The sequence below is a fragment of the Amblyomma mixtum genome, chromosome 3, assembly GCF_055824585.1.
Source record: "Amblyomma mixtum isolate Tamu chromosome 3, ASM5582458v1, whole genome shotgun sequence".
NCBI lineage: Eukaryota > Metazoa > Arthropoda > Arachnida > Ixodida > Ixodidae > Amblyomma > Amblyomma mixtum.
The window spans coordinates 75,927,233-76,039,679 of record NC_143014.1 but is presented as its reverse complement, the minus strand read 5'-3'; the positions used below and the strand labels follow the sequence as shown (position 1 = coordinate 76,039,679).

Here is a 112,447-nt window from a genome sequence, read left to right as displayed (position 1 = left end):
CTGGCCGAACGAGGCCCCCGCACGCAAGAAAGGCGCAGGTCGCGGGACAAAGCGAGCCGAGAGGCCACGTTGTCTGCTCGTATTCTTTTTCGCCCGGTTTTTGTTCTTTTGCGCCTCCTCGCGCGGCGGCGCGCGCAGCCCGTTCCACCTGTTGCTGGCGGCGACGTCACGAGCGGGGGGAGAGGCACCTGTAGGCGGCCCTCCAATCCCTCCCCGCGCTGATCACCTGTGGCGAGGGGGCCCCGCTCGACTGCAGCGCCCGCGCAGCCCCCCGTGGCGGGGAGCCGGCACAGTCCTTCTAGCGGGGCTGGTGTTGTCTCCTTGGTGGTGGTGGCGGTTATTGGACTTTTTCGCCGGGTGTTTTGCTTCGGGGCTTGGTCTTTTCTCGGGGGGCTAACTTCTCCTGCGTCGCCGCACAGAGCTGCTGCACAACTGCACTAGGGACACGCTTATCGCACTCGCAACGGACGGCGTCCAAGACCGGCGGCCTTTCCCCAGCGCGCACACCCCCGGCAGCTGCTGCTCCACGACCATGCCGGCCAGCGCGTGGCCCCGCAACCCGGGCGGCCGCTGCTGAGCCGCGGGACATGCCCGGCCGCTGCTGATCGCTGCCACACCGTACGCAACATGGCCGCCACGAGGTTCGTCGTGGTTGTGCACCTGGTCACGGCCGGACAGCAAGGCGACGCGCTCGGCAGCGACGAACAGGACACGGTCGTCTTCTCGTGGCTGGTCGTCGACCTGGCCAACAACAAGGTAGGGCCCCACGTGCTGCTGCTGCGCGCGCACTGTGTGTACGTGGCACCGCGTCTTCTTTCGCACCAGCCGTCCTCTGGGCTCCCGAGAGCAAGACGGGGGAAGTCCGCGCGGTCCTCCCCCGAGCCCGGGGGCCGACCGCTTCGGTCGCAGAGAACAACGTTCCACGGCCGGAGCCCAGGAGCGTTGTTCGCTGCAGGTCTCGTGGTGTCCGGCCCGAGTGACCGGCGCCCCCCTCCGCTGAACAGGGAACGCGGCACGGATGTTGCACATTCTCCGCCCTCATTATTTACGGCGCGACTCATGCACCGCAGGTGGCTCCAACATGTGCGCCGCGCCACGTCGATCTCGCACGAGCACTACACAGTCAGACTGGCTTCTTCTCTTTTTCTCTCTGTGCGCTCATTTGCTCCCTCTGCGCTCACGACACATGCGCCCTTTGGCGAACGCCCGCTCAAATGTCACGCTCGTTCTTCTCCGCTCTCAAACTGTTATTGTGCATAACGCATTCTCCAGAGCGGCGATGAAAGATGACCTTTCACTGCAGCGCTCGTGGCGTCTGCCCTTAGCTCCTCGTGGCTGCGCGCACACGTTTACGACGCTCGGCGAGAAGTGCGTTCGGAGTGAAGCGCGTGCACTGCGGCTCGCTTTGCGCGGGCTCCTCGCACCGTGGCACCGAGCGAACAGCAGCGCCGAGCAGGGAAACTCGCGCCAGAAAGCTCGATGCGAGGCCCGCGAGGCGGCCTGCCGCCTATCGCGTCCCCTCACGCAGATAAGAGAGCTCTCCGATAAGTCCAATAATAGCGGTGCGCCGAAAGGTCTCCCCCACCTTTATCTCTCGCTTCTTGTTTAATTGTCTTCAAGCACTTTCCCCCTCATTCCAGCGCAATCCTGCCCAGGTATAGCACCAAACGCAGAGAGGTCTCGAACAACCAGGCGGCAGACGACCAGTCGGTACCAAGACAAATCTGTTTCTCCCAAGCGCACATGTTATTTCACCCGCTGACCGTCACATTAAAGGATGGTAATGAAGTTAGCTTCCTTTGCGCGACTTGAGTAATGATCTATTGGTCGAACGTCATGTAAATTAAGTTTTATTAATTCGCTCGGTCTTCTTCGGTTCGGAAAGTGAATTTTCGGCTTTACGACTGCGAAATAAAAATAAAAGGGCGCTATCTGCGACACCTATCAAACGTCGCTCAAAAATTATTCCCGGCGATCTGCACTGAAAAGACACTAGGACTGTCACGTGTATGAAATTAAACGAAGGAAAGACATGTATGTTTCGACGTCATGAGAGAGCTACGCTGCAAGGTCGTGTCTTTATGTCGTGGGCTGCTTCCATTGGACAACCAGAGCTCTTAACACAAAAATATGCGAAATATCTATGCCGGCGTTACAGCGCTAGAAAAAAAAAAACTAAACAAATCTCACGTCAGTCTCATTTACAGGCTCTTCTCTCAAGGTGAGGTCACATGCCAGACGTCCCGCTCGTTCTGACGCCATGTTCTCACCACGTTAGGATGGCGCCTACCCGTTAGGCTTAGGGGCGGTCGAGATCCGAGTTTTACGACCGGCGACATGTCGCGCGCACTTTGTGGCAAAGGCAAGCTGGAAAGGAAGCAGAACACTTGCGCCTCACCGGTTTGTCGAGAACGCAGCGTGCACTGCGGAAAGCCACGGTTGCGAAGCCGGCTTCAGCAGAGACCGCCATGTTTCCTGTTAAACTGGAGCTGTTGGAGATTACTTTTAGACAAGCATGGCCAAAAGATATATTTCTGTATTGCAGCATTATATTTCTGAAGGTTCCCTGTACTATACCCCCTCCACTAACTTTATTTTTGACGTGACAGGATGCCCGCGTGTCAACTGAAACGACATCTTAGATGCTGACGAGCTCGAGCAATGCCACGTGATTATGAGCCGCAGCTGAATTGGACGCTTAGCTGACGCCGGGAAAACAATGGCTACAGCGGGTTGTCTGCCGTCCCTAGGAATCCACTCCGTTAACCAATAAGCAATCATCGATTATATGAGCAAAACATGCCCTGCCCATGCCCATTTGTTCTTCTTGAGCTCAGCTTGGTTGTCACTAACTCGCATTTGTTCCCCTCACTCTCTGCCCTCTTCCTGCCTCTTATGCTTGCTTCATGATTTTCTTTGCCTTAGTTATCTGCATTGTCCTCAATTTAATCCCAAGCCTTTTCGTTAACCTACAGGTTTCTTCCCGTCGGTGAGTACGGGCAATATGTAGCTATTATATAATTATATTTGTAATATTTATGCAGAACCATTATACACTTTACTCCGAAGTGACAATGAAGCGACTCTGAAGCGACTCGAGGCAAGAACGTGGCTTGAAGCACAGTGGTGCAAATAGCCGAGCAGTCATTCTGTGTTGCTTCACAACGCGATCGATTGAAACGTGCAACGCCTGGGACTAGCGGAAGATTTTCGCGAACAAGTAAACACTTTTCCAGGACTGAGGATTGCAAATGAAATACAGGGAAGGTATTAGTCATTCGTTATCTCAGTTGCAACCCACTACGCCCAACTCTGACACACAAACCCGACGGTACCTTGCAGATTTGTAAAACTGCAGGGTAAAATGTTGCGAAAGCTTGAGACGTATAAGGCATAGATAGCGCTTGAGATGCATTCATCTGCAGTTCATTCATAAACTGATAAACTGAAACTAATACGGGCGTCCTTCCCTTGGACAGTGTTGACGTTTCGGCAGGTGAATACAGATACATGAGCATGGGCGGCTTGCAAGGAAATACCCGCTAGACATTTTTGGTGGCGTGGTGATGGGAACGTGCAGATAGTTTCCCAATACTAAAACAATCACCAATGTGGACGAGAGAGGCACTAAATTGAAAGTCGACGGAACCTCCTCCCACGACTCGCTAAAGCTGCCCCCTCTCACAATCTGCTGTACCCGAGCTGGCAACCAGTAATGCCGCCAAATTATCAAGTGCGTGATGGTGACCGCGTACTTGGTGAGCGAAAAATCGGCTAAGCAATGAAAAGTGTGCCGTACAAGAGGTCTCCCAGTCGGCACTATTCTTCCCGTGCACAATCTCTAACGCATGAGTAGGTCTTGATAGGTTCCACTCCAGCGCCACCAGATTGTGAGACGGGAGTATAGATTTAGTTCTGCGCTATGCGATACCGTTGGATGCAGCTGGACTCTGTTCTTTAAAGGGCAGTTCCGGGGGTTTTTTCGGGGTTAGCACATTAAAATGAAACTTATTCTGTAGGTTTATCTCCATTCAAGTTTGGCCGTCATGCAATATTTAATTCCTGCGCAAATGATTCTAAAGGTTGCCGTCTCTGTGGCCTCAGTTCAGATGATTTCTACGAGCAACACTGCATTTGTGACGTCACGAACGTTACGCGCGTGTTGATGCTCGCTTAGTTTGAGCCTTGTAGTAGGTCGTCTCGGGCATTTTATGAAAGGAGTACTCGGTATCAGTCTCTACTTCAGCCATTCAACACGCGCACGAGTGTTTTTCTAGTAATTGTTGTGACGTCATCGATACGTCACACGGAGCATCGCGCCCAGCTACGGACTCAGTTTCGGTTTCGGTTTTCAGTTTTTACTTCTGATATATAGTTCCACTCGATTATTGAACAACGGGTTGTTGTGGCGGAAAGAGGGGAGTTTGGTTTTACTAGTTTATTGGGGTTTCACGTCCCAAAGCAACTCAGGATGAGAGACGCCGTAGTGAAGGGCTCCGGAAATTTCGACCACCTGGGGTTCTTTTACGTGCACTGACATCGCGCAGCACACGGGCCTCTAGAATTTTGCCTCCATCGAAATTCGGCCGCCGCGGCCGGGATCGAACCCGCATCTTTCGAGTCAGCAGCAGAGCGCCGTAACCACTGAGCCACCGCGGCGGGCCAAGAGAGAGGGGAGTATGAAGAGTGTGATGCGGCTATCAACTCAAAATGTTCAGGAATCCCCGGAGTTACCCGTTAAAGCACGTCGACGGTATGCGGGACACATCATGCCGATGCAGTGGACGACACCAAAATTAGAGACAGATCACGATGTAAGCTGCTACCTTGCGCGCTATAGTTCTTTAAGGGCTTTTAATTTGCTGAATTAACAGTTATTCACAACACAGCTTGCTAATCTCGGTACATAACCCGATTCTGTTGTACTGCATTTCGCACAATACTACATGAAACATTCTTTTTTTAAATGCAACGAGGTTCGAGCGTTTTCTAGTCAGAGAAATCCGATCCGTGAAATTTTTTATCGGAGCCATGACACTCGATTAATTTTCTCTTCCCGGGAAAGAACAGTACGACTGGAAGAATCCCATGCTCGGTGCACGCGTCTTTCAGTCTGAAGACGCGGACGACAAGTGCAGTGCAAATGGGGCTTCTTGCTTCTTTCGTGTCTGGGGGGCCAATAAATTAAATTGACGATATTTAAAAAGTAAGAGTGGAAAGAGAGAGTTTTTAGCGTTAGAAACCATATGTAGGAGTTTTGAAGGTGTTTGATCTCTCATAAACACCAGTCATGTCTGAAAAATGTCACGAGCAAGCTTTGAATTACATTATACATAAGTCCAGTGCGGTGACCCGGAGCGATGGCTCAGCGACTCTGACATTCTGCTACTGAAACCGAGCCTGCGGGATGGAATGCAGGCTGCAGCGGCCGCATCTCCACAGCCCAGTTCGTCGAATTCTGCAGTTGTGAAAATGGTAACCGTGAAGTCACGATTTCCTTCGGAGAATTTGGAATGAACTTTCATCGTGATGCGTTCGTGCTTTTAATTGCCAGACACATCAGACTTGAATAAGAGAGTAGTGCTTTATCGGCTCTGCTGCTGATCCCTACAGGCTCCGTAACGTGATTCTTTTTTCCTTAGTGCAGTGAAAAGGTTTGAAATGGCTTCTCGTTGCTCGGAAGAAACATGAATCGGCTGAATCAACAGTTACGCCATTATTCAGCTGCTCGTTTAATGCGAAGGCATTACTAGTCTCATTACGAGAAAAGCTGGCGGCGCGCGCGCGTGTTGTGTGTGTGTGTGTGTGACGTCATCAAGCGGTCAAGCAAAAATGATGACGTCATCAAGCGGTCGTATGACGCACACATCAAGCTGAGCACCGCCACTTCAGACAATCCTTACATGTCGTTCGTATATTATACCAGCCACTGGTTGGCATCGATGTGGCGCCATTCATATGGTGACATTCGAACCAAAATTGTGGCGCAACCGTTTGTCGTACGGTGTTCCGGGTGGTGTCATACTGTTTCTTGTTGCATATAGCTTACATGTGCCAGTCAAGTTAAAGGCTAGCTTGCGACAGGGACTCGAACTGACGACATGTTCACCTTAAATTATGTGTGCCTTCCCAGACTTTCACATCGAATTGTGATGCAACGGTGCGGTTGAGGTGTCCACCAAGAAGTTACACAGTTACTGCTCCATCTCCTTTCGTAAAAAAAAAGAACACGATTTCGTTCGGTGTACAGCGTTCCGGGCGGTGTCATACGCGTGTATGCGTGTGGAGGGGGGGGGGGGGGGGGGGTGAAGGGGTGGAGGGCTGATGTCATACTTCGAAAAAAAAAAACACTGATCGCCTGAAATGAACTCAGTTCGCAAACCGCAACCAAACGTCTACGTGTCTTGAGTCCATAACATGCTTTTGCATTCCCTCACGTAAGTGTCTGTGCCGTATTTTTTGTTGTGGTTGAGCTAAACTTTTCATTCAGGTTTCCCACTAATGGCTGAAGCACAATTTCAGCTTTATGTAACCATGAATTACTACTAAAGGCTACGTGACATCACAGGGTACGGCAACAACGCCGTTTCTGTATTCTAGTCATAATTACTGAAGTGAGGAGATTGGCTTGAATGTATGCTATCCCCGCCTATGTTGTGTTAAAAAATTGGGCAATGGCTTAGCTCTGATTAAGCCTGGATATACAAGCGAAAAGCTGCAGTTGTGCTTGATTTGACGTCATGGCTGTCGCAGTTGGCGCAAAATGCACTGGGAGCACCACGATAACAGTGGAGGCGTTCGGCCGTCCATACAGTGCCTGTACGGAGGCGGAGGAGGAGACGCGCGTTTAGTGATAACGGTGCTGTCTGAGAAGGTTGCTTTAGAGACATGTACTGTGGTGTCCATTCCTTTCGGGTGTACACCAAGATATGAGAGACAGGCATTTCCTTTCCTTAAAACCAATTTTTATTTCATTTTTCTTAAAGCCCTTACGGCGCGGTTCGGGTGTCCAGCGAGATATGAGAGAGACAGGCGTTGTTTCCTTTGCTTAAAACCAATTTTCTTTTCATTTTCCTTCTCTTACGGCGCGGTTCGGGTGTCCACCGAGATATGAGAGTTTCCTGGCGCACTGTTTGTCTTTTATTTTTTATTTGTGCCGCGTGTGACGTCACTCGGTTTCGCGCATGCGCAGCTGTAGCAAATCTTGGCTCCGACGGCTCACGCGAACGCGGCTGTGGTGCGGGTAGTGAAGCTTTTCGCTTCAAAAGAAAATGTGCGGCAAACACAAAAGAGCGTACGTTGTTGGGCTAGTCGGTCAATCATGGTGAATAAAAGGGGGGTACTGCGCACAAAAAGACAAGGACAAGAAGATAACACAACAAGCGCAGTTATGCGCTTGTTGTGTTATCTTCTTGTCCTTGTCTTTTTGTGCGCAGTACCCCCCTTTTATTCACCATGATTGACCGACTAGCCCAACAACGTACGCTCTTAAACTATGTTTCTTCTACCGTGGGCCCTTTCTTTTGTGTTTCTCCTTCAAACTGTCATGTTTCAACTGTGATTAGCGCCATTGTAGCTGCGACCTGCCGCACAAGGTTTTTAGGTTTCTGTCTGAAGAGAGGCCTGGTGCCTTCGGAATTCATCGCTCTGTTCGGGTACATGGTGCCGTCTGCGGGACATGTTAGACGCGTGTGCAAAATTCTAAGATCTGAACTTTGGCGTCAGATCAGACTCCTATACGACTGGTTGCGTCTGCTCACGTTCCGAACAAACCCCGAATGGGTAGGAGAAGTAAGGCTACGGGCCTTACGACGTCAGACAGCCCAGGCAGTGGATTTCTGGTGGAAATGTCTCCTACTACGTCTTCCCAAAGATAGGCCAAGATCCAAGGATAACGGTGGTTCCGTGTCAGTACTGGCCGATGCCGAGTTACCGAGTGGAATTGTTGATGTGCTGAAAAAAGGACCGAAGTTCAGCTTTGAGCCTAGTGTTCCTGCGCACGAGCTGCTTTCATTGAACCGGCAGCTGGCGCGGAAGGCATCTGATGAGGACCAGGAGCGGTGCCTCCTAGACGGTGTTGACAGCCTTCTACGGACGGCTGCTAAGCCTCGGAGGTCTGCGAGTGGGAGCACTTCAAGCCTCAAGACATCAGTAAAAGAAGTTGTCTCTTTCTTCAAAGACAACGGCTTGGCCCTTCTGCAAGCTGATAAAGAGGGAGGCTTCGTCGTCCTGCCTTCGGGGATGAAAAAAAAAAAAAAAAAAAAAAAAAACTGCGCTTGTTGTGTTATCTTCTTGTCCTTGTCTTTTTGTGCGCAGTACCCCCCTTTTATAAACACAAAAGAAAATGTGCGGCAGAAAAATGTTGATAGCATGCACAGCTCGAAGTGTCACCCACAGCTCACCAGATCGAGTACAGAAATTGTCAGATGCTAAGCTACAAAAGCCTTTTCATAACCCTTTGTAGGGATATTGTGCACATGAAGCGGGAAAGCCAAGGAGTACAGCCAAGTTCAGCGATGGTCTTTGCTCCAGATAAATACCACATCCTTTCATTCGAGTCTAGCTATCGCCATGGTAGTTTGATATTGCTGCTTGCACGTGTGACTGTATCTCATTAGGGTGGCAATTTCTGATCACATAACCAGCATTAACAGTGATAATATTTTGGGTCACCAAACCTGTGATTGTTACTAAGCCTACTGTCACGTTTCATGACCTCATGGCTACTTGCCATGTCTGGTATGGAAGTTTATTTCACTTCAAGTTTATTTCAACTCAAGAATGAAGCGGCAAGTTTATTTCAACTCAAGAATGAAGCGTCAGAGGACCCCCCTTCCAGCCAATGGCGTAGGCCTAATCTCGTGAGCATGCTATCATGACAATGCAAGGAGTGGCAGATGCAAGGGGATAGTCCCTTCCTTCTATGGTCGGGAATAGCCCTCTCCCTGCATTGTCACGCTAGCAGGTTCATGGAAATCGGCCGGCACCACTGGCTGGAAGGGGGTCCTCCGCCGGGGTAAAGCCGCCTCGTTCTTGAGTTGTATCCGACTACAGCTTACTACCCGCTCTTGGTGTCCGACATTTTGTTCGCTGAGGCTAACACTAAAGCGTCTGTACTGTATCTAATTGACTTAAACTTTTCAGTGTGTCCGGTCTCGCACCCTGGGGCGCTAGAGTACAGATTGAATTTTTCGCCAGTGGCTCTGTGGCAGTGCTTTGCAGTGCGGTGGCAGTGCTAAACTGGCACTGCTTTATTGTGTGTGTACACACAGGGCTTTAGTAGCGGCCTTAGTTTGCTGCTCACAAAATCGTGCTGCGTTGATACGTTCGATACTCCTAACTGTCACTTTATCCGTGCGGATTATTTAAACTGGTGTAAACAGCGGGCGCGACGGCATCTTTAGCCGTTCATTGCACATGACACTCTGTGCTCTTACTATAATGCAAGATTTCGTTTTCAGAGATTATTCTAATAAGCCTCAAACGGCACGATGGGAGCCTATAGACTGTTCTGAGAGAAAACAGTTTTTATTTCCCGAGATCTCATCGAACCTATCACCGTGAACGTCTGATCCGGAGCTATGCAGAATAAGAAGCTTCATTCTGCTGCTTCACAGACTGTCCCTGAACGTGCTGTGGTTATAAACATCGTGGCACAGTTTCAGCTGAGGCCATGTTAAAGTGCTTTTTTTTTTAATTTTTCTGCTGTCGCAATGATTTTAAGCGTCCTGCCGCTGTAATAACTGCTCTACGTTTCGCGTCTAAGGAAAGTCCGTGCCCCTCACCAAAATGCACGTTGAGTTTCAGTTGACTATTACTGAGTTTTTGTGGAGTTAATGAAAAACATTTGAAATTGAAATACGTTTTGGGAAGCGATCCTCTATAACTTTGCCGTTTATTTTGTCACACGTGTCGCTGAGCAACGTCACCAAACAGTTTCCAAGTTTCTCAAAAAAGTCGGCCAAAGATTACCAAGCGAAAGCGAGGCAAACGTTCTGCAACTACTGAAAGCAGCAGGAGATTTGAAAGAAAAAACAACGCTTGAGCGACGCGTTCTTGCTTTTATTTTTTTCCTTCCCTTTCCCGTCGCATTCAATTCAGGAACTTAACTCACATCGCGCCGTGTGAGGATGCGGCCGATAAGTATTGCCGCAGTTCTCAATTACATCTGAATTAATCGGTCACTGAAAACATGCAGTCGATCAGCGGTTTATACAAAGTTTTCAGTTTAGAGACCAAAAAATACAAGCCTCATTGTCCCCGTTCCTTCTTCATGTTTAGTAATATCTGTATGATGTGACTGCGCTCACTCAAAATGCTCTGAAATTCCGCTTCTGCGCTTTTGTGAAAAGTGCGCACATTCGAATACCACGTAATACGTAAAAAAACAAGTGCTCTTCGCTGCAGTGAAAGGGTTCGTCCAAAATTTACGTGTATTCATCGTTATCAAGGAGAAGAAAAAATATATCGAGAGCAATTCCTCGGTGCCGCTGCTTGAGGTGAAGACCTCTTAAGATGTTTTTGACACATGATGCTCTGGGTTGCGGGTGCACCAATATGCCCAACAGTATATTAGCATAATATCAAAGTAATATCTTCCTTTACGCGAAGAGCCTTCACCATGCGCAGCCTAATTTCATGACCCAAATGCTCCAATGCGGTCGTGCACTCTCGGCAGTCTTCCAGTTATGTTTTTTTAAAACGAATAGGTTTGATCGGCTGCTATTACTGCACGTTCAGCAACTCTCCAAGTCCTTCCAGTGTAGAACCACAAAGCTTCTACACATTCATAACTTTGCGGCGGTGAACTCTACAGGATTCAGTCTTTGGTTTTGAATTGCACAGGACACTCGAATTTGTTTCCTTTTCGAACTTCGAGGTAGTCGTAGCAACATATTCAAGAAGTTCATTAGAAGGACTGTCATGCAGCTTGTATTGCGGTGAATTAGAGTGCATTTCTAGGCTTCAGTTATTCGCTCTGTTAGCTTGGAAACCAAGGCGCTTTAATAGCGGAAATTCGGGAGCAAGTCTGGGTCCTTGTGAGTTCGTACGCCGCATCTAGTGAAAGCAACGTGGACCCATGACACTGGCCGAAACTGGTGCGCATGGCTACGAGCCCCTCCCTCTTTGTTCACACCAAACTTCCTTTCTCCCACCGTGGTCACGCTGCCGACGAAAGAGGACCAACTCCTTCGAGAGCTTGTCACTTGGAGGCGTGTTCGCTGTTGCGTCAAGCCCGTCGGAACACAAGAGTCGTTCTAACGGAACGAGCGTTTACAACGTGTGTTGACCGTAACGGCGCTACAGACTGGCAGCCAATTACACGACGGAGACCGCGCGCCTTCGAAGCGCTTACGCCTGGCCTTGAGACCCGCCCGATTGCTCGCTGCGCCACTACGTTTGCCCCCACCGGTGGATTTCTGTTTTCTGGACAAAAAGTGGCGAAGTAGGCTTGTTTTCTCGGACCTGAATGATGCACATTTTTTAAACCTCCACTTAAAGAGGATTAAGGAAGCAGTTTCCAAGCTCTGAAATATAAACATACCGCGAGCACAGAGATTGTACATATCGGCTATGGGCAGGAAAACACAGCGCTCGAGCTCTCTGCAAAGACGCAATATCAAGGGAAGGGTTGCTTGTTCTACACAGCGGGTGCAATGTAAAGCGCCTCAGCTGCGTAGTCCACTGATCTGCATTTATTTGCACGGGAAGGTTGTGACAAAGGGAAGAACTATCGATTCGTAGCGTGCACACATGCGAGTGGTTTCTGTGCATCGTTTCTCAAACAACGATCTCACGGGCTTCGGAAAAACGAAACTTCAATACGCTGAAAGGCAAGCTCGTCTTCTGAGATTTTCGTTGAGAACTTCAGGTATGTTGCACTTGTCGCCTAGCTTCCTGTAGCAGATGTCCTCGGCAGCGAGTAACGCGAGCAAACACAAACATAATTTTACTCACAGGCCACGCATTTGCTTACGGCAAGTTATGTGCTTTGCTGTATTCGCGAAGTTCACATTCATTCTAGCTTCCTTTTTTTCCTCCACGGCGGCAGTCACGTGAACACCAGGGTTACGTAGGGACAAAGGTCCTCCCCTTTGTGCTCACATGGCCATACATGTTTACTCCCTTTTCACCCCTTTCTGTTTAGAGTGCGTGATTAAGGCCGCTGGCGTAACGTATGGAATGTCGCTGCGCTCTGAGGAACGCGTCATCGGAGACAGGGCTGTATATGCGGAAGAGAAGACGTGTGAGGTATTACCGCCTTCATTTCGTTCTTGCAATGTTCAGCAGACAGCCTAAACGTCCACTGCGTCACCGAAGTCGTACATAGACGGCGGTAATTAATCGAGCCACTTCAGAATATCTTTAGCTGGAAAATTTTCTCTTCTCAATATTGTTAAAATTCCCCGAAAGCTCGTGAACATTCCCTTTAGGCCCAATTTTAGACCGAAAATTTCCTTATAAAAGGAAAATTCTCCAAATGAAACATCCCTGCCTATACTTGTACAACTCTCCTCAATAATGCCCGCAGGAGCATGAGGGTATTTGAAAAAAAAAATCGAGGGATGGAATTCCGAAACGAGTGAACGGCAACCTTCTTGGCGAGTGGGCTGTTGACTGTGATGGCGCAGATGAGCCTTCGTGCTCGGACTGCGTATACGCTCAGGTACGAAGGCTGTTTGACGCATGCGGCGACGCGTGATGTACTACGTCGGCCGCGGAGCGCGAACGTTACGCACATACCCGGCCGCGAAAACGGGTGAAAAGTAGGGGGCGAACTGACGCGCAAGACGGAAGTCGAGGATGCAGTGTCGCAGTGCCACCGCGTATACTCTGCACACTCGAGCGGCGCTGCGGTTACGACGCAAAGATTGAGACGTCCCCTCGTATATCTGCCGCCGTTGGTCACGCGTGATTAATATTCACGCATAGACGCGGATGGCCGTGTACACACACAGGCATCACCCCATACACCAGCGTGCCTCTCCCGCGCGGCGGCGTCTGTCGCTCGCGCGTCACTCAGGATGACAGCGGGGCTCGGAGGAGAGCTCAGGCAGGCGCTCCAAATGGCGCGCCGCCGCTGCAGGGGCACTGCGAGATTCTCTTTTTGCTGCGCAGCGGCGGTGGGCGCACACGGGGCCGGACTCGTCGTCGGGACTCGAAATGACGACTCGTGCCGGAAGCACGTCGCCCGATTCCGCGCGCCTGTCGGCCGCCGAAACGCGGCCGAGACGCGGCGGCACGCGCCGCAGATGCCGGGCCACATGGACGGTGAAATGGACAGGCTGTTCTGTCACGATTATCCGGAACCGCGGGCGAGACCCCGGCGGAAGTGGACGACGAGGGAGAGTGCGAAATTGGGTTATGGTGCCCGCGGCACACGCGGTGGTGGTGAAATACAACCTGCTGCTCCCCTTTCGTCCTTATTTGCTGCTGCGCCGGTGGCGTATACAGGACAGGTGACGCGGGCTCCGAGCTCCGTTTAGCGCGCGTCTGGCTGATGGCTCCTGCGCTAACTTCTTCACTGCTACAGTGGCTAGTCTCTTCAGATGCGGCGCTCTCGTTCACCCCGGAGGCGTGAATGCGCATGCATCGATAGGAGTCGCGGGAGGCAGGGAGCTGCCGACGTTCTCTGCGACTAAAAAGTCTAACGGCGAAACTGCGCATTTTCATGTAGAGCTGCACACATTGATAGCGTCTACGACTCTGGAGAATTGTCACTTTACACTGGGAACCCTAAAGTTTCCAATATATAGACGCCCTCACAATATTTTTTTTTGTTTGCTGTACGCTATTAAACTCGCATATATACTCGAAAAGGTCACGGTATTCCCAAAACATTCGATTGAGCTATATGCTTAGATACAGCAATTTCAAATGACTCGGCTACAAAATGTAAAAAAAGTCGAAATAAAGGACGAAAATATGCACATATAGCGCCAGATGTAGTACCTGTTGCACATGCACGTATTTACACTTCACATCGCACCTCGTGGAATCTGCGAACTCGTCTCATGGGCCGGGTGTCTTCACTGTCGTACTTGTAACTACCATTCAAAACGCTGTAATGGCCGCCTTACAACGCAAGCCTATTCGCGGTGAGGTCGAGGGGCGCCCGGTGACGTCTGACCCTCGTCTGGCTCCCGAACAGGGCTGTCTGACGCCTGTTCTGGTTGGGCCGCGCCACTCGACTGTCCTGTGGAAGGCCTTCCTGGCGCCCTCTGCACTTTCCGTTAACTCGCCCAACTTTGCGTCGTTCGAAGTCCCTACACAGCTGCCGGTTCTCTCTGCAGATTCCCCAGTGCTCTCCTTGCGTTTTGATTCACATTGATGCAACCAAAAATAACGCCGCGCAAAACCAGTGGGTGCGACGCAAAGGCGGGAGAGGGCACTTGTCACTACGCTTTCAGATGTTTCAGGACGTTTAGCTCTTCTGAAGATTCGATTCTGTTCCAACTGTAATCCTTGTCAGTGACGCATATATATTCAAGGGAAAAAAAAAATTCTGTAGTTCGTGTTTTTTTTTTCTGGTCATTTTTTGGGGCCCAAGACAGTTCATAACACCAGTTAGTTTTTCTGCTAGACATAAGGTGCCATATTTTTTGCTTTTTCTATCATAAACAACACGGAAAAATCGAGGGCAAATTATTCTCCAATTAAGCTTTTTTTCATATCTGTTACAAATATTTCTTCGCGTACGTTATCAATCTCCTGCCGCGCACTCCCGCGTCTGACATAGACGGGCGTGCCTGTATTTGTGCAGTGTGGAAACATTAAACATCATAAAACCATTTTAAATGCGCAAGGTCCTTGAATTAGGGTGTCATTAGCGTGGGCAGCGCTAAACACCCGGTCAATTGTCATGGTTTGGCTTCTCGCTTTTAAGTCACCCTTTTGGAACATATCCTCAAATTCATCCGCCTCATGAAAGCGAACGCTAAAAGAGGTTTAAGAACCCCAGTTTGCCGAGGGCACCTCTCTGGAATAAGCGCTGTAGATATTCACATTTTATTTTATTTTGCGATGTCTTCAGCTTTGTGAACTGGAAAACCAGCGTCATCAAGAAGGCTCATTTTCTGGGAGAAATCAGGTTTGACCCGATTTTGAAGAAATAAGAATGGAGTAAAATCGGGCTTTACCCGAAATCCCGAAACCCTGTATACATATGGCACCTAGAACAAGACTAGTGAAAGGAACGCAGACACATTGAAGAACACAGGCCGAGTTGAGAAAGTCTAGCGTCGCCCTGCGTTATTTGCTGCACCTGAGTCCCTTTCGCTGGTTCTATTCTGTGTGACCATGCATGTGCCAATTGGCCCAGCTCTATACACGCTGCTGAATATGGCACCTCTCGACATAATTTTGCGTTGCTTCTCGCTCCACGTGCTGGTTTGTTTCCTCTTCATGGGCCACATTTTCAAGGCACTGCGTGTACGTTGCAGCATATAGTATAGCTGCGCAGAGTCGATCACACTTGTCTAGGGCGCTCGAGCGGTGTGCTGGGGAGCAAATGAAGTTAAATCTTATCGCAGCTCCTTGGCTCCCCGGGGTAAGGCGCTGGTGCCTGTGTGGGGCACATGTCTATTAGGATTCTCCCCAGCGCAAGTATCATCAGTGAAAGTCAATGCCTACTTTAGAATTTCGCATTATTTCCATCGGACGGCACCGCTCGAGCGCTCTAGACAAGTGTAATCGACTGTGTACAGCACAAAAAGTGCTTAATGGTCATTCCGCCGTCTGTGCAGATAAGCTCAAGCCTCATTAAGCTACTTAAACGTCTCAAACCTGCCCACACGAGTGTCACTAAGCAGTTGTTATTCTCGTTTTGTGGCAGCCGCTTCAGCCCCGAACGAACCGATCATACCCACGAGCATTCGGCGCTGCTTAATGAGCGTTCCTTTGCTTATCCTCTCCTGGCACGCTTCCATCCCTCGGTTCCGCAGGGCACAGCCATTTCAATGAGCAGGTCCTTGCAGTTTGCCAGGGTCGTCTGTAAATATACTACCGCGCATTAATTTACGGACAATGCCTTGGCCTGCGCGAGAGATATGTGCGATCGCGGCTCCCGCTAATTGATTCGAGTGTTCCGCCGCACGCGCTGATGTGGGATCGCGCGGCGGTTGCCGGCTCTTCCGCTGCTGCGTCGCCGTGCGAAAGGAGTAACGCTTCGTGGGCATCGCTCCCCGCCTCGCTTCCCCGACGCTCTGCGCGATCACGCCCCAACGACGCAGCACGGCCGGGTTCATTGACGCGGCCGCGCCTGCTTCCGTAGTCGAGCAGCGCGGCTCCTCTCGCCGGTCCCCTCTGCGTCGGCCGTGGGCGGGCTCGGCCGACGCCTGCCCCTTGCCGGCCGGCCCCGCCGGTGCGCCCACGAAGGGCCGCCGCCGCCAGAGACACCGTCCACACACGCCACGGTCAGCTATGGGCTGCGCGCGCCGTAGATGGCGCCACGTCAGACCGATGCGAGCGGAACTTGTGTTTGGGGTGGACCTTGCAGCTGGCCTCCGCTGGGCTCATACCGACTTGACGAGAAACGATGAACCAGTGACCTTTCAACTTTGAGCGCAGACCCGAGCCCTAACGCGTCGTGCGTGCTTCCTTGTAGAAAGTGCTGAATGATAAGCACGTGCTACGGCTATTCCCAATTCGACAGTTAATTTTTACTCCCTCGCGATTTGCGATGCGCGTGAGGAATAAGGCATGCTGGTGGGAGCCCCAAGCACCGATGACGTTCCGTGGTTTGCGAATCGCGCACACTTCACATTATTCCGGGGTGCCCGAGTAGGCTTTCAAATATCCCTTTTGCTTGGCGCCACAGCCGGTAGAGAAGCAGGCAGCGTGGGCGTCGGTGGCGGACTAGACTTGGACTTGGCCCGGCGCATCAAGGGCGCCGTTCACCATCGGCGGCGCAGTCCGGCGGCTCTTTGTTCCGCGGAGCTCCATGCGCGTTGAACGACCGGGCCCGCACACGTCCTCCACGGTTCAGAGGAGCGTGTCCAAGCTAACAGCCCGAATCCAAGATGGCGGCCGGAAGCGACGCCACTCTCGAACCCAGGTGGGGTCAGCTGATGTGCGCGGTGGTGCCTTTGGCGCCGCGCGGCGCTTCCCGGTGCCCTTTCGCGTGACTTCCAGGCACCGTGACGCGCCGTGGCGTCACGTCGAGAGGCGGAAGGGATCGACCATAATAGTGCTCCGCGGGCGGCCCCAACCGCCGCCGATGGAGCGCACTGCGCACAAAGAATTGCGCCTCTCGCGATTGTTGCGCCTCCTCCTCGGCAGCATGCGCGCCCGCTACTTGGCCGGCCGCGTCAGCTCGAGGAGGCTCCATTCACTACTCTCCCAAGAGCGCATTGTTTCCCAACAATCCCCGGCCGGCAGGTCGTCGTTAAACTCTGGCCGCTCAGCGAGGGACACAAGAGCTCACAGCTGTTACGCGAAATTCTTATTTGTCCAACGGAAAATATTCCTGCTTGTTTTCTGCTCTACAATAGCTCGTCAAAATGGCCCGATACAGTCGACACTGCTGGTTATACTGTCTATACTATCGAGCGGAGGTTTAGCTTTTGTCGTTCGCGCAGTCATTACGTGCGCTCCGGAGAGCGCTGCATCAAACGTATACTGCAATAAAACTTCGCCATAACAGAACGGTCTACGAGATGAAAATGGGTACAACGAACTCGCTGTTGTTTCCTTTGAAATTTTATGGCATCGGCGCCGTATAAAGACGACAGAACAGTGAAAGAACCGTGTATCTCCGTTTGGCAAAGCCGCCGCAACGCTTCTTTCTTGGTATAATAGGTCAGCACACACGCGTGGTGACAATTTTGAGCAGTGGTCAAAATTGTAGAGGCTTATCTCGCACGTAAAATTTTCCACCTTGTCACGATTCATGATGTGAAGAAAGTTTTTAATACATTAAAGTCATTTCTTTCATCCACCCAGAAACAGGTCATATACACACAATGAACGTGAGGGTGGTAAAAACACCGTATTCATTCTTCATCTCCTATTCCACATCGCTATCTGGGATCGCTGTTTTTGATGGTATGTTGATCAAACATACGGGCGTCATAATTTTTTCTCGCCCTACGGGCGGTACAGAATAAAGTCAGCTCCGCGTCTTCTCCTAGCTGGTCTCTCACCGCAAGCCCTCAAAACAAACCGGGAAAAGATGGCTGTCAAGAAGTGGATTGATCTATTAGGTTCACCCGTGAATGTAAACAAATCAAGAAAACCGGGAGTGCATAAACTCCCAAAAGCACACATGTCACATGTACATAACCTCGGCCGCAAATACCACCGGGTGAGCAGAACATGTCAACAAGGACATGCCGGAGCTCGCACTTGATGTTGCTTTTGTGAAAATGAAATTGAAGTCACGGGCGGACGCATTAAAAACGTCGCTGTACGTTGAAAGCTTTCCACGTTCTTAAGAGGAAATATGCACTTCCAGCCAGTCGCCTCCTTTGCAGTTGAGCAATGGGAAGGATTGCGCTTGCTAAAGTAAAAAAAAAAATATACTTCTGCACACTTGTCTCGAAAATAAACCACTAGTTTTGTGCACTATGGGTTTCACTCACGGAGCGTGACTGAAACCCAACAGAACGAGACGGCATCAGAACGCGCTGTAGGATAATGAGCGAAATATTGGTTACATACGTTGTATACATGACACCTGTGTTTTCTAGTCTGGGAGCTTCCTGTTATAGAATGATGCTCCCACGTGCACGTGGCCTACAGCGCAACAAATCATGGCTGACAGTTTCGTGAGGTCTCCACTATGACTCATGCTAAACGAACGAAAGTTTTAAACCGAACCTGAGCAATAGTCAGTTTAAATATTATCGGATACAGACTGCAGCTGTTCAAATACAGGACGTTCTCTTTATCAATTTTGTCCGATTGCTTATATATATATATATATATATATATATATATATATATATATATATATATATATATATATATATATATATATATATATATATATATAGTCGCCGTAGCTCCGCGGTAGAGCACCGGACGCGTAATTCGGAGGTCGTGGGTTCGGATCCCACCGGCGGCACGTGGTTGTTTTTTCTTCTGCTTTTCTAATCATTAGCTTTAGGCGATAACATATTCAGTAATATTCTAAATCGAACAACAGCACAAACTAAATAAATAAATAAATAAAAAATCCCCTGTGCCCCTTGGTTTCTGTGGCTGTCGGCTTCTTTCTCTCATTATATATATATATATATATATATATATATATATATATATATAGGTTGCGAAAGCGTGAAGTACTAGACTGCTTATAAGAATATATAGCGAAGTATAAGCTTCGTTAAAGGAAACATATTTATTCAACTCGACGTTTCGATCGGAAGACCGATCTTCTAAAGGGATGCCTTCCAGGCCAGTCTGTTTTTGAGCAGCATAGGCGAACACTTACGTCTCCTGTGGAGCCACCAAGGGCCTCAGGGGTGAGGATGACACCCCACATCGCCCTCCTGAGATCCTGAGCTTCGGGGGCGTTTTAAATGCCTATATGCGGGTGAAAAGCAGACCTTGTGGGCTGGGAACTTTCGACCAACCCTGCACATCGCGTTCGTGCCCCTGAACCTTTTGACGACTCCTACACAAGGCCCTATGGCATTTTCGCTAATTTGTGTTTGTAGAATCCGCACCACGTTCTATAACCATTTTTACCCTTCACAGCAGTTCGTGCTGAAATGGACACTGTTTACCGCTGTTTAGCCTAAGCAGGGGGTGTTGCTGGGCAAGTTGGTTTGACATCCTGAACACGCAGCGCTGGCAGACTAGGGACACAGGAGAGACGGCACACACAGCGCCCTGTGTGTGGCGTCTCTCCTGTGTCCCTCGTCTGCCAGCGCTGCATGTTCAGGTCGCATAAGATTTTCTGCAAATTTGAAAAAAAAAAATTGCTTTTTGAGTTAGAAGAGCACTTTCTTCAGCATAGCATTGTCAGCGGTGGTGCGCATCAGGACACATCTAAGAGACGTGTTAACTAGTAGGCTGGTTAAGTAATATTGAATAGTTAAGTTTTTAACTATTACCGTTAGTCTCCTTATTTAATAAGGGGCACGTAGTCCACTGTTTTTCAGTTTTTAGAACTTCGGAAACGCAGTCATCCTTGGCCTATGGCCCAACAAATTGTTGCTATTTCGACGAGTTGCGTGCATGCAGGGGTTGGTTTGTACGCAAGCTTTTTGAAAGCGCATGTATTTTGGTGCGATGTAAGCAAAATTTGTAGCCTATGGGTAGCGTGCCTGTCTCTCAATCCGAAGGTCTTGGGTTCAGTTCCCGCCAAAACCCAAGTTCGCCCAATTTACTTTCCAGCTAAATATTGTTAATTCTTTGCTTCTATTAGGGTTTTTCACTTAAGGCCAACGACGCCTACAACGACGACACCGGCTCTTCTGCGACGCGGGACCCCTAATGCTACCGCGTTAGAAAAGGGGGACGAACGAAGACGAATAGAAATGAAGGACGGAAGGAAGGACAGTGCGGCCTCTGCTGCTTCAGCACGGCGTGTAGCTGGTCGTAGCGCACTCGATAATACTTGCCAGTGCTCGATGGACTCCGCGGCGTCCTGAGCGCCGCATCTCTGAATTTCAAAAGAGCGCGGACCCTTTCTCGTTGCAACTATCGGCCTCACGCGCGCCCCGCGAGACCCTCTCGCTGCGGCGCGTGCGAATCGGCCGCACACCGGGCGTGCACGACGAGACGGCCTCCGTAATGACAGCCCAGCGTTCAATATGGCGGCGCCCGCTCCAACAGAATCGTGCGCGATGGGCGCGTGGGCCGTGGCGCGTGCGGGGCGGACTGTGTCGACGCCGTTGTTGAGGTTATCGTTGTTTACAAGCCGGGGCCGGCGGAGCGCGCAGACAGCGATGGCGCGAGGGACGCCGGCCCGCGTCCCGACTGCGGCGATGACGCGGACCGAGCACGTGGGCGACGGCCGCCGGCGAGGGCGTGCCTCGGCGGCGACCTGCATCTAACAAACTCATCGCGGCCGCCGCCACGCAGCGGCCGGGCCCGGCAGATTTTTCTCAGCCTTTACTGCTGGCCCAACTCGGATTTTGTTCGCTGTTGGTGCTGGAGCGCGTACGAGCCGGTCTTGGGTAATTTTGAAACGCATTTTGTGTTCGCCAGCGATACTCGCTTCGCTTGTTCGCTGCCTGACCGTTAACGAATGAAATGCAGGTCAGGAAGATGCCCGTCTGTCGAGAGAGGGTGACTACGCCGAGGAGATGATGGAAGGCACGAGGTTTACAATGCGCAGGTCATTGTGTGCGGAGTACAAGTTGCGCGGATTAAATCTGTATTTAACCAGAGCATTCTAGTGTGGAGACCTCGGGCTGACTGCGCAAAGCGATTAGGCTATTCTAGTTTGCCAAACATGTACGGTGCCGTTAGAGTAGGTGGACACGGTACGCTGGCGTTGCCCCGTAATTTCGACGTGGAGCAAATAAATAGTGTCGATGAAGCACAGCTGTGTGCAGTTTTGCGATACCATGGCAGAGTAGGGAGAAAGCAGCGTGGCATTGTTTTCCGAACCTTCCATGTGTAGAGTGTGGAGAGCGAAGGTGCCAAATTTCGAACCTCGGTTGGACTGATGTGCGTTCACGTAGCGACAACTTGAATTGCGCGATTTATACATTCGTCAGTTTGGGCCGCACCGGGATCCCGTTACCCTAGTTTCCGGCCTCTAGGCAAAAAATCAGCTGTTTTGGTCTTTTTGAGGCAAATATAGTAAAAAAAAAATATAACTGCGTCACTCATCACGCATAAATTTGGTGCGTGAAGTTCATTTCACAGCGCTAGCTGTTTCAGCGTGTAGTTGCCTGGGCTTCGCGTCGTCGTCGTTGCCGTCCCGTCCTCATGACCGCAAGCGCGGAAAGAGTCGGAGCTGAAAGACTGCCTCCTCCGAGTGTGTCTGGCCGCTCTACTGTGGTCTCGACCCCTCGGGTCAAGGTCAACGTGGGCAACCAAATTCGAATCGGTATCCCTAACCCAGGCCGTGATGCAGAGTACATTACATTACTTTTCAGCCACGAATCCGCCCCGTCATTTATAGGCTACTGGGACTATTTGGGCTTGTGGGGATCGAGTTCAGTACAAGGAAAAAATTCAGCACGCAGGAACACTCGGAGAATAATACGGAGAACGCATGAGTAACCCTCTTATACGGAAGAAGACTACAGCCGCAAACGTCCACAGCCGCACATTTCTCGCATCATAAGATTGTAGCCCTACCATAACACAAACATTTCGCGAACCAGCTGTATTGCTGATCGCTCGTCATACCCTGAGAGTTAGTGGCTGAAGTGTCTTTTTTTTTTGTTTCAGTTCGTAGCATTCTGACTCAATAAGATGTCCGCTGGTGATCGCGAACTAGACGTTAAAATCATGGTGTGCGTTATATGGTTTGCTGAATATTTTAATGAATTCTACAATGCAGTCACTTCAAACGTCGTTCAGCACGGGCCACGATGGATGATTCCAATGGGTTTCTGTGCAGAAGCCGTTACAACGAGCTTTTGAGCATGTCCATGGCACAGGCAAGATCGCTAGTTCTTACTGCTAAGAAAATTCAACAGGCAGTCCTACGCGGAAGTCGAGGGAATATGGTGGTGGCAGTCGTTTATTTAAAAAAATGGTAACAAAATAAAGAATCACCGAAAGGAAGGGAGATAAAAATGTTTGCCGACTGCGGGAGCCGCCGCTTTTTATCTCGGACACCTGTTCCGCTTCCAGCGGGAATAAAAGAACGGATAGCGAGTGTTAGCTGCGCGTTCATCCTACCATGACTCAGAGATACGCAGCGCCCGCCATCCAGGGTACTTGACGCCCCTGCGCGCAAACCACGCGATCAGGAGGCGCGTCCGCATTCGGACTCTCAACCTCTTAAATCTCCGACCCTCGGAATCGCGCGATGAACGAGCGAGAAGAACGCCGGAACATGAGCCGCCGATATAAGCGCCCCGAAAATACCGTGCTTCGAGCCAGGACATTACGAGGGAGACGAACGGGAGACGCGGCCAAACGAAGACGCAGCAGCGACGTCCGCCCACGCTCTGCAGATCCACCGAACCACTGCTTTCAAATCCAGTAAACATCTTTTTGCTAGCACTATGCCAGAAAACGACAGGCAGACTTTTCTGGATGAAATCAACACCAACTGTCGTGGCGGTACACTCCAAGACAGTCGGAAACCTTCAGTCGTTACATTCCTACCGAAACCAGGCAGGCCGGGCCACATTCAGAATCTCCGCCCCTTGTATCTGCCTCTTGTCTCGGTAAAACCATGGAGCGCATGGTCCGCAACAAACTTGAACAGCATCTTAACACAACGGTATTCTTCCCCCACAGCAAACAGGCTTCCGATCAGGCATGTCTACTAAGGATATCTTCCTGCTCTTACAACAAACATTTCGCATCCTTACCTCAGATCAGCTCCACACATCATTCACCATCGATGTGCAAAAGGCATTCGATAATTATCGCTCACGACCCTCTTCTCGACACCTTGAGCCCCATAGACTAATGGCTTTCTCCACAGACTAAGTATTTCTGCACTTTTCTATCCTACCGTACTGTCCTGCTTCGTCTCTCCGAATCCCTTTCGTCTCACATCTCTCTTACACGTGGGACGCCCCATGGTTCTATCGTCTCACCCGCACTCTTTAACCTCGGTATGGGTCCCCTCTCAAAAGAGCTGTCCACTATCCCCCACCTCCGACACACTTTCTGTGCCGACGATCTCACCCTGTGGTGCACGCAGAGCTCACGGGGCGAGGTCGAGGTTCACATTGTAACAAGGCGTCATCATGGTGGAATCTCATCTCGTTGCTATGGTCCTGAATCCCGCTCCAGAGAAATCAGAATTACCTATACACTCTCGAACAAAATAACAAATACAACCCAATCCTCTCATCCACCACGTTACGGAAGGTCACGAGAGCCCCTGCGGATCTTGTCGGATCTTGGGAATGCAATTATGCGAATCTTCCTTTCAATCCACTGTCACAGCAGCCATAAAAACATGTCATCGCCTCACCCGCATGGCCATACTCAGGGTTAGCCAGACTGGCGAACCCTGAGCCAGAAACTCAATCGAATCGGCATTACTGCACTTCATCTGCCAGTGCACACTTTGAACTCCCTCCTGTACGCAAGAGGGCTTTTTCTCACACTTTCAGAACTGGTATAGCAGCGCAGAGACCGAGAGATTGCTCGCCTCTCGGTGTTTCCGCAGGGGGGCTCCTTGAGCAAGCGGGTATTTCTCCGCTCGATCTTCCCTCCGTCGTAGGAACTCCCCTTCCTACCCCGAACCTATATTTCGCACCCATACCGAGAGGTGTCAACAGCCATCTAAATCCAGGCTGGCATCGAGTCGAGGCTATACATCAGGCCCCACTTAAGCACCATGTGATGATATATACAGATGCTACCCGCACCCAAGTTGGCGCGGCAGCTTTCTCCATCTCTCTCCCCGATCAGTCCCAACACCAGAACTTCGGTCCATAGTCTTCCCCACCCTCAACTCTTACCCTGAAGGTCTTACCGACAGTGCTTAGCATTCAAGAGCTTGCATCGATACAACGTATACCTCTACCACATGCACGATCTTCACGGACTTCGAGACAGATATTAGAACCCTTCAGCAGGGCCACGTCCCATCCATACTCCGCGACGAATTAGTAGATGCACTCGCTTTTATTGCACGCACCTCCGTCTGGACCTGGTTGGCTCCTGGCCACGCTGGGATTGCTGCCAATGAGCTAGTGAACCAGCTAGCCCGCGACATATCAAACCGGGCCCCTGCAATTTCCTGGCCATATCCTCCGTCCAGCGTGGAGGCCATGCAATGCAGGAAACATACCTCCTCCCATTATGACAACTTCCTCGAGAACAGGTAAACCATCCCCACTCCACACCCTTCTTTATCCACACCATCCATTGAGCTCCTTCGTCAATTTCAACTCAACGTCCTACTCACACCAGCACGAGCTTTTTTCTTAAAACGTACAACGTCGCGTTCATGCCATTAGGGCCCTAAATCATATGCCAGTTTGTCCCATTATCTTCTATAATGCCTCATGGTAATTCAGTCTCCTCACCTCCCCACTCCTTCTTTCGTGGAGTGCCTGGCTTGCATCGGATCATCTGCAACTTGTGCTACAGGCCCGCTCCCTTTTTGGTGCTTAATATTGAGCGACCGAAAAAAGTGATTCCGCTACTACTACTATTTTGCTGACACGAGTGTGATAGGTAGCACGCTATCCATTAAGAAAACTGCCAGGCTTGTACATAGTTTAGGATCGAACTTTTTTTGGGGGGGGGTGGGGGAGGGGGGGGGGGGGGGTGCGGCATCGCTCTTACGTGAGGTGCGCTTATCACAAGGCATCTCTCTTAATCAGTTGGGGTATTTCGGGGCCAATTTACTGGCACCTTGCGTCAGCAGCGCTGTCACGTGCTTGTAGCACGCGCATGAACAGCAATCGACTCAGAGTTTGTTTTCCCACTGAGCCCTCATCTTTGAATCCTGCCTGCCTTGGACGAAAAGAGACGGAGGTCAGAAGATGGTATAGTGTGCTCCATACAGCACAGGCGCCGCTCTTTCTATCGAAGCACAGCCTTCGGCGCGGTCCTCTTGGTGGGAAATTATTCACGCCTAACGAGAAAGACCGCGGCTTGCGCGTGTCGTTCCAGACGTCGGCGGTTGAAACCCCCTTACATAAACACGGGCCGACTTTGTACACGCGGTCTGTAGGTCGTCGACGAATGTTTCTTCAAGACAGAAAATATATATTTGTTTAATACTGCGTGTGTCAGTTGTTTCGACGGTGCTGCAGAGAGGCAGCGGTGTACGTGAAGCGAGAAGGCGACGCTAAAATGAAAGTGGAGCTCAAACTTGGCCTCGTTTCGAGCGTTCCTAGCCTCAGCGACTAGTGCATAAAGGGAGTGCGTTCCGCGCACTCTTCGTCCCCTCGTATGCCTAATCTGACGGGCCGGCGATCGGGCTGAATTCGTGCAGAAAGGAAAGCGCCGGTCTGCGACGGGAACGCGCGACGCGGCCCCGGCATCGACGGCGGCGGCGCATTGGTCGCTGGCTGCCGGCGAAGGAGGCCCTCCGCGGTCGTGGCGCAATCGTCGTGCGCCGTGGCCTGCGCGGCGCGCGATCGAAGTTTCGATTTTCACGGCGCCCACTCAGAGCAGCGCACCGACAGACCACGGTCGTCCGCGGTTGGCTGACACGCCGCGAACCGCTGGCCACGGCTCAAAGCGGCGACAGCGAAATCGGATCTGCGACGACGCTGCTCGGTGAAGGCAGCGAACATCGGGCCGAGCTCCCTCTCACCCATTCCCTCGGTCTGTCCTATAAAGAAAAGGTGAAGGAAAGGCGCAGGAGCTGGTACTACATTCTCCATGAACACGCCAACCCTCAACCGCGCGTGAGGAAGGAAATGAAGGAAGGAATGAAAGAAGAGAGAGGGAAAGAGGCATCATAGTGGAGGGCTCCGGATTAACCGCAACCGCCTAGGGCTCTACATCTTGCTACACGTGCGACATTCGTCTGTCGTTAATGCGCCCCAAGCAGTAAGCGCTAGCGTTTGCTTGTTCCCGAAGGGCATGTATGCAGGGCAAATGTGAGCCTACAGCTCGCAACTGATATAGTTTCGGTTGGCAGTCTTCAGACCATGCGCTTTGCTTTTGAGCCGTGTACGGCACATGTTGCACCGCTGAAGCGCTAAATCTCCGTACGGTGAGGACAACTATCTCCTTCGCCTTTTAGCACCTTTTGGTATTCAGGGGTTCCACAGGTGCTGCACACGGTGTCGGGGTGAAACTTGTGCAGTGTTTTTCGCAGATGCGCGGAGAAAGTAGGAGAATCTCGCGTTATGGGGACTAAATGAAATGGTCAGGGCGAATCATTCACACTCGTCGCATACGCCAGTCTTTCCTCAGTTCACCCTACCTGCGACATCCTGCATTTGGAGATAACCGCGTTGCATGCACGGTGGGAAGTTCCGCGGCGCGAAATGTTGGTCCGTTATGCTGAAAATATTTCAGTATTCGAGTTCAAGTGCAGTTGCTTTTTATTTTTTTTAGGCGCGGTTGGCTGATGAAGTGCGAAAAGAATGCGGTGCGTGTGCTTGCGAAATGCAGGAGCAATAAATAATAATGAATTGGAAAGAAAGAGAAAAGCTTACAGATTCATACGTGTGCGGAAGTACTTTTCACTCAAGGTAGGCGTGGTCTTGTGGGCAACACGGTAAGCGCAGCTACGAATTCGATCACGAGCCCACCGTTGCGCCTCCCCTCCCTCTCTTCCCATATTCCCCTGCATCATAAATACCGTCTTTCCTAAACCAACTGTCTTCCAGCATGATCAGAGACGGATGTGACAAAAAAACGCAGATAAAGCGGAAGCTTGTGGGTTTCTAAGTGGACACAGGCCACCACCCACCGCGGGTTCGAGCTTCGCGCGAGCCAAGGGCCCCGATCAGCCGTCACCACACTGGGACACCGATGCGGTGCACTCAACCTCCGCTGGGAGGAGAGCTATTCGCCGCAAAGAAATAGGCCTCCAAGTTCACCAAGGAGACGTTTATTCACGTCGTCCTTCAGCAGGTACACACGCACTCAATAGTCACCCCGTCCCGGGGGCGCGCGAGGAGCAAGGCTCCGCTGCGCGCACGAAGCGACTCGAGCAATGTCCGCCGCTAGCACGCCGCTGCAGGAGAATGTCCCCGCGGCAGTGCTGTGATCTCTCTCTCGTGTCGACCGTTTGGCCGGTTGCGAGAGAGAGTGGGCAATCAACGCAAGGTACGCCTGTCGGAGGTCGCTGGACCCCGCTGGACAGGCTCGAGCCGCTGCAGGTCAGAGGACACGTGCGGGCGAGCTCGAGTAAGCACTGGTCCGAACGGCAAAGGCCGGCACGGACAAAAACAGTAGCGTACGCACCTTACGCTGTCTCGAAGGGATCTCTCTCTCTGGGCCCCGCTCGGACGGTCGCGCGGTGCGCGGCCGCCCCAAAGCGGGTCCCGTATTCCCGCCAAAAGGCGCCAATGGCAAAGGCCCTTGGGGAGCCGGGGCGGAGCTGTGGCTAAATGACAGTGATTAGTCACCCAGCCGCCTCTCCACCGCCTGAGGCGGGAGCAAGGGAAAGAGGAGAAACAACGCGGGAGGCCGGCACAGCCGCGCAAAGGCGACGGCGGAAAGCCAGGATTCCCACAAGCTTTAATGTCATGTGTGAATGTGTGGCGTAGTGGCAGGACCAAAATGTTGATCCGGGCTATTTTACTTGGTCACTGGGTATAGCAGGTGTAACGAAGACTCGAATTTGTCACCGCAATCCAACCAAACGGTATTACCTGAAAACCATCCACTAAACCAACTCGGAACAATTGCACTCGTGCCATTTTTCTTTTTATTTTTATTAATACTGATCACTGCTTATCTGGATCAACTACCGTTGGCGGTAAACTATAGCCCAAGAAGCTGAAGCTATCATCGATGGAATCGTATGCTTCAAAACAGTTTGCAAGTGGATTAAGCCTTCCACCTGCGGACGTGCGATACCTGTCAGTGCAGCGATGTCCAGCCAGCCGCTATACATGTCGGATCTACTCTGTATGCCGTGGAAGCTAAATCTGCGTCCGTCCGAATTAATGCGAGTTCGTGTCTTCGAACTCCCCGCTAGACCATCTCCTTGACACCAGAGTAATTTAGAAGCGGTATTATGCTACATTATTCGCCGAGGACTATACTACTGTGTCCCTTCCTCTTGCGAGCTCAGTAGGACACGCCGATTTGTAAACAACTTCTCCCCTCAGCGCAACGAAATAAGTCCATAATATGCAGCAAGAAACAAAAAAAGAAGTGTCAGCCCAATTTTTAAGTATACCATGGAACCGGTCGAACCGCGGCACACTGTGTGTAATAACGAAACGCGCGCTGGCCTCCTTTCAGTCCCTGGCGGAATCTACGCGGCGCGCATTATGAATGGAGCCATCGGTGGACGCGTATATCCGCCAGCCAGCGCCGCGCTGCGCCGGCCCGCCCGCCTTCCTTTTGCACGCGCACTCGATCACGCGCAGTTATCGAGACAGCTGTTTCCTGTGTTTGTTCTTCTCCCGCACGTGATGAGCGCGACGGCGGAAAGGTGCTCAAGCGTTGGCGCCCGCAGCGATCCCTGGGCACGTAATAAGCGAGCTGCCGACGGCTCTACGGGCGGGCGTTTGTGCGTTCGTGCGTGCGTGCGCGGAATGTTCAAGCACCAAATATGTTGTGCTCTCAAGCAGGCGTGGTTCCTAACATTTCGGGCTGCCAGCTGATAAGGAGGTTTAGCAAAACTGGGAACGCATTTAGAAGTAGTTGTATTAAGAAATGCATTCCGCGACTGCACTTGCAGCCCGCAGTTCGCTTGACATTTCAAGCAGAATTCTAAACGCTCGGTCATTGTCGTCGCAGGCGCGTACATCTTTTGAACGAACTTCACTGCACAGGCTTGGTGAACTCGCTGGAGCGAACGGGCAATGATTCAGGCCGTCTTTTTTTGTTGAAATGTCATCTATAGCGGCCACCTTCATGCCCAGACCGTCACACTTGAGCTCGTATACATGTAGTTCGCTGGCGAAAACCTCTCCCTGACACGACACTGCTATTTTTTCACTCTTCTTTTAGTCCTCTCGAAAGTACGTCATAACGTCATAAATATTCCATATGCTCACGGCTGCCACTTCAAACGGGAAAGTGCGATTTATACCGTTTGCCTTTTTTTCTTGTTTTTTTTTTTTACGTTTGCTGATTACGGCAAGGAGTTCGCGCTCGCGGTGCAGTGGCCACAAAAAGGAAGGAAAAGGAAACGAAAGAAGGTCACGCCTGAATTCTTTCTCGCCGCCAAGGTTTGTTGGATGACATCGGTAACACCAGTTACGCAGTGCGTATTTTTTTTTTTTTTTTTCTCATTTCTTGGCTGCGGCTAGGCCCCTTTGTTCGCGAGAGCTTCAGCGTAATCCGGGAGGAGCGGCGTTCCAACCGCACTCCCACTCCCAGCTCGGGCAGTCTCCGCCGTTTTTCCTGCTGCGCGTCCAGAGGCGAGCCGTGCCGCTCGCAACCGCGACGACGTGGCCGTCGCGGGCCTGTCCGAGAAGAGTTCCGCGCGCACCGGCGGCGTCAGCTTATCGCGCGTGCGCCGGCGTCGCCGAGGAAACGGCGCCGAGCCCCGGGCGATCTGGCCGCATGCAAATGACGCCAAGGACGGCTGCCGCAGAGCATCCGGGCCGGACCCGCCGAGCGGCGGCAACGCGGAAGCGGTCGCGGGGCGCGTCCCGCTCGGGCGGCGGCGACACATTCCTCCGTGCATGCGCGCGGCTTCCTCCTGCGCAGGCCCAGAGTCCAAATGCCGGGGTCGGCGCCCACTTGCCGCTCTCAGCAGACGCCTCGTTGCCCTTGGCGACGTAGGCGGGCGCGCGATGATGCGAGAGCAGCGATGTGCGCGCGTTCATGGTTTATCAGCCCGTCGTGCGACCTTAGCACGCAGCACGGTAGACGAGGAGAGCGCTTTCCTCCTGTAGCGCGCGTTTCGCGCACCGACGTGTGCCAGAGCTCAGGACACGGAGCGGATACTCGGTGTCTTCGCGCAGAGAGCTATTCCCTTGCGCCATCTCTGCTGAGTAACACCATTCGGTGCGCGTACTACTGATACTTGCAGCGGCGATCGCCGACCACTCGCGGCACCGGCAACGACTTGTGGAATCACCATCCGCTTTCGCACGAGCGTTTCGAACGAGGAAAGGCCACTTCGCGTGACGAGCGAGGAAGAGGCCTCGCTGTGGGCATTGTTGCGGGAGACATTCGCGCAGCTCGGCAGAGTGTCACGCCGCGAGCTGCCTCGTGTTTTCAAAAATGCCTGCGTGTCCGAAAACGGCGACCGTTACTCTCAAACCCTCTTAATTACGTCGATGAAATTCAGTTTTGCTCCTTCGGCCTGGAGATGGAAACAGGTGCGTGGGATCGCGGACATTGGGGTCAAAGTGGGAAAAGAACAGAAAGGCCGCTTTCAGCTCAGTTGTATGAGCCGTTATTATTGGCTCACGGCGTTTACCAACTGGGTGCATGTCTGCTGTTTCGAAATGTGGATTTTGTCGTGCTTTCGAGGTGGGCAGGAGGAAAGAAGGCGAGAAAAAAGCAAAGACGCGTAAAGAGAGAGAGGGGCTTCGCATGATGGCCCGTTGCGGCGTGTTCCGCGGCTGATTGGCCATTAACACCGGATGCCGGCGGTCTTTGTCCCTTGATCCATGGCGCCGACCCGCGTATCGAGAATATAAATAAGCTCCCCGCGCGGGCCTCGCGGATGGCGGCGCCTCGGCTCCGGCGAGGCAGCGCACCGCAGGGCGCATGGCCAAGAACATCTGCGGACATGTTTCCGCCATGCGGGCCGCGCGGCGCTCGGAACCCGGCGAACAAATAGATTGGCCCACTTGGCCCCTGGCACTGGCCGCCTGCATGCGCGGTTGCAACCGTTGAGCATCGCTGCAGGCAAGAGTTCAATAGGGTTCAGGCATAGAGTTAATGGTTCAGGCGCTCGGGCCTTGGGAGGATGAGAGTGTTAACATGCCCAGTTTTTACAGTACGCACTTGGGCTCTGTAGAGATGCCGATAAAACGGGCGAGTTACATTTCATGCCAGAGTTGAAGCCATGACCACCTTCACACGACAGTAGTTGAATCCGTCTGTGAAGTTAGGATGTCTATGATGACGGCCATCTGGTCCGGGCATGAACAATAGCAACAACGCTGGCCACGGGCCTGTCTTCTGCACAGTTTTGCTCTGGTGTCGCTTCGTGCGCGACAGTTTCAGCCGTACATGTGGCGCCATCTGGAAATCGCTGAAGCAAAAAAGCGGCTGTTGGGATCCGACTCCACCGATACCGCCGACTGTGTACTCCGATCACGTGTTGGCTTTCGTCAGAAAGAAACAGAAAACGCGCAGCAAAACATGCAACTCAATTTACTGTTGAGTTTCTGGTTGTCATAACATCTACAGGAATGCCACCGGAAAGCCGCCGAATGCCAATTTTTTTTTATTCAATCGAAACTCGTACGAGAGCGAAGCTAAACATCGCTGGCCAGAGCTGTGCGGCGTGCCCGGCAAACAGGCCAGAGTTTTGTGTATTAGGTTTGGTTCTTCTTTCTACTGCGTGTGCTTAAAATCTGCGTTCACATCTCGTGACCTGCTTCGATTCAGTTCGTACCGGAGCGTATGGCAACTAGTGAGTGTGAGTGGAACGCGCATATGCATTTATAGAAGTCGTTTATTATTCAAAAACAATACAAAAAATGAAAAGATGCTGCCGGCAGCGGCAGCCGGTATCTAATATCTTAAGCACCCTAGCTGCGGCCAGCGGAAATAAAAGGAACAGGGAGAGGATAGCGAGAAGGAGCACAGCGAGGAACAATAGCGAGAAAGGACAGGTGAGGGTATACACTATCTACAAAACACGAAAAGTAAACAAATCTGCGCCGCTCGCGGGCGAGTCCACGCACTGTCCGAGATATAACTGCGCGAGCGAAGTACCGCTGCCCATATTTACGCAACAAAAAAACACTGAGTATACTAAACCGCGAGCACATAGCAGGCCGGGGTAGGGTAGCCGCATATCGTCCGGCAGCTCGATGTATGCACAGAGGATATGTACGGCTCGTAACAGAAGAAACGATCCGCAAAAGAATGAAACTCACCTCCAGCCGAACGTCGTATATACGACGCTTACCATTTGACCTACACTTTCCGGAAGATATCCGAGGACACGGCTGCACTGGAAACTTCTTCGCACACACCGGCTTGGTCTCGTACAATTTGCAACCGCGCACCAAACTGTTGCTATTAGAAACGCGTCAACATTTTCAATTGCACGAAAGCTACACAACAGCACGCGCTGAATAGCTTTCCCACTCATGCCTGCTGTTCTTTCCGGAGACTGTTCTCAAGCACGACCCGGCTGTCGTTTGGACCGAGCGAGCGAGAAACAAGAACGGCAGTGGTGGTGGTCGGCCGTGTATGGTGGATACCGACGGCGCACTCAGCGCAATGTTGTCGCATGCACCCATGCCTGGCCTGGCGCCTCGGGGCAGATCTTCAGATCCGACCCGCGTTACTGAGAGAGTGTGTGGTCGGCACGCCCCGCAGAAGTTTTCTTTTTCTTTTTCCGAACGCCTTCTGAATGACTGTTTCCGGTATATTGCTCGGAGTCGAACTCCTAATACGAGCGCCGCCAGCACAAGGGCTCGCTCCAGCAGACGCACCCATGGCGCTGGTGAACGGAAAACGTGCCCGGCCGAGATTGCTTTGCTTCTGATTTGGTTTTATGGGGCTTAACGTCCCAAAGTGACTCAGGTTATGAGGGACACCGCAGTGGAGGGCTCCGGATAATTTAGACCACATGGGGTTCTTTAACGTGCACTGACATCGCACAGTACACGGGCAGCATTGCGACCGCCGTGGACGCGGATCGAACCCGCGTCGTTCGGGTCAGCAGCCGAGTACCGTAACCACAGGGCCACCGCGGTGGCGGGCTTTGCTTTTAGTTCATCTTGCAACGCAAACGCAGTGCATGCGTATGTGTGACGCAAAGCACAAAATCGGCCGAAAGAAATTCTGTTCTAACGCGCTGACGCTGTCGGGAAGCGCGCATTTCGGGGCTCCTTCCGCTGCCTCTCACGCAGCGCAGGACTACAAGCGGGGCCGCTTATTGCGCGCGCCGCGCGTGATGTGTTTCTGGAGCAGTAGCGCCATCAAACCAGCACACGAGGCTCATGCACGAGGTTCCGGTGAAGTATTTCCGTTCGCGGGGACATTTCCTACAGCAGTCATATCTTAATAGTTGCCGCCGTGCAGAGTGCGATGCCCCATCACTGTAATACAATGCCTTTAGAAACGCGCTCATATCGTATCGATAGTTCTGGTCCAGTTCCTTTCCCACTTCTTGTTCTTTGTAAACTGTACTAAACCACGCGCTTCAGAGGAGACCGCCGCCATTTTTTAAAAAATAGGCTTTTTGAGGTGAACTATTCGGCAGAGACACATGAGACTGCGTACGTGTGGGAATGCGAAAGGTTTACTGTAACTGGGTGCATTGTTTACGCGTAATGCTTGTACACGCATTAAAGTTCTTTTCTGAGAGTTCGTTTGCGTATTGGTTTGGCACTATATCGCAAGCGTTCAGCCAGCCTCTCGCTGGACGTAGACGTTTGGTTGCAGTTTGCAATTTGGTACGAACCCACCCGGAACGCACCCACGCGGAATTTGATCAAACTCACACTCGCGTGTGACACCACCCCGAACGCTGTACGGCGAATGGTTCCGTCACAATTTTGATACGAATGTTTTCGAGAAAACTGGCGCCACATGGAGGTCGGCCTGTGGCCATTTCATATAGACGAACTACATGTACAGGCATGTGTATAGCGTTGTCTGGAGTAGCGGTGCTCGGCTTGCTGTGTGCGTCATACGGCCGCTTGTTCACGTCACCCTACTTTTTTGCCATCACTGGGATTTTCTGCACCACCTGCGAGTGCAAACACACACGCCGCCGGCTTTCTCGAAATGGGACTAGTAATACCTTCGCATTAAAAAAAATGGCTTTTTCGGCAAAAAAATACCACAGCCCTTTGATACCTTTTTACTGGTCTGCAGCTCCGAAGTGCCACGGCCAATACTTGGCATACGCTCTTCTTCCTGAAGCTCAGCAGAACCCGGCTAAATCGCCGCAACGAATGTAAAATTTTACCACAGAGCGTTGAAGTCTTCTATCACATAGGAAAACTTACTAAAGCACTTCGCGACCGTTCTAAGACGAACGTTGACAGCAGATAAGAGGCAAGCGAATTCATAATTACAAATAACTGATTACCCCCGAAGCACGCGTGTATTCGAAATACACTGACTAGTTATAAAACAAAGAAGCATGCATGCGCCAAATGCCAATAAATCATTTCTTGTCACCCCACAACCTGTCACAAAACTTTCACAAGTTATAAAAAAAAAATCCACACTCGTTGATCTTTTGCCATGGCGAGGAAGTGACAGCTATAAGTGTGGCATTGTCCCGTGTTTCCATTGGCGCACAGTTATTGTTCAGAACAAGACTACAAATGACAGAGGCGAAATCGCTGTTTACGCAGTAGAGCTGCATTATCTATTTATACAATGCCGAGGCAAGCTGCGCACACATCGCTGTACTCACCTGTCCACTTCCTCAACAATAAAAAGAAAGCTCAAGCACATACAGCTCCTGCATTCGTAGCGCGAACCTAATAATTAAATAAGCGAGACTGCCCTGCTGCGTTCTATAGACATCGTTTATGTCAGCTGCGCTGGAGACGTTCGAGCTCGGCTTTGGCACCACTTTCCGCTGTGTCCTGATCAGCTGACGGATCTAGACGGCATTCTTGGCGCTGCTGGCGAATCAGTGGTCGAGATATCAATTTCGACTTCGACAAGCACACCGGAAGGCTTCCGATTACGAGCCGTAGCAGTCAGGACAACGTCCGCTCGTCCGTCCTGTATTCTTAGCAGTAGCAGCGAGTTTCACCTGATGTCGCGCTGCGACAGAAGACAGCCTGGACACCACGAACGATACCACTCACGTCAAAACGGTTTCTGAAGACGCGAACGTTCGAAGAGTTGAGAGAAACAGCCACCGTTTCCTGCCATGGCGTGGCTGGTTATAGCACTGCGCGCCGTTCGCAGTCACGCGGCGAGGCAGAGAACGAGGCATTTTCGGACGTTCTACTGCAGCCGAACCAGCAGCGCGGCGCTCAGTGTATCTTCGTCATTCGTCAACACGCTCTACACGGAATCGAGAAATTACGTGCCAATCGGTCACGATGCCAGCGCGTAACATCAGAAGCGAAGATTACTGTCGAAGCCTCCTCCCCCCGCCACCTCTGGCAGCGCGCAAAGCTTTCCCATATATCGTTACGTTACGCGGAAGCTTCATGACCAGAAAGCTATTGAAGGACATTGTTGGCAGACGTCAGAAAACAGGTGAGCCATGTTAACTAGTAAGCTGGTGGACTAAATTCTATTAGTCACCTTTTTAACTATAACTGATAGGCACCTGGTTGCAATTTGAGATATGTAGCTGGCACTTATTAACCGCCATGTCTTTTTTTATAATTTGGAAAACGCGATCACCCTCGGCGCTGTGGGTCAACAAATTCTGGCTATTTCTCTCGCAATTCGAAAATCGCGTGCCGGCTGTGTGCGCACACAGCGACGTCCATCAAATCACGTCACTCTGCGGCCCAGGTGCCACGTGACCTTCTCTGTCCAGCCCGTGCTACCCGCGCTGCGATGCTCGCCGCTGCTCACTCGGGACGGGGACGAGGTGGTCACGTGTCAAGTGCTCCGTGGAGGGGTGCTGTTCACTGGTGGGCGTCGCTTCGTGCGCAACGCAGGGCGCGCGACTTTTCCAGTTGCGCTACAAATAGCCGCACTTCGTTGATCCGCAGCGCCGAGCGTGATCGCGTTTTAGAAATTACAAAACTAATATGCCTCTCATTAATGGTCACCTACATATCTCATATTGCAACCAGATGTCTATATGTAATAGTTAAAAGGTTAATTATTAGAATTTATTCAACCGGCTTTCTCGAATTCACCTCTTTTTTGGCGTCCGCCACCATTGGGGATACTATGCTGCAAAATCCGTCGTTTTAACTTAAAAAAAAAAAAAACCTATTTTTGATTATTGGTGGGCTTCCCTGAAACACCTGGTACAGGTATACCCGTACAGCATCCCCAGATATCTTGAAACCAGAGTGCCAGAGTGGACAGACGACCCCTTTGTATCTAAACTGTGTGAGAGCTAACTGGCACCTCTAACGACAACTGGTCGACGCGACGATCGAATCGAGCAGATCCCGACGACTGCCGACTCCGAGTGCATCGCCGCCGCCAAGCACAGTTTCTCTAGAGCACAAGTTGACCTGAATAAGCAGTTTTTTCTTTATAATTCTTAGTGCCGTCACAGCTGCGATTTATGACCGGTTATTCAAGAGTTTCGAATACTCGCGCATATCTCCTTTTTGGTGTCATAGGCGGTGTCGAAATACCGCTGCGTTTCTTTTCTTCCTTACGCGCATACTGGCTTATCACCAAAAGGCGGTAGCCTTCTCCTGCATGCAACATGCAGCGAGGTTGTGTCGGTGTAGAGCGCACGTAGTGCCCATTGTCTGTCCACAATTATCGACAGAATGCAAGCCGTGCGCGCCACTCAGTGACGTTTCTTGGTATCCTCTTTCCCCTCTTTCTCCCCGTTCATCTGGTTCAGGCGTCTTGCCGCAGTGAGACAGCTAGCGCGCCTGTCCTTTCCTCACAAACTCTTCCCCGTCTTTCTGTTCATGGTATTACTCCTTAACTGCCACACGCGGCACAACGGTATATAGGTTCTTCTAAACATCCTCCGCTATGTCGGTGCAGTTCCATTGCGTATGAAGCTTTCCTTCTCATCTCAGCAGTATGGAGTAGCGCGGAATAGGGCGCGAAACGTGGCCCGTCATGCGTCAATGATCCGCGTCGTCCCTTATTGCCTATTCCTTTAACCGTACACTCGTAAATGTCGCCTCGGGGGCTGAGTGTTCATGGCGGTCGGCTGCTGATCTGGCCGCGGCGGCCGAATTTCGATGAAGGCGAAATTCTAGAGGCCCGTGTAATGCGCGATGTCAGAGCACGTTAGAGAATCCCGGGTGGTGCGAAATTTCCGGAGCCCTTCACTACGGCGTCCCTCATAGCCTGAGTCGCTCTGGGAGATCAAACCCCCATAAACCATGAGCCCATGAATGTTCGTTCATCTCCTCCCGTGCAAGGAAAGCGACCAATGGTGGCACTTTTAGGAAGGAAGCACTACTTAACACGGTCCAAACCAAGAATCATGTGTGACGCCTCAGAGTAAATTGGGTAAGCTCGGATGAGTTCGGAGGATGCGCAAGATGCATGAGGAGAAACGTGGTTCCGTGCACATGCAGATGCCAGAAAGAAGAGGCGAAGAATGAACGCATGCTTTCGCACGTATACTCGGTCTAAGTTAAAACCATACGACTTATTATTTTTTTTTTTGTGACGCAAGAGAAGTTGTCCTGACGTAAAAAAAGTCATGCAGAATGGCGACCGACTAGAAGCAGCACTGAAATGAACCACGAAACATTCGCTGGAACGGTTGTTTCAAGGCCCCGTCAAGAGAGTCCGGAGTGGTCGTGCGGGGTTCGGGTCGTGCTCGTCGTTCGCTTGCATGTTCTTTAAATTTTGTTGCGAAAGCAACACTACGCTAGTCGCCGAGCCATTTCGCGTAGCCGAGGAAAGGCCATACTCCGCATGCGCGAGGAGCGGGTGACGTCACACGGCGCACAGAGGGCGCGCCGGGGTGCGTATTCGCCAACTGCAGCCTGTACAGCCACACGGCTTGAAACCACGGTGAATTGATCACGGTGACTGAAGATTGTCACTACGCCTTACCTAAAAGGGATAATAAATCCTCTTAAACGGCGTTATATGCCACTAAGCATCACGATTTGCGACCTAAAAGGGAAATAATTGAAAAAAAAATGAAATTAAAAAAAACAATAAAACTACAGTACAGAGAGCGGAGTCGAACGGCCGACCTTCCATACGCAAAACGAGCCTCTAATCCACTGCGCCATAGCAGCGATGTCAAGCTGTCGTTCTGAATGAATATTTATAACCAGCCTTAATGTGGCTGCTACCTGCCGGTGGGCGGCGCTGTCATCGCTGGCTGTACCGGCTGCATTTGGCGAACACGCCGCCGGGGTCGCCGCCGGAGCCTGCGCCGCCGCCGCCGCCGCCGCGCGCTCTCCATCGCCTCGCCAACAGTCTCCCTCTCTCTCTCCCTATCTGATGCGCAGTAGCGATTGCGCATCGCCATCTGCGTGATTTGTGGTGTATATAAAATTGGCAGTGGCTTAGCTCTGCTATGCCTGGATATACGTAGCGTGAGGTGAGGGCGAGGTGTCCACATCTCGGTGGACACCTGAACCAGAGGAAAGGCGCATAACTGCCCTCTTTGGAACAGTGGACACCTCAACCGTGCTTTAAGCTAAGTGGCGGTAGTGACATGTGTGCGCTGCATGCGTTGGCATTGACATCGTTGCGCCCGAAACGCGGCGCTGAAGCCATAGGCCATCGGCGTTCATTGTGTTCATTGGCGTTGGCGTTGTCAACGTTTTACACTCCGATAATTTTAAGGAAAGGAAGGCGAGCGCGCGCGGCGAGGCACGCCAGCTGTGCGTAGTGACGTCACTTGCTCCTCGCGCATGCGCAGTATGGTCGTGCAAGAGCACGCGAAACGGCAAGACTGTGGGCAATGTGGCTCACTCAACAATATATGGCTACGCGCAGATGTTGCTTTCGCAATCCTCCAGGTTTAACCAGAGCAAAACCACAGCCAATTTTTTTTTTTTCACCACTACACTGAATTATACCCCGACTACAAAGAGGCGCACTTCACTGCTCGCTCAAAGCGTCCATTCGTGGAGTCCAAGGAGTCGAAAACGGCGCACTTGAAAACCTTAAAGTTACATAACGGGGCCTCACGGCTCCGTTATGTAACGCTCGTTAATTTTTGTTTAAACAGTGATAGCACTTCATTCTACAAGCACAGCTCTAACTGTTAAATAGCGGTAAATAGATTGCTCGTGCGGTCAAAAAAGCAAAGGGACAGTTGTGCGACTTTTTACCCCACAATACCATTATATCGACAAAAAAAAACAAATAAACTGGTAACTCTTCCATGTAAAATAATATTCGCGAAAAAAAAAAACTGCGCCCGGAAATAAACACAGAAAAAAATTCGACTGAATTAAAAAAAGAATAAAAACCGGTGTCCAACTGCTGCTTAACTTGGGCTTGAAAATATTGACCCCTTTTCATTTCATTTCATTTATTTTACCCTCAGGGCTTTCGCATTACAGAGGGGGTGGGACAGTGAAGAAAACAATACATAGATCAAAAACAGGGCTATATATACGAACAATATTGAAAGATCCTAGAGACATAGGACGAAAACATTGAGAACAAAAGTACAGGAGTAAAAAGAAATAAATAAAAGGATTACAAAAAAGAAACCTTATGTAGTCTATATATGAGTAAACAACATATCACAATTGGTCTGATTCTAACAGTGCGAGTAATTTGCTTTTAAAACGCGCAGTGTCGCTAACACAGGTGGCTGTGGGTGAAAGATTATTCCAGTCACGACATGTTTTAGGGAGGAAGGAATTAGAGCAGGTCACTGTGCGGCAGTGTGGAACAGCTACTTTTTGATTGTGGTCTATGCGAGGCGAGATGAAAGATGGTGCCTTTACACAGATGGCTTTCAGGCAAGGATTGTGATAGTAAATTTTATGGAAGAGGCAAATGCGTGATAGCTTACGGCGAGTGGAGAGTAAGGGGAGTTTAAGATTAGATTTCATTTTTGTTACACTGGCAGTGCGATGGTAGTTTCCAACGATGAAACGGACGCTTCGATTCTGCACGGCCTCGAGTTCATTTGCAATGTAAACTGCAATGTAATTGGAAACCGGCCTCAATGGCAGTATTATCCACTTATATGCACCTTGCATACACATTGCCCCGTGCGCTTTCATAATCGCTCGCCTACTTCGCCTGTGGGGATGAAAAAAAAAAAATGAGAGCCTGAGGTCAGGTTAGCGCTTTTATGCGGTTGTCAGCATACCGAAATGGAGGCATTCCGTCATTCGTCAGCTGCGACATCATAAGCCGAATAAACCGCCTGTGCAGTATGTCACTGAGTACAAGAGAAAGGAAATAAATACCATTCATATAGGTTTTTAAATCATACATTATATAATATAAAATCAAATTCAATATAAAATTCAAAATCATACAGTATAAAAAAAAATGCCCGGTTTCACGATTGCGAAAACTTACTGCCAGGAAGGCCATTGAAGACGTACTGTAAAGATGGGAAGGAAGTTTTGCGGGCAAGTTGTTTTGTACGGACACAGCCGCATATAGGGTGATACTCCCGTGAAAAATCCTTGCGCGGAATCCGTAACTCGGTTAGGTGGCAGCACTCTGGCTGGTGCCGATGCACTGAGCACTGCCTCAGTGATACAGGACAACCAGCCTTGTCGAGGCTGACAAATGATGGGGCTGAAAATTGCAGAGTAGCCGCGGCAGGCGCTCATTGGCTATTTCCACATCCTGTATGTGTACATGGTGTATATTGCCGCCCTACCCCTATCCTCTCTTACTATCGCTCCCCCTTTCTTTCCCTCTCCCTGTCCTTTTATTCCCGCTAGCCACAGCTCAGGTGCTTCAGGCTTCGATGGCAGATGCCGCAGCTATAGGAACATCTTTTCCTTCCATTGTTGTCTTTAATAATAAATAGCCACTAACAACAACATTAATTGGTGACTGCGTGGAATGGCGCGTTTAATGCATGCATCCACTTATGTGATGCTTATGCCTTGTACGGCTTCGACTCTCACTCATCGCTACCAGCCGCATTTGGAATTTTCAGGCCGCGCTGCGTTTTCTCGGCAAGATGCTGCCTCCTCTACGTAGCTCGCTGCTTCGTATAACGTGTACTAAAAAAATAAATGCCTATACAGGCGCACAAATTTTTTGCCCCGAACACAAGCGAGGCCTTGTGCATTCAACACGCGTGTAACGCCACCATTCCTGGCTGCTGAAGGGCTGTTGTGTGGTGCTGCGAATTTCTCTACAAGGGCAACTTTGCGTTTCATATAGCCAGCGAAATCCGTCGCTGCGGCCGAGATCCAACCCGCAAAACAGTCTTCAGCAGAGAAACGCCTTGGCCAATGAGCTACCGCAGACGGGATACCTCTCACACTGAAAATGCCGCACTCTTATCACATTTAGTACTCTTATCACAATGGCTGGGTATCGCCGAGACAAAACCAGGCGCCGCTTTGTGGAATTGCTTTTGCCCGCGAGCAAATGTGTTCTCCAAGCGAGCGAATCCTAGAACGACATCGAGAAAATGTCGGGTGTGTGCGATACGCTTCGGCTTCCTTTCTCACGGTAAGTGCCCAGCGCCGCCCGCACCGCTCCGTCCTCTGTTCCTTCAGCGAGGCTCGGAGGTGCGTCAGCAAATAAGACAAATTAATTTATTCCCCACGTGCACGCTGCTAGTAAGAGCACGCAGTGCATGAATTGAAAGGCGCCCCTTGTTAGGGTGCAAAACACGACGAGGAAAACTTGCCTCTTCCCAGTGCGGTGGAAGGTTGCGTGGATCGTGCAACTTCTCAAGGGCAGAGGGCTCGGTCTCGTGGCTTAGCATTATTTCTTTTTGTTGTCTGCAAAGAGGACCGTGGGAGGCCTCCGTACTGGCATGTGCAGGATGCAGCACCTGCCGTGATCGCGCTCCGTCGCCGGTTTCAGGCGTTATGCAAGCATCAGTTGCGGAAGCTCCGCGAGGACAACTGCGGAGGAAAAGGCGCGTGTTTGACCTCACGCTCGGCTATTCGTGGTCCCGTCCCGTACGAGGATGGCCGCCACGCGCCGGTCCCGTCAACCGCTCGGGGATCGTGGCTGCTGTCTTTCCGCGTGAGTATATGCGCACTCTGCGCGCCTGGAGGCAGCGCTCGCTGGAGGCAGTGGTCGGAAGCGAACAGGGAATCTGTGGCCTGGGAAGTATGCTGTTCCTAGATGGTTGTCCGCGTGCAAGTTGGTCCACGGTTTTCAGTTTAGCATAAGTAACCTGAGAAGGCCGTCTCTACATGAATTGTTCGCCATGTGTACCCTTACTGGGGCCCACATGAGTCGCTTCCAAAGCTTAGTACGGGAAGCGAAGGCTGAACACAACTTTTACCTTGTCTATCTCTTTTTTCTTTTTTTTTCTCGCATTCGACATCTACAAATGAGCCTGCTTCGATAGTTCGGCCTACCTGTGTACGCGCAAACCGTCGAGCACGTTGCCGTGGCTTCCTGGCTTCCTTCACGTAGCCGTCGCGCATTGTCTAGCGGGTCTAACGACGCTGCTATTCTGACTTCTCTGTCTTCATTTATACCCCCGTCCCGCATTTCGGTGCGCGTAGCCTCCCGGTCGTACGCATGCGCAGCCGAAACCTATTAAGCGCAGGCACCGTGCCATCGTTACGACGATGGGACGCGTTCGGTACAGAGAGAGAGAAAAAAAAAAACCCTTACTGCGGCGCCGGAAGACTACCGCATGTTGGCGTCGCCCCGAAGGAGAAGACGTGCGAGCAGATAGCGGCGAATGGGGCATATGGCATTCGCCGCTCACGAATTCGGTTATTTCTCCAAATTTCTCGTTCCCCTCAGAACCAGCAATCGTGTATAGCGTGACGCGTAATGGCCGAGGCGGCGCTGTTTCCGGCTCTTTTCTCGCTTTTTTTTTTCTCCTCCGCGACGTAGCAGCCGCGTTTTGTCCATAATATGCGCGGCGCTTACAGGGCGCTCCATCGCCCCCTCTGAGCGGTGGTGCAAGAGGCCCGTTACGCGGCGCGTATTGAGGACGACCGCCGACCACTTGTCCGCCGTCTCGTGCGCGGCCCAGATGCCTCGCGGTTCCTGTCTGGCCGCTGGCGGAAAACGCCTTTTCCTCGCGCGCTGGCCGGCGTTACGCAAACGGATGCGTGGCTCTTCCGCGCTCCGGCCGGCCTTTCTGGCTGGCCGCGTGACACGCGTATTCATGCGCTCCCCCCCACCCCGCGTCTCGCCGCTGACGTCACTCGGGGCATGGCGGTCTGCGCGTGAGGCGTCGCTGCTGGTACAGCCTTTGCCCGAATAGTGCAACCTCCCAGCCGCAGAGGGCGGTGTCGGACAGCCGCAGTTCCAGGTGACAAAGGCCCGTCTCTCCCTCGACACGTGGGAAGGAAATGCGACGCTTCGCGCTCATCCGTGAGTTTATTCGCGGGAGCTTTGTTTCCCTCTTGCACGTGGCGCAGAAGAGGTGTCCAGTTCTTACTCCGGCTATACTGAGAAGGAAAAAAAAAAAAAAAAACTAAGCGCGATTTCAGCCAGTTATGCTCTGCAACGCGTTGCCTTTGACCGAATACGGTGGTCTGCGGCTTATAGCAGTTGAATGGGCTCTTTGATGCACGTCATCGAACGTGCGGACACAGTGCGGGGCGCCCTGTACTGACCAAGCCCTACTGACCAAGCACCGTGAAGTGAGCTGCGACTATGCACAGCAGGCGTCACACTGCGCTCTACAGTACGAGCGGGAACCAAAGAAAAAGGAACACGACTCAGCGACCAAAGTGGGTTGGTGTTTGACATTGCGGCCTGGCGCGTTTCTGTGCGAGTGTCGTGCGGCTGCGCGTGAGCGCACGACTCGCAAATCTGGTTTAAGCTACGTGTATGTGGGTCGCGGTACAACGTTTCTTATGTCTTAAGCTCTAGTTGTGTGTATAAGCAAGCACATATTTGACAACACCTTACTTTCATCAGCAACAGCAGCAGCCGGATTTCATTCGCTCCAGGATTAAATGTCTCTCCCATATCCCTCCAATTATTTCGGTCCTGTGCCGGCTGCGGCCTTTTTACCCGTGCGTACTTCCTAATCTCTTCCGCCTATATGACTCTCCGTCGCCCCTTGCTACGTTTACCTTATCTTGGAACCCACTCCGTTACCCTAAGGGACCGTCGGCGATCAGTTCTCCGCATTGCATGCCCCTACACATGCACATTTTTTTTTTTACTCTTGTTTTTGACTAGGATATCATTAGTTCTCGTTTGTTCTTTGTTCCACTATGCTGTCCTTCTGTCTCTTAACGCTTCTTCTATCATTTCCTTTTCTTCAGCACTCTGTGCTCTTCTCATTTGCAAGCCCTCTCATTAGCCTCCAAATTTTGACGCCAGAAGTACGCAGGATGCAGTTATATATTTGTCTCTTGAGGAATATCGGTAAGCTGTTGTTAATGAGTTGAGAGTGCCTTTTAGGATATGCTCTCTCTTTGACTACGCCCCTTCGCGGGTGATTTGAGCTCAGCAGACAATTCTCCTTTTTTTTGTTTTTTTTTTGTCAGCGCTAGCTGTTAAAGCGAAGACCTCCGCGTAGTAGTAGTAGTCGTCGTGACCATACATGCTTCCGCTGGATGGTCGCGACTAAGTGAGCCGCGAGGCGGGGGTTGACTGCACCCTGCGCAGCGGTTACAATAAAGCTGCCAGCCGCACCGTGGCCCATTGCGGGAGGGCCATGGATCGTGCGTTGTGCTTTGAACGCTGAATTTTCAGCGCATGGTGGACCTGATCATTCGCATTACCAGGGGGTATAATGGCCATTTAATTTTTCGCTTAGTGAATCAAACAGCTAGTGAAAATTGATCTTTAAACACACTGCAAACATGACAGTGTCCGATTATAGCGATGAAATTGTGGAAAGTAAGCTACACGGCGCAACTCCAGAAAGGCCATCGTTGCTACAAAAGCTTTTCAGCGATTTCTGGTGGCACCCTTTCGCTGACAGCTTTGCAGTTTCACAGGTCTTGATTATTTTACAGTTGCACAAATACCAATTTTTGTGGTGCGTGCGCTCTCAGATGAAACTGAAGAGCCCCTGCGAAAAGCTGTCGACGACCTGTCTCAATATTCCCATAATATTTTTGAATTCCCTACCATAATTATGATACGCTGATATGCTTTCTCGGCGTCTCCTTACCTGTTCGCTGAGAAGTCATATATCTGATGTCCGCTTATATTCAAAAAAGGAACGAAAAGAAACTCCTCCAAAGCATCCAACGTTCAAAAAACCGGCTTGAATAACACATGATGTGCTGCGTAGTTACGCGAGAGGAACACAACCTCGCTTAAGGGTCACTGCGTGGAGTCGCTACAAAGGTGATACAGTGCAACACGGAAACAAACCACGGCCGCGCGCCCTAGACACCGTTAATTGCATGAGTTCATTAACGGTGCCGGCGTGCTCAGCGCACCATTAAAAAAAACAAGAAAAATTAAGAGTGTTGAAAGTATGCCTTCATTAGTGCTACGCCCACGAAAGGATGTTTTCACTGCCCAGGGTGCCTCGATGAGAGCGCCGTTTGGAAGCGCGGGCATCGAGGCACCCGAGATGACCATAATGGACGCTTCCTTTACCACTCGAAAGGTTCGGGCAGTGGCGCGACATTTCCCAAAATTGCGTCATTGCGCGCTTGTTTTAAAACTCTACGACATTCTCACCGAAGTATTTCGTGTTATTGTTTTCCGATGGTAAAATCAGCCATTATCTTAATTATATTCTGTTGCACGTTAAAAACGCTTCGAATACCTGTATGCGTGATGATCGCTGACAATACTGCATAAGTTCCCTAGAGCCGTAAATTTTCCGTCTGTCAACTCTCAAGAATCGCCGTGCGTGCGCATATCGAAATAGTCCTTGCCGGTTCTACCCTTGCGTGCATTTTTTAATGCGATGACATTTAGGTTGCAAAAAACTACCCGGTTTCTCCGTAACGAAGTTTCCTGATTGGTCGAGAGGGTCGTTACGTCATCAGCACCGTCAGTTTTTAAAATCTGAATGTTTGCGTACCTTCCATTTTATTATCGCTTCAGAGTATACTAATGCGACCCACTCTTCCACCTTAATCCACCAACCCGTCTGAATCACCAACTAGTCCAACTTGACCCACACCCACTACCGACTAATCCACCTTAATTCACCACTAGTTCCTGCTAATCCACCTTAACCCACTCTCTGTGGTGGGCCTGCTTGCAATATTTGAGGGGTCCTTCAGAATATTTGGGAGTGGGCCAACTTCCAAATGCAATCGCGTTTTCTTTATGAATGGGTTAAGATGGAACCAAGTTTTTCTATTTGGTTTCTTGCACGTTCTCAAATGAAAGTCTTTTAATATACCCTCTCCGTTCGTCTTGACCCAATATAAAAAAATAATCCGATGCCGTCAAGCGAGAGATTTGAATAGCGCGCAGCGACTTGAAGCACATTTATATTCTGGTACGCATTATTGATGCGTTTTGTACATCCAGAAATCAAACTATGCGTTTGGCACATTTGGACTCTACACGCTGTTCTTTGCTTCACATCGCATATGGGCGTTGTCGCAATCATGGTTCGCTTTTCCTACGCGCGCGAAAGGCAGGTTGTTCTCGCCGTTGCTCGCATGGCGTCTTGTTCACGACATCGCTACCTCAGAACATTTCATGCCTCAGTTCATGTCACCCCCGGCAATACTTTTATCGTTGATGGGAGGACAGCTTTGAAACCAGCAATTAGGTTTACAAAAAAAAAAAAAAAAGAGGAGGGGGGGGGGGGGGGGCGTGGTTTTGGTGCAAATTGCAATGTCTAAAGACGATTTTAAACCCGAAGATGCGCTTCGCCGGCATAGTAGCCATAGTCCGGAAGGCACTGCAACAAACAACCCAGCTTGTCTTCTCGGATAACAAGCTCAAAGTTGCCGCACCAGCAGCACTGGCTTTCCATTTGTCTCTCTGTGTTGGGTCTGAAGGGACTCCGTCACGAGGAGGCTCGCTCGTGAAAGGCAGCAGTCACTCCTATCTAGGTCGCCGTTGTACGGGTTTCCTTCCACGCTCGAGAGCGCCCAGCGCGGCAGATTGAGCGACTTGTTCGCCGCCACACGTGAGGCTGCATGGCGCCCAGTACGCTGGTCGCACAGTCTGTGGAAAAGCGCACGAGCCAACGGGAGCCGGGACATGCGTCACTCTGCTTGGTCGACGGAGTGCAACATGCCGTTTTCGGAGCTTTGCAAAAACCGGACGATAATGAACCCGCAGTGCGAGCCGCCGCCGACGACGCCTTTCGGGCAAAAGCTTTCTTTTTTTCATTTCTTTTTTTTTTTTGCGTTTTCATCCGGATAAACCAGCTTTCCGCGAAACGCGTCTGTGGTTATAAGAAAATAACTGGCGCGGAGGCCGCCTTAAGGCTCTTCCTCCTCCTCTCTGCACTTTTTTTCTTTCCCTGTCCCTTTTCTTTTTTCCTCGAGGCGCGGAACGACGTGACTCGCCTCTCGATATTTCCGCGTCCAGACTGACTGCACGCGAGCGGCGTCTCTGTGGGACTATCTCGCGCTCCGGCGGCGGTTTGCAGTGCTGCATGGTAATACGGCCCTTCGGTGGCCGCCCCGGGTGGAAAGAGACGCAAGAAACTCCGCGCCGCCTCAGCCCAATACAATCTGCTCGGCAGACCGCGATCCCTCCTGTCTGTGCGCACGGCCTAGCCTGGATTGCGAGCATGGCGGACGCTTCGAGCGAGCCGCCGCTGAGAAGACGAGGCTTTCAAGCCTTCTTCAGGACATCCCCCCCCCCCCCCCCCCTTTTTTTTCTTCTTTTTTCTCCTTAGTTCTCCGAAGAAGACGAGTTGGCTTCTTGCCGGTCTCGCGTGGCGCGAGCGAGTTTCTCTTGCAGGCACGCCGCTTCTGCCGCCGCCATGCGTCTTCGTCTGGATAGGTGCGAAGGCAGTCGGTGGCTTTGGGGCCGCCGCTGCAGCAACGCGGTATAATCGGTGGTACGTTGTGATTCAGCGTCTAGGAGCGCTGATGTGGGACAATCAAATGGCCTTGCGCTGTTGTATCTAGTTCCATTTCTGGCATATTTTTTTTCTCTCTGAGTTTTTAGAGAGAATAAGCAGCGGCCTTTTTGAGTGCACAAAATCAGAAAGCATTCTTGCGATTATTCTGCGCATTGTAGAAGTTGAACCTCCTGCGAGTCCTACACGTGCACAACCTATGGCGTTGAGAATATGGTGTCACGTTTACACCGCGTTTTGTTAGTCTGCTTGCAGTCCTCTCTGCCTCTTTTGTTCCCTTCTTAGGATCTTTCTGTTTACGCGCCAAAGGCGAGTAGTGTCGTCATCATGAGCGTTTGTATGCGGAAGTGCTCTATGGAAGGAAAGAAGATCGCGCGAACACGAGGGAAACGGCAAGACCGAAAGCTATGCCATGTTTCTCCTTGTGTACTCTCAGGCAACGGTATCTTTGGTGACGAAAACTAACACCCGACCCCGAGACAGCGGATTATTGCGAGACGCGCTTATCCGAAGAGTATGAATCAAGGCAGAGAGGAACCAATACTTATGTATGATGCGTGAGCTTCAAGGCTACGCAACGTGTGAAAGGCCGTCGTGTTTTGCGGCGGGTTCTTGACAAAGTCCCCACGTATGTGATTGCAGTCGACAAGCAAAGCTGGCATGCGTGCGGCCTTGCACGTTCTTTTGAGTTTGCCGAAGGGTTGCGTGCGCGATGCTATCTTCAAGATGGCGTTTTGTCGCGAAAGAATGCGTCTTTCGTATCTTTGTACAAAACAAAAAAAGACGATCTTGTTAAAGCAAAAGCCCATATCATTACTAAAGAATGAATGTTTTTGCTCAAACTTCTTGATTATCACATTTTAATTAACTGAGATATTATGAACGGCGTTAAAGACAGCTGGTCCTACACGGGATATTTCTCCCAAGGTGTTGGGATGAGTCGCCTCAACACCAGCAGCAACAAAATTTGCTTCTGGGAAAGTTGGCGAAGATCGCTATGAAGCGTTTGCGCGAAAATATGACAGACACGGAGACGAGGAAGATGGGACAGGCGCTGCTTTCAGCTGGTTTGGTTCCGGCCGTGGCCTGTAGATATGGAGTTCTCCGCCGCTTGCGCAGCATGCTTCCCGTAAATTCAGGAACAGAGCTTTATAGTTAGTAGGTGAGCCCTGCATTTATAGGCCACTGCCTGAAATACACGAGATGAGGACAGCGCCTGTCCCCGCCTTCCTCGCTTCAGTGTCCGTATAGTACCTTCGCGTTAACGTGTTTCTTGGCGATCGTGCTATAGCCTGCTGAGATGAGATGAAGCTTTCCCAAAGTGTCCAATTTTCGTCCCCGGCGTTAACCGATGCCGTGCGAACGTTGCAGGTTGTGGCCGTGCAGCAGAACCTGGTGAAACCGCGCTCCTGCGACGTCAACGAAAACGTCATCTCAGAATCATGTCGCACCGAGTATGGAATCTCTGAAGAACAGCTCAAGAACGCCGTGCCCCTGGAGCAAGTAATCGACCAGGTAATGCGTTCTTCCCCTGCACGCGAGGCTGTCTGCTGCGCTCCGGCTACAACGGCTCCGGTTATAACGCCCCCGGTTATAACGCCTCCGGTTATAACACCTCCGGTTACAACGACTCCGGTTATAACACGTGCCATTCAAACTGCCCACCGCAGAACGTCCTTCAAACGCTTCCAACAAGTGCGCAGGCAAACGCAGCCCCCGGTCTCTGCACGAGGACCTGCGCGGTGTATGTGCGCGGGGAAGAGGGAAGTGATGACCGGAAAGGAGGATGATCGCGAACGGATGATCGCGCAGCTAGCTTATCTCAAAACGCGTTCTGGAGAGAATCACCGGGCGGGCATTCCGCTCATATAATGGAGCGGCGATTGCAAGGACCGCTTTGTGTTCGGCCTGTCCAGCTGCAGAAATCTACGCGGCAAAGAAGGGGGCCTTGCGCATTATCATGTCCGTATCAAATGGTTAAGCGTAACGAAGCTCAGGAACCAGTCGAGCACGCAGCACCTTAAAAGCTCACGCGTTCGACACTCTAAAGAAGGAGGCAATGGACGACGTCGCGCTTCTATCTGTTGGCGTGTCAGGAAACAGGTGTACCGCTTCTGAATTAGAAGTAGAGTCGACCTTGTGCACACAGCGCGGTGGGTCATATAGTTAACATGCAGGGTAATGCGCGCGGAGAAATCAACTGCGCTACTCTTATCTGCACCGCGCTGAACCTGCAGCGTGGCGGAGTGTCTCTCACTGCTGCCCAACACGGAAAACTTGCCGGGTTTCGTAACCGTGAGTCAATCTTGAGGGTAGAAAAAAAGAAAGCTTAATTTCCAGTTACTTGGATGAGGGTGTAAAAGAGTCACAAGTTACCCAAGCGCCAGAGCGGTTTAGTTGCATTGCGCAAAAAGTATATTTACCCGTATTTCCGAACTGCATATGGTTAAAACTTGGAGGCCTTCTAACCACATCTTTACAGAATAAAATGCGATAGTGGCCCACCTCCAAAAAATTTTGGAAGTACGCCTACCCCCGAAAATAGATTAAGGTGAATTAGTTGGGATTAGTGGGTGGATTAAGGTTATTATAATCCCATATGATAATCCAGCGGAAGGTGCTGGAACATTCTAGTCCCCAGATTTTCAAATTTGGTGTTGCTGATGACGTCATGACCCTCGCGATCAATCGAGGGAATTTCGCTATGGAGAAAGCCGGCGGTTTTTGCAAGACAGCAATGTAAATGCTGTTGCATTAATATCTGATACCAGGCCAAGACGAGAGGCAAGTTACTGCACGTGCCTGCCCTGGAAGTGTCTTCTTTTCGTTAATTTTTTACCTAAACACATTTCTGACGCAATTAACGCAAATATTGCGTCCTTGGTGAACCACATAGTCCGTACCCTGACGCGTGGGTGAAAACGGCAGACGTATAGCTGCTGATAGCGACTAAGATCGAGTGCGGCTTAAAAATATCACTAGGGTTGGGCAATTCGGATGCAGTAGCCGGATGACTTCTTTGAAATCGAAACTATTTAGTGTCAGTCTCACAGGTAACGCGCCCCTGCTGGGCACTCCGTGTTTCTGCAGCAGTCAGTGCCTGGCGACTATGCGGTGCCGCCGTTCCGCCACAGCTGATTGACCAAAAGGAGCGCGTGTGGCAGATGCAGTATTGGAAAGCTATACAAAGACCAAATGTCTTTTGACATCTCTGGCTCGTTCACGTTACAGTTTGCGATATTCAACTGCTTGCGCTGTGGTTTCAGTTCTCGTAAGAGGCAGTACATTTACTGGCGAGACGCTCCGGGAGCACTTACAGCGACCATTATACGGTTGTGTCAACGAAGGTGAACCATAATTTCTAAAAATAGCCTTTTGGAGATATCGAGATGGTTTCTACTGCTCTCTAATACGAGTGTTAGCGGACATCAGAAAACAGGTGAGTCGTGTTAGCTAGTAAGCTGATGAATAAGTTCTAATAGTGAAGTTTTTAACTATTACGAGTAGGTGTATGGTTACAACTGGAAATTTGCACCGCTGAGCGTCGTCAATCACTGCGCGTCACTTCGTGGCGCACGTGTCACGAGACCTTCTCTCTCTCTCTCTCTCTCTCTCTGGTGCGAGCTGGAGCAGTGAGCAGCACCGAGAACTGCAAACGCAGGCGGGACAGTGCAGGTCACGTGGTGGGTACATCACAGTGTGACGCGTAGTGATGGACGTCGCTTCGCGGCGCGCGACGGCCGAAATTTGTTGAGCCACAGCGACGAGAGAAGTCGTGTATTCGAAATTCTATGGCTATTACTAATAACCGGCTTCAAATCTTCAATTGCGATTGAGCACCTAACTGTAACAGTTAAAAAAGTAATCATTAGAAATTGCGTATCCGGCTGTTTTATGATGTCTGCCAGCACTGGCATTACAACGCAGCAGAGGCCATCTCGATATGCCAAAAAGCCTTTTTTTTTTTTTTTCGAAATTACGGCATAGACAACCGGTATAGAACATATCCTTCAGACGCGCCCACTTTTAACTTGCGCTGGCCATCTCGTCGTGATCTGAGAGCATTGGATACGCGCTGCCCGACCAGGCATGAGACGGTCCCCTAACACGCACCGCAGTTTCCTCTATTTCTTGCTTGGCGCTGTGGGCGGCAGCGCATAGCAGAGCGGGTGGTGGCTGCACCGCATGCGGGGCCCTGTGCGGGCCTGCTCCTCGGCTGAGGCCCGCGTCGCGCGTCCCGCAGTTCAGCCAGTGGGCCCGGGCGCGGCTGGAAGCCGAGGCCGGCGGCCAGTTCTACTTCGTGACGGACGGCCAGCTGCCGCTGCGCCAGGCGCTGCACCCGGAGGCCGTGCGGCATGGCATCCTGCTGCCGGACGCCTTCTACCACTTCTTCGACCTGCGCAAGGAGTTCCAGGCCTTCTACGGCAAGGCTGTCGACTCGGTCCAGGACATGCTGGCCTGTATCCTTGACGCGCTTCTTTTTTCGCCCGCTCCCGCGCGTGGTGCCGAGGCAGCTCAGGTGCGACCATTCTTTGTTTACGCGTTGCCTTGGATTGCTTTCATTTCGTGGCGGCGCCAAACGGCCGCCCGCTGAATCAACAGACTCGCGCGAATAGGCGAGACATTTCGTTTCCGTTCCTGCGACGGCCGTTGTTTGTCCGAGAGAAGAATGAAGGCTTTCCAGCAGGGTTTTCCGAGCTGCAAGCGTGCCTTGGAACTAGAAAAAAAAAGGGGGGATGGAGGGGAGGGAAAATCGGGTTGCTTTCTCTTTGTTTTCTTTAACATGTACATGCGATCATCAACGTCGCTTTGCTTCTAACCAGGAAATAGCCTTAGACTGATGCTGCGCATCTAAGCAGACCAATCTTTGAATAATAATAATAATAATAATAATAATAATAATAATCTGCGTTTGACATCGAGTATAGGTGCCTCAAATTAGAAAAGTTAGTGCGCCGGCTTTGTGTATTGGTGTTGCAGCTTTGCACTTCGTAATCTGTCGCCGCCGCGGTGACTCAGTGGTTATGACGCTCGGCGGCTCTCCCGAAAGACGCGGGTTCGATCCCGGCCGCGGCGGTCGAATTTCGATGGAGGCGAAATGCTGGAGCTCCTTGTACTGTGCGATGTCAGTGCTTGTTAAAGAACCCCAGGCGAACGCAATTTCCGGAGTACTTCACGGCGCCGTCCCTCATAGCCCGAGTTGCTTTGGGAACCTAAATGACTTGTGAGTCTTGATGCTCAATACACGCGGGTCCTTACTTTTAACAGACAAACTCGCAGCGTTGTGTCTGCTTGCATGTTCTTTCGTCCGGGTTTCTTGCGCGCTGTTTTCTTCACGAAGCCTCGCCAATTTGTCCACCCCCGTCTCCTCTCCAACTTAGTGCGTTACGACAGGACGTGTGGAAACGTATAGCTTTGGCGAGCATTACTGTATTCTGAAAACTATTTGTGCTAGGCATGAGAGCGAAAAAAGTGTTTTGCTCACGGAACCAAGCCGTGTACCCAACGCACCGAAGCTTCGTGCAGTGGAGAAGCTTGGCCATAGGCTATCTTCGTAAACTGGTCAAACCACACGACACTCGCCGTTGTGCAACGTGTTCAAGTTACCTATTAAAGGGCAACTGCAACACTTTTGGAGAATTTCGCGATATTCAAGGTTTCAAATCTACACAGGCTGTAGGTAAAACACCCAAAGTTTTTTAGCGCTAGCTTTTAAAATGGTGACGCTATCGTCGATTAAAGGTTATGCTTCTCCTCACAGCGTCGGAAAAGTGCGGAGAAGTTCGGTGATGGCGTCAGGGACGGGGAGATTTCAAATTTCCTCTACCTTCGCACAAAAACTGCCATGCGTTATCGGATGCCGCTAAACAAGGCTCCGCAGGCTTTGCTTTCGATGGCACTGTCTTTTTTTTTCCTTCAAAGCGAGTGCTTCAGCGTAGAAAATGTACTGCAACCTTCAGATGACGTCATCATGTACCTCCCACTCTGCTCTGCGCGCTGCGGAGAAGCCAGAAAGCCGCCGCGGTTTCAATCGGCGTTTACGTCACCACTTCAAACGCTAGCCCAAAAAGACTTCTCATGCTTTACCTTCAAGCTTGACACATTCGACTCCTTTAATAACGTCGAATTTTAAAACCTCTGCAGTTGCCTTTTCGAGGAAGCTAACGATCACCGAAGCCAAAGACAGCATAGGGGAATGTCTTCTTTTATTTGTGGTGCTGATGAATAGAAAGCTACTAGTGTAATAATTTTACGGTTGAAATATAATTAATTAGGAGGCATAAGAAAAATAACCTCTATCCTCCAGTGGAATACGAACTCACGAAGTTCAATCATCTATTAATAAATAAATAAAAACTTCTGCAAGCAATTATGCCTTATAGGGATGAGCTTTGATCGTTTACGAGAATTTTCTTGATTTTATACCAGTGAACGGCTTACGAACTTCGAAAGCGCGTTATCCCGACATACTTTGGAATACTAAAGGTCATTCAGTACTTGTACCACATCCAAAAGAAAGCAACCGGGCAGGAACGCTCCTGGTATATCATCCATCCTACACCAGAAAGGCATGTGGAGCCAGTCACGCTGACAATGAACCTATATGGTGTTCCGCCCGTGGTCCTCTGCGTTTGGGAAGTCTAGGAAATGAAGGTATGCAATGAATGTTCATCAACGTTTCTCGCGGTTCACTTTCCTTGCAATCAACGTTGAGTTTTACTGTTCGGCATTAACGGTTGAAGAAAGAAACAACACGCGAAAGCTCGAACACGGGAGCAGAAGGCATTTCGTTGTCGTCGCTCTGTCTTCTCTGTGACTCTTCCGTAGACAGCCCTTCTCTCCCGTCTTCTTCCTCTCTGTCGTATTTTCGCAAACACTGTGCGTAACTGTTGCTGTGCCAGAGCTGTTCCTGCTCATTTTCCGACCTGGCTTCCACGCTATCCCAAGGTGTCTGTTGTGCGGCGGCGAGGCAGATGCGGTGCGTCACTCGGAACGCAGTCATCGGGCCTGCCGCTGCTCCCATTTCTGCGGGCATTAGTGTCCGGCGTCCGCAACTGGCCGGCTGATGCGGCCAAAGCATTTTTTTTTCTTTCGGTCCGTCTTTCGCCTCGTGCGGCGCGCGAGCTGCGTAACCCGGTGCATTGTTTCGTAAACGTTCGCCCCGCGTGGCGTTATTCAAAAGGGGTAGCCGCGTGCGCCAAGCGCCCAATCTCCGGCCAGTCATCCATTTCGGCGCAAACACCATTTGCCGGCCGGCGTCGATCGTTACGTGCGAGCAGGTTTCCCATGTCTCGGTTTTGTCGCTGGCCTGACCGACTGTGACTGGAGCCGGCGGGCGCGGCGGAGCGTGGACGCGCGCCGGAGCCCCCGGAGCGAGCATCGCGCTCTACGCCCGGGGAGGGCCGGTTCAAGGACCTCCGGCCGAACCTGTTGCGTAGCAGGAAGTCCCGGCCTGTCCGGCGCGGAAAAGAGAAGCGCCGCTGCCCGCCTTTGTCCTGGACGTCCGCCTGCTGGACCTCTTCTGCATGGGCGTGGGCCGCCTTGTTTGCTCGGCGACGAGCGAGCCGGCTCAGCTGCCTCTGAGGGCAGGGCATGAGGCTGGTGTATTAGAGACGTCTCTGGTAACTGCGTCCACTCTCTTACAAAAGACAGACGCCAGGCAAGGAGTTGGAGCTGCTACTCTGCGCATTGAAAAAAACTTACACCCTTTACTTTGCAATTGAAGCTTGGCGATGAAAAAGTATTTCTCTTCTCAAGAGCCGGACGAAGAACCACAAGGGGAGTGGAGGGTTATATAGAAGAAGAGGCAGGCAAAGAGGTTAGCTGCGTGAAGTAGAGGTCGTGTAAGCGGGATAAGTAAATCACGCGCCGTCAAAGGCACGTGCGTAGCCGGAAGAACCAAGAAAATGGGAGGACATGTGGCAGAACGAAAGTGAGAATTGAAGTCGAGCAGCTTTCCCGACAGCTCCTTTCCGGAAAGAGCACTTGCGAAGGCCTTCCTTCGGATTCATTACGCTCTTTCTGAAGGAAATGATAGAGCAGTCTTAATTCTTCCAATACCAGAGCAGTAATAACTTTTGCCCGTCGTATAAGCCCATGCCCGTAGAAGGAGCTTCAATGCTGCTTTGAAGCTGAGGAGTATACGAGTGCCGTCTTTTAAGAGGCAGCGCACTTTCCTTGGCGATGCAGGATTGCGCGCGCACACAGCTTTGTTTGCAGCGCTTTCTTGGAGACCGTTCTTGCCTTCATTAGCTGGCCCAGCCCATTAGGTCACGGACGCCTCGTCAATAGAGAGTTTAGCACCGTCGTACGGTAAATATGCTGACTACGGCAACTACGACCGTATGGCAGAATGTGACCTGGCAAGCTCAGCAACGGTAGCAACCGCAACGCGTTGCCGTTTTGGCCGTAGCGCTGTCCGACTTGGCTTAAATCTTTTCTTGAGGCGTACGCCGAGGCTCACCTTTTCTGAGTCAAACACCGGATATTACCTTTTTTCGTTCGGATGCAACGCGTCCGACCGAAATGGAAGCCTCAAGCGGTACGATTACCCGTCGCAGAGTATATCCTTTCTCGGCAATGCAGTCGAAGAGACCCGAATTCTTCCTGCGTTCCGCAGGCGTTTCCGAGTGTCGCTCAGGCCCGACCTTGGAGGAAGAGGGCGGCCGAAATGTCGCTGCAACACGTGTCGCGTCCCCCGTCACGGACTCCTGCCCCTGAACTTCGAGGTCCGACTCTTTTCCTCCGGGCGCGAATGGCCTCCTCCGGAGGTGCGCTATGAGGAGAGCCCATCAAGACGTCTGCGGCGGCCATCAGCGCGGCGGATAAAGCCGCCGGAACGAGCGCCCTCGGAGGGGGGCGTAATGATCGGCGCCTCGGCGAGCTCTTTTTCCCCCCGGGCAACAACGGGCAGAATAAATCACGACTCGAATTCGTGCTCGCCGGTGCTTCGCCGCTTTCTTTCGTCTGTAGCCCCTCGTGTTTGCACGCCAACGGCTCCTTCCGCCGCCGAGGGGCAACGCACCCGCGGCCACCATCAGCAACGCAACCTCCCTCGCCGCGCATTTCTGCGCCGCCGTGCATCCACCCTTCCTCCTCGCTGCTTCATTCCTCTGTTGCAGTTCCTGCTCTGCGGAGCGTAGCGCTACTCGTTCCTTTTCGTGCCTCGCTCTTTCCCCCCTCCGCTCGGTTTGGAGCTGTTTGCTTCTTTCGCCGCCCGTTTGGCGACGGTTTTCGCTTTCGTGCGGCGGGCTGGCAACCTTGGAGCAAACACTCGCGGCGCGCGTCGCCGTGACGCAAGAGGTCCCCGAACTTTTCGCTCATTTGCTCCTCTCTTTCTCCGCGCTCGCCCGGTCGTCCTCGCGGCTTCTTTTTTCCTGTTCCCCTCGTCCACTGCTTGGCTCTCATGTTGTTGCTGCCTGGAGCGATCTTTTCTGCCGGCCAATTTGCCTTTTACGCTTAGCTGGCGTTCACTCGCATGTGTGTTTTAAGCCTAGTGGTCCTACAAGTCGTGCTCCGTTGCACGTGTTCTTTGTCCCCAAAACGACTCGTGCAACCTTTCATCTTAATTGCTAAACGGCTAAGTTCATTACGTCTCCTGCGCGACGCTCGCGCAATTATGTGCCCACACCCTGACAGCAGCTTTTGCGTTTCTTGTCATTCCGGAACCCTCGCGCAAAACGATCCTCGCCGGATTTCTTTATACGCCGGAGGCGGGCTCCCCCGTGCGCCGAGAAATCAGGACATTTCCTCGTAGACCCGCGCCATCTTTGGAGACTCCGCAGAACGAGTCGAGGTGATTGCGTTCCGCTCACCGCTCTTAATAACAGCTCCCGGACCAAAAACTGGTGCATAATGGCAGTACATCGGGAAGACCAGTGCTCTCCGGTCGTCGCTCGCCAGCGCAGAAAAAATAAACGACGAGCTTGTGAACTTCGGCGTGTTTTCGGTAGACATTTTCCCTCTTTTCAGCTTATTCTCGTACCTGGTGGCATGGATATTACTGTTGTACCCTGAACGGAGGTTGCGAGCCTTGGCCCTCGCAAAAAGTCATGAACGCAAGAGGAGACGTCTCTTCAGTGACGCACAGTGCCATGCAAGAAGCCGAGGAGGTTGCCTTTTGCATGCGTCAAGCAGTTCGTGTTATTATGCAGGCGTAGGTAGAACCACGTGTTTTGTTTGGTTGCTCATTGACCTATTTTACAACATCGGATCTCCAGGAAAACAATGTATGCTCGATCGTTGCTCTCACGATATACCTAACGCCTATCCCGAGCTGACACCTGTGGCATATGCCCAAAGCTAAACAGCAGAAAAAGCGCTCTTATAGTGTAACACTGCAGTTATTCACGCTGATTAAGATCACCTTATGAGCACAAGCAATATCAAAACGTTCATCCACTGTAGCACGAGACTCGGCGCATCATTAATATGGAGAGCCAAGGGATAAAGAAAACTAGTGCAAATTTCGAGAATAAAATAAAACAGCGCACTCTATACTGAAGGGAATTAAACGAGGGTAAACTGTCCTCTGGCGTATTCCCTTTTATAAAAGAGAGTGCGCTAGACGGCAGGTATACCCTTCTTACTCCCGCCTGGAGCAAAGAGCTAGATGTACGTTTATTTCAAACTTTTCGAATTCACCAGTTATTTACATTTACTTAATGAACCTTCAGAACTGATGGGGCTGTATGTGTACGCGTAAAGTTTTAATTCCTTAATCCGCGTTCGGTCGCTTTAGCGCATGCAGCCTGAAAACTCCGTGGCTATAGGGGCCGCGTACAGGGCAATTTTGAACCGCGGACAGGAATCACCACGTTTATGCAAGAAAACACCGCATCGAGGAGGAAAAGGAAGTGTGCGCCAGCGAAGACGATTCATATAAAGTGAACCTCCTCGAACGCGCGTCCATCAAGACATTATGTCCTGGTCGCGTGTCACTCCGCGCGGCTATAAAAGCCCGGAGACCATTACGTGCGCATTGTCGTTCTAGGGGCATGTCTTTTGTATCGATGCGGTTTTGTCAGCACTGAGGAATCCGTTTATAGCCGATCTGGTGAAGTCGGTTGTTAGGGTTAAAACCCCTCTATGGTCACTGACGCTGTCTTTAAGTCACGCAACTCTGAAGAGACGGAAACAGAAGCTGTGCAACGTCGCCGCAGATAGACTAGCCCCGATAATGCAAAATGGCAGCACTTCCGTTCAAGACCGGCAGCTGGACAGCTAGGAGGGGAGGAAGCGCCAGGGGGGGGAGGTTCGCGCTACTTGACCTGGTCGACAGAAAACACCATGGAGGGGCTTCAGTTAGGGCTTAAGTTACGGCTGCAGCGATGTCGGTTGCGCATCATCGTTGACCTCTTTCGCCCTGGTGGTGTAGGATTAAATACGATTCTTAGGAGCAGGAGCCGGTTCCGTCCAGTGTGCTACTGCCGGACAACGATATTCCATCTTGCTTGTAAAGATCCTGCGCGGAAAATTTTCTCTTTTATGCGCATGGTGTCTCACGCGTGCGAAAACGAACTATAAATTATTAGCTGCAAGGTCTAGGTCAGTGATATGCAGGATAATGAAGGTGTTGTTAGGCGAACAGTAATAGTAATAATGAACAATACTAGTTATTTATGCAGCGTATAGTCCAAGTATGAAGTCGAGAGTTGGACGAAATGTCGTCTTGTCGGGGATAATCATACTAAAACTAAAAAAAAATGGACGCCGACCAAAAGAGAAAAAACGCTGCTTTTTTTTTCTTCCTTTTGGTCGGCGTCTATTTTTCAAGTTTTAATAGTCCAAATATACTTGGAAGGCGTTCTGCCGAAAACTTTCAAGACAGCGTCTATAGACCTCGTATGTGGATTTCGGTTCCTGTAATGTAATTTGAAAGATCGATTGTCGATCATTTACTTTTAGGTTGCGTGACGCCGGCCTTAGTATATTAGAGAGCACATGTGCTACGTCAGTGGTAGCACACCTTTAGGCGCCTGCAACTATTTCATCGATGCTCCGAGCACGTAAGCTTGTTGACCTTGCGTGAAGAGCGCTACGTTCCCTGAGTCAAACGAAATTAGTGGTGCCGTAACGAATACTCGGAACGCAAAATGCGAATTTGTTTAGTCATGCATAGATATCACTAAGGAGATCCTCAGGAAGGCAATAATTCGTATAGAACTTGACCCATGCACTGAACGATTCCGCAGTCGAACTGTGAACTTTTTTTTCCTCGCGTCTAGCCCGGAGTAAAAAGCGCGTTGCGAAGAAGGCCGGCGCTCGGTGGGGCCAGAGGCCACGGAACGAATGTGTGCTGGAGAGTGCTCCATCAAGTGGAAGACCGTCTTCTCGAAACGCTGTCGGAATCATGGCGAGAGCTCATGGCCGAACAGGATTTCTTTCGCGAAGAAGCGGTCCGAAGCGCAGCCGCTGCAAGCTTCGTCACTGGCGCCTTGCCGCAGAACAACATTCGTGGCAACGCACGAAAGGTTCACACGTGTTTATACAACCTAGAGTTGCAGGCTTCCGCATTCGCGCCGCGAAGCCGCATACACAGGGTGAAGCTCCGCGCCCAGTTGCGAGCGTTGCGATTGCACGGGGCGCGCAACGCACTTCGTTCGGACCTGGAATCAACGGCTCTATAGCTGCGCAGGTCTAGCACTGACGGGAAGACTTGAGACTATAGCCATTTAAGTGGGGCTCACGAGGAGAAAACAGTTAAAAGCGGGAGCAGTCCTCTAAAGACAGAAACGCCTGCGATAGCAACAGTGCAACTAATACACCTCAAAGCTCCTTCCGAGCTCCTTAGAGCGCAGCGCAGGAGCCGCAGGCACGCAGCGCGGTTCAGTTCGGTCCCCGAAACGACTCTAGCGCGCGGCGGCGGTGTGCTTTGCGCAATGAGTTCGGCTCGGGCCGCGCTGCAGCCCGGCCACCCGGCGGCCCAGCGGGGCTGCCGGGAAGGCGGCCTCCCCTCCGCCGCCACCCGGGTGACCCGCGCTGATTGCCCGCCCGGCGGCGGCGGCAAGGGGGAGAAATGCGCCCTTGACACCGATACCGAGTCACGCAGTCAAAACAAACAGCGCTGGAACCAAGCGGCCCCAAAGTGCCGCCAGCCAGCTTGGCGGGCCCCTTCTCCTCCGACGACGCCTCGGTCGGGCCGCGCTCCAGCAGGTGCCCGCCTTGCATAACGCGCGCCGGGTACTTGCTTCGCATTCGGCCCACTGTGTCCTCTCTCCCGCTGTGGGGCCGATGGGAGCTAGCCATGGGTCGAGCACTCCGTGTCGTGACCGGTTAGTGGCTGGCAGGCGTCCCTTCTCCGGGGATCTCAATAACCACCCGATTATCGGTCTTTCGGCGCACGAACAGCTTCTCGAACCCGGAGGCAGGCTAACGCCGGCTCTATGTTTGGCCACTTTGGGCACTTATAGGGTTGGAAGAGTTCACTCGGAGTCGAGGCTTTTCGTTCTGGTAAACAACACATGCGCACAACACTGTGGCGCTCCAGCAGTAGATGTCGAACAGGACAGGCGACATCGGTGCCATGCGGTAGTGGCCGTGTGGTGGGCGAATGCGTCAGCCGCTACGCGTGCGTGCGTGCGCAAACGCCAGCGGGAACTGCGGCTAAAAGACAGCGCGAACTCCCTCGCTCGCACAGCCATCAGGCGGACGCAGTGTCGGGAAGGCGCGGAACACATCTGCATGCACGAAAGCATGGATATAGTCTGCAGCCGTACTACCGGTCGGCTTTGCGCGAGTGTCCGCGATAAAGCTCGCTCGGATTAGTCTTCCTTACTCAAACCTAAGTTCTTTTTCTTTTTGCAGTTTGCAGTAGCGCTAGCTATTGAGATCACGAATGACTTGATTGGAGCTGTGCCCTTGCTTTAGTTGCAGGAAGTGGTAGTAGGCAAAAGAAAGCTTGGACAAATGCAGGTGCGGTTGTCGCAGACACTGGCTTTTCTTTTTTTTTTTAGAGCTAGAGCTGGCAATTCCCCGCACACGCGGATCGGAGAAGATTAAAGATGCAAAAAAGTAAACTGAAAAGCCTTAGAAACGTGCTCGAGGTGACGAGGTCTGTGCCTAAGCAGCTGCTTGAGCTGTGGGCACGATTACGCGCATCATGTGTCGCGTAAGTTAATCCCTTGTCACTTGGTAAAGTTACCTTGTAGAGATAAGAATGTACTGCGGCATCATCCCATTCGCGACTAAAGCTATAAGTTTAATCCAAGACGAATTTTCGGAATTGTATAGCTTAGGGCCCGCGGTTCGAATTCAGCAAGCGAGTGAAGATTTATTCAACCCTATTCACGGATAAAGTGAAAAACAAAAACACAGAGCGACTTCTTTTCTCTTTGTCTCCAAATGCCACCCGCGCTGCAGCAGTGATGCGGGAGAGGCTATTGTTCTTATGCAATAAACATGTCTCGATCGAACTACACAATATGCCTCCAAATGCCGTCCGAAACACGTGAACTGCCGTCGGCGCACTCGTCGGTAGCTACACGACGCCAGCAGACACAACGTGAACTGCTGGATCGCGCTGTTGCGACAGGACTTGCCAAGGACTCTCGACGGGAAAGCACTGCAGCCGGGACGGCATATGGCACTAGGGACCGGTTTTCTGCGCCGATAACCAGACACACGCAGGGAGCCTCGAGGAAGTGTCTCACTGAATCCGCGCACGCTCTTAACTGGCATGCGTGGCAAGCGTCTGCGCTCGTCGCCACGTCGCGGGAAGTCCTCCGACGCTTTCCGCAAACTGCTAGAGATATGGAAAACCCTGCGCGTGTGCGTATTCCTCTCTTTGCTAATTGTAAACGATTTTCGCCAGCTTGAGGCTCAGTCCAGCGCGTGTCTGGTTGAGCTGCCCAGTGCTGATCATTTGGTTGCCACAAAAACAGCCGGCCTCGCTAGCCTCAGGGTACAAAAAGAGAAGTTCTGCCGCCAGTGCGATTCCGCGATTCCCTACGCATGACGAACGGGAACAGCAAACAGCTCTATATCAGTGTTTATAGCCGCTACGCAGAAGCCCGACATGAGAAGGCCCTGTCCTCCAACTTAATGAGGTCCTTAACCGGCGCAACGGCACGCAGGTAGTGCCTCGAGGCCGCGTGGTTATGTTGGCCCCGTTATGGCTGCGCTATTACGCAGATCGACTGTGAAAGAGCGGTGGTTCCGTCGCGTTTTTACGTGCTGCTTCACGGCGGCGGGGATAACCGCGATTCGGCGGCGGCGGCGATGGAGCGGTCGGCGGCTCGACGCGACCGAGGACGACCGCGTGGTGAGCGGGGCGTCCGAGGTGATGGTGGTGGGGGGTAAAACTCTGGCGCCCGTGGGCCGCCCGATTGGCCAGTTGATCCTGCTATCGGTGCGCGCACGAGAATAAGGTCATTGCTCCTAGCCTAGCTTCCTCCTGGCTTCTCGCCGCCGCCGGCGAAATTGCCCTTGGATGGGCTCGACTGCGGAACGGCCCAGGAAAGGGTGCCAGGAAGAAACCGGAATGGCCGGAACCCGGTGCGGACCTGCTCGGCAAGCGCCGGCGACGTGATGCGGCGACGGTTCCGCTTCCTTCGGGGCGACGAGACGCGACGGCGTGGGTGCGCGCCGAGCATGTGTGCACCGCGAGAGCGAACCCCGTGGTGCACACGCCGCCCTACGTAATGGCGGACGACAGTCCTGGTGTGCTTAGTACAGCAAGCGTAACACTTCGGAGAAGGTTACGCATGCTGCGTACACAGGCGCTTAACTCTGTCGTGCAGGAAGTGTAAAGGCGTATGTGAAGTTATCGCAACCCGTTGCTCGACTTAGAGCTGTACGGCCACGCGCCAAGAAGGCGGGCCAGAGCCGACCTGATTTGAAGCGCTTTTTTCTTACAAACGGATCAGTTCATCGCGAGGAAAAGTAGGACTAAAAATCAGCTGCGAGTAGGGATAGGGAGTAGGGATAGGGAGTTCGAGCAGGGCCAGTGGGTGGGATATCTGTCGCTTAGGTATGACCTAGATGGAGTCAAAAATTTTATTTGAGTAAACCATTCTTGGTACAGGACGTTCCTTGGAGTATCAGAACCAGCTGATGATGTAGCCAGCACGAGGTCTTGTTGGCAAAATAAATAATTCACGACGAATGTTGTTCCACATAGCATGCAATACGTAATTTAAGCATGCGAATCCGCTTAGCGCTATAATCCTGATGCACGTTTAAAGTATAATTGTATTGATCATTCTTATTTCTTCATTTCACCTTCGTACAAAAGTTGTCTTAGTTGCAAGTTTCTTTTTCCTTGGTTCCTTTCGGGGCCAAGTGGCGGTAATCCTTTTCCACTTTTCGTTTATGCCCTTATAATTTCATGTTCGGAGATAGGACATGTTTCCGCTGTCTTTTTCTTGCGAAAATATAGCTGGAGTAGCGGTGTAAGCCTTTAGATTTTACCCCTTGTGAACGCTGAAGCGCTTATGATATTTATTTTACTTAAAATGGGCCACAAAATTAAAGGAGCCAGGTGATGGATACCGTACTGTTTGTAGTCGCCATTTCCTCTTTATCAGTAAACGGTACCTCCTTATCTCTTTTCGTGTCGACTGTCAGTTACTCCTGTTGGCCGTTCGTGCCTACTACTAGGCCGAACTGGTTTGGTTTTGCAGTGCTAACGTTCCAAAGCGACTCGGGCTACGAGGGACGCCGTAGTGGAGGGCTCCGGAAATTTCGACCACCTGGGGTTCTTTAACGTGCACTGACATCGCACAGCACACGGGCCCCTAGAATTTCACCTCCATCGAAATTCGGCCGCCGCGGCCGGGATCGAACTCGCGTCTTTCGGGTCAGCAGCCGAGCGTCGTAACCGCTCAGCCACCGCGGCGGGCCTAGGCCGAACTGAATAGGCTGCATATGATTTTGGCTCATGCTTAAGCGTTGCATCCAGAGCCAGCTTTATGCGGGAAACGGACACAATTTACCTTACTCAGCTGACAAGTTATATACAATGAAATATTTTTCTCCGAGTTTTATTTCTGCTGTTTTTTTTTTTCGTGTTGTACCGCAAAATGCTTTCAGCTTTTATGCTTGACTTGGATCCAACTCTTAGACCTTTCCTTGGAACCTGATGCATCGGCGGAAATCGTCACTCGTCATGTACAAGATATGGCCAAGGTGATCTTAAGGCTTAACATGGATGGTAAGTGTTGAATCACATAAATGCTTGCTACTGTTTTGCAAGAAACACTAAGAAAATAAACCGTCATGTTAATAGCAAATAATGCCCATATTGCATCGATTCTTCTTGGAGGATCTGCAATTCGAAACACTATAAGAGTAATGCGCGTTTGGGCCGGACTTGGCTGTTTCTGCACGTCTTTTTGCGCGCTATATATAGTGTCCCGTGATTCGCTGGACAGTCGCGGCTGCAGGTCGGCGGCCAATTACGATCAGAAACCGGCTTAACGTTCGAGGCCTTGCAGAAAACTTTCAGTATTACATGTCCTGCTTGGTATGTATACCGTAGATATCAGTCTTGCAGCAACTGTCAGCCGCGCGAAGTTCTTGCATGGTTCGTGGAGGCATGCAGCTACGAGGTTTGTATAACACTCACGCTCTTTGTTGCGTAATGCTGTTGCAGTATAGTACGCTTATTTTTTCTGAGGCAATTTGGGGAACTACGTCAGGGTGAGGATAGGCAATGTCGAATGCGTTTATATTAGTGCCTGTACAGCCTAGAAGGCTAGGAGGCTGTGAGGTCCAGTGGTTGACTTTGTTCCCGCGGAGTTTATTTCCGCTTTTTCAATACTTCGGATGCTCTTTCTACATTCACTGGCGCCTATTTTCTGCAGGGCACAAGTTTACAGAACCGGAAGAAATATCTCAGAGGCTAGAATCTGGAATATGGTAAGTACCTTCATACACTTAAGAATCACGTACAAAATGGCCTGTGTTCTCTGAAAAATATTTGTTCCTGCGCTTTCGAAGAACTTTTTAGGGGAAAAAATTGTTTGCGTAGCACAACTTTGTGTGAGACTACCGAAAACTAAAATGAGCGAAACTGGCGCCTAATGCTGCAGCATAGCGCCAGGAATTCTCTGGGTAATCTAGAAACACACACAAAAGGCACTGCAGTTGAACTGCGAAATAATGACTTGCATCTACCAGGTGTTTCAGGGAAGCCCGCTACTGATCTTTAAAAAATGGCTTTTGCGGCATAATAATGCCAGTGCTGACGTACACCGTGAAATCGGTGAATAGCTTTAACTAGTAATCTGGGTAAGTAAATTTTTGAAAGTGGACTTTTTGTACTATTAGAGTATGGTGACTGGTATTAATTAGAGATTTGTACCTGGATTTTAGTAAAGACCATATCAGCTTTCGGAATATCAAAAAACGCATTTTCTGTCGGTGCTGTAGCTCAGGAAACGATTTCCCTTTCTCGCGCAGTTAAAGAATCCAGCGCTCGCTGTAAGCGCTCAGCGATGACTTTCAAATCGCGTCACTCCATGGAGCAGGTGCCACGTGACCTTTCTGCCATGCCTCGGCTGGCGTAGCGAGAGCAGCGAGTAGTCTTCCTATACATGCTCCCGTAGGGAGCAGAGTTGCGCGACTGTTTTCCAACCTCGCCGCTCGTAATGGCCGAACCACATGGCAGCGTTTCTTTGGCGATCATATGATTTCGGTGACGTAAAATGTTCCATTTCGTGTCGGCTCATACCCAATGTATGAGCCGTAGAGGGCCTGTCGCTCTCATCTTGTGCGCAGTCTGTTATCCGACTGAGAGGGTATTGTATAGTCACCACCATGAGGAGGAGGGGTGACTTCAAACCGCCTTCTCCTGTGGCCCCTGCCACGCGAGAAGTGGCTTTCCCGCAGAGTTTGGGACGTAATGGCGGACCCTCGCGCAACTCTGCTCCCTGTGAGAGCGCGTACAGGAACACTAGCAGCGAGCAGCGGTGAGCGCCGCATCTCGGACGTGCCAGAAAAGGTAACGTGGCGCCTGCTCCACGGAATGACGCGATTTGATGGACGTCGCTGAGCGCTCACTGCGGGCTCGGGATTTTCGAATCGCGCGAGAAAGGGGCATAGTTTGTTGAGCTACAGCACCGTCGTAAATCGCTTGTCTTGGTATTCCAAAAGCTGGTGTCGCCTTTACTAACAGCCAACTACAAACCTCTAATTACAACCTTATTGCAACCAAACAGCCAACTCTAACAGTTAAAAAATTAACTATTAAAATAATTTGGGCGAGAAATGACCCAAATTAGTTGAGCTATAGCAGCGAGGGTAATCGCGTTTTCAAAATTCTAAAAAGTGATATGGCTATTACTAACGGCCGACTACAAACTTCTAATTGCAATCAAGTGCCTATCTGTACTATTAGAATTTAGTTAATCACTTTACTAATTAACATGATTCGCCTGTTTTCTGACGTCCGCCAACAGTAGTAGTGCTATGCCGCAAAAGGCCTCTCTTTACCTCAAAAACCCTATTTTTAAAAATAGTGGCTGGCTTCCCTGAAACACCCGGTGTGTATACCAGGTGTTTCACCTAAGGTACTGCAGTTTTAAAAATCGTCTTTTTGAGTTAGAAGAGTGCTTTTCTCGGCATAGCAATGTCACCGGTGTAGCGCATCAGACTACAGCGAAGTCGTGCTATCTAATAGGCTGATTAACTAATACTGAGTAGTTAACTTATAACTATTACTGTTAGTCTCCGTATATATTAAGAAGCGCGTAGCCCACCGTAAGTAATATCCATATCAGTCCTTAGAATTTAGAAAACGCATTTACCCTTCGCGCTGTCTGCGACCAGAATACTTGCTCTCTCGAGAAGCTTGCAGGCAAAGCAACCCCTCCAGTGCACATAACTCGTCGAAACAGCCAAAATTTGTTGGGCCACAGAGCGGAGCATGACTGCGTTTTCAAGATTATAAAAATTGACATGGATATTACTTACGGTAGGCTACACGCCTGTCAATAAATAAGGAGACTAACGGTAATAGTTAAAAGTTAACTAGTCAGTATTAGTTAACCAGACTACTAGTCAGCACGTCTTAGCTGTATTCTAATGCACTGCATTGCTGACAATGCTATGCCGAAAAAGAAAGCGCTCTTGTAACTCAAGAAAGCCTTTTAAGCATGAAATGCTTTTAGCCCCCGTTGTCGGCAGTGTGGTGACGTCACGCCGAGACCTAGAGCCATCATCCGGGCACTGAAATCCACTCATCCGGGCACTGAATTCCCGTCATCCGGGCACTGAATTCCCGTCATCCGGGCACTGAAATCCACTCATCCGGGCACTGAAATTCACTCATCCGGGCACTGAAATACACTCATCCGGGCATTGAAATCCACTCATCCGGGCACTGAATTCCAGTCATCCGGGTTCTGAAACGAGAACATCCGGGCACCGTACGAGACTTAACGAGATTTAACGAGACTCTCTAAGCCCTCCTACGCGACCGAAATGCAAGCACCGGTTGGTCTCCAAACGAGACAAAAAATAACTGCTGCCAGTGCCTTCTCAATATTTATCAAGATATCAGTGGAGCTGTGCGTTTGATAATGCACGGAATTATAATTTCCGATTTCTAATAAGGCGTGCAAAAAGCACATAAATGCCACGTTACACTTCGTTGTCATACGTGATCCGGGGGATAAGCGCTGCGTTCAAAGGGCAAGGCATCGCGCCGAACGGGTGGTGGCGTTCCTCCCTTCCTTTACGGTGCGGTTCGGGTGTCCACCGAGATGGCAGAGAATTACTGCGCCATTTCCTTTCCTCAAAACACCTTGCGTTCAAATGGCAAGGCATCGCGCTGAACGGGTGGTGGCGTTCCTCCCTTCCTGTACGGTGCGGTTCGGGTGTCCACCGAGATGACATTAGGCCCGTAAACATTTCATGCTTACTCTACTCTCGTTTATGGGAGAGGCAGAGATTTAAAAAAAAAAAAAAAATCATCTTAGGTGAAGCAGCCGGTATATAGGGTTAAGGTGCGTCACACTTACCGTTTGCTGGCGAGGGGGGTCTATAGACTGCACACACGAAGGATGTGCATTGTGCTATAGACCTTTACATCCTGGGCCTCCCCATGTTGCTCGCTGGGCTGCTTTCTGCACATGAGCGACCATATTTATGTAGCCGACAACCAATAATAAAAAAAATGAAAACTGTAGACCATTGCTTACGCTATAACACGGTGCACTGTGGGAATCTCGATGCTGCCACTGGCTCCAAAGTTTTTTGTGATAAATTCGGCTACTTCCAGTTAATTGAGACGTTGAGGCATCGTGTGGAAAATGCTGGCGTCGGTGCCGTATTTTGTACAGCAAAAACCAAAAACAAATACCCTCAGCAGTCGGAAGATGGAACTGCGCGCGAAAATATGCAGTTTCATTCATAAGCAGAGTGAGGATTCGGGAAGCTTTTCATGCGTAAGATCGTCTAGTGCCCGGCCGGCGCCTTCGCTTTCACCTTGATTAGCTGCAGTGATTAGCTGCAGTGATTAGCTGGGCCGCTGCGGGCGATCATTGACGAGCCCCCAGTCTCGGAAGAACCACCTGCAACACTGCGGGGTGGGATTCACTCATAGCGAAGTCGTTTCCACAGTTAGAGTTGAATTGATTTTTTTTAATCAACTGGATAACTATGGTACGCTGTATTGCGTACACCGAACAACTGAGGACAATTCAATTCGCTCGTGATGTCGATAGCAGCGCGAAAAGCACTGTGTTCTGCGAATGCGCTTTGTGCCACCTGATTAAAAAAAAAAGCAAACATGCGAATATCGTTTATTATTAAGCCTCGTTCGATTCGGAAAAATACGCCGAAATTTGTAACTTGCGCAGCATATGCATACAGCTAGTAGTCAGGAACGTGAGAAAGATAAACTGGACAATGGCTATCTGCAGAAATTTTTGTCGCCCTCCCTGAGTGTATGTGTAGAAGACTTTCGAAGTTCTTCATGCAGCACAAAGAATTATAGTAGTTATACCCAGCGCCTGAAATTGTTCAAAAATCATAACTTTCCCCTAACCCTAGCCTTAATTAAATTGTAGCTTGAAAATGATCGCTGTTTCCGATGCGTCGGCCCTTTTGACAGCATAAAATGCTTCTATTGTCACCAAATAGACCTTTCTCACGCAGTGTCAGCTGTTGTTAAAGCTGTCGTCTACCTAGCCGATCTCCTAATTTCTTCTCAAAGAGTGCTCGACACGCTAGGCTTAAGCTGTTTCAGTAAAAATCATTTCGTCTGCGTACAGGTTTGCAGCGCTCACAACAGAAAGTCTTTTTCCGTTCCGTTTTGGCATAGGTGCTCTTCTCACAGATAAAATGGACTATCCTATGGCCTTTTTGACGCTCGCTGCGTGCTTGTAGCAGGGCGACAAATGCGATTTTGCATTTCTCTCTGTTGGAGGGGAGTGCAGTACGCAACTGCGGGTTCCGTAATTTATGCGAGGCCACGTTATTAAAAAAGTGGGCCTTGATCAGTTACCGTTCTACCGATATATGCCCACTGGACTTTCGTGTCGGCACTTGTCCGTAGTTTTCATGACAGGTGGGCGTCGGATTATATGCGTTAACCACACTTCCCTGTAGTTTCGAAGCAATGCATGAATAGCATATTGTAAAGAAAAAAAATCAAGGAAGAGAAGAATAGGGAGCGACAAAGCACTGCGTATGCGTCGTTGTGACTCAAAACGTTGTGCGGTACACAATTCGTTCCTCTTGGAACCTACTATGTTGGCATGGCTACGAATAATCAGCTGCCTCATCCGCGTAAAGCTGGTCGTGCGTGTTGACCAGCCAGCGAGACGTTATGCCACCGAGACATCAAGTAGTGTTGAGAACTTTTTAAGGCCTGCTACTGTGATTTCCGAGAGCGCGTTTCAACCGCCATAAAGTGCTCTCCTTGAAGTATGTGTACGGGTGGTCGCAGATACGTCCTGTGCGCGTCAAATGCAGTAGATTTGGAGATGGGTAACTGGTGGCGGCTGCCGTTGATGGCCAACTCGGCTCCGCAATGGTATGAAAAGTTTGCAGCCCCGACATTGCGAGGCTCACACATCTCTGGGTGAAATTTTCTGTGACGCCTGTGCTGCCGCGTGACTGACCAGTCACGGGAGTATATAGTGCTGACGCTTCCTTCCACGTCTCTGTGCGCGCGTGCAGCAGCAAAACCGACGTGGTGGACAGCAACACAGTGGTGAGGGCGAGGGGTCTACCATGGCAGTCATCGGACCAGGACATCGCCAAGTTCTTCAGTGGTCTCAACATTGTCAAGTGAGCTGTGCCGCGTTTCACACTCTTTCTGCCTGTTCGCGCTGTATTGGACCAGCCACCGAGTGCGCTGGCACTTGCACAATTCCTCACACTCCGTTCATAGTGAGACCATATTGGACCACATATGCGAAATTTTGCAAGCTGGCTTCCCCGCACGCCTTTGTCGCCACAACTAAGACGTCCCTGGCGCAGTTAGAAGCGCTGTGGGTGGTGGGCTCCGGCTTCCACGAGCGAGAATCAAGGCACCGCTACTCACATTCACACGCTGGTTTTGCTTGAAGCTTAAAGGGGCTTATTTTTCTCGAGACCATCGAGACGTGTTGGGAAGCCCGCTTGCCGAAGTTCGAACGACGGTGTTTTCGTTTCCAGTCATGGAAAGGTGAAACTGATACTGAAGTAAACTGCTTGCAGATGTTTGTGACTCCTCCTCATCATCTCAATGCAAGACCTGCCATTAACCCCGTCCAACCCCGGCCCGCCACCTTATCCCCGCAAATTTCCCTATCTAATCGGCCCACCTGACGCGCTGCCGCTTGTCCGTTATGGCCTCCTTGTGGTTATTCTTCATTGCCTCGGAGAAGTCTCAGGTGAAAGATAACTAGGCATTGTAACTAGGCCAGCTACTTCGGTCATACACAATTTATTTCTTTTTTGATATCTAACTTCATCACGTTATATTGTCATGGTCAGCTTCAACTTCAACTAACTCTATTCGTACCACTTCAACTAACTCTAGTGCTTATGAATTCTTTTATTTTCTTGAGCGGTTAGAACAGTACCCCAAGAAGCAGCTAAAGTCGAAAAATTATATCCATATGTCTTGGCCGAAGTACCGAACTGAGCTAGGAAATTTACTGATATAGGTTAACCAGGATTTTACTATAGCAGTTTTATGCATGTGCCCAAGGACTGACTTGAACGATCATAAGCACAGTTTAAAATCATATGGCTATACTTTCATCTAGGTAAGAAGATTTTGATTATAAAGAATTTCGTGTATTTCAGCTACTTTTTAATCCACACAAGTTTTAATTTCATCATTTCGTCTGTCACTGCGCTTATCTATTTCAGGCAGGGTGGTATTGCAGATGTTACGCAGTTATCTGCAACCTCACCCCCTAATGGCGTTTGGTAAACCGCAAGTTTTCATTTGTAACACGTAATGAGAAAATGTTACTATCTCAGCGCGGCTTATTTCGACGACAACAAAATTCACGGCCAGGTCATTTTCTTCTGCCATTGGTGTGCTCATGAATCTGCGTGTAGTCGTTCAGGTACCATAGCATGATTTCAGGAAACATTGCGGTTCTAAGCAGTGCTTGTTCACGACGTTCGCAATATAGCCTCGATGTGCACTTGGCGCCATCATAATTCACGTACCTAGGAATCTTTCATCTACATGCTACGTCCACTGCGTGTGGCTTAGTGGCGGCTCATGGGTAATTATGCGAGAGCCCATCTTTCATGGTAAATGCGCGAGAACTCTTCGATTACTTCAATAATGGCTGCGTTTGGGCGAGTTGGTTAGACATGTTAAACCTGGAAAGCGCAATAAAAACAACGGACAACAGAAAGAGACAGACACACGAAGCGCTCGTGTGTCTGTCTCTTTCTGTTGTCCGTTGTTTTTATTGCGCTTTCCAGGTTTAACAATTCGATTACTTTTTGCTCACGAATTCGTAGCTTATCGAGGCGACCTTAGCTCGTTCTGCGTAACATTTGAAAGGCACTAGTTGAGTCATGGGGGTTTGAAAAAAGATCCTGTACGGCTACGGTGAGGGAAGCACTGTTCATCGCTAGTTCTTGCAGTTTTAGTTTGTTTTTACAGCTGAATTTCTGCAGAAGATCTGATTATTTCAAGCAACCTGTTGTACCCAGGGGTAAGAAGTATTAAAGCAAATGCTGGTCCGGTACCAGCACGAATTGCTGCTCATTGCTATTATTGAAGAGACCACTAAACTCTGACCACGGGAAATAACGGCATCGTCTGTGCTATGCTAAGCGCCCGCTGTGTTTCGCGTTCGGTCTTTCATTGCAGACAGTTACGCTTTAATTGGCACGAATGTGGGTCCGGTCCACCTTAAAACTCGCAAACAGCTCTTGGTTTTCTATTCTGAGGAATGGGACAGGTCAAGAATTCTTAGACATTAACTTTAATTGTGAGGCTGTCTTGAGTATTGCAAGGTAGTGGCATGGAAATATTGAAGCTAATGGTCTATTCTTCCGATGCGTAGCAAAATCTTTCTTTTAAAATTTGTCCATCGCTCGCATCGAGTAGTTGAGACTGCCATAGAAAACCAACGGCGAACGTTTTTGGCGGAAGCAAAAACGTTAATAACAAAAAAAAAATGCAAGCCTGCCGAAGGGAGAGCTGCGGATATATTGAATGTTATAGTGAAATCGTATGATATGTGAAAAAACTGCGCTCATAAACAACTTCCTGTTGAAACAATGAGCTTGTCCAGAATTGCGGGGTATGGGTGCAGTTCCCTCATTGGCAACCGGAGAAGAAACTTGTTGCTTTGAAATAAAATAAAATTACTTCTAGTGACAGATGCGCAAGCACAATTGTATTCAGACCTTCAAATGTTCATGTAAATTGTCAAAAGGCTAACGTTTCTTTAAATGTTTTTTGACGTTTCATCTCTGTAACTATGCAAAACAGATGCGAAGATTTTATGAACAACATTCAGTGGAGCCTTTAAAACGGATGATGCTGACACCCTTGGTTACACTGTGGATAAAGGTGTTACTTTTCTTATGTGAATTTTGGAGAAAAAGCCTTATTCATAAAATGACGGCACCACATAGAATGAAATTTACTCGTTTATTTTGTTTCCCTTGGACGTTTTTAATGTGTATTTTTTGTAGTATTTGCTTTATTGCGCAGCTGCAGTTCATTAAGACTGAAATCATAGTGTACCGAAATTTCGCTATTTTCGTTTGTTTCTTGCATGCAAAAATTAAAACTGGGCATCCAGCAGTTACCAATTTAAACTTGTTTTGAAGTCGAGTTTCATCCACATATCCCTCTTTCTCTCTTCTCTGAATTGGTTTTGTGGCTTAAGCACAAAACCATTTCTTCCTTCCAGTGTATTAAGATAGGAACCTCCTTTCTGAAGCCTCTAAATCAACCACAAAATGTCGTATCTTTGTTTAATGCTGGAGGGAACTTTCTCTTGAAATCTCTGCTCATCGTTGGCAAGATGCATGAGCACCTTTCTCCATGCGTTGCAGATCTTTTTTTAATTCCCAGAGTCTTGATCCGTGCCTGCCTGCCACAACTTTTGGAGTAGATCAACGTCTGCCCTCACTTAGCCGCCGTCTTTTCTACTAAATCCAATAGCGTCTTATTCTCTGCTACTTCCTCAGCTAGGCCCCTGTGCCGTAGTATCGTGCGGCACTCACTACTGAACCAAAAAAAAATTAATCATTTGCCTGACGAAAGAGCATTCGAAATGTTTTAAATGTTGATATCTTATCGCCAGAACACGACATTTTGTAACACCAATTATAGTTACAAATATTTAAAGATCTGATAGTTGGAGAGGAAAATTATATTGAAGAAGGATGGATAACTGGGCGAGTTTGTACTGATACATCGTGGGAGGGAACAGCGCGAAACAAAACGACGGACAAAGGAAGAGGACACGAAGACGAGCGCTGTCTTCGTGTCCTCTTCCTTTGTCCGTCGTTTTGTTTCGCGCTGTTCCCTCCCACGAGGAAAATTATAGCCTGAAGAGTCATCTGCACTGAGTGCAAAGGGCGCAGCCGGCAAGCTGCTCAACTTTTTTCAGACAAACTTGCTCCTCGAGGTGAAGAGACAAAACTGAAATTGCGTCAAGCCAGTTGAAGTCATGCACTGAACTACCAGAGTCCTTCATTATACCTTTTTGGAAACTACTGAATGACTCTGAAATTACCTCGTTGTCCGTTTTGGTGAGCCTAGGTACGCTTGAGTTATGTTTTTGGTTACTCAGTTACTAGTGGTAGGTTGAGCCATGTGAGGGCATGTTGATTGCCGGGTATGAGTTGGGTGAGCGAGGGGACGAAAACATTATTTCGCACCATGCCCAGCGCTCAAATTTCCCAGCAAGGGCGTCTGCAGTTCGCGGGCGTCTGGTGTATCGGATCACCATGGACCCGAAGCACACGAAGGGTGGAGCCGCCCATCCAACCTCATACATTTTTTTTGTTTATGTTGTTACGTTTCCCCACTCTTGTTCCTCCCTTCTCTTTCGCTTTCTTCGTCCCCTAACAACGCGCAGTTCCACTCTGAGTGAGGCAGTTAGTTACCGGGACTCTCCTCTCATCAGTTGCTCTTTGATTTCCCTTAAAGGGACTATGAAACAAATTAATTGAGATTATGTAAAGATAAGCAGTCCATCACTCGTCACTCCAGCGCAAGAATTTTTGAGCTAGCATCAATAACAACGAAGTTATAGGCGATTAAAAATCACCCTCCTCATCTCCCCCCTCAACTCGTACGCGCGGGGCACCAAGAAAAAATAAAGAAAACAGCTCCGGGACTGGGCTCCGCCCATGAAAACGTCATTCGCTGACGTTCGGTTTACAACTTCCGGTTGTCGCACTCCCGAGGAGCAGCGTGCGTCGGCAGCGTCTCTCCGGTCTCGGCGCTTTCTTGGATTGCGGCGCGCGTCGGGTTTCTTTGCTAGTTGGCAGAATGGACCCGGACCTGTTCCCGGCTCACACAATGTTTTATTTTTTTTGTGCGCTGGTTCGGCCGTCACACCGATGCTGCCAAGTCTTGGCGTGAAACACCGTGCATATACTGAGCCTAGCTGTCGAATGATGTTGGACACCCGGCTGCGGGATCGCAAAATCGCGCTCCCGACTTAGAACACATAGAACATACGGTATTACGATCGTAAAACGGACGGGAGAGTGAAAGAAGGTCGGGACCGAGTCTGCATGTCGAAGCAGCAGCCGAATGTGAACCGCAGCAGTACGTAGCCGTCAGGCCAAGGCCCTCCGCGACAGCTAACGCTTCGAATTCGTTCTGTGCCCGAAGTAAATGCGGCACCTTTTTTTAAGTTCTCGTAGATAAAATTGCCTTCCATCGCAGATCATATCGTGTAAACGTTCATACCGATCGCTGTAAGCTGGAAACTCACCTTCCCGGCGGGAAGAAACAGTGTCGGCAGCGACTTCGGTCGAAGCTTCAGGTGCTTGACATTCATGCCTGACTGTCGAACGAGCGCTGGGTTATAGTAGTAAGCGTCAGGTGCGAAGTGTCGACCGCAAACGCGGAGTCTTCGGCGGGCGTGCGACGTTGGCAGTCCGATGCGCTCCATCCAGGCTGCTCGCTCACGCACGTCTCTAGGAATAACATGCCTTAGTTCAACACCTCGCCAGTCATTGGGTTTGCAGCCGACGACACAGCAAGGCGCATTCATCTTGGGCGGTCGAAAAAGGCACTGCGAGTGGCTCCCGAACTCGCGACAGAAAGAGGCGGCAGAGGTAAATTAAAACCATATGCGCGAAGGCAATGCCCTCGCTCGCGCTTGCCCGAGGGGGTCGCGCGGCAGCTCGAGCAGACGATTTTCACCGCTACCGGAAGTGTGCCCGTGACGTCGAAGCTGCCGCGGCTCTAGCGAATGACAGCGTGTGGTGGCCTGCCGACGTCATGGGACTAGTGACGTCTGTTTTTCCGATTTTGGTTTAAGCGGCCCGCGAATTTTAAAAAAACACGATTTTTAAAAATTCATAATAAATTGCCAGCTCAGTTCAGAAGACTCATACTTGGTGTCAATGCTTCTGAGCATCACTTCTAACATTTACAAGTGGCTTTTAATTCTTTTCATGGTCCCTTTAATTTGGAGCGTCGCTTGGTCGTGTTTGCGGGTGTTGCCCTGACGTACACGGGCTGGAGCTGCCGCTCATAAACGGACAAAATAATGAATCGAGAAAAGAGCATTTGTGAAACGCGGTCCCAGAGCCTCACCATGAGGGAAAGGATATGCGTGCTAACGTCGTACAGTCGGCACTAAAAGCTTACGGGATGCGTGTGCTCTGGAAGGAATTTGTTGTAGTGCTGCTTAGCGACCCATTCCCATGCCATTTTAGGGACACTGTTGCTAGCGAATGGACCATGCGCGTTCCCTCATGTTCGCAGGCATTTCAGATGATTTGTTCGCGGCACTACGCCGAAATTTTTCGCACGCCTAAATCTCGTAGACTTTTTCTGCCGACTCTACGTAGCGTGCAGCCGTGTAAAGGTTAGTGCAGTTTTATGTCGAGTAAGTTGGCATGCTGTTAAAAAACATCGCGCTAAGCTAACACCGCGTCGTTTATCGGCTGCTTAGCGATACGGTGCTGACGGGCCGCTATAGAAGAGACAGGAAAAGATTTTTTCTTTTTGTCAAAGTCGGGCCCGACCTCCCAGGAAATGATCTGTTGTATTGGGATGTTCAAACGAGTTTCATTACTTCATTTCAGAGCGCGCAGTGTCAAAAGACGAACCATTCACATTCTCCGCCCGTGTTTACACCATCTGCATTGGAACGTTGTGCTCCCGAGGTCGTATTTTACGAACACATGAGTTCACTGAGCGAGCACGCAGATGATCGCACCCTGGACAGCCGGAATGAGAGAACTGTCGCAGAGAGAGAGGTATAGACAACGATTATTGTTGGAGAAAGGTTACCTTTACAACAGGGGTGGATTCATAGGTCACTCTTTGTGGGGCCGGTTCCATCTGAGCCACTCATTTCTTCGATTTCTTTTTTTTTTGAGGGGGGGGGGGGGGGGGGCGAATGTGGTTTGGCGTGGATTTACTACGCAAAATTTTTCGTTTCGGAGGAGGCGACCACTTCCATACCCCACCATCACCCCCATAAAATTCTGAATCCACCCCTGCTTGACAGTAAGAATCACTTGCTACTCCATGTGGCTGAAAAGTGAAGTTCGACGCTCTCTCTCTCACAAACACACACACCCACGCGCGCGCGAGCGCGGTGAGATAAATACCAATGCCTCTTGAGCTAGAGAAACGTCAAGCGGTGCTCGCCCACGTGTGCTTAGAAGACGTGTCCAAGGAAGGGCTCGTTGCACGCTTGCAAGATCTATTCCGCAACTCTGAGCGAAGGAGACATTGTGCAGTTCGGTTTTCTGGTGTCATGCCCTTTCCGTTCCGCTTTCCGGCATGTCTCCCAATTTCTGCGAAGCACGGCAAGGGCGCCGTGTCTTTCTGTTTTGATGAGTGTGTGTCGCATTACGCGCCATTATTCTGTCCCGTGGCGGCTCCACTCAAGACCACCGATGGAGTAGTTCTCGCGCGCATTGGTCCGTTATCAGCGTGCATGATACCGGGCCCGCGAGGGTTGCGGCCGCAGCACTGCGGCCAGGGATGGAGTAGCTGCTGATATTGACGCGCACTGCGGAGCTCCCCGTGTATGCAGTTTTTTTTTCGGTCTCTGCGTGTCCGTCAAAGAGTGGGGTCCTTGGTCTTAGTGGAGCGTCTTCTGTCAGCGCTTTCTATCGTGCCGGCGCTAGGTGAGAAAGGGGAAGCGTAGATTATATGTATTAAATAAAATAGGAGACATAGCGAGAGGCGCGTGCTTATCGCAGCATCCTCCTCCTCCTCCCGTACAACTATTTTCTTTTTTATTCGTCGCTATCGGGACTTGGAAGGCGTCCGCGCGCGATAGTGCTCTCCCCGCGGCCCACGCGCGCGGCTCGACGCGTCAATTGCCGCCGCCCGCTCCGAGGGGCGGACCAGCAGCCGGATAAGCGTGCTCGCCGAGGTCGCTGCGACGTGGCTCCCACCAGGCCGGCTTTGGGCCCTCGACCCAAAGGTTGGCACCCTGTTCGGACCACCTGGCGCCTGGGATGCCATTCAGCCAAAGGTTGGGCCGCATCTATTCCCGCGTCGCTGCACTCGGGAACCCACCCGGTCCTCCGCGCGATGCCGAGTGTAGAACACTCTCCTCCGTGTACCGCTTTCCGTGCATGTCGCTGAAAAATGCAGCGTCGACGCTTGGCTCCTCGGCAGGAGGTATTCGATGGCGTATGAATAGTGAGGAGGACTGAGAACTCCCGGTTAGTGCATCGGTCACGCAAGTCTGTCGGGACATGCGGCGTATCGCGGACATTGAAAACCGGAGGCTCCGCATACGCAGTCTCTCAAATTGCACGTGTTTCCGCGGTCTGAGTCGTGCGAGCGGCAGCCTCGCGAGAGCCGGGGCGGCCGCGTGGTCCCCCGGTGGTTGCGTGGAGACGAGGCTGCACCGAGGGTCCTCCCCACCGCGCAGATAGGGACTCCGCGTGTCTGTGTACTGCAGAATTGCGTCTCGTCCTGGCGAGACATCGGCGGGCAGTCAAGGCCGGACACGGGGAGAGTTCAAGTGTGCGGCGCACTGAAGGGCAACAGCTGGAACGATCCGCAAGCCTTTATCCGGCTGCTCGTGGCATTTGCAGATACGATTCGGAAAATTATTTGCGCACTAAGTGGCTCATGCGAGGTTTGTACCTCGGGGTTTAAGTCCATGTCTTAGGCCCACTGCGAGAGAGTGGAAGGCACGGTTAAATTCGCGTGTCTGATTTGCGTGTCTAATCGAGTGATCGCCAAGCTCAGCAACTACTCATTTTATGAAGAACTTACAAAATGCTCGTAAGTTTAGCCCGGCGTGTTAGGTGTCAGAGGTGCTTCGTAATTGACGATTTCAAAAAAAGAACGAACCGTTCAGACGAGAGTCCCTTGCATTTCGTATGTGATCTTAGTGGTATCTTGGAATCCGCTACTTGAACTTATGCAGAATAATAACTTCAAGTAGTGAATCCTGTAGAAGCGTGCCGACTGTTCTCTTTGATACGAGCTTGTCAGCGCTATTGTTAAGCTATTATCTTATAGTATCAATGCTGATATATTGCGATAAGGAATTAAATAGATAAGGTATACTTGTTTGATACAATTTCGCACGCTTGCCTCCTGCTCAGCAGCGTTGGTTCCAAAAAGTGAGCGCATTGCTTACTGCCCCTCCCCCGCCCCAACCCTCCTCTTTTCTCTGTGTTATATACGCCAAGCTTAGAGCAAACAGGGAGTGTAATATAAGGGCAAGGGAAAATCAGTCTTAGTAATTAGACGCACAGCCTAGTGGATGCATGTCGTTATATTCCCGCTGACTAAGCTATGGATTTCACCACCCAGTTGCTGTACGTTGGGAGTCGTTGAATATTCCTGTGTCAGTGAGCAATTTGAGGAGCAGCTGTGTGTCCAGCCTGCGCTAACTGGTGCAGCACATCATCTTGCAAGTATGACTAGAGTACAGAGTATGTAGGCGAACACAATGCGTCGAAAGTTCCTTCCCCGGGAGCATTTTGTTGGCGTTGGCTTCATTGTTCGGACTCGGAGACTTCCTAAAATGAACAGAAAATTCGTGTGTGTGATAATCCACTGGCGTCTGATCTGGTTTGCAGCTGTGTCGCAGCAATGTAACCGTTTCCTTACTTCCGAAACAGAGCTGAACAGCGCAGTGAAGGAGCTGCATGCCCATATTACTATCTTCGATTAAGTTTGTCGACAGCAACTTTCTTCCTTTTTTCATTTTTGTCTCCTTCATTCACTAATCGAAGGTACAGTGGTTTATGTCTCTCTATTTATTCATTAAAAAAAAACGAGTTATTCTAGAACTCATGTCTGCTTTAGCACCTGAACTAAGCATAGAACAGAGCTACGCGTGTATTGTCGGTATGGCATTCTTTGAAAAGTGTTCTCACTTGAACCCTTTGGCATACTATGGTTCTTCCCAGTGGAGGTGCATTTGTTGTTGAGAGCACAGTGCTCATTGCGTATTGTATTCCTGCGCAAATTGGTAGCCCTTGTGCTTAGGTGTTGTGCAGCAGATTCATTGCCGTGTATATAGGGAACGTTAACCCCCCCCCCCCCCCCCCCCCCCCCCCCCCCGTTTTTCTTTTTTTCACTACAGGCAGTCTCCGAGCACTGCAGAGCAGGTCCGCACTGAGTTAGTTGCTGCACGCCTCCCGAGATTGGGCCGTAAAAAGCGTTAAACAACGAATTATTTCATTTAACAAGACACGTTCACTAATTTCTCCATTGTGTAGCTATATTAAGTTCATTACGATGAGTGTTTTTGTTCAGCAATCGCTAAAACCCTACACGCAAGCTTCCCGGTCTAACGTGCTTCTACAACGGCTTCAACAGCGAGGTCATTCAGTTAAAAAAAAACGCGTAATCTGTATTTTCCATGTCATTTTTTTTCTGTCACATATTTTATACTCTGATGTCCAAGGAAGATTGGCTTGTCAGCTTCATTTCGTTTGAAGTTGATCAATAATTAGGAAATCAAATGTAACATATATTGCTGCCAAGAACATCCTCAGCGCCGCTTCCTTTTAGAAAATATCGATGCTTCAGTAACGCTGCTGCTTTAAGAATGGTTCTGCCCACTTACTCTCGTTGGTCATTGTGAGAGCAGTATGCGCCGCCTACATCAAGGTCCCAAGCGGCCGCGCTGCATCAGAAACAGTGTAGAATAGCCTGTTAGTTTGGCTCAGCTTTAAGGCTTCCTTTCAAGGCACCACACACACAAAAGATATAGGGGCAGAGGTTATGCGCCAGTCAATATTTAGATTCGGGCTGTTGTGAAATGGTCATGGTCATAATCCACACATTTTTTCCCCCCATAATCAGCCATTATAAACTACGTGAAACTCGCATGCCGTCAGTCAGGAACCGTGACAGTTGGAGCTGTGCTTCGTGGAACTATCTGGGGCAAAAGTCTCCAGTACATGTGGGCGGTAGCCGAAGCCGATTTCTTCGGCTGTGAGCCTCGAGACCAAGTTTGTGGTGGTGAAAGTCGGACTTTGATGTGGATATAGTGGAGTGATGTGATCGCTAAAAAACATTGCACATCCTGGAGACTTGTCCCCGATATTACTGCACACTCTCAGTGTCTGCCGGAGATGATTTTCGCATCGCGTAACGATGACAGAGATGCTGACTTTTGGGCTGCCTTTCCTCCGTGCAGGGGAGGCGTGGCGCTCTGCCTGAGTCCGCAGGGTCGGCGGAACGGAGAGGCGCTGGTCCGCTTCGAGAACAGCGAGCACCGGGACATGGCGCTCAAAAGGCACAAGCACCACATCGGCCAACGGTACATCGAGGTGTACCGTGCCACGGGCGAGGACTTCGTGAATGTGGCCGGAGGTAAAGGGAGCCAGCCGCTCATTCCTTTCCCACCCTGTGCGTCTTTCAAAGTTCCTTCTTGCACTCGTTCCCTGCCACTTGTTGCGGTTGATCGCCTTGCCCAGCCTTTCCCCTTGCATCCAGTTCGTCCGGCCGCGATTAGGAGCTCCGCAGTCCGCCGCTTTGCCGACCTGTGTCTGGTCAAGGGTTGGTCAAGGGCGTACACCTAAGAGGCCATTATTCGCTCCCTTCTCTTTCCCTGGTCCTTTCATTGTTTCTGGCCGACTTTTACGCGTCACCGAGACGATTGCACAGGCCTGGACTTGGAGAGCAATACTCAGAAACACCCCCGGGCCGTAGATAGTGGTTAATCTTGTTCGCCGATTGCTGCTACCACTAGAGAGATAAGTGCAGAGAATAGAGGTACGCCTCTTTCTCTACAGATCCGAGCAGAAATGCCTTTCGCCGTCTGTCCTGATTTTCTCGCTCAGGCGTTATTTTTTTCTCTCTCAGATCGGCCATTCATTGCTGCTGGTGCACGCTGAGCTCAGTGGCGTCGCGTGACACGAGAGGAATAAGAGATGGGTGGATTTTATTTACACGGCATCTCCTTTGAATCGAGGCGGTGGCTAGCAACACCTTGCGTGGTAAATTTAAGCGGCAGTCTTAATTATTTTGTAATTTCTTAGCAGAACCACCTGGCAGTGTGCTTACTGGTGAAATCTCACCGAATAACGTGCTCCTGGACAGTTCAGGTGCACTTGTTTAACACTTCTTTTTTATTAAAAAAAAAAGAAAGGCACAAAAGCGCATTTTGTGCACCACAGTTGATTGGCCACAACTTTGTAGGCTATTCCAGGTTAACTGAACACTGCTGTTATGAAACTCCGGATTAAAAATTCGGCCATTTTCTCGAACTTAGAAAGCGGCGATGCCGGTTGGAAGCTGCGTAGTCAGATGTATCTGTGGCGCGGTACGTTTTCTTTATGTACTAGCGGCTCTGACCAGTTCATATGAATGCAGAAAGGGGTGTGATAACCAGTTAAGCTCCTGCTTTGGTCCCTTCCACGATGTGGATTTGAAAAAATGGAGCTTGTATGGGGTTTCGCAATTGATGTGTTTATAACGTTCTGCGTCCAGAAGCATTTGAGACAATCACAAGATCACCATTCGCAATAAGTTACACCTGTCCACGCGCTCCCATTTGCTGACGCGCGCCACGATGTCGCTCCCTTCAAGACGTTTGTCATTACAGGAAGTTCGACGGCTACTTCTCAGCTCGAAGCTGCCTTATATGGCAGAGTTACGTTTACTCGCAACACATAAGCTTCTTCGTTGAGGTTGCTGCTCTTCAGCAGTGCTGTTTTCGGCAGCATTCACTAAAAGGCCGCTGTTAGCGACTGAAACCTGCCAAACAGGAAAAGTTTGATCTGACTTCTCTGTTTTTCTGTCGGCACCTTGATGATGGCATTTGTGATCCTGGCTCTTTCCTTCCTCTCTTCCCATTTTTGTGTGCTTCGAAATGTTGGCGACAATAACAGTATTAATTACGCGCACACTGAATCACGTTGAACGACGGCTTTTCGTTACCGCGAGTCATGCCTCAGTGGCACGTAGTCCTGACGCTAGCGTCACGCCAGGAAAGCAGTACAGCTTCAAATTCTCTCTGGCTGGCCTGTTCCGTCAGCGGCGCTTGAATTTTGCGATAATTTTGCCGAGCACACTTAGGTACTCTCAGCACACCGGCCGTTGAGTCGTCCCAGTCGTACTATAAGACACTAAAGCTATCGGCGTAATATCGTCGGGTGTTGTTGGATCGCAAGAAATTCAAGCTCATTCCACTAGTTATCTACTGTTCCCTCGTACATGAACCCCTTGCACCCCCACCCCCCACCCCCTCCCTCCTCTGACTGCAGTCTGCCTAATGAAGTTTCCTTGATCGATTGTTTGCACGGCGTATCAACGTCATCAGCCATTTCTTCATCTTTTCTTACATTCCTCCGTATGTCTGACAAGCGGTGCAGAGTCTAACCCGAGCAGTCTGAGCTGTGTCGGCAGCAGTGTGATATGCGTATAACTGCGTGACTAACGATTCTGTTGTTTCCAGTCTGTCTGTGAAATCTAGCTCATTAATTAGAAGGCGTGTGCTTTAGACTGCCGCTTATAGCATTACCGCTGATGTTCATTTTGTGTAATAGACATCCGCAAGCGCACCACATATATATCCCATGCTTTGTGCTGGCTGTCTTTGTATTATATATTTTTGTTTTGCATCTTTTAATTGCTTATGTTCTGTTCAGTTTGGCATGATGAGTGCGCCTTAGTGTGGCATATCTTCATGCCGAAGGACAATGATCAGTTTTTTTTTTCCTATCGTCTGTCGTGCCGCCCTTTCTCCCAGTATTTCAACTGCTTTCTTACACTTCGCCTCCTTTTAAGCATGAAATGCTTTTGTCTCCCGTACCCCGCAAATTCAGGTGAACATCGTCCGGAAATCGCGGTGAACCTGAGGCCGAACCTCTAGACGAACTCATTCGAAAACTTCCCTGACTTTTCCACCACAACGGTAGCCAGCAGAAAAGACAACTTCAGCCCCAGGCGGGATTTGAATCAGTGCCGGAGCCAACGGTGTAGCTTCATTCTCAGATGCCTTAGACCCCTTGGCCATTGTAACTGGTATCGACCCGCGCTGCGTGTTGTGACATGATTTCGTCACATGATAGCGATAGAGATGTCCACTGACGTAGGAAGCTAGTTAATGCGCCTTTCCTTTCTTCAGCACCATCGGAGTCTAAACCCTCCGTTGGTTTTGAGAAAAGGAAAGGCGCGTAACTGCCTCAATTTACCGACATCACACTATCGTTACATCCCAGCGCGATTGAGGTGTCCACTGACCCAGGGAGCGAGTTATGCGCCTTTCCTTTCCTCAAAACCATCGGAGGGTGTAGAATGCGAATAAGAAAACACTGGGAACTAGACTATTTGCTTCGTGCAAGCAGGCCCTGGACAGGGTGTACCGGGAACACGATCAAACCGCAAGCGGAAGAAGGCGGAGTATGTATGCACGTGAGCGTATATAGACGCCAAAAAGGGGCCTGTCAGAGGCCTAACCGGCCGTCGCCTCTGAAACGTCAAGATGGGCCTGCCACTCCAGACGCCTCGACCGCTAATGCAATCAGCTGTCGCTGATTAATGCGCTAAGCCATTAAGCTTATATCTAATATTTTTTAATAGCTGCGACTCCTGTCGCATAAAGCTTCGTTCCTCTCTTCGTTCTGTCTCTCTGGAGCGTTGCTCCATTAATAATAGTAATAATAAATGATGCCGAGGACGATGATGATGGCAAATGTGGAGTACTTGTAGCTGGGCGTGTTGCATATTTAGGAAAGACATAGCAGCACAAAAATACGAACACAGACGTAGTGATTAGCGCTGTTCCCGTTCCCTCGTCCCGTTCTCTCACTACGTCCGTGTTCGTATTTTTGCACTCTTAAGTCTTTCCTAAATGATGGTAAATCATCAACCACCATAGGGACATTGAGTCAGCGTGTGTCTTGGCCAATCCCCCGCAGTGGGTATGCGCCATATATCCCTTCAGGACAACAGCAGCAACAGTCGAAGAAGGAAGTTCTCTCTCGCGGTCTGTCACATTCGCAGGCAACAACAACGAAGCACATTCCTTCTTGTCCCGAGGCGGACAAGTCATCGTGCGCATGCGTGGGCTACCTTACGACTGCACGGCTAAGCAAGTGGTAAGCATGTCTGTTTTGCAATCGACTGCATGACATTTTATTGGTGGGAAACCTGGCCACCTCACTCAAAGACTATCTTCGCATCGGCGGCGTGAAGACCGTTGCAGACCAGTCAGGAGCGTGCCGCGCTAAAAACTGACGCCTACAGCGTGCGATGTATTCAGAAAGCGATTTGCTTCTCCACGCAGAAGCACATCCACATCAGCCTGCTGGCTGTGAGAAACAGCTTCGCCTCAGACGCGCCCCTAGAAGCCAGAAAGAACTCAGCCCTTGTACTCCTGGCCCGAATCAATGGCGTATATTCACAGTGTGTTTAAATTTCTTCGTTTAAGAAAACTGTGTTCACTGTAGTCTTCTCACAAAGAAACCCTCGCTCTGGGTCGCACCCGCTCTTAAATCCTCTCCGACACCCTGAGGCTCCGAAAAAATAAAATCGCTACGCTACAGACAGAAAAGTATAAGCTTCTACCACATAACTCCTCTAACGCACTGCCTGACTGACTGGCACACGAGTGACGGTCAACCGCAATAGCCAACAAAAAAGGCCAGTCACGAACCGCACCCAAAAGACTTGAGGAGCTCTGTACTTGTTATAAGCAGGCGTTCCCTATCCTTTCGTGGTACGGGCATCGTTCTGGAGGCCAGCGCGACGCCCGCACGCGGCTCTTGGCGAAAGCGCCCGCATGCTAAGGCGCAGGCCTCGGGCCTGACAGAAGGCGAGCCCATGGCAAGCGGCGCGTGGTCGCAGGTGGAGTTCTTCGCGTCGTCTGGCGACGGCAGCGAGGCCGGCTCGGAGCCCCACACGAGCTGCCCCGTGATGGACGACGAGGACGGCGTGCTGTTCGTACGCAAGCCGGACGGCAGGGCCACGGGCGACGCGTTCGTGCTCTTCGATTCGGAGGAAGTGGCCAGCCGCGCGCTCCACAAGCACCGGCAGCTTATAGGCTCGCGCTACATCGAGCTCTTCCGCAGCACCACGGCAGAAGTTCAGCAGGTGAGCACGACGCCACTAGAGGGCGCAGCCTGAACGTGCTGTTTAGAGTCACTGGAAAAAATTTCAGAGTACCGCAAAGGTCGGAATTCGACTGGCAACACTGAGCGGCCACTGCCATTTACCTTCCAAGCCGACTGCGTCGCAGGAAGGTAGCCGTGTTGGAAGAGCTTGATATTCGGTGACATATCGGGTTGAGTGTTCACTGAAGCGCAAATACTTCGTGCTCGGAGACAATGCTTACTCAGAAGAGAAAAAAATGTTGTTATTTTGTGCGAAGTAATGCAGCCGGCGGTTGTTTTACTCCGCGGTTGCGTTTACTGCAAGACCTGTGCTATGATTGTGAGCAGCATCTTAGAGCTGCTATCGGGAGCTTGTGCACGCCTTTTTCCCCTTTCCGCGGAGCAAGCTACGAAGGAAACATTCCGCCACTCCGAGCAGCAAAGAGACAATCTCGTGCTTTTCGGCAGTGGGCATCGTGGACCGCCATGGGACTGCCGTCTCGTTCAAGCAGGACGAAACTACTTGACATTAGCTTCTTCTTCCCATCCACGCTAGGCTTCTCGAAGTCTTCAGCACAAAAGTGGTCCTGCAAATGTTTGTTGTACAGTTAGAAGAGTGATGCTGGTCACCCGGATGATGGGCTGCCCAAGGACGCTCCCTGGGCTTTTTCGAGTGAAGCCCTGTTTCAAATATGTGGAACAAGAAAAACATGGAATATAGCTGTAATAATAAGCTGAAACACCCAAATAAAGAGGCGAAGAAAAAGAATACGTTATAAAGGTTTCTAAGTTTACGCAGCGACACTTAAATTAGCTCATTTGGAATTTAAACACGCATGTCGCCGCAAACACGCAGCTTCAAGGATTGCTAACATTTGACCCATTTCTGTTTTTCTACCAGTCCCAACACAACCGAACAGAAAGCGGTCGTTATGTGAACGTAAGACGTGCTCGACCATGCTTTTATTGACTGCGATCGTCACGGTCCGCGAAAAACAAGTGCCACGGGTCGAATGACTCGAGGCGCGGAACGATCGTGCGAGTGCTTGGTGCACGTTAGGACGCGGAATTCTCGCGCGACAAATGTGCCTTCGCGTGCCACAAGCACGGAATAGTCGGAAGAGCCGCGTGTGTTGAGTAACAAGCGCGTACACATGTACCCGTGTCAAGCGGGCAAGCCGCGAACGATCCCTGCGCGACATGCGCGACGGTCTTGCTGTGAACTCCTATTTTCTTAGCATTCTATCGCTAACACCGCGTGCACTGCGCTAACAACAAGGTGCTTTTTGGTGCAACAGCACCAAAAAGCACAAGCAAGGTTCAGTTAGATCGCACAAGCGTGTGTTTTTTGAAGGCTTGAAGTTCTCCCGGCCGATTCTGTGCAACCACGCATAACGACGCTCTCGGTCATTTTTCCCGGTCGGAATCGAGAAAAAAGCCTTTCCGGACTCGGTTTGGTTGCTGCATCCGAAGGCGCAGCAGCCAGGCATGATTTCTTCAGTATCAAACACGAGAGCGACAATTGCAACACGAGAAACGTCGGGAACCTGCGCTCTTCTCAGCCGGCCCGACCGGCCCTTGGAAGGTATATGGCAACCCAAGATCACGTGGTACGGTTGGGCCAATGACCGCGTCGGCGGCGCGGGGAAAAGAAATGCGGTACTCTGAAATTTTTTCCAGTGACTCTAGTGCTGTTTGGTCCGGGCACCCGGCTTAGCGGTGCCCCCTAGCTACAAAGAGTGTGGCTTCAAGTATCTATATCTATCCAGCTAGGGTGCCTCGACGGCCCCGTAGCTCGCATCGTTAGTGCTAACGTATGTGCTATACCAAGAAAGGCAGCGATGGTGCGGTGTTCCCTTCCGCCGCGGTCGGGCGGACACAGGTATCCACCTCTGTGGTCGCTAAGCTGATTGAATCTCCGAGGGGCAATAAAAATGTGTTCTGAACCTGGGAATGTACGGCAGTGTGGTGGGCCGACCAACATCACATCTGCTATTGCGAAGACATGAATGTGCCTGTAAAAGCCTCAGCGCCTGCGAAAGCGTTCATGGTAACGCTTTTAAGCGCCGGGTCGCCATCTGCAGACCAATCATAATTATATTGCAACATCGCTGCGGTGCGCATCAAGCTGCCCCTAAACGCAAAGTCCACTCAGCAGTGTTCAGGCAGAACGGTGCGCATAATAGCGCCCAAGGCCTCAGGCCATGATGGTATTCCGACCTTATGACAAACCACGTCTTGCTGCCGCCAGCGCACCATTTTCTGGGTGGCTAAGCGCGTGACGTTAGCAAGCGGTGCTCACGACTTGTTTGCTGGCTCCTCTGTGGATCCGTAAGCCGTTTGTCTCAGTCCCACATTATAGTGCCTAGAATATACTGGTATTTTCTAGCACTATACCCAGATGGAGTGAACAAGGTTGTCAGCAGCAAGAGGGCATAGGAAGGACATAGCAAGAAATTGTCGGGCGTTCTATGTACTTGATGCGGATGGAATATACGTGAGCGCTGTCGTAAGCGTGACGCAAACTAGAGCGTGTGCTACGGATTTGTGGCGCCCTCTGTGCGCTGCAGCTCAAACTAGTGCCACAACAAGAGAGGCTGGTAGTTTGACACGCGGGGAGAAATGTTGCTTGGCATGTGTTATATCCTTTGAAATCATCTGTGATATTGTCCAATTTGGTAAAATAAGATGACCAGTTTGATCAAGTGCCATCAAGTGTAGGCTTCAAACCGGCCACGTGTTCGATCTTTGGCTCCCGCGTACAAGTGCCTGCGTGCTCTTGCCAACCACGTGTTCGAACATCGGCTGGCACGTGCAAGCGCCCGCATGCTCTGGTGTTTCGGCTGTATCGCGCGCGGATGATAGATCATGAAGAGGACGATTTCCAAAGCTCAGCGCAATAGGCTGGCAGTTCAACGCTTGGGGAAAAAGGCTGCGGAGGTGCCGAGTGGTCTAATGCAGCCGCAAGCAAATCTGACAAGTAGCGCCACCACGTGTTCGAATCCCGCTCGAGACCAAAGTATGGTAAGTGTCTTTTCTGCTTTCTCGGAGGCTGTACACTGACAGATGGGCGCCGGGTTTTCGTTCGCAAGGCCATCTCTTGAATGTCAACAGTTTCCTGCTCACCTCAGCCCCTTCCCAAAGTGCCGGAAGCCTCAGCTTAGGTCGATGAACGCTTACATGCGCCACGCAGTTCTCCACTTCCTGCAAGAACCACATCCTCTTTCTCCCTAGCTAAATTAGCCTTTTTTTTTTAGCAAAACTTGCCTTTGTCTCTTGACAAGGCCACAACCGAAGAAGTGAACCAGAAAGGATTTAATACGAAGAAGTGGCAAAAAGGTTCAACAATATCCGGATCGAGCGATACGATGATTCGTTACTGGGCAGCTCGTATATATTTCGTGGAAATGTGCGGAAAAAATGCTTCTAGAGATGACAAGCACCCCACTCGGAGACTGCTGGTCGCAGGAACGCTGCTATCAGTGGCGTATTTGAAGCTGCTAGTTCACCTCGGAGCATGCAAACACAGTCGAACCTTGTTGAAACGAAAAGGTTTATAACGAAATAATGGCCATAATGAAGGAATGACGATTCCCCTCGGAAGCTCGGTCAACACGGGCTATAACGAAGTAATCGCCGGGTCTCTAACTTCGTTATAACGAGGTTCAACTGTAGCAATATACTGCTATTGCTACGTTGTATTGCAACTTCTTTACTATCATGTTTATTACGTTCAACAACCCTCTACGCTAGCCAAATCAGCGCACATGCAGTACTTTGTGGCCCACCAGCACGGTATTCGCCTCGGGCACGTTTTGGACCTTCGCCTCCCGACGCTAGAGAAATGAGAGGGAAATTCCCATAGGGAAACAAGCGGCAGCGTCCGAGGAAGGGTTTCTATGGAAGCTTGGCATAGCGCGCATTGTCCGCGCCTTTCCAGGGGCCTAGGAACGCTCTTTTTCATTTCATTCGACGGAACGCGAACACTGTTAGTAAGCACGACTGGCATGAACTGAAACACGCACAATTAGCGCGAACCGAAGCGCGCACTTGCCGTGTTCCTTTGATCATTGATCTGGACAAAGAGTGTGATTAATGTTTTGACATGAGGAGTTGTCCTCAATGCATGACAAGCAGCCGGCTATGCATTCACGTCACGCCACGGACTCCAATAACCACGCACATAGAGCCGTCTTCTGATTCATTTCTCTTGTTAGCGTTTTCATAATCTAATATAACCGGGTAGCATTTCCTGGGTTCGATGCCTAGAAGCCGAAATGCGAAAGCGCTCGTGTACTCGTGTCTTGACGCACGATAAATTTCCTCAGGTGGCGAAAATCGGTTCATTGCGCTTCGCTACGGCTTGACTCGCAGCTTTACGAGTAGACATGGTACACCAGTTAGTTAATTTGTACGCGACTCTGAGAGCTGCGTTTTCAGATATCGAAAGTTCCAAACACTCTGTTTGAGAGAATGAAGGTTATTTGTAGTTTTGTTCGGCTCTCATGCTCTACGAGTCGAATAAAGTTATGCCGCTTTGTGCAGCATTGTATACGCTGGTGTTAGACTTGAGAATATGAAAAACATTTTATAACCGCTTGCCGATCTCACTACTGTAGAACCGCGTTAAATCAGATTATAATGTAGCAAATTTTGTTGTATGTAACATACACAAGGTTTAAGAAACCATCCTCTGCGATGGGTTCGGGTGCATCAGTGCTAGGTTTTCGCGACAAGTCGAACAATTCGAAGAAGTCCCTGTTAAGATGCCGCCATTCCTGCAAGCCATACAGAAGCAGCTGCCATTGTAGATGCGGCTGGCATCGAAATTCGGAGAAAGCAGATCCTCCTCCTGTGTACAGTTGCGTGCTAGCTGCTTGTTCGGGCTGTGTTGCATTTTTTTTTTGTCACTCGAGTTTCTTGCAGCAAGTTTAAATGTATATTTTATGAAGACAACGCATTGTACAACTGCTGAAAAAAGTAAACAGAGCGCGCTTTTGCTTTCAAAAAATGTTCACGCGTTGCCTAATTGAAACTGGCAGCTGTGGTAGGTGCAGGGTGGTAGCGGGTGCTAGTGCTGTTTTTCACGGACAAATAACGTTTCTTCATGTCCGACAGGGAAGGCATGATTCCAGTCACAACGGAATAGCGTGCTCTGTTTACTTATGTCCGCACCTGTACATGCTCCTCAGTTGCCGAAACGCTTATAGCTGAGCTTTGCACAGTGGTCAAAATGCCGCTCGGTACTGCATGCTAACTACCTCGAAAGAGACTGCGTTCAATTTTTACCTCAGTCTGGGTAGACACCGCAGCTATTAAAAGTGACAGTGAGTGCCACCTCAAAGGTAGGAACCGTATCGGTGCTAAATTAGGTACCCCACGATTGTACCTCGTGTCCTTTCGCGAAATTTATTTCGGGAAAAAGGAACGTCCAGGTTTTATGCATTCTTTTACCGTGCACAATAAAACCCTCCTCCCTCCACTCCCCGTCTCGGAGGTTTGCTGCTTCGAAGGATAAAAGCAAGAAATGGTTGAGTCGGGAGCAGGAAGGTGTTCGAAATCGCTTTAATCCAAAACCGACGTAGTAGGCCTTTCCGAATGCACTTCACATTCCAAGATTTGAAAAAAATGAAAGGGGAAATTTGGAGACGGGTAGTAACAAGGCCCACTCCGCCCCTATTTTTCAGCCCTCCGTAGGTATGCGCCGCTCCCGACGCCATCGTCGGCGCAGCGCCGATTTTCCGCGGGACAGTGAGTGCAGGTGATGAACACTGAAGGGGGGAGAAGCCAGGGCGCGCCTACACATGCGTGCACGAGGAGAGCACAAGCAAAAGCGACGCGGATGCAAGAAGGGGGGGGGGGGGGGGGGGAAGGGCCCCTCCGTTTTGATGTCTTGGTCACGCGCAACGTCTGGCGTTAGAGCTCGCTCCTCTCGCGCCGCCGGGGCTGGTGTTTCGCTCCGTAGCTTCGAACCCCGACAGAGGCGCGGTACACGTCGACTGTATAGCGGCCCCCTCCCTCGCCCGAGACCGCCACCGCAGTGGGACACACTCGCCGCAGCGACCGAGAGCCGTGAGTGAGGCCGGGGCTGCCACCGCGCGAAACCACCTGTTGGGCCCGGCTGCCAAGCCCTGTGTGCGGGCACCGGCGGCGCTGAGCTGGAACCGCGACGTGGCACTGGCGATGGCCGCGCCGGGGGCCACGTCGCGTACGGGCCAGCAGCACTTGCCGGCAGTGACCGATATTCGTTAAGATGGGCCACTGAACGCCCCCATCCGCGGGGAGCTGTTCAACGCCGAGAGCGCGAGCTCAGTTTGTGGTAACCGCAGGTTCCCGAGTACTCCTTTCTCTTTTTTTATTTAACCGCGAAATGAGTAGGGGTTAGTAGCGCCCGCGTGTTTCGTAGTCGCAGCGGTGTTGGGCGATTCGGTGCACCCAAGTTCCAGCCGGCACCTGACCGGTCACAGGTGACGTGCACCTGCCCGCCAAAGAGAGCAGATGCGCGCCGGGAGAGAGTGGAGGCAAGAGGGAGCATATTGAAGATGGCGGTCAGGAGTAGTGATCGGCAGTCTATGCGCACCCAGCGCCCGGCCAGCAAAACACGGTTCGCAGCGGCGGTGATGTGAACGCGGACAGCGCTGTACAAGCGGTCCGCGTGCCTCGGCGGCGGCGGCATTGTCTTGAGGAGCGGCGCAGCTGGCGCGGCCGTCAGTTCAGTGGGCGCCTGCTGCGTGCCTTTGTTCGCCAGTCGCTTCGTGGAAGCGGGCTCCCTTCGAGGCTGTACGCTCGCGCGTCCCCATGCCACCGCCCGTGTGGTAGCCCGGACCCCGGCTGCACCCGCTGCTGCTCCCTGGTGTGTGAGTACCGCGCGCTGCGGCCAGCCACGCTCGGCCTGACACCGCGAGCACCGCGCCAAGGTCACAGCTGGGCCTCGCTCCAGCGCCGGCCACGTTGCAGCACGGGCCGCGACGCTGCCGCGTTTGGCCCCTGCCTGTAGCTTTACGGGATGCATGTTGGACATGGCCGCAGTATCTCCGCTCTCAGGTGCAAGATTCCGCATGAAGGCTGCAGGAAGCTGGTTTAGCTATGCGGGTCGCTCTCTCTCTTATCTCTAGCCGACTAAGCAGATTGTATCATGCTGTAGAGGCGTGCAGTGTTAGTCGCGCTATTCTTTCTTTAAGCTCGTTTGGCGAATACGCGTGGGACATGCGCATGCGTAAGCGCTAAGTCGCAGAGACTGCGCGCAAGCTATAGAGCGCTGCTTTCGGCGAAACTGCGGAGGAGTGTGTGACACTGCTCTGGGTCACGTCACTCAATTAGGCGAAATGTGTTTTTCAGAGGCCTCGCGTTGCGAGCTGATGGTTAATGGGGAAAAACGAATTCTTCGCTATGCGTTCGCGTAGCGTTCGAATTCGAAGAGGTCAGTATTTTCCTCGCTCTAGAAGAAAACGAAAATACCATTTTTTTTTTCTTGAGCAGCATTTTCAAGAGTCACAGAGAACGTTGTTTTGTGCGCTTGCGGAAAATCTAATCACACTTAGCCGCCTTCACTTTGCTCGTCCGACAAAACGAACATTCAATATCAAAGAAGAGTTAAGTTCAATGCAATGCGTTCAGTGCTGTATAGCTTTACGAGGCCGCTTCTGGGGGACGGCGCAATCACGAACGGCGTCCAGCCAGTCGCCCAGTTGCAGATGACGCTCGAGAAAAGAATCGCGGAGGAAATCTCCGTTAGTCTGGATGGCAGGAAAGCGCGGCACCTTTCGGCCATTCTGGATTTGAATAACACACCTGCGACTGTCGTGCAGTCTGCAGCAACCTCCGCACAGGCGCTCACATTCGCGTTCCTTTTCTGTTTTTTCTTTTTTTTTTCCGTTAACGCACTCGCACATAGTGGGCTGCGCTTGTGAATGGAAGAACCGCGTCGTGCGGCTGAAGGAGCATGCCGTCCGAACCTCGCAGCAACTTTTTTCGTCGTAGCGAAGCAGATTAGACGGATTCGTACAGTGTTCGACAAAAGTGCGCGGGGTTTGTGTCTAAGCCGTAAGGGGCTCTCAAGCTCCAAAGGCAGTTTTATAAGCTTCGGAGGGGTGAAACCCTTTCACCTTCGAGAGATTCGGAACGCTGACGATACGAAACGAACTGGGCTTCACCGCTCGGTAGCAAATCTGGTGGGCTCTATATTTTTGATGAAGGTTGTACTTGAATGCGCAGTAAAGAGGGAGTAAAAAAAAATGAATAAAGGGCTGGGGGTGGGGGTGAGGGGACAGCTCAGCGCAAGGGAGAGAAAGTAGACAGGGCAGCGCCCTTCTGTCTGTATACGTTCTCTTTCGTGCGCTTTCGCCATTTCTTTATTGTACTTATTGTTTCGGCTTCACCGGGGTCTTCCTCTTTAATTTTTGTTTGTTTGTGCGGGATGTCCGAACTGCGTCAAGAGAAAGCATGTGCCGCAATGACGCAGAATAAAAAAGACGTATTGTCGTTGTCAACCTCTTTGCGCACTGCGCAGTTGGAGTGGGCTTAGCGTCGTCTCGTGCGAGACTGGTTCAATGGACCAGAGAGGTAAAATAATCTGCTGCCGCTGGATAACGAAACGGGAACAGGGCAATGCAAACGAAGACGCGAAAATAGCAATATTTTATTCGACGGAGGCTCAAAATAACGGAGTGATCGATCCTCAAGAATAGCAGTCGTTAGAAGTCGTTAGCCAAAACGAATCGAGAAATGATTCAACCTCCGCCGACCAAAAACTTGTGGTTTTTGGTTTGCGTATGCATTGTCCTGTTCGGGTTTTGTTTGTCCACGAGCATACCTGATGCTTTGTCTGACCATGTTGGTTGTCTGCTTACGCACGTCGCCGTTAAACTCCGCTGCAATCGGCTGCGGTTGCAGAACACATTTCGCAGAACTCAGTTCAGACTCTCAATTGCGTGATCACGCTATGCGCCGCCTATTAATGATCAGAAATAATGTTGTGTTCTGTAACTTTGTTTTTAAACGTTCTCCTTCGATTTTGTTTTACTAGACTGCAATTACTCCTCAAGTTTTGTATATTTGGGCATTTTACAGCTAAACACAACACAGACCGAGAACAATGCAGCAGAGGTACGCCTGCGCTCAGAGCGCGGCGGCAGTTTTCCTCATGCCACTTCTCGTGTTTGCATGATTATACAAGCGCTTTAAAGCAGTGAAAGTTGTGGATTAAGGCCTATCCTAGCCATTACAGCAAACTTTTGTGTGACTTGGGAACAGATGGCCGCGGGAAATGTCCGAGACAGAGGGTCCGTCGACCGCCATTTTGTCAGCTGATCTCTCCAACTATGGGAACGCCGATCTCAGCTGAAGTGAGCTGCCATTAAATTCAGTAAGCGTATGACAGGAGTATTAAATTGCAGGTAGAGCATACATGGCGTCAAAATTAACGTGAGCGATTATTAAGCTGCTATATTTCACGGACTTCAAACTGAAAAAAAAAAAAAGTTAGCGGCTGCCTAGAGGGCTCGCGGGGTTGTCGTTTTATTTACGTTAAACTAATTAATCAGCCGCATTTAACTCGTTAAATCTTAACCCGCCGAAGATAAACGTTTCAAATAGAGACAGTGATGGTCCTTTCCGTAATCGAAAATTCCCTCTATTAGGCCCAAAGAAATCTCTATCTCAGGCCTTTTTTTTTTCCAGCAACTACTTCAGAGCTCCATCAGTTTGGAAATAGTGAGACAATATCGCTTAGTAAAATTCTCTGAAACAACGTAAAAATTCTCCTTTGGGGAAGTTTTGCCTTTCCCCTATTGGCTCCCCTCGCTACCCTATTGGTGCTCTCCTATTGGCTGATGGCATGGCATGCCCAAGTGGGATACGAAATCTGAGTGCGTCCGCACAATCTTGGAATCCGTTCTGCACACCATTTCCTTCTATATGCGTGCTCCGTTCACTGCAACATTGTATAGTGTATGGGGTCACCCGCGTGCAGCCGGCCGGGAAGGCGCGCTTCTGTGCCAGCTATGCGCGGGCGTTCTCGTGTCCCCAACCCGTGGCGCAAAGTCACAGCCACGGCGGGTTCGGACGAAGTAGGCAACGAACAGAGTACGCTAGGAAACCGTTTATTTACCTAGCGCAAGGCAAAGCACACTGCGGAAGAATGTTCTATCCGATAATAGATGGTTCAGCAGCTTACCAAGTCGTCGTCGACTGGCGTTGGATAATCCGGGAGGGCGCGGGCAGGAGACGGGGTCGGCAGGGCAGAGCGGCAGTAGCACCGCGGCGAGAAGAGAGAGGGCGAGTCCCCTGTTCCCGCGCGAACTTCGCCTTTTAACCCCTACGACATTGCCTCCCTCTTGGGCAACTTGTTGCAATCAAGAGGTGTCGTTCACCCCTTCCCTAAGACGCCAGAGCGTAGGCGTGACGTCACGTCCGAGCTGGGGGGTGAGGAGAGTGGCCGCGTGGCCCCCCTCTCCCCACGCCCGGCGGCGGCGCTTCGTCGCGTGACTCAGCGCGGGGCGGCGAGGGATATCTGTATATCCCACAAGTGGTGTTTCGAATAACGCTGTGAGGGAGGGGAGTTTCCGTCATCATCGAGCACCACTCGACGCCCCCATCGCGAGACGACCATTTGCGGCATCACCTCGGTCAAAAGTGGTCTTCAGGCCGCGTGGTTTGCTTTTGAGCCGTTAAACGGGACACTTGCAATGCACCCGCGAAGCAAAAGGTCTCGAAAGGTGTTGTTTTCTCAGATAGTTAAAGCTTCGGGTTTGCCACGGGTTCTGCACTTCTCGGCTGAAGAGGAGGCCATGCTGAGAGAGGCCTGAGGACCTTTGAGTGCGATGGAGTGTACAAAACACGTGGTTTTCTACTGATGCTGATCGTATCCTTCTTCCCCTCCCAAGCCCGGTAAACAACCCCCACCCCCGGGAGAAAAAAAAAAAAATGCCTTTCTCCAAAAGAACGCGATAGTGTGTGCACTCGGTACTCTGCTCTCATTAGCGGCTCTACTCCACGCATGAGCGGCGGTGGCTGACGCGGGGGTTGTGGCGCAGGTGCTGAACCGCACCATGGACCCGCGGACGTACGACACGGCGCAGCCGCTGATCGCGTCGCTGCCCCAGGTGCCGCTGCTGCCGCAGCAGATGCTGCCGTCGCGCTCGTCGCGCAAGGACTGCATACGGCTGCGCGGGCTGCCCTACGAGGCCCAGGTCGAGACCATCCTCGAGTTCCTGGGCGAGCACGCGCAGGCCATCGTCTACCAGGGCGTGCACATGGTCTACAACGCGCAGGTGGGCGCCCCGGCGAGATGCTTGCAGGAGCGAGCCTTTTTATCCCTGCTGCGTGTTTTTATTATTCAACGTAGATGTCACTTAACCACTTTTACTGTTCAGTATGGATACTTGTTTACACAAAATATCCCTAAAGGCCCTCACGACTGCAGGTTCACTCAGTCGCTACAATTACAAATAGCGCCTGAATGCACAAAGCTAAACTAAACTATGTTAAATTTTTAACTGAGTTTTATTTTTAGTATTTTCTAATATTGTTATGATTATTGTCAATTATTATTAGCTTTTTTTACTTATTTTAACGGCGACCGGCTATACTCACGCTTTGCACCATGTACACTAAGAGGAAGCCAACTGGCCGGGTTCGAAGACGGCCACTAAATTGTGGCGCTGTCGCTGACGCGGAGAGAGAAATTCATTTCAGGCACGGTCAGTGACCTGCGAAGAAACTATAGTCGAGCAGTGTTCTCGCGCCATTCGCCGGTCCCTTCTCGAATTGCAGAATTAAGAGAGAGAGAGAGAGAAAAAAAGAGAGACATTATTTGACGTATGATTAGGACGGGCAGTGAAAACTGCGCACTTACTTAATGGAAATAGCGAACGAGATGGAAAGCGAGCCAAGAGGAAATGGCTGTCACTTGCGAAGAAAGCGAGATGGAAAGGAAAAGGAAAAAAACGGAAAGCTCGCCGCAGCATCCGCACTCAAACCAACGACCTCCAACTTTGTTGTTTGTTTGTTTGCGTGCTCACGCAGTAACTGCATTTGCTTGTGGTAGTGGCCACGTTATTGAAATATTTTCTTCTTGGTCAGATCGTACCACGTTCAATAGGCTAAGCAATTAGTTTTAAAATTTCGCAATTTTTTGGTCATGAGAAGTGTCCTGAATTCTCTTCTGTCATGTTGCTTCTATCAAGTGAAGAATGTGCGGCGGGAGCGAGGCTCTTGCCAATTGAACGAATGCCTAAGCTTCTGCCAGGCTACCCGTGAGTGCCGCGCATCTTGATGCGAACTGTAACAACTGTTCTTCAAGCCTCCTGCACTGCAACTTTCAAAGCGCCGTTGCTTTCAATCTGGCTCTCTTAGCTCTCTTCCTGCGTGCTAACTTCTACCGCCAAAATATCTGGCACAATGCGACACGTTGCTTCATATTCGGCCAGCGGGGAAGCGACGCACATAATGGACCCTCCCACTGGACATTTAATAAATGTGCGCCCATTTAGCACATGCTAGAGGATAGGCAGCTGGGCTACAGTTGGCGTATAACGGAAGGAACGATGCGAAATGGTGGAAACACGGAAGAAACAGTGCGAAACAGGCGCCGTCTTAGCCTTTTTTATTCTTACGCACAGGTCGATTACTTGTTCCTCACTTTCTTTTCCATGTTTCGTTCCTTAGCAGGTACGCCTAGATGGTTCAGAAGAGCACGTTGCTGGGCTAGTTGGTGCTGTTTCATCGTGGTGGAGCAGCGCAAAGGACGGGACACAAGAAACAAGGAAGGAACAGCGCCTGTATGCGTTCTTCCTTGTTTCTTGTCTCCCGTCCTTTGCGCTGCTCCACCACGATACCACGACGCCTAGATGGACAGTTTATGCTCGCTGCTTCATGCACTACAAACATACAAGCCGTGAGCGTTTCGCCTTTATCTCACTATACAGAAGAAAACCTATGTTACTGTTTTCATTTTTGCCTAGTAACTTACTGTTCGTCAATCACCAATTCAGGGGCACCATTCCGTCGACCAAGCCGCACAGCGAACTGGTAGCATGTCCGTTCACGCACAAGCTCGAACGAAAGAGGCTTCGATTTTATTGTGCGATGTGGAGCGCTGTAGGTCACTCTAAGAACTTTTTGTTTTTTCCACGCAAAGAGTTTCACTTCCGACATCAGCCCAGGTCATGAGTTTCGAGTGATACCAGTCGCATTTCCAGCGTAGTCCACGAAATTCGACGTGGCCCACCACGACGCCGTGAACCTCCAGCGAATCCCAGCGAGCACCAGTGTCGTTAGTGAAAACCAGCATGGAGAGCATACCGGCCTTGCACTAGAAGACACCGAAGGACGCTGGTTTTGCAAAACGGAAGCAAAAGAAAAATAAAAGAAAGCCCGCGAGGCACTTGTTCTGGACTTTGCGGTACGCTAAGGTTTACAGCTGTCGCGCTGCTGAGTACCATTATTTCGGTCTTTGTTGCCTTGTCTTGGGTAGTTCTAGCCGTTTCTACGCTGCTGTCGAAGTTGGCGCAACCACTGCCGGTTCCAGGTGTCAGCTAAAGAAAGAAGGCGCGTTTAGCGATACAGTAAGCTTTCACCGCAGCACCGGCGCACCGGGGAAGGCGCCATACAGCTATCGGCCGACACTATACCAGCTGCGAGCATGCGCGCGTGCATATAGAGCGCTTCTGGAGCGCGCTCGTGTCTCGGTCCAGGGGCAGCCATCCGGCGAGGCCTTCATACAGATGGACTCGGAGGACTCGGCCTTCCTGGCAGCCCTGCAACGCCACCACCGCTACATCATGGGCAAAAAGCCGCGCTACATCGAAGTGTTTCAGTGCTCCATTGACGACATGAACCTGGTGCTCACGGGAGGCATCCCAGTACAAAGGCCCCTGCTCTCTCCAGGTAAGCCCCGAGTGCGTGACCCGTCGTCGCGCTACCTCTCTCTCTGGCTGAGTGCAGCAAATGGTCGTTCGGTGCCGTACAAATATATACGAGGCTGTTCGCCGGCCCTTGGAAATAAAGGCGTTGCCGAGGACTGCTCTTAACTACTCGATTTTCTCTTCTTCCCGGCCGAGAGCGCTTCGCTTGGTTTCTTTTTCCTCGTACGTACGCCGTCATAACTGGGCAGGAAAGCGCGCTGCGCGGCGTACGAACAGGCCCGAAGGGCAGCCGTCGCTTTGCACGGCCATTTTTCAATGCTAGCTGAGATATATCCGGCTCAAGGCCGATTCGCTTGAGAGGTGTAATGCAATGCTTCCTTCACTTTCTGCACTGGCTTGGCTATCGGCGCAGGCTGCCTGCTGAGAGAGCTGTGCACCTTGAGTGCGTACCTGTGTCGGAATTCAATATATAGCCTAGTCGGGTATTACACGCGAATTCTGCAGTTTGTGTTTGGCGAAACGATGTAGCCTTTTGTGGTCTTTCTCTCTCACCAGTACTTTCAGTGCGCAGCATTAAGATCACTCATGCGGGTTCTTTTTTTTTCTTTTTTTTTTGGTTGGTAGCCAGACAGAGGGTTGACCGTTTCGTGGTAGGGACTGCTAGAAAACGGCATGGTGCACGAGCCCTGTTGAAGCAGCACGGGAAATGCCTTGTCGATAGGATGGAACGGACGCACTGGAAGAACACGGAAGCAGAAGCATTGGCGCCTCACGTAGTTGGTTCGCCTGATGAGCGATTTATATGTAAGCAGCCGCGTGTTCACTGACACGCTCCAATCCTTCCGTGTTCTTCCGCGCGGTCCCTGCATGCGGTTGGTGCATAGCACAGTCGGTGCACTCTGGCGCTGCCTCACTGTGTCTGCCTCGGGGTGGGGGGGCGCAGCGGCGGGGGCCATGCTGCCGCCGGCCCCGTACGGCGCCTATCCGTACGTGCAGCCTCCGGCGCCCGTGCTGCCGGCGGCCACCATGACCACCCTGGCGCCACGGGTGTCCACCTACTACCCGCCCATCTTCTACTGGTCCTACCCGAGCCCCCCGGTGTCCCCAACCACGTACTACCCCCACTCGGCAGGCCCCACCATGGTAATTTTGCGCGGCCTGCCGTATAGCTCCACGCCCCAGGACATTCTAACCTTCTTCCAGGGCTTTCCAGAGGTCAGGGCTTTTTCCTTCTTTTTCTCTTGGCTCTGCCGGGACACGGCGCCCCGCACGCCTCCTCCGCGGCGGGCAGGAAGCGGGGACGCCCTCCGTGCACCCGCTGCTCGCTCGCTGCACCGATCAGGGCAGTGCAACCTCCCCCGTCTGCCGTGCAGTCAGCGTATACCTCAGGTTGCGTGGTGTGCTGGGCGGCGTGTCTCGGCGGTGTGAATGTGTGTGCATTGGTTTGTCGGAACGTGGGAGATGCTGGTGTGCGGGCTGTATTTTTTTTTAATCTTCCTACTAATCTCGGCTGTATTAACGCTTCGTGTGTGGAACTGTGGCTGCTACCGACTGTTGGCTGGTGTATGTTGCTGATGCGGACGCGCCGGTCTGGAGGGCTCACTCACGCAGTTGGGACGGGGTGTGGCAGAGCATGCGTACTACACAGGGCCGAGGCCTTGGTCTGTCCCCTCCTCTTCTCTTTCCCTCTGCAAACCGGACGCACAGCGGTGGCGACTCTGCGCCGAGTTGGTCGGAAGCTCAGAAGCCTGAGCAGAGACTGTCGCCGCCTCTGCGCAGCTTGTTGCTGTGTCTTATTTGTTATCATCGGCGGTATAGCCTTAACACCAGTATTGTTTTCGTTCTCTCTTTGGCCCCACTGTAGTAAATGTCATGTTTGAAACTTTTTCTTCCTTTCCGAGTGGCTTCAGCTGTAGTTGCGTCTTGTGCGAAACAACCGTCACCAGGGACTGCCGACTGCGGCCCGAAATATCAGCACACAAGAGTAGATGTGTCGCGCCAAAATGCTGCCAGCGTGTCCCGAAAACGTGGCTTCCCATGACCTGCTAGCGAACGCCTTAATCACTGCCGCGCACAGACGCGCACATATCCGCTGACAGGCAAGGTGCGTTCATAACTCTCTGCGCTGCGCCGCCATGGAAATCCGCCGGCGAAGCTTACTGCCTCTCTGAGAGCGCTGCCGTCAGGTGCCTAGTGCACGAAACTGTTACGGACGTCGTCAACGTAAGAAACGAACGGGGCGACCAAGGCGCCGTCCAGTCACAAGCCTTTCTTGCGTCGCACTTGTACCCTGAGCAGCTGGCGCCATTATGTAGTGAAGCTTCCACTAGAATCGCAGTGCAATTGGTAGCGGTTCTTTTGTAGCTACTCCTCCACAAAGCGTAAAGGTCGGGGCAATGCGAGACTAGAGAATCAGAAGCTCGGCTTCAGTTTTTTTCCTCTTGTCATGCGCAGCCGTGAGCCATCCATATCGTGTCAAACTGCAGTTGTAGTCAGGAGTGGCCGAGTCGAGGAGTGAGCGGAGATGGATATAATTGTTAGAGTCAGGGTTACCTTAGTCTACTCTTTGTTTTCTAGAACATTCTTGGAAGGTGGCGTACGCTATGAAATGTCGTTGCAGAAAGAGAACCCGCCAAAAATTGAGCGACGGTCTAAACGTATCGTTGCCGCTGCTTCCGGTGTGTATACATGAGCGTCGCGTTGCCCATCGCGGCGATGGAAGTGTAACGCGAGGTGCCACCACAAATGCGTGCGCTGTAATGCCCGTGCCCTATGGGCCCTGTTTCGCGGCGTTCTAAAAAGTGACGCAAACGTGTGTGTTAGCTTGTGAGGGCCCGTTATTCAGGCTTCGTTACGACGCTCGGACGCTCGACTGTGTAATCCCAATGTGTAGGCTTTTGCGGCTCTTCTGTGATTTTTACGATGTTACCCGGGAAAGCCATCAGGCTCGTCATACGGCTCCTTGGGACGCCTATAGCTGCCGGATCTGATTTTTGACCCTTGAAGACGCGAAGTGAGGTGCGTATGTTTGTGCTCATGTGCTGATATTTTGGTGCCGATAGAGCGAAAATTCATTCGAAGCTAACTGAACGGTAACAGCTTAACCGTGTCACCGTTGTCAATTGCAAAATCTTAACAGGCGTTCATTGAAATGCGAACGGGATCAGGCTGGCCACAGGGGCGGATTTAAGTGGAATGTACAACGCGTGTACATTCACAGCCGTGCCCATTTTGTCGACAAAAGAGCTCAGATAATGCATTGTGCAAGCAGGACCGCCTCAAGCATTGCCCACAAATCCACCCCTGACTAGCTACAAGTAACCGTGAGTCCATTTTCGCCCGTATTACTGAGGCGTTTATATTACACGAAAGCGTGCCGGCGTGCATGAACGCGCTTGCATAAAGTGTATAGCGTGTCCTGTGCATGCCAGGATTTTCGTCCAGACGCGGTTAGCACGGTTTTGGCGTAGAGAAAGGCAATACACCATAGAGCGGCTATGCGACCTAGTTTTATCTGCATCATTCTTTCTTTTGCAATGTCGATTCAACAGCCCTTTTGCCTATTACTGGAAAATTTGCTCTGACGTCACAGCAGCAAAACACGTTGAGGGGCAAGTTGGCGTATAGCTTGTAGAAAATTAAGCGAAAAAAAAAAAATTACCGATGATTACGTTACTTCCTAATGCGAAATTTGAGCGCAGCAAATAAGCTGTTTCACCTTTTCGATAGTGAGTCAACCCCAGCTGCGGAGTTGGTTTCAGGGACAACGCCGCCGATGCCGACACAAACAATATGATACCCTCGCTTCCGCAGCGCTAAGAACCAGGTCTAGCCGTGGGAAGGTGGTCACGTATTCGTCGACGTGCCGGGGCCTACGTGAAATAACCGGCGCGTCGGCAACTGAAGAGCACCCTATCCGCCACACAAGAACAGGGGGGGGGGGGGGGGGACCCTTTCCTCCTCTTTCTGCATGGCGGCGACGGTGTTCTATGCAGTCACGTTATCTTGACTCTTTAGCGGCGTCAGCGGCATCCAGCGGTATCAGTCGGTCGTTATCAGTCGGTCGCTGCTAGCGCTGGGGGGATGAAAGGGGGGCGGAGCTGGTTACGAGGCCGACGACGACGCGAAACCCAGGAACGGACGCCAAAGAGCTGCGCTCTAAAAAACGACAGTACACAGGCAAGGAAAGACGCGACACATGGGATGTTTGCGCCTCTATTCATACCAGAGAGAGAGAGAGAGACTTCAATGAATAAAGGAAGGGTATGCCTGGTTATGGGCCTGGCATGCTACTCCAGAAGCGATTGATACCAGAGGCGATTGATTATTGTATAGGCATGAGATGACTGGGGGGTGGGGATGAAGTAAATGGGCTCGCGCGAAAACATGAAATGTAATGGAAGGTGTACTTGTGAGTTAACAATGTCTATAGCAGATCTAAGAACGCACTTTAGTTTTTATGAATTTTCGACGATGAGGTGCTAACACGGGCACTTTCACTTTTCCTGATATAGTACACCTCTGTCAATTCAGGCGCAATCGTGTTTTTGCTCCTGATCAGGATACCAGGTTCTTGAAAGCTTGCTTCACATATGTTCTGTTCTTCCTTCCCGCAGTCCGTATAATAACGTGGTAAACGTGACCCTGTGCCATTCTTCACGATAGTTTATGTTCTCGTAGGCGGTCACTGATACATCGGCCGGACTGACTGATGTACACTTTCTCACATGTTAGCGGGATTGGATAAAAAACGCCGACAGCACACTTCACACAAAGATTTCCGTACTTCGTTTGACATTTTATTTTATTTGTATTATCAGATTCAGTCATGCTGAACAGTGATGCGAGTTTTCGGGGGGGGGGGGGGGGGGGGGCAGAAAAAAACGGAAACTTGACAGCCGCATGCTTCAGGTTTACCACATCACTGTAAGGACTGCGGGAAGAAAGAACAGAATAACAGCAGATATGTGAAGTAAGGCTTGAAGAAACTTATATCCCGATCAGTAGCAAGGACACCATTGCACGTGAATTGATATACAGGCGTACCACGTAAGGAAAAATGTGAGTGCCCGTTTTAGCACCCCATCGCTGACAAGTCATAAAAATGAAAGTGCGTTCTTAGATCTGTTTTAGAAAATGTTGATTCACGTGTATAGCTCTTTGCATTTCGTGTTCTCACGTGTGCCCATAAACTTACCTTTCCCCTTATCTCCTCACCTGATGGCTATATAATCGCTGGCCTTTAGTATTTATTTATTTATCGTAAGGACCCAGAACTATATATATATATTTATTTATTTTTTTTTTTGGGGGGGGGGGGTGAATTTGCAGCACGATTACAAATGGCAGAGAATTACAAGTGGCTAAGTGAGGTTCACTACTGAGCGCAAGAGCAGAATAATAAAGAACTGTGCAAACAGGTCGGTACTAAGAGCAACCTCTGGTATCGTTCAACATATCATAAAGAACAACAGAAGGTACAGAAAGTAAAAGGGACCGGGAAAAATGTAACGGCATTCATCGCTCGTACATGAATCAAACGATATATGGCGCGTTTTCTGTGTTCAAAGATGCTAGTAAAGCTTTTGAGAAGACGGTTCAGTACAGCTGACAATGCTTGGTGGTAATCTGTTCCATTGAATTATTGCTAACACCAGCGGCGAGTTCAGATATTTTACTGTGCGAGTGAAAATCGGGCGGACTTTATGTGCGTGATCCCGGCGAGCTGGGCAATGGGGCGCAGGAAAGATATGATTCCGGGTAGAATCGCTGGACGCTGTGGTATAACGTATGAACGTATGGGCAAACCTTCTACGCGTGGCAATAGGTTGAATATTCAGGGTGCGCTTCAGAAATCGTTGCCATTCAGTTGCAAGTAGCTCATGGCGCGTCGTTCCATCGTCTGTGTGCTGTCTCTTTTTATTTTTGCGATTCATCTTCTACAAACGTATCAGCAGTTGATTTACTTTCCGCATCACAGTTATGTTACTCCAGCACATGGGAGTTCATAGTTTAGGAGTACGTCAACCTCTGATCCTCTCTCTCTTAAGCGCGGGTATTGTTAAGGCTATAGAAGTGAGCGACGGCGAGGACAGTGACATGAAGTAAACGCGTGCGCTGTGCTGTGACGTGTGTCTCGCTCGTCCCTGTTACAGTGCCAAGTTCATTGCTGACGTATAAGGCCAGCAGCGCTTTGTCGGAGCCAGATGCGAAAGCCGGCGCAATGTTTCTTCGTTGCTGCACGATTTTGCGACACCACATCCACATTTAGTTCGTTGAGGCACATGAAGCCACTCGGAATGCTAGAACTTGCGTTTCGGCGGTTTTCACTAATTGGCGCGAATAAAGTGCAGAGACGACAAAACAAATGCCGCAAGAAAGACAAAAAAAAAAAACACGCGCTCTTATATAGAAAAAATGGACTGGCTTAGCTTATGGTTAAGCCTAGGATGCGAAGCATACCGCCGGCGGAGGCTGCGCGTCCGCAAGCGAGCGCACGAGTTGAGCCCCAGCTTTCACAGCTGTTGTGACGTCAGCGCCCCTAGCGGAAGGAGCGGGAGTTAGGCCGCCGGTGGAGGCTGCGCGTCCGCAAGCGAGCACACGAGTTGAGCCCCAGCTTTCACAGCTGTTGTGACGTCATATCACGTGGTGCGCCGATGTAGGTCAAGTGGTAGCTACGCGGCCGCGCGCGGCGCAGCAAGGAAGAGCTCGGTTGTGCGTCTAGTATGCTTCGCATAAAAAGAAAAGCGGAATGGGTAGATTCCGAAAGCTGCTCGGAGAAATGGGTTCGGGGCTTTGTGAGCCTTTCACCTTCTTGTCTGGCCTTCGTTTGCCCTTGCGTGCTACTTATCGCGTCTGCGACCACAGTTTTGCGACGCGCACAGTAGGCAAGAAAAACTGTATGCAGCTTTTTTTTCTTGTGTTCTTCCTGGGGTGCTTCTTTATTATTCTTTGTTCTTTTTTCGTGCTGGGGGGGGGGGGGGGGGGCGGAGTGAACGCCGCATCAAATTTCATGCCGTTTCAACGACCAACTAGCTGTACAACGTACAAACTTCCCATTTTTTTCTCCCGTTGCTAGATTAGGTGCAACTCGCGTGAAAAAAGAAAATCAAGAAGAATGAACTCTCGCCTGCATGCAAAGTACAGCCTATAAAAACCTGCGACAGTGCATAGTGTTAGTCAACGAGCGTCATAGCGTAGTTTATTCAGCCTATATTGTTTACGGACACTAAACATATTGGAAAGATAGAGATAAAGATGTCGCGCATATAGATGGCAGGAAGCAAGATAAAACTGAGGTGTCACTGCTAGCTACTCAATAATACATCTTTAACTCGGCCTGACGGCGTGGATCTCAGCTGCTGTCGGCGACACCGCACACCCAGAGATGGATGGTGGCGCAAGAAATGGCGTATCGTACTTAATGACTTCACACGCCATTTTCGCGCTTGCAAATGGCGTCTGAGTTCGAAAAACAGAGGGAACAGCACTGTGGAAAGAGTCGGTTAGCGCAGAGAGGGGAAAGCAGAGTTGCCGAGGGATGTGTACATATGTATTGCGTGGAGACGAGGTAAAAGTGAAACAGTGGGCAGAGCGCTCTGTTCAGTGATTTTGGAGACTTCGATGTCATGCAAGCCCCATGGTTAGTCTTTTGCTTGCAGCTGCCGAATACTAATACGAGTTATGCTTACATAGTTACAGCTGCATTGCACGAAGGTTAGGTCAGTGTTACCTACAATTCTTTTTTTTTTTTGTCTACAGAGAAATCTTCAGCCCTGTGCTGTCTTTCTGCATTGCAGCGACTAGCGACGAACGAATTGCAATACGCTGACTGGTGCCAAGGAAACCTATCTCTGTCAGCAGTGAATCAACCGTCCGTGCATTAGTGTTTTTCGAGTCGAATGCGATTAGGAGACGGCAGTTCAGTCGCTTGCATTAGCCTGCTATAGAGTTACTTATCAGGGATGAATTCAACTTAATGACCTCAACATGGACGGTCGACTCGTCGTTTTCTTTTCTCTAACATTTGCAATAAACGCGGCGTTGGACGGTTTTGGACGGTTTTATAAATTTACATGTACATTTCATAAATTTGCCTGCCACGACTAACTATTTAGGACCACCTCGCTAACTCGAATACCCCAGAATCAGTGTTAGCGCGACTGTTGTGCAAGTGTCAGCAGGCGTACAGGTGCGGTCAGTACTTCCCCATTTCGTCATCCGGGTACAATAACAGCCACAGCTAGGGTGTGGCCGGGCGGGTGGCAGTCCTCCCTCGCCGCCACCAGCCTCGCCGGAGGAGAGAGAGTGAACGCGGCGCCTCTCTGCGCAGCTCACGGCTGACTGCATCCAGATCCAGCGTAACTCGGACGGGCGCCCCAACGGCGAAGCCGTCGTGACCTTCCCGAGCCGCGCAGAAGCCGAGCGAGCCATCCAGGAGAAGAACCGCCAGAACATCGGCAGCCGCTACATCGAGCTGTTCATGGCGTGATGACCGGTGCGCACCTAGCGGCGGCGGCGCCCAGGAATGCTCTCGGGTCCAGCGACTCGCCTCATCAGCGCCGAACTGCCACGTTGTCTCTAAATGGAGGAGTAGTCCTTTGTCCCGGTTTGGCTCGGCGAGTGGGCCGAGCCCCTTCGGATGCGGTCCAAGCCCGCGTGACCCATCGTCTGAGTTGCCTGTCTTTCTCTCCCCTCCACATCCGCGATTTTGTATTTTTAGCTTACTTTTGCTATTGTTCCTTTGTTGTTGTTCTTTTCTTCAAGCGCCTCTTTAATGTTACGAGTGTCCTTGAACTTCCACTTCCTTTTTTTTTGTCCCGAGTGATAGCGCACAGCGCGCGAGGTTGACTACCCCACGTGCGGACCAAGACACCTCGATGCGAGGCTTTGTTTTATCGTACTGTGCCTGCTCTTTCTTGAGACACCCGCAAAGATAACAGCAAAATCACGCTGGTCTTCCCATAGTTGCGTTCAGTATCATTATTAATCAAACTGCAACCTTAAGTGTGTTTGTGGTCCTTGACAAAGACCCCAGCCTCTGTCCACTCTCAAGTGTCTCTGCCGCGCCATCATCCGACCGTGCCGCACGGTTCCCTCGTGAACGTCGTCCCCCAAACATGTCGCGTTGAGACAAGCCATTTGGCCGTTGTACAACGCGTGTGCATTCACAAAACGTGCCTTGTCCCTCTTTCGGGGAGCCATCCTGGCGCCGGCGTGCAGCCCAAGAGGCCTATTTCTCGCCAAGGAGTGAGGGCGCCACCTCGCAGGTCGCTCCGCCCCATCAAACTCATTCCGCGCGCTTGTGCAGGCGCCTCATCGCCTCGTGATAGGCGGGATGGTTTCTTTTCCGTGTTTCCGTTTTTTTTTTGTTCGTTTCAGTGTTGTCGACCCATACACGTCCGTCCAGCTACCGACCATATTATGCATTTCTGAGCGGCGTGTTAGAAGCGAGAAAGGAGAGCTGCGGGGCAACAGTATTCACCTTTGCCCCTCCCAGTGTGTGCCTGTTCTGTATGTGCGCGCGTGCCTTCATGCGGTTCCTGAAAACCGCCTGTTTGTTGTCGTCCACAAAGAAAAAAAAATGGCCGCGGACACAGTGCAAGACGTAAAAAAAAGCAACCATGCAAGCGGCGGCGCCGAACGCCGTGGTTCCGTGTGACCCTACTGTTATTTATTTACGAAGCAGTGCAATTGTGTAACTCCTCCTGCCCATGTGGCGCTTGCAAAGCGAGTGTCCGATCTCGTGCGCCTGTGTGCGTTGCTAGGCGCGATCACCGCGCACCCAGTGGCGGAGCAGGGCGCCAGCCGCCTTGGCGACTTTGGGTCGCCATCCGGGCGCCGACGCACGCCGGTTTGGAACAGTGGCGCCACGAGATGGCGCTGTCCGCGCCGCCCGCAAGTCCCCGGCAGTGCTCTAGTTCGTAAAACGAAAGCTAGTGCTGTGTTTTCATCGTGCTCTTCTGCTCTTCTTTGTTTTGACTCTTTGTCACTAGCCTGCCACGCTGCCAATGCGGCCTTTTCTCGATAGCACCAAGTGCCGTTGCGTTTTTTCTTGTGTGTGCGTGTTTTTGTCGACCGTCAAACTCGGTGTTTTATTTGTGTTTAATTGCAGTGATAATCATACACCAGGCCTCTCTTTTTTTTTCTCTATCTCTTTATCTCTCGTGTTTTTGCCCACTTGTTTAGCAGAGTGCCTTAACGAATTGCTTTATATTGCTCTTGTGTGTTTCGCCTCTGCAGTGTGCGTGCGCGTATGATATTTTTCTCCTCAGTGTATATATACTATGCTTCGTTTGCACCTGCCCCTTTTCCTTCCCCAAACCGATTTCACCTACTATAAATGTAGTAAATGTGTACATATATACACCACCACTTTTCAACGCCGTGACATGGACTCCACCGACCGTCTCGGTCGGCTGGATTTTGTCTCACAGTTGAAACCTTAGTCGACGTTTATGTCTCGCAAAACCAGTTATGTGTTGTCGTCCGTAAGCTCGTCCGTGTTCACACACAAAAAAAAACTCAAAAGAAAAAAAAGTGAAAAATTCTCAAAAAAAGAGAAAACATTGAAAGAGCTGTCTGGCTTCTGTCAATAAAGAACGTAACTAAAACTGTGTGCTGCCTGCGCATTATGCGGACTGCGCGAACGCGTGTCCAGCTTCTGCAAGTGTTGTCATTTGAACCTGAGTGCGGCCTTGCCAGGAACCCACATTACCGCTCCCACATTGCGCCATCGTGGTGCGCACAGGGAACCTGCACCTTAACAGACATCCTGTAGCGTGTGTAGCAAGAAAGGAGGACAAAAGTTCGATCAGGGCTATAGGGCGACTCATTGCGAAAATGAACGAAAACGAGAACAAGAAAAAGGCACGCACAAGAC

At 50.8% G+C, this 112,447-nt stretch overlaps 1 protein-coding gene across 5 annotated transcripts; it reads left to right on the top strand.

The window, feature by feature from the left end:
* The first annotated feature begins 258 nt into the window (after positions 1–258).
* fus (epithelial splicing regulatory protein fusilli) lies at positions 259–112,178 on the top strand. 5 transcript variants are annotated; one of them, XM_089579726.1, is made up of 13 exons: positions 259–756; positions 49,925–50,068; positions 52,797–53,013; positions 65,616–65,705; positions 66,358–66,412; positions 71,681–71,791; positions 82,801–82,976; positions 86,613–86,707; positions 87,456–87,701; positions 98,734–98,970; positions 101,395–101,587; positions 102,562–102,708; positions 109,898–110,041. In XM_089579726.1, exons 1-13 carry the CDS (start codon positions 628–630, stop codon positions 109,906–109,908), a joined length of 1,851 nt encoding a protein of 616 aa, XP_089435852.1. In that variant the 5' UTR covers positions 259–627; the 3' UTR covers positions 109,909–110,041. The 5 variants fall into 5 exon arrangements, with proteins under 5 accessions (XP_089435852.1, XP_089435851.1, XP_089435853.1 ...); XM_089579725.1 differs by having other exon boundaries at positions 260–756; positions 102,562–102,780; positions 109,898–110,036; XM_089579724.1 differs by having other exon boundaries at positions 261–756; positions 102,509–102,708; positions 109,898–112,178.
* Positions 112,179–112,447: the final 269 nt, after the last annotated feature.

Excerpts from the sequence above, each read along its gene's own strand:
- fus (XM_089579723.1), top strand. The coding sequence starts at position 628 with ATGGCCGCCACGAGGTTCGTCGTGGTTGTGCACCTGGTCACGGCCGGA. Across the intron at positions 71,792-82,800 it reads AGTGGTCTCAACATTGTCAA|GGGAGGCGTGGCGCTCTGCC; the intron begins GTGAGCTGTGCC and ends TCCTCCGTGCAG. Across the intron at positions 82,977-86,612 it reads CTTCGTGAATGTGGCCGGAG|GCAACAACAACGAAGCACAT; the intron begins GTAAAGGGAGCC and ends TCACATTCGCAG.